General features: G+C 35.8%; 1 protein-coding gene across 1 annotated transcript; it reads right to left on the bottom strand.

The window, feature by feature from the left end:
• Positions 1-39,457: 39,457 nt before the first annotated feature.
• On the bottom strand, positions 39,458-104,673 carry LOC132296349 (probable 3-hydroxyisobutyryl-CoA hydrolase 3). Its single transcript, XM_059794560.1, has 14 exons — positions 104,656-104,673; positions 101,862-101,942; positions 85,011-85,079; positions 65,025-65,088; positions 64,800-64,879; positions 64,578-64,661; positions 63,783-63,867; positions 54,271-54,356; positions 53,924-54,045; positions 53,649-53,709; positions 53,404-53,502; positions 53,140-53,241; positions 53,013-53,054; positions 39,458-39,977 (listed from the first exon to the last, which is right to left on the bottom strand). The coding sequence occupies exons 1-14, from the start codon at positions 104,671-104,673 to the stop codon at positions 39,840-39,842; spliced, it is 1,131 nt and encodes a 376-aa protein (XP_059650543.1). The 3' UTR covers positions 39,458-39,839.
• Positions 104,674-117,758: the final 13,085 nt, after the last annotated feature.

Genomic DNA, 117,758 nt, shown 5'->3' on the forward strand with positions numbered 1-117,758 from the left:
AATGCACTCCATCTACATCTTTTCCCATTTTCTTTAAAAGATAGGGCAAAGTATTGGTTAAACTCACTCACTCCAAATTCCATCACTTCTTGGGCTCAATTACAACAAGAATTCCTTAAGAAGTATTATCCGGTGAGTAAAACCAACCAAATGAGGCGTTCCATTCTTAGCTTTTCTCAAACGGATGGAGAATAACTCTACGAGACTTAGGAAAGGCTACAAGACCTTCTTAGAAAATGTCTGCATCATTTGATTCCAAAATGGCAATTAGTGCAAGCTTTCTACGCTGGCTTGACCGAACCCCATAGATTCATGGTTGACTCTTTTTGTGGTGGGATGTTCATGTCCAAGAATGCGGATGAGGCTTGGACCCTACTAGAGAATTTAAGCGAAAATTCACTTCAACATAATTCTCGTAGGGCTCCGACCTCAACCAATGCAAAGAACACCAACCCTTGTCAACCAAAATCAATAAGGGAAGAATCATCCCAAGTGGATGCCATAGCTCATAAATTCTATCAATTGATGGCACCACATCTCTCTCCTTCATTATCTCAAAATTCGGCAAGTTCGGTATGTTCATCATGTACTAGTCCATTCTATCTCACGGAAGATTGCCCCACACCGGAGCAGTTTTCTAATCCAAATCAAGAGCAAGCTAATGCCATGTTCTCAAGATCCGGGAATAATCCCTATTCCAATACCTACGATCCGGGATGGCGAGATCACCCAAATTTTTCATGGCGGCAACAAGCCCCGCAAAATTCCCAATTCCAAAATCAGCCCCCTCCTCAATTTCAAAATAGGCAATTTCCAGCCTCTTTAAGCTACCGTCCTCCGTATAATTCAAATGTCTCAAATCAACCTCCGGTGTACCCAACTGATGAAATTGTGGCTGCAAACAAGCAAATGATGGAGTCATTAAACAAGTAAATCATGGATTCCAACAAGCAACTCTTGACATCTTTGTAGCCTACTCTTCAAATGGTTCACTCTCATACTCAATCTATAGCTAAGCTCGAAAATCAAGTGGGCCAAATAGCTAACTCTGTGAACCAATTGCTTCAAAAAGACAAAGGTAAGCTTCCCGCTCAACCATTTGAAAATCCTAGAGGGATGCATGCGATTGATGAAACCCCTCCATCGAGTGGGCCGAGTCATGAGCATGTTCAAGCAATCACCACCCTTAGGAGTGGTAGAGTGGTTGACAACAAGGTTGCTGGAGACAAAAATGAAAAAGAACCTCCTTTAAAAAATCTAAATTCAAGCTCTTCCAATCAAATTCCAAGCTCTTTTCGTCCAAGTACCATTCATGGAAATCCCACACATGTTAACCCAAATGTGGAAACTACTTATGAGTCAAAAGCTCCGTTTTCTCAATGTCTTCAAGAGTCAACACATATTGGGAACAAGAATTGTAAAATTCAAGACATGTGGGAAGTTTTCAAGCAAGTGAAGATCAACTTGCCCCTCTTGGATGCTATCAAGCAAATCCCTCCCTATGCAAAATTTCTCGAAGACTTGTGCACTCAAAAGCGCACTTCTAAAAGTCATTTGCCAAAGAAAGTGAGGTTAACTGAAAATGTTAGTGCTATCATTCAGTACAGCACTCCTCCAAAGTATAAGGATCCGGGTGCCCCCACAATCTCTTGTGTCATTGGTGACAACAAAATCGAGAGAGCCCTCCTTGACTTAGGAGCTAGTGTGAATTTAATTCCATACTCAGTTTACTTACAGCTTGGCCTGGGAGATTTAAAGCCGACTTCCGTGGTTTTGCAACTTGCCGATAGATCGGTCAAGCATCCACGAGGCATTCTTGAGGATGTTATCATCCAAGTGGACAAATTCTACTTCCCGGTAGACTTTGTGGTTCTTGACACGGAACCGGTCTACGATCCAAAAAAGCATATTCCCGTGATCCTTGGTAGGCCATTCTTAGCTACGGCCAATGCATCAATTAATTGTCGAACCGGGGTGATGGACATTGCTTTTGGAAACATGCAAGTCAAACTCCATATCTTTCACGCAACTCAACATCCTTCCAATGAGGATGATTGTTTCCTTGTTGATGTCATTGATGAAGTGGTCGAAGAATCTCTCCCATTCATTCTAAGCAAGGACCCCCTTGAAACTTGCATATCTCATTTCGACTTCTCAAACTTTGACATTGATCAATCCATCCAAGAAGTTAATTCTCTACCTGATGTCGACGCTATCATTGATATTCCCCATTGGAAAATTCCAAGAGAGCCGCTTCCTCAGCTCTCCACTACTCCTCCGGTTCCGTCTCTGAAATCCCCACCACTATTTGAGCTTAAGCCGCTCCCGGCCCATCTCAAGTATGTATTCCTTGGTTCAAATCAAACTCTCCCGGTCATCATTGCATCGGATCTTCTAAAGGACCAAGAAACCAACCTTTTAGCGGTGCTACAAGAGCACAAAGAAGCTATTAGTTGGGCAGTGGCTGACTTGAAGGGAATTGACCCCTCCATTTGTATGCACCGCATTCATATGGAGAAGGACGCAAAGCCTACTAGAGAGGTTTAGCGCCGGTTAAATCCTAACATGAAGGAAGTGATAAAATTGCTAGATGCGGGAATCATCTACCCCATCTCTGATAGCAAGTGGGTAAGTCCCGCACAAGTTGTTCCTAAGAAATCCGGTCTCACCGTTGTTGAAAATTCAGCGGGTGAGCTCGTGCCACAATGAACCACCACCGGGTGGCATGTGTGTATTGATTACCGGAAGCTCAATTCATCAACTAGGAAAGATCATTTTCCACTACCATTTATTGATCAAATCCTAGAAAGGCTAGCCGGCCAAAGCTACTATTGTTTTCTTGACGATTATTCCGGCTATAACCAAGTGGCAATCGCCCCCCAAGATCAAGAGAAAACAACATTCATATGTCCCTTTGGAACTTTTGCATATCGACGCATGCCTTTTGGGCTATGCAATGCTCCGGTAACGTTTCAAAGGTGTATGATGTCCATATTTTCCGATATGGTTGAAAAATTCTTGGAAGTTTTCATGGACGATTTTTCTGTCTTTGGCTCCTCCTTTGATTCTTGTCTCAAAAATTTATCTCTTGTGCCCCAAAGATGTAAGGAGACAAATCTAATTCTAAGTTGGGAAAAAAGCCATTTCATGGTCCAAGAAGGCATTGTTCTAGGACATGTCATCTCTAAACGGGGAATCGAGGTAGACAAGGCCAAAGTTGAGTTAATCTCTAATCTTCCTCCTCCGAATTTCGTCCGTCAAATCCATTCTTTTCTTGGCCATGTCGGATTCTATCGTCACTTCATTAAAGACTTTAGCAAAATCTCACGGCCTTTGTGTAATCTCTTAGCCAAGGATGTTCCATTCGATTTTAATGAAGCTTGTATGGAAGCTTTCATTAAACTTCGCACTCTCCTCTCATCTGCCCCAATAATGAAATCGCCTAATTGGTCTCTTCCGTTTGAGATCATGTGTGATGCATCCGATTATGCATTAGGCGCGGTTTTGGGTTAACGTGTGGACAAGCTCCTATACGTCATTTATTACTCTAGTCGAACTCTTTCTGATGCTCAATTAAATTACACAACTACTGAAAAAGAGTTGCTAGCTGTAGTTTAAGCCTTGGACAAATTTCGCTCCTATCTTCTAGGTTCCAAGGTCATAGTTTTCTCGGATCATGCCGCCCTTCGACACTTGTTATCAAAGAAAGAGACCAAACCCCGCTTGATTCGATGGATACTCTTACTTCAAGAGTTTGACATTGAAATCCGGGATAAAAAAGGGGCAAACAATGTTGTCGCCGATCATCTCTCTCGCTTACTCATTGAAAAATCTTCCGATTTCGTCGTTGTCCGTGATTCCTTTCCGGATGAGCAACTCTTCCAAATTTCTCATGCAAATCTTCCATGGTTTACGGATATTGTTAACTACCTTGCAGTAGGTAAAATTCTAACTCATTGGTCCAAATAAGAGAAGGACCGATTCTTCTCCTAAGTCAAGCATTTCTTTTGGGAAGATCCGGAACTATTCAAATACTGCCCGGACCAAATCATCCGGCGATATATTCCCGAAACTGAGACCACAAGCATCCTCAATTTCTCTCATACTCTTACTTGTGGAGGCCATTTCAGTGCCAAAAAGACCGCTCACAAAGTTCTTCAAAGCGGATTCTATTTGCCTTCCTTGTTTCGAGATGCATACAATTTCTGTAAATCATGTGAAAGATGCCAAAGGCTCGGATCCATGTCCCAAAGAGACATGATGCCCCTCACTTCCATCTTAATAATTAAAATTTTTGATGTGTGGGGAATCGACTTCATGGGACCATTTCTACCTTCTTATGGCTATGAGTACATCCTTGTAGCGGTGGACTACGTTTCCAAATGGGTGGAAGCCGCAGCCACCAGAACCAGTGATCATAAAGTCGTGATCGAGTTCATTCAATCTAACATCTTTAGTCATTTTGGTACACCCCGAGCAATCATCAGCGATGGCGGATCACATTTCAGAAATCGTTATCTTAAATCCGTCCTTTCTAAGTATTCCATCATTCATAAGGTTGCTACACCTTACCATCCTTAAACGAGTGGTCAAGTAGAGGTTTCTAACCGGCAAATAAAGCACATTTTGAAAAAAACGGTTCGACCGGACCGTAAAGATTGGTCACTAAGACTAGACGATGCACTTTGGGCTTACCGGACGGCTTATAAGACACCCATTGGCATGTCGCCATATCGACTTGTCTTTGGCAAAGCGTGTCATCTTCCGATAGAATTAGAGCACCGTGCTTTTTGGGACATAAAAAGGCTAAATTTTGATCTTAAACAGGCCGGCTTTAATCGTGCTTTGCAACTGAATGAACTTGAGGAAATCCGAAATGATGCTTATGAAAGTGCCAAAATCTATAAGGCAAAGATTAAAGCTTTTCATGACAAGCACATTGTTAGCAAATCTTTCACCTCGGGACAAAAGGTTTGGCTTTTCAATTCCCGCTTGAAACTCTTTCCCTGTAAACTCCAGTCAAGATGGGATGGTCTATACATCGTCACTACTGTCTTCCCTCATGAAGCAATCGAACTCCAAGATCCGGCAAAAGGATCGCTCTTCAAAGTTAATGGCCAACGGCTTAAGCCTTGCATTGACGGCATAGTCCCAACCCGAAAAATTGAGAAAGTCCTCTTGACGGACCCAATTTACGAGGATTGATGCCTGTTCTAGCTTCGTCTAGCTATCGGCTTTAAATTTAGTAAAGCAAGGGAAGCAATTCTTTCTATTTCCAAGCTTCTCTACTTTTCCAATTGCCTGAGCTTAGAAATTTTTTGGGAAATGGTTAAGAAAAGCCAAAACTTTAACCTTATCTAGAACTATTTTAAATTGTGTTCCCGCAATTCAGGCTGGTTTTCTTAGACCTTCTCAACCCTTATTTTCATTCCCGGATGTTTCCATCTCTTTCCAGCAATTTCATCGGATCTTTGGAATGCTACACATATGTGTAACCTCTCACTTTTAATACATTGTTGGATCATGGGTCCCCAAATTCCATCCATGTATTGGAGTGATATTGCAAAGTTTGAAAATTTTCACCACATTCCATCCATGTATTGGAGTGATGTTGCAAAGTTTGAAAATTTTCCCCAAATTCCATCCATGCATTGAAGAGATATTGACAAATTGGTCATTTCAGTCATTTCACCCAGGCTTTTGCTCACTGGTCAAATTTCGAGCACTCGAAGTCCAAGCTTCGAGCACTCGAAACTTCCATTTTTCATTCAAGAGCTTATTGCCTCAAGTTCGAGCGCTCGAAGACACACTTCGAGCGCTCGAAAGTTCATAAAAACACACTGTCCAAACTTCGAGCGTATCCCTTTCGAGTGCTCGAAACTCACTGCCCTAAGTTCAAGCGCTCGAAGGCCTAACTTCGAGCGCTTGAACCCTCCTTCCCTCTTTTTTAAATCTGAACTCTCTCTCCCCACGTCTTTCCAGTCTCTCAACCCACGACCTCCTCCCTCCATTTTTAACTTTCTTTCTTCCATTACTTCCCTCCCACCCCCCCACTCCTTCCATCAACCCACAACCTCAACCTTTCCAACTTCCTCTCTTCCTCCATTAACTCCTAACCTACCCCACTACTCTCCTTCATTCACCAACAACCCACGACCTCAGCCCTTCCAATTTCCCCTTCCTTCCATAATTCATCTACCCATTTCACTCCTCTCCTTCCTCCACATCCATCCCTATAAATAACCATCACCCCCATTATTCCTCCTCATTCCATCCGTGCTTCTCTCCACTCCTCTTTCAAGGTATGTCTCTTTCCTCTTTCTCTTCAATCTTTTTGTTCCATTTGTGTTACATTTGAGGAGTATGGGCATCAAATCCTTGGAGTTTGGTTGTGATTGTTGCTACGCTCTACCATAGAGAGCATTGTGTCTGAAAATTTTTGGGTTTCTTCATCAATTCCTCTCATTCTCACATTCTCTCTTTCTTGGTGCATGCCGGGTGCTCGCTGAATTTCCCTAACCACGTCCGCCTCTCCAAATGTCTCGTGCCGGCCTTTCTCGTCATCCTAGAACCTCTGAGGATGTTCCCGTCGTTCCTTATGAGCAGCCCCGAGCCCCTTGGCTCAACAAAAAGCTCAATTATGAGCTTCTCTTCCCGCTCACGGGTGTCTTTGACACTCTTCCCACCACTTCATGGGCTGCCGCAGAATTAGTCAACCGGCGCCTTCAGCACATTTGCCATCCCGTTGCAAAGGTCACCCACCCACGTGTGGTGCGGCTCTTCTTCCAGAATCTTAATTGCCCTGAAGAGCCGCCGGTCTCTCTCACCACCTCCATTGATGGCATCCCTTTTTCCTTTACTCTTGCTGACATGGTGGAGGTCTTCGGCTGTCCTCTGGAGTGCCCTGATGACATTGTCAATCGTGAGAATCTCCCTTTATATGAGGAGTCGGATACTTTAACTATGGAGCAGGTTGTCGCTGCCATTTGCAATGTGGATGACCCTCATCGACCCCGGAGCTTTACCCTCAAATCCACTCTTCCGGAGCGAGTTTGGTTCCTTGACTCCGTTCTCAAGCATAATGTTTACCCCTTGGCGCACAGCACCAAGCACCGAGGCCTGATGTTATATGCCATGGACCAAGGCAAATGGTTCTCTGTCCCGGAGCTCATTTGGGACACATTTATGCGGTTTTGGGACGAGTGTATCAATGCACGGCATCAGCGTCTTAAAAATCGGCCTTTGCCATTGCCATTTTTCGTTATCAAGCTCTTGAAGCATAAAGGCTTCATTGTTCCTCCTCATGAACCGAGAGGCAAAAAGATTCAAACTTTTACTCTCCGCCGGTGGACCAATGTTCTAAGCCATTCTCGGCACCCTCGGCTCGCTGCTCCTCCATTGCCCCACTCTCCATCTCTTCCTTTTTCTGAGGATGACCCCATGGAGGAGGACGCTGAATGGGACGAGCCTCCTGTTGATCTTCCGCAGGACCAGGCCTTCATCCGGGCTAGTCTTGCCCGTATTCATGAGCGGATGGATCGTTTTGAGATTTCTTTGGCAGACTACACTCGGACTGTGCGTGAGGACTGCTTCCGCGCCGAAGAAGACCATCGTCTTGCTGCAGACGACCGTCGTCTTGCTGCAGACGATCGCCGTGTTGCGGCGGAGGACGGTTGCGTGGCACAGGAGGAACGGCGTGAGACTCAATCTCTCCTCAATGCCATCTTCGCCCATTTTCCCCCGGCCCCGTAGATAGTTGCTAGTGTTGGACTTTATCGTTTTGTTTCGCATATGTATTTTTTTTTCCTTTTTGTTTTTGTTTTACTTTTAAACTTTAGGACTGTGCTATGCACAAGTTGCTCTGGTTAGACATGATTGACTTTCAGTTCCTTTTGTAATCATGTCATTTTGAATGAAAATTCTCTAGCGTTTTTGTTATCTTCTGTTCAGCATATTTTCCTTCCATATTTTACTGTTTGTTACTATTTTTGTAGTTGTTTCTGCCTTTTCCTCGTGTCCCATTTCAGGTGACACATTTCAAGTTTGGGGGAAATATTTGCGCATTCACTTAGATGGAAACCCTTGCCTTCGTTAGTCCACCTGGTATTTTTGTTCCTTTTCTCCCCTATGCCCTTTATTTATACATCTTTGTCTCACACATTGAGGACAATGTGTACTTCAAGTTTGGGGGTGCAATTTTGCATTGTTGGTTCCATATTTTTGCTAAGCAATGATAGTATAATTTGAAACTTGTCGGAGATGAAGCATATGTTTAATACCTTGTATATAGAAGCAATTGTGAATTTTTGAAAATAAAGAAAAATGTGAATTTGAAATGATCATGTGGATGCAATTTAGTCTTTATAAATGTTTCAATTAAATTCTCGCTGGATCTTATACTCTTTTATGCTTCATAATGCACAAATGCACATTGGAAACTTAACTGTGAGGCATGTAACTTGATTAACCTTGATCTTGACCTAGTTAATCTGAATTGATGAACCTAATAGATGGATACCTTTGGCATAAAAAAAGAAAAAAAAAATAATGACCTGTTTGAGTTTGTAGCCTTTCCAACTCGCGTCATTAAGCCCTAAGAGTGTTTCTATACTCAGCACCCCAAAGCCATCTGGTTTGGGAGTTGTTGGCCTAACGCTTGCTACGTGGGTTGGTTAGAAAGCTTAAAAGACTTAGACATTGCACGGTCATTCAAAAAAAAATATATATATATTGTAATAAACATGGTTCGTTGGAGTTCGTAGCCTTGCCAATTCGAGCTATTAAGCCCTAGGAGTGTCTCTACACTCAGCACCCTAAAGCCATGTGGTTTGGGAGTTGTTGGTCTAACGCTTGCTACATGGGTTGGTTAGAAAGCTTAAAGGATTCTAACATTGCACAACCATTTTATGTATCATTTTTGAGTTATACTAAATTGTCAACAAGCAACAAAAGTTGTTTTGTAAATAAATTCATGCCTTAGGGACTTCATTTAAAAGGGAATTCAATGATTTGAAGACTTGTGTCTTGAAATTGGAAAAAGAAAGTAAAAGCCGCATGTTGTGAATCCAATCCACTTTCACTGAAGTTAGAGTTGATTTCCATTCAAGAGATGACAATTGAGTTATTTATATGGACTAGGATGTTGATGCATGTATATTGAAATGTGTTAGGCCAATTTTTTTATCAATGCTTCATATATGCATGGTAGTCTACTCAATGACCCCGTCTCCAGTCCTGTGTCTGTTTCGAGTTATATTTGAGCTATGTATATATTTCATTTTGCCATGGTTGATATTTTTGTGGTAGCATTTCCATTGTTGTCATTTCATTGAGTTTTTCATTTTAGTTTTGCTAAGGGACTAGCAAAATGTAAGTTTGGGGGTGTGATAAGCGCCAAATATTGCATATTCAAGCGCCCTTAGCTGCATTAGTTAAGTTCATTATTCGATTATTCTATATAGATTATCTTCATTTGCACGTTTTTATATATTTTCAGGTTCATTGGCCAAAAAGGAGCAAAAATGATGTTTTGTTCAATCTTTGAATAGCAATGTGCTCAAGGCTAAAGTTCTGGCAGCAGTGGAATCTGACTTTGCTTGCCATTTTTGACCTATCAAACTCGAGAACTGGACTTCCATTAAAACATGTTGTATTTAGAGCTTTGAATTAGCTTTCCAAATCTTCAAACGGTTCATCATTTAGAGTTCGGAGCAGAAAGTTATGGCTGTTTTACCAAAGTAGTGCAAAGCAGGTCAAGAGGAAGGAGCATACTGGTCCAACTTCGAGCGCTCGAAGTGCTTATTTAGAGCGCTCGAAAATTGGGCAGAATACTCTCTGGGAACAATCACTTCAGCCCACTTGCACCTTGATTCCCTCATTTCTGATTTCCATCTTTATGGGTTAGTTGGAGATGTCTTTTGGGTGGGAGTTGAGCCTTGTTTGGTGGGAGAGGATGTTTACAAAGGAGGGGAACCACACATATCATAGGATATATCTCATTCTTGTAAGATTTCTGGAGAGAGAAAGAGGAGGAGAAGATAGAGTTCTTGAAGCTACAACAAAGGAGCTAAAAAATGGAGGTTGCATCCAAGCTTCTTTCTTCTTCTAAAGCTCCCATGGGTAACTAAACCTCCATCTAGGGAGGTGATGAGGCCCCTCCCTTGTAAGCATGTTCTAATTTAGGCTATATTTTGGGGATTAAAATGTATATTCTATGGTCTTTTCATAACCAAGAGCACTTCATTTCTTGTAATGAATGTTGATATATGTATGGATGATTTCTTTAAGTTGATTATCTTGTCTTAGATGATGTCATATATTAATCATATTGCTTAAGTTTTCATGGTGAGAATAGAAGCAAGGTTATGAAATGGTTTAATGGCATATTGATAAGGACTTTGATAGATCATTGCTTAGGTGAAACCTTTGATGATTTATGCTTATTTCTTACCTTTATGTGCTTTATCATTTTATCTAGGGTTTGATAGTCTTTCATTCAAGTAAATGTGGTTAAGCTACACCTTAGTTAGGTAGTCTAAACATGTTAACCTTTGATGGATCATGCATGCTTCAGATTTAATGAACTTCTTGAGGATATTATAGCAATCAAGTGTTGCTATGTATCATGACCATAATATATATTGTTTTCCCCCAATTTAGCTCTAATCTAGCATGTGTATAGGGATGGAGGTGGATTCACTTCCCTAGTCCTCTTTACTTGTATTTCATCTCCCTTAAACTCTTGTAAACTTTTATTTTATGCATCTTAATTTCATAGCTTAAGCGACAACCAACAAATCCTCTATGAACACCCCTATCATTCTAAAAAGACTCTAGACACTTAGGTTGCCATAGATTAGTGCAGTCCCAGTGGTTCGACTTACCCGACCAATAGCCCTATTTTACAATGATTCGTACTATTGCAAAGGTTAATTTATTATAGATCGAATTCTCAACCGATCACCAAGATTTGGGAACCGGTTCCAGCCCTCCAGAGGGCTTTTTTCCATTCACAGTTTTATCAACCTTGATCTCTTAACTTCGTACGGCCATAACTTCTTCATTTTAAACCTAAATAGGGTCAATCTTAAGTTTAATTTCAAGGATTTTGAGTTAGCTTTCCAATGAGACCAACCTCATCCTCAAATTCCATTCGTGTTGAGAGTTATAGTTATTTTAGTGGAACAGTGTCGGAATTTTCTTTGAACCGGTAAAAGCGTTTTTTTTTTAAAATCATGTCCAATGACCGTAGAACCTTATCAAACATCATGGAACGACTAAAATGGTTATTTTAAATTTCATTTGACTTGTTTAAAGGTAAATTACCCTCTTATATTGTAAAATAACCATTTTACCCCTAGTGTGTCCTCGGGTTCGGATAAGGACCCGGTTAACGATTCGAACCCACGAGTTCGGGTCGTTACACATATCAAGTGAAAAACTTAGAGGCGACATCCGGTGTGAGCTCACAAGACAAGATAAGGTTGTGAACTCATAACACAAGACAATACAAGTTGTTTTAGGGCATTAACCCTCAAGCAACTACCTAAGTGAGCACTATATTGTAGGGTGAACTCGTACCTCCCGTACTAGGGCCAAACCCTAGCCACTTCACTTTTTTTCTCTACCCTAAGTATATCCAAAATCAACAAGTTATCACAACGACTACTAGTGTTACAATGCAAGTAAACAACTTCCATGCACAACCATCAATGGTAATCATACATAATCATGCCCTAAGTTGCCAAGCTACAATGGCATGTGATTGTCAAGTATATAATGCAATATTCACTACACTAATCACAATGTTGCTAAACAAGGAATTCCATTCACAACATAACAAGTTTAAAACCTCAAGTTATACAACAACATAGCATAGGTTTCAGTACAATATCAAGGCAAGAACTATACTAGAATTTCATAAGCATATCACAAAAAAATCTCTAGATTCTATTCTTACACAAAACGAAACTACAACTATATAAGAGTATAATCATGTACAAGTCTTATGCAAAAGTGAAGCCCTAGGTTAGATAACATCAAGTTCCATCTATATACAACCCTAGAATATCACTAATCATGCATAAAACTTATATTAACTACAAAGAACATAAGATACATTTAAAGTATAAACATATTTTACCCCTACCTCACTAGAGTAAACAAGCTCTAGAATCCTCAAGAAAGTGAGCAATGGAAAATCCAAGAGTGAGGTCACCAAGATGAAGCTCCAAGGAAGATAAAATCCTTTTATAATGAGGTGAGAAGATGAGGGGAAAATGATCAAAATCAAGGTCTAAGGTTGGTTGATAATGGAGGTGGCTAGAGAGAAAAGTGAGGAAGAAGATGAGTTAGTGGAAAAGTTAGAGATTTTCCACTAACTCAAGGCTATACACACACTAACCCTAAGCTAGCACTACCTCTCTCACACACACATTTAATCTCACCCCTCCACTTGTCACAATCTCACACACCCTCATAAGACTTCATCCAAAGCCTATACTTGTCACAATCTAAAGCCTCCTCATAAGACCAAATCCTAGCCTTACACTTGTCAAGATCTTAAGCCTACAAGTGCACTAATCCTAGGCCAACAAGTGGGTGAATCTTCACCCTACACATGTCACCATCCAATGGCCTTTCACAAGGTTAAATCCCACACTTACACTTGCCATTATCTTAAGCCTCAAAGTGGCTTCACCTCAAGGATGACAAGTGTCACCAAGGAAAGTGTGACATTTGTCACATACTTTCAAAAATTACAACTTAGTCCCTCTTCTAAATATCTCAAATAATATTTGCAAAAAGATCCCTAAGACAAAATATCTAAAAAAAAGATAATTACGAAAAACACCCCGAGAAATAAAAATATTTTCAAAGAAACTATGCATCCATACCCCTAAGAAAAAATAAACAAGTAGCATGCTTTTCTACAAAAGTAAAGCTATGTATTTCATGGAAATAAAGTGAAGTAAATGCATGTGACGTCGGAAAATGAAATCGGGTACAAAACCCTAACTCGGTTTCCTAAAACCCTAAGGTTCGAGAAAGGAAATGACAATAATAGTTGTATCCACTTATAATATTGGTTCCCTTGACCTCTCCACTAAAAATAGGCTCTTTTAATAGCCTCTGTAGTTGTGCCTACCTAGAGAAGACCTCTCCACATAGGAGAGTTATCCAAACATTTTGGCTTTCATGCCGGGCAGCTTGACTTTCCTGAGAAGAGTCATCAAGTCTCTTTAATTCTATCAATTTTAAGTTTGCTTGGTTTGTACAAATTTTTTTGATTGGTTCAGTTTTTTGAAAACTATTTTATGAAAAATCAATTATAAAAATGTTTGTTTTTAGAAAATTGTCTTTTATTATTCTCTAAAAACTTTTTTCTGTTCTCTGAATTTTTAAGAACTGTTTTCAGAGTTACAAACCACGTATACCCGATTTCTATAAATTTGAAAGATACACTAGAGGTTGTTTGGTTTGTAACTGTGAAAATAATTCTCAAGAATTCAGATAACAGAAAACTGTTTTCAGATAACTATAAAGACATGCCAGGTTAGCTGGACTTTCCTGAGAAGAGTCATAAAGTCTCTCTAATTTTATAAATTTTAAGTTTGCTTGGTTTGTACAAAAAATTCTGATTGGTTCAGTTTTTTGAAAACTGTTTTTTAAAAAATCAATTATAAAAATCTTTGTTTTTAGAAAATTGTCTTTTATTATTTTCTAAAAACTGTTTTCTATTCTCTGAAATATTAAGAATTGTTTTCAGAGTTACAAACCATGTATGCCTGATTTCTATAAATTTGAAAGATACACTAAAGCTTATTTGGTTTGTAACTGTAAAAATAGTTATCAAGAATTCAGATAACAGAAAACTATTTTTAGATAACTATAAAGACAGTTATAATTGGGTTTCTAAAAAATTGTTTTATAAGTTTTCATAAAACTAAATTAAGTAGAGTTTTTTGGTAGAGTTTTCAGTTTTCTGAAAACATAAAACTTTTCTCAGAGTTACAAACCAAGCGAACCCTAAATAATTTATTTCACTTTTCATATATTTCAAAAAAATTATTATAATCCAATATTTAAAAATGAAGAAAACTCATGACTATTCTCAATTGGTAAATTAAATTTATTTTATAACTTTTTATGTATGTACCAAGAATTTTTTTTTTGACACTTCTTTGTGCTTAAAATTAAAAAGAGTTGGAAATTTTATTTGTGACCAAATCTATTTTTTTCTTTTTCTTGTAACAAAAGCATGCACAAGTTCAACTTTTTACACATTCATTTCATTTAAACCTTTGAGAATTGATATATGATTTATTTTTTTAATTAAATAAGAATGATTTTGCTATGGAACTCAAATCTATGCATTTGCGTTTGTCAACTCCAATATTTTACCATTCTTTCAACTAACGGCCTCTCTTATAATTTTTAATTTAGGTATTAATGAAAAAAAAGTTCATGTACACTTAATGAGATTGTCAAATTTGATACCAATTTGGTTGGGCATAAATTAATTAACTGGCCTTGTTATTTTGAAACAATTACACAGCTTGATTTCACAAAATACAAATCAAATTACAAGAAAGGAAATGCAGTAAATTTGATTTTGAATTATATTGAATTAAATTTTGGATTGAAAATGTAGGTGAGTGTAAAGAACAATTTAGATAAACAAAGTAATCTATTTGCAAAATTTATGTGCTTGGACTAATTTTATTTTATTTGTTTTCAATTGCCTAACCAATAAAAAAAATTTCATCCTAAGATTTTTATTTCATTAGATTTTCTTCATTTCAAACTTAATTTATTGTTCACCATAAAAAGATTTGCGTGCTTGCACGTGCATGGTGTATCCAAACCATAACCATTTACTCTTCCACAATTTTAATCTTTTTGCTCCATTTATTTTATTATTTTGTGTTTGACGAGATTGAGATCGAGTCTATCAACAAGGACTTGTAAAATAACTTGTAAAAAATTGATGAGTATTTTATTTTTATTAAGTTTTAATATATTTTTTTTCTTTGTAAATATTTTATGACAATCAAGTATTAAAAAATAAAAAAATATTCTAAAAAATATTTTATATTCAAGCATATATTTTTTTTGAAATAAATCACACTGCAAAAAGATAAAATAATTGGTGTTACCATTTATGCTTCATATGAAATTGAAAATGCAAAATAAATATTTTTGCCCAAGAAAACCTTTTAATGTCCGTATTTGGTGTTTCTGATTTTTTCTTTTTTCAAAAATTGTTTTTCGAAATATTAAATAATATATGAATTTTAACTATTGCACTATTAAACTACTATTTTTTGGCTTGTTACGACGCCCTGAAATGAATTCCTAACTCCACCTAACTGCATGGTATCTATATATATATTCATTTGAATAATCTTACCACAATCTTAAGTAATGTATATATAAAAATATAAATAATCATACATATATCCACGAGAGATATATACTACAACAAATTTGGCTTTGGACGACAAAAGAGTTTGTCGCTAAAAGTGCATATTTTGTCGCAAAAAGATTATCTGGACAAAAAAATTTTTGTCCCCAGTTTGTCGCTAGAAGCCGGTCACAATATGTTTTTCGTGACAAATTTTGTTTTGTCGCTAGAAGTACAATATATTGCAACAAATTCATTTTCGTCACAAAATGTGAAAAAATTGCGACAAAATATTTGTCGCAAAATATTTGATAATTGTCGTCTTAAACACTATAACACGTATGAAATTTGTCACTATTCATCACTATTTTGTGACAATTTTTTTTTTTTTTTTTGTCACTATATGTATAATCTTTTATGACAAACATTGTCGCTATAGGCTATTTTATTGGGACAAAATATTTTGTCGCGATATATGTATCATGTTGTGACAAAAATATTGTCACTATAAGTTATTTTGTTGTGACAAAATATTTTGTCGCGATATTTGTATCATGTTGTGAAAAAAATATTGTCATTCTAAGTTATTTTGTTGTGACAAAATATTTTGTCGCGATATATGTATCATGTTGTGACAAAAATATTGTCACTATAAGTTATTTTGTCGTGACAAAATATTTTGTCGTCATATATATACCATGTTGTGACAAATATTTTGTCACTATAAGCAGTTTTTTTATTATGACAAAATAATATATCCTGTAACAAATGCAATAATATAATTTTGTTTTCACCTATTTGAAACATAAAACTTGGAACCTGTAACTTAAATTAAAATAATAAAAAACTAAACAATTTAATCTAAGATTCAAACATCTCACTCAAAATTAATATATTTTATAATCAAACACAAAAGATAAAAAAAAAAACACATTCCATTAAGAATTCAAATATTAAAATGTACAAATAATTTAAAACCTAAAATACTAATTCCACGCAAATATCAAAATCAAAAAAGAAATTCAATATCCGAATCCAATATTACACAATGATAATCACATACACATATCAAAATCCCAAAAGAAATTCGAGATCCGAATCCAAAAGGGGAAGATAGGTTGCAATCAGTATGAAACCTGCAAAAAAATAAAATAAAATAAATAAATAAGAATAAGAAAAAGAAAAAGAAGAAGAAAAAAAAAATGAAATTAAAAATTTAAGATTGAGATAAATTTTTGAAAAGTACTTGTAATGTAATAGTTCAATTATTGTACTAATGGTCATGATAAATATTAATTGAGGTACTAAACAACTCCAAGTTATGGGTCATACTGGTTCCATCAAGGTGAAAGAATTTATAACTGTAACTCAACTATTGATCTTACAACCACTTATGGATATGTATCACTCTGATTCCTTTATACACCATTTAAAATAAAGATTTTACAAATCTTAAACCAGAAGCTCTAAAATGTACATTAGAAGTCATATAACCAATTACACAATTCAAAACCTATTATTTAAGGCAATTCTTTAACTTCAAAAGAGAAAATGTTCCATTAGGCCACTAAACTGTTCATTTCGCATAAAGAGAGGAAAAGAAAGAGAATACGAACCAAAAGAATAAAGAACCTAACATCCTAAAAAGTTAGTCCTGGCAGATGTAGTGAACTCTAGCAGCCATTCCATGAATATACTGAAGAAACAAGAGAGATTTACACGTTTAAGGCATAAAAAATGAAGAACATCATGAAGAAAAACAAAGGAAACATAATTAAAAATAAAATAGTAATTGTCCTATTAGATATGTGGTGTGTGGGTTGGCTAAGTGTGACCAGTTATGTGTATGTGTGTGTTAGATCTGTGTTCATACTTTATATTGTACATCATTAAAATAATTTAACGGGAAAAAACTACTCATAGAATGATGAGCAATTTTTTTTAACCATGGGATGAGGGGGAGAAAATAATAGGGAAAGTGTGAAACTTGTCAATCCTTGGTTTTCATGAGTTCATTCCTATGTTCAATAATGGTGCTTCTACCAATCATAAGAGAAAATAAAATTGTAATTAATAAGAAAACATAAATTAACTTGATCATTATTTACTGCCAAATAATTGTTCAAATAAAAGAAAATTAGAATTAATATAAGAACCTTTCTTATAATGATGAAAGTATAATATTGAAATGTTAAATAAAGTAAGTGGAGGCTATCACTGCACACAAGTGGGACACACCAGACAGAAACCTGCCAACAAGATTGCTTATGCATAATTGGAAACCATATATGAAGCAAAAATTGTTACTTCTATTCACCCAATGATCAATACTTCCAATTAAACATTCCATAGGTGAAATTTCTTAAGAGCAAAAATCTGCCAACAAGTTCACATTACATACAACAAACACCATTGACACCACAACTCATACCTTCGAATATGAGTAGCACAGTGAGCACCCATATAACCCTTATAAAGCAGAGACAAACCAAGTCACGTGCCATAAACAAAAGCATGCATAGAAGGCATTATAATTAAAATTATAAATATAGTCAGTTTCAGATAAAAACACCAAGTAAATGAAAGAATTCCAACATCATTTAAAGTCAACCTCACAAGTGCTTGAGCTATAAAACTAAGTTATTTACCTGAAGAATGACAGCAGCCTAGTGCACACTACTTGAAATCAGAATCATTGTCAAATTTCTTCTTAGAAGCCTTGTAGAATGCCTAAAAGAGTATCATTCAAATTATACAACGTAACGTTCATGCACTAAATTGTATGATTTCTTCTATACAAATGTATCTTGAATCGTTATTGCACTCTCAGACATAAAACAAAAGATAATTGGATTAAACACTCACCGCAAAACATAATTATATTAAGGATCTTTTAAATAATAATAGAACACTAAGCTTGTTTTTCTTGCAAATTTAAATTACTTATTTATTTGTGCAAATTTAATAAACTAAATCTAAACCAAATAGATAAGATCTTTTAAATCAAAGCCACTTGGAATTTAAGTCGAAGAAGTGCGTGACTAATATCATTAAAAGTGACATGAATACATCTTTCTTATAGAGAAAAGATGGCCGAAGTATGTGCTTAATATCAAACATGAATACCTCTTCCGTATAGAGAAAAGATGAAGGCCAACACTGATGAGTGGTGACTCTCTCACTTTGGCTTAATCTTTGAGAGGGTTTGACCATTCTTGCAGTTTTCTAATGTGGAAAACTTTGGCTATTTGTTTGAGAGCTCTGCCCTTTTTATTGTTTAGATCCATTATTTATGTGTTGTTTTCATTCTCATTTATACACATTATTAGAGGGATTTACATATATTGTTTCGTTTAGTAAAATGATGAATAATTTTCTTTAAACATCAAATTAAAGGGAGTTTATTATGAAGTTTGTCCTGTTGTAAAGTCCGAGTAAGTTTAATTTGTAAAACCAAACATGTTTTTAGATTAAAAAATAAAATAAAACACCAAAAAACAAACACTACATTCAGTAGAAGGGAAGAGAGAAGGAACAAAAAAAATATCTAACTCGCTTCCTTTAAGTCATTTGTAGTTCATTAGATTAGAAAATAAGAGAATTTCTTTGGAATTAAGAGGAATTTGTTAACAAAAATTAAAAATTAAAAATAGATCTGGTACCATTTTAGGATGAGAGATTTGAAAGTGATTACAACTTGCAAGATGGGTAATTTCCATTAATAAGCAATTACTTTCCAAATCGACTCAAATTCTAGTGAAATCTTGGAATTTCAATAAGGCTTGAACCTTAATAATCTACGTAATTACATGTAAGTCATTCAAAAGTTTGAACAATTACCACGATTACACGCATACAAAATTTGCAAGTCATTAGAAAATATTAAGACAATTTTACTGTTATTTCAAATTATGCACCCCCTATTTATGGCGTTCACCTCACACTAACTCATTTTAAGAAAGATCATCAACAACCATTAACTAGAAGAAGCAAGCGTGTTTGTCATACTAGTAATTATTTACATAAAAACAACATTTTGATCCTTTTAGAAAACATAAAAAGGTTTTTATTACATAAGTAAAGGAAAGAGAGAACTTTGAACACAATTGTCTGACAAGGAAAAAGGATGAGTTTATTGGCTTTTGGCCAGTTAGAAACACACATTATCTTCATGGAGAACTAAAATTAAGAATTAGCCATGAGTTTTATGTAATGAAAAAATGTATAACAGATTTATACATATTTGTTTATGACACCAAAATTGTTGTGTTAATACAACAAAAGAACTAGCCAGTTGAATTTTTTTTTTTAACAACTAACCAGACGGTTATCTTTACTAAACCCTCTCTACTCTTTGGTTACAACTTGGCCACATCCTCTTAGATGCCCATTGCTATGTTAAATATCAAAATTATGAGCATTAACCTGATTCAAAAGACATGCTAGAACAAGAAACGAAAAAATAAAAATAAATAAATAATAATAATAAATAAAAAATGGAAAATAAATCTGACCTTCTAAATCAGCGGTGTGTGTGTACACTTAAAAAAAGAAAAGAAGCAATAAACTTTACAGTTAGTGGCTTCCTTTCTTGTTCGTTGGCATCATTTGGTAAAATGATGTCTTATTGTTGAAATGCTTTGTGATCACACTTGTTGGGTTTCAAATGATTCAAAAAGGAATATTTTGAACTTTGTTTGCAAAATTTGAAGTTGAATTGCATGATTCCTTCAATTGATTTTCATTCATTGCATGATTCTTGTTATGAAGTTTTTCTACAATGCAATTGAATGTCTTAACCCCAAAGTTTTCAAAAATTTCAATTTTGCCCCCAAAGTGTTGAGAAATTCCAAAGTTGACCAAAATGCCCTTGTATGGATTGAAACTTGTTCCATTTGATTCCCTTACATCCATTTGCATGATCCTATTTTGAACTAAAGTGTGAACCAAGTTAGGACTATGTTTCCCTTGATATTGTTGTTTGTCTGATTCCATACCATTGTCTCGATATCTTATACACTTGTGATCATTCTTGATGACCGAGGTTCTTTCCAGTCCAGATTCTGACTTACAGATGGTAAGCTTTTTGTATTCTTGAGGTTTATTCATTCTCTGCTTCATTTAAGCATCAGATGAGGTCACGAGCCATGAGTGATCATAGATGCTGATTTTTTTGTATTGCAAGTACAGGATATTTCTTTGTCTAGAGTTGTTCTTACTTGTGCATCATTCCGATATATGCCATCTAGTTGTATACCATGTCCAGGATTCTTTCTTGAACTTGCATGTCATAACATGCCTTGGATTGCTGTGTTTTGCAATCGTGCAATTTCATTTAGTCTTTATTGCATGACATGCCTGTTTCTTGAGTCCTAGGCTGACATTTGGCATGCCTATATGCTCCATGTTATCCTGTTGCTTTATTTGCTTTTCATTATTACATTTGTAGACATTCTTGCTAGGAATTGATATGATGTCATCCTGGAGTCTACTTGTCATATTATTGCAGCATTTTCTTGAGTTTTAGGTTTGTGAATACATGTTGCATTCCTTACACACATCATAGCCTATGCTTATTCTGTTGATCATGTTTTTGCTCAGATTGTTCCATATGTGACTTTTCTGCCCTCTATGCCATCATTGCATATCTGATCTATTTTGTTTAGCTGAAGCATATTTAAATCTGATTCTGAAGCTTTCTTATTCACTTTTTGCACAAGCATGATCCTATTTGTCTATTATCTGCTTTTACTTGATTCAAGCATGCTTTGTATTTCCTTATTAGTTACTTACCTTATCCTTTACCTTTGCACTGATTTAAAACTGTTTTCGCAGATGCAGCGTAGAAGAAAGACTCTTGCCAGGAAATGAGTCCCCCAGTGCCATAGCCTGCACCTCCAGTTGTAGAGTCTTCCTCTTCATCTTCTTCTGCTACTATGGATGCTGAGCAGGCCATTGTTAGAGAGGTCCCCACTGAGACTTACGCTAGCAAGGCTCGGGACACCGAGTACAGATTTGATACAAAACTATTCTCTACACTGGACCAGACCAGATGGTCTTATGATGAGTTAGTGAGGCGAGGCATTGCTGCTATTATGACTCCAACAGATACAGTTGTCTACCCCCGGTTGGTTGCTCTCTTCTACCAGCAGCTTTGGATGGATGAGGATGATAGACTTCTTCTACATACTACCATTGACGGTCAGGAGATCGATATTTCTCTCTTGGCCATAGCTGCTGCCAGTCGATGCCCCCACACTTCTCCACTGGCTGAGGACACTCAGGAGCTTTTATTCCTTGACCATCCATCATTTCCTACTGAGTTGACCATGATAGCCACATAATCTCCACAGGTGGCATATGAGGGGCACACATTTTTAGACCGGGTTGAGATTGATCCACGGTACTGGTTCTTCGATTCCGTGCTTCACCTCAATACTTTCCTTACCGGTCATGGCACTCAGAAGAGAGAAGGGATCTTCCAGGCCTTATACTGTGTCGATCAGGGTTACTGGTTCTCTATTCCTGCACTTATCTGGGAGCTTATCCACAAATTCTGGAAGAACTTGCATTTTTCACCTACCACCCGAGCAGAGACTTGGCATTTACCCTTTGGCCATCTTATCACACAGCTGCTTATAGACTAGGGATACCAGTTTGACCCTGAGGAGATCCCAGAGCCCGATACTGATAGGGCAAAGTAAGCTTATGACTTGGCCCGATGGACCAAGATTTTCAATTCATTCCGCAAGAACAGAGCCAATAGAGATTTCAAGAGATTACAAGCAGCATAGGCAGCAACAGCAGCAGACGATGCACCAGAGGATGATACAGCAGATAGATCTCCGCCCAGACAGAGACGTCGTGTTACTACTTCCGGATCCACCTCCCAGCCAGATCTACCGGCTTCATCACAGCAAACTGGCCCGTCATATGCCTAGCCTCCCGCACCTACAGCACAGACCAGCACTGACTTTAGCTACCGATCAGAGGTAGCTCAGTTGCATACAGATTTTATATCTTTCAGAGCTAATATGACTGGTCATCACGAGGATATCACGAGGTGACATGATGACCTAGTGCGGACACATAACGATCTAGTGGGGAGCCATGATGATTTAGTTCGGAGATCTGATGCCCTGCGTGACGAGGTAACTGAGGTGAGACATGAGCTTGACGCTTTGAGGACCGACCTTACTACTTCACTCACTCGCCACAACATCGAGATATCTGCCATGCTGCAGCATATTGTTGACATGCTTACCCCGGATCCTACCGTTTAATCCCATTTTCTCTCTCATACTCATGATCTCTATTGCTCTGCCTATGATATTTTTGCATCATATTTGGATATTTGTACTGGTCTTGGATATATTTTTCTAGATATTTATTTGGATATATTTGATTATTTCTTCGATAGTTATTTGGATTTGATGGATATTATTGATTTTATGGATATTTGATCTTGCACTTATTTTCTATATTTGGATTTTTGGATACTTGATATTAGTTTTGGATGTTATGAGCTTTACATTGCTAGATGCCATGATTTTGCCTATTTCTCAGTTTTACTTCTCAGTTATATCATTGATGCATATGTTTTGACAGTTGTTAGTGTGACCATTTTCAGACAGGTTTTTGGAATCTGAGTTTGGGGGTATGCCTTCTAAAGCTAAGCTTCTGTTGCCGGGTCCCTTTTACTTCACCCATTTGGTATACTCTTTCCATTATCTGTTGTTTCTTTGTACATTGAGGACAATGCACAGATTAAGTTTGAGGGTGTTTAGTATATCTTACATATCGCGCTTCATTTCTATGCATATGGTATGATTTGAGAATCTAGGCTATGATTTTGATCTTTTGAGGACCATTATACTTAGAATTTAAAAATTACTTGACTTGAGAGTCCAATACTCCTTGTATGCCTTGTGGTTGCCATTTAGGAGGCAATTTTTCGAAAGATTGACATCATGCTTGCATTTGTTGTCTACATCATCCGGATTTTGTGATTGTTTTGAGATTCACTCTAGGATTCTACACTAGCACAGGCGCACACTAGCATTCATTTGTGGGGTACATGCTTTGTTGATTATTGAATTGGTTATATCCCAATTGGGCTAGTAGTGCATTGAAAACTTTCATTTTGACAAAAGTGGATACCAATCCCTTTTCATTGAGTAGCTGTGATTCTAACCTCATTAAGCACTGAATTTCTCGCGCCAAAAGGTGGAGGGCCCAAACTCTAGGTTAATAATTGAATGTTTCAAAAAATAAAAAATAAAAAGATGAAGAAAAAGAAAAAGAAAAAGAAGAAAAGTTGCAAAAACAATAAAAAAAAGTGAGGATTTCTCCCAAAAGGTGAGAAGTGAAAAATGATTAAATGGAGGTTATTTTGATTTGTAGCCTAGTTGATTTGAGCTTCTAAGTCCTTAGGGGTATTTAAACACCTAATGCCCTAAAGTCGTCTGGTTTGAGAGTCATTGACCTAACGCTCGACCTCATGGATCGCTAGAAAGCTTAATAGATCAACACATTGTACCATGCTTCCATCTTTGATCCTTAGAATAGTGTGAAAAAAAAAAAATCGAGTGAAAAGAATAAGTGCACCTAGAATAATAAAGCTTTAATAAAAGGTCCACTCTTTGTTTTGATGATCGGGACTAGATTTGTGTGCTAATTTGAGGGTAAGGATGTAATCATTTCTTTAGTTGGTTTAGATAGCAATATATTTGATGCCGGTTCACTCAAAATGATTCTAGAGTTGTTTTTATTTGCATGATCATTTTCTTGATGTGTGGAGGACCATTTTTGCTTACTTGATGTTGAGATTTTGAGAGAGTGCTTGGAAAGGGTTGAAAAATTACATACTTGAGGTAGTTTTCTCCCAATGCTTGTTTTGTATATTAGTTCCTCTCTTGTGAGAAAGAGCTTGATGTTTGTGGGTATCATTTCTGGAAATCTTCACGAGACTTCACTCATCCACTAGAGGTAACCTAAGGGTTTAAAAAAGCTTGTTACATATGTTAAATGCAATCGTGTTCCCTACGAAAGTGGCGTTATCCTTTTATTGCTTTCTAGTTCATAGATGTATAGCTGTTTCTTTCTTTCTTTTCCTTGTAGTTCATTGCTAGAGACTAGCAATATCTAAGTTTGGGGGTGTGATGGGTGCTCAAATGTGATGTATTTTAGTACCTAAGATAGGGTATTCTAGTCCAATCATCTATCTTATCCATTAAATTCATTTAAAGATAATTAATTTAATTAAATAATTACTCTAAAATATATAGGCAGAAGAATTTTTTTTTAGTGAAGACTACTTTAGAATTGGGTAGACTTGAGAGTACCAAGGTGGTGTTGGAAGTTTATTTCCATTTGGGGTCATCACTGGTAAGTTGACAAAGTGGTTTATTCGTTATAGCATTTACATGCGGTAAAAAGAAGTCCTAAATAATATAGACAATTGAGAATAGTAATTTGTAATGACCTGGTCATTTTCATTCCTTTCCCTTTCTCAAATTTTCACGGATATTTTTTTTCCGTTGATCTTTTCCTTTCTGAGTTCAGTTCCTCATCGCTTAATGTCGTCTCGAGTGCTCTGGAGTGATTTTTGAAACTCTTTTCTTTGGAATGACAACTTCCTTTGAGGACCGAGTCATTTTCACATTTTTCATTTTTCGACATTATTCACTTTTTGTCCTTTTCCCTATTTCGTCCTTTTCCCTATTTTGTCTTTCCCCGTTTGCCACTTTGTTAGCATAACCACACTTCCTATGCTCAGAGTTGGTTTTTGACTTCACGTATCTTCATCTTGAGTGGTTTCCATGAAATACGTATCTTTACTTTTGTAAGAAAGTACTATGGTTGCTCTCGGTGTCCATAGGGGCATGGATGCAAAGTTCTTTGGGAACTTTTTCTTTTCTTGGGGTATTTTTGGTAAATATTTTTTGAAGATATTTTATTTCAAGAGTTTTTAAGAAAATATTTTTAGAAGATATTTTCGTTCTGGGCCTTAATGCAGTTTTCACTTTTTGGAAGGGCCATTGTGCAATTAATGAAAGTTATTGCTAAATGTCTTGTTTTGAGCCTGGAACTTTGTACGGGATTCATTTTCACTTTTCTTCAAGTCGTGTACTCTTGGAATTTCCTTCTGGTTGTTTTCTCCAGTTTCAGGGTTTCTAGCCCCGGTTAGCGCCAAACTTGTTTGGGGCATAACTTTCTGCTCGGGACTCAGTTTTCGACGTCATTTTTTCCGTTATTCTTATTTTCTCATTTTGAATCTTTTTCTTTCATAGAGTTTTTCCGTCTGAGCACATCTGCTCAAATTCCACTTTTCCGTACCCGGCGGGGCCCGTTCGAGGCACTTTTAGGGTTTTTCTATAAATATGAGCACTTAAGAGAAAAGATCAGATTTTTTTTTCTCTCTCTCCTCTCTCTTGGCCAGGTCTCATGGCAGCCATGGCTGCCATGCTTCTCTCTTCTTTTTCGGTCACTTCCTTTGGTTGAAAAGGTGTAGTGCCTTAGTGTTTATTGTTCCCCTTACCGTGGTTTACCTTTCCCCCTTATTAGAATTCAGTTTTGGTCATTTCTTGAGTTCGGGTTTGATGTCAAGATGTGCTTTTGATGGGGCTTCCTTGGGATTCATGTTTGTGGTGTTGTCCCCGACAAAACTTAAGAGTTTCATCGGATTCGGAGCACTTTCATTTTGGTGAGGATTCATCTCAAATGGAGGTAGGGAATGCTTTAGGATTATTTGTGTGTTGTATTGTGTGTTTGCTATGATTATATAATATATATGTTTGCCTTGTATCAAATCTAGAAAGTTAGTAATTTTTATTTCTTTGTATAAGATTTAAAATTCATGATGATGTATAACTTGGATTTGAATTGTGGCGTACTAGAAAATCTTGTTTTAATGTGTTGGTTGACATATATTAAATTTGGATTAATTAAATAAGAATTGCACTTTTTAATTAATATTTATCTTTTGTGAAAGATTAAAGTTCATGGCCGTACCTTGCATGAAATTGAGTTGTATTATGTTTCTAAATTAAGTTTTGGCATGTTTGTTAACATACTTTAATTTGAGAGTAATTGGTTGAGTTTGAAAATCTAGAGACTTTAATTAAGAGAATTAATTAAAATCTATTTTGTGGTTTCATGGGCCTAATTAAGCTTTCGTGTGAATATATGTAATGATTATGATGTCTTTTAATATATATCCATTTGGGGATGATTTGAAATTTAGAGAGTTTGATTATTTTGATGTAATTAAATTCTATCTTGTTTATCCATGGATTTAATCATGTTTTAGAAGTTGTTTCTATGTTGAGATCATGAATTTGGACTTGTTGAGTATTCACTTGATTATGTTTTAAGCATTGAGTACCTTATTGTTAAATTTATATTCATGAGAACTTGTTTCCAATATTGAATATATGATTGACTTGTGTAATGAATTGTACACTTGGTGTTGACATTATGTATGCCATTTTAGAATTTGAATCCTAAGGCATGGATTGTGTGGTTTCAACCTACTTGTGCATGGAAGGTGATTTGGTGCATTATATAAATTAAGTATAAGTTGTGAACTTATTTGGTATATTTTGGATTTTCTTGGGACATTATTGTTACATGTGTTATGGCTAGAGTTTGGCTCTAATGCGGGAGGTATGAGTTCTCCCCAATTGAGATAGTGCGCACTTAGGGTGGTTTTCCCTGCGGGTTAGTGCCCGAAATAACCATTGAGGTCTCGACAGAATTTCGAGCGTGATGTCCAAGTCTTCCACTATTTGTTTTCGCATTCAATCATGTTTATATTGTGACTTGTGGTTTTGGTTATTGGTGATTTTGATGTTGATAAGTACATCCATGTTTATGATTTTAATGAATCATTTTGATGTTGTTAAGCACATCCATGTTTATGATTTTAGTGAATCATTTTGATGTTGTTAAGTACATTATGCCTTATATGTTCAAATGTGGTTTAGGAATAATCCTATAGATTTATTTGGAACATAGACGTTAGGTGGCATGACCCACTTTGGTTATTCTAGCATTTTAGATTTCAAGTTGATAACTTTGAGAATCTACGTCTTGTTGCCTTATATAACATGTTTTTATGTTATTGAATTGCATGAATAATGTGATTGATGCTAGAACTGATCTAGGGTAGCTTAGGATGCTCCCTGAGTCTCATTTTGACATAGACGTTAGGTGGCATGAGCCCCTTTAGCATGTTTCATCTTAAGGTGATAAAATTGTAAAACGTAGGTCGATGCATGCTCATTTCCTACCAGTAGCTTTAAGTTACTCACCCACGTAGTGGGGACATTTTTTAGGTATAAGAATTAAAGTTGAGACTTTTATTATGCTTGGATGACTTGTGGACTTGAAGATTCCCATTTTTGTGAAGATTGGCTTGAAATGCCTTTGTAACTTTATATGTCAAAAACATGTATATTTGATTCTAATCATGTAAAGTGTACATGAGTACACTCCTTTCAATGTATTTGATTTGTATGACATGAGGCCAACGGCCATAGACTTTAAATTTCAAGTGTATGTACTTAAATTCCAAGTTTTGCCTTTGAAATGTAAACTTTTTCAACTTTGAGGTTTGGCATGTGAAATTGAGTAAATGACATATAATGAGGCCATAGGCCATTGTAATACATTTCAATATGTAAAGTACACTTACGAGCATGTTTATATAGTTTAAAATCATGTTTTTGGACCATATCCATATTGGGGTTCAAGGCTTGGGTTAAGCCTTAATGTTTTTGGTTCATAACAGGCCATTCAACATGTTTTCGAGCCATTTCGGTCGTCTGAAGCTTCATTTCGGTCGACCGATGGCCTTTAGTATTTGTTTGAACTTCAAAAACACCATTTCCAGTAGCCAAAAGTACTGTTCAAACTTATTTCGGTCGACTGATGGTTTATTTTGGTCTACCGAAACAACCAATCCTTAAAAACTTGATTTTTGCTCTCAGCATGTTCATTTCGGTCGTCCGATGGGTTATTTCAGTCAACCGAAATGACCCCTTTCACCCAACTTCTTCAGTTCAGTTTCAGCACTGATGTTCTGACTTCAAATGACCATAACTTCTTCATTTTAAATCCAAATGGGGTGATTCTTGAGCCTAAATTCATAGATTTTGACTCAGATTTCCAATGGTACCAATGCCATTCTCAGATTCCAATCACAATGGGAGTTATTCATGTTTTAGTGAAGTAGTGTCAATTTTTACTTCGATCAGGATAGGGCATTTTGTGGGATTCTTGTCCAATATTCTTAAAACCTCTTGGAAAGTCATGAAATGATTAAGTTAGGCTGTTTTCACCTTGTTTGACTTGTTTAGAGTCAAGTTTCTCTTTTGATTGTGAGTTAACCATTTTGCCCTTGGTTCATGGTTTTTGTCCGTTTCGACCTTTGTTTCCGTTTTCGTTCTCCTTGAACTCTGTGACTTCTTGGAAGATCACATTGGTGTCTTAGAGATGGTTTATATCTCTATAGACTTTGGTTTTATCTTTTGCTTCCGCATTTCGGACTCGTTATCGGGTCAACTTTCGATTCATCACTAACGAACTGGATTGAAAAACTCGGGTCGCTAAATAATTAATATTTTTAGAGTTTATCTATACCAATAGTATAGCACAATTTAAGGATTTGTATGGTGATTGTGTAAATGGAGGGATAGGTTTGATTGTTTGGTCCTACATTTATTAAAGGAACACAATCAAATGGATTACTTTTATTCGAGATTTTGTGCGCACTACCTGAGTAGGTAGAATAATTGTATTAATAGTAAACTTGCATATTAGAGTTTGGAAGTTTAAAAGTGAGTCTTTACTTAAATTGTTTCTTATAGAGGGAGTAATGTTGATTGGAAAGGAAAGGAGATTATTACCTCACTATGTAAAGATTTATGTTTTACTTCTAGGCAATAGCCTATAGTTGGCAAGGATATAAATATGTATTTTACGTCATGTGTAGAAAAATGAGTTTTCATGTATTTTGCTACAAGAAAATACAGCAATAAGGATAATTACCAACGCATATAAATTGGTGAGATTAGGTTGCAAAGAAATGCAACAAGCATGGATTAGCTTAACATATTCTTAATAAATTATGAGATATGTCTGCTAATTATGGGTATGTGTGGATGGGTTAATTTCCACACGGAAAAAGGAAAAATGAAAAGTGGAATAAATTATCAAAGTTTTCATTTCATGGATTCGTGAATTCCGAGAATGAAATTCCTTTTGTTATGGGAGAAGAATGTAATACCTATATATTTTAGAGTAATTATTTAATTAAATTAATTGTATTTAAATGAATTTAATGGATTTATTTATTTTAAATTAATTATTTGTCTAATTGTTTATTTGATTTGTTGGTATAATGATGTGCTTGATTGATGATTGATTTGTTGGCGCGTTGATTTTTATTTGTATGGTATAACTTGGTTGTTAATCCTTATTTGATTATGTGCTACATGTATTTAGTTGTTTTAATATTAAGTATTTATTTATTTAATTATTTGTTTAAATTTAATGGATTAGGTTTGGATTATTTGGACCAAAGGATTTGGGTCTTGGGCTGGAGAATGAAGCCTTAAAGGATTTAGGATGGTTTAAAGGCCCATGAATTTATATATATATATATATATATATATATATATATATATTATGCATATTAAATGGATTATATATATATATATATATAATTATATAGAGAATTATATATTTATAGTAAGTATATATGTATAGGACTTTATGCATATATATGGTAGGTATAGTTAAAAGAGGTTTATGAATATATATTGCATAATATATATATTATGCAATATATATTCATAAACCTCTTTTAACTATATATGTTTTATGTATATTAATATAGTTGGAGTCCTACATGAAAGAGGATTTAAATTGGCAATATATATTATTTATTTATTTATATTTATGTGTCGTGTATATTAATATAACTAGAGTCTTATATGGAGGAGGATTTGAATTAGCAATATATGTTATTTATTTTTATTGTGTGAAGAATATATATATAATAAATAATTATGTATATAATATGGGTGCATATATATTTTATTTAAGAGTATTATTATTATTTTATTTTGGTAATCATACTAGGAATAGGATTAGGCTATTAATGTGTATAAATATACACACAAGGTTATATTGTTAAAAGGTTTTTCACGTTAGAAAAAAAAAAAAAAAAAAAAAGCAGAGAAAAAGAAGAAGGGAAGGCTGACAACGAGAAGGCCGGATCAGAGAAAGAGGACGTCGTATTTGGAAGAGACAACCAAAGTTGAAGCGTCGGTTTCGTTTCGAAACCTTCAAGCAAGTTCTTTTCTAACTCTCCTCTTAGAACCCATAAGTTTATCACCTTGGGTATCAAAATCTATAGATTAAATTGGCATGTCAATCACCTAGGCATAGAATAAATGTATGTGAAGAAATTGATTAGAAGAAAAAGAAGAATCCTTCTTCAATTAGAAAACTTTCTCCAATTCCCATTTTAGTATTCTGTCTGTATCTATTTTCTCGAGTGTCAAAACGGCTCAAATCACGCGTAGTTAAATGAAAATTCGATTATCTACAATTTTGTATTTCACGAAAATTTCGTGAAACGGATGTTTACCATGTCAAAACTGGGTTGGAAGGCAGTACGAATTATATATATATATATATATATATATATATATATATATATATATATATATATATATATCTTATCCCATAATTGTTTTAACCAATTTGGATAATTTGTATTGGTTGGGTGTTGACCAAATAATTCTTAATATTTATATTTATCATGTAACGTGTTATTTGGACATTGCTAAATTGTGTAACCTACGTGTTATATACGCCTACGTGTTATACTGCCACACATAAATAAATAAATATAACATAATCAACTAATAAGTTGTTCATTAATATTTATCACGTTTATATATATGATGGTAGTGTTGATGAAATCATAATAAGTTGTTTATTTAAATTAATTATATGCTTATAACTTGCATGGAGTGCCTATGTATGATTTATTTCATAGTTAATTGTAAAGTTTGGTACATGGTTAAATTGGAGACATGGATGAGTTGCTAAAGACATAAATAAATTGTCTTATTAATTGTATGAATAAATTACATACATGGGAAGTATGGATGAATTGCTAATTAATAATATAGGTAAAAAAATATACTTTTGGAGGTATGAATGAGTTGCCAAGATATAAACAGATTGTCATTTAATAGGCATGGTTGATTTGTCAAAATATAAATGTATTACTTGTAGAGACATGATTGAGTTGCTATCGTATAAATAAACATACTTCTAGAGGCATGGTTGATTTGCCAAAACATAAATAAATATTTATGGAGGCATGAATGATTTGCCAAATTATAAATAAATTGCTAGTAAGTTAGATGATTAAATATACATCTATGGATATTGTGTTTATAAGTTGGAGGTGATAAATATTCTTATATTATAATAAACTAATGTTTAAAGGATAATATATTACTTTATAGTATTAATAAAATAATATTAGTGAAGGCATGTATGAGTTGCCAAAATATAAATCTTTGTTAGGTGATATTTATAAATAAAATCATACATTGGTGGGTGTTGGGATTTGGATTGAAGGAAAATATTTTTTGGATTATTATTTATTATTTAAATGGTTAAATAACTATTTAAATATGGAATTTAGGTTTAAAGGAGTTTTCTCTTAAAAGTGGAATGTACTTGATGGTTAGTTTAAATATGGAGGTACTCTTATCATTGTTTATGGTCTTGGATTTTAAGGAATATATCAATGAACATATTCTTTATATTAAAGGTTAAAACTTTAATTAGGATGATTTTGGCTAGAGATGTTTTATTTATTGGTTTTCAGAGACTTGGTGAAGGAACTTCCTCGTGGGTCTAACCCACGATTTATTTTTCATATTATTAGAAGTTCTAGTCTTGAGGTTGAGAATCCGCAGCTGGGAGACTGTCATTCATCTACTTATCTTATTTACTTTTTAGTATTGTTATTTATTGTTAGATGTCTGGTGAAGTAATAGTTTATGATTTAGGGGTCTTTGACTTATAGAATTCCCGAGTTGTATTTTAGAATTTTAAATTCATGGAATTTATTTTTGTAAATGAAGTTTTATTTTATTAATAGAATTTCATTCAGCGATTTATTCATTCTTTTTATTTTTTTTGTATTCTGTGTTCGTTTAAATACTAAATTGTTTTGATATTCTCGTGTTTTCGGTTGTGGACCTGGTCAACCTACACGTGAAAATTCAAGGGTATCACACAATTATAGAATAGAAAATTTTCCTCTCTAGAACTAGGGTTTTGAAGAAGAAAGCAAAGGATGAAGATGATGATACCAACCTCCAAGCTAGCCCTTGAGGGTTCCATGTCCACTACCATGAGTGGCTAAATCCTTCTCTTGGGGCTAGAGATGGCCCTTAGGCTTGCTTCCCAAACTTAGCTTTTATGTATTTTTGGGGATTTTAGTTGTAATAGATGTTTTGACCATGAATAAATATAGATCTTGTGATTTCTACTTGATTTGTATGGATTAATGCTTTCAATTGATCATTTGGCTCTAGTCATATGTCTATGTATGCTAGAATTGATGTTTATGTGTTTTTCTCTAGATTTAATGGAATTGATGCATATTTATGTGTGTTGATGATGTTAATCTAGTAATGGTCAAAACATAGTGCTTAATTGAACACTCTTGAGATTTATTTGATGGTTCACGCTTATTTCTTTATGGATTGTATCACATCTCTAGTTTAATTAGTTTAATTTCATGTCTCTAGTCTAGTGTAATTGCTTTAAATTCTTAGGTAGGTGAACAATCCATGCTTGTTTCTTGGTGTTCCATACTTGTGAATGCAAAGAGTGTATTTCTCTAGATATTTGTGTGTGGGTTAATTGTGATTTAATAGAATGAATTTTGGTCTCATTTGATAGGTTGTACTATTTATTTAATTGACTAGACAAACTATACTTATTTGCCTTCCATGCTTAGTTTCAATTAATGTCACACACACCCAAGTCACAATTTAAATTTCCCCATTAATGTATAATTGCTAATGTTTGATAAAGTGAAGCTAAGTGGTGTCTCTATGCCCCAAGACCTCTTCTTATATCTTTTCCCTACTCTCTAGATTACTCTTTTTACTTGCATTAATCTTTAATTGCATTGTAGTTTAACTAAACAATCACCAATCATCTTTGATCACTCGACCTACTAATCCGACATTAATTTCCGTCACGAACACACCTCCGATCCTTTGGGACGATCCCTACTCACGCTAGCTATATTTTTAGTTGGAAGTGGTAGTGACATTTTACAAATTTAAACTTGGCCACATTATACGACGAGGAACACACCACGTTTTACTGTCAGACCCCAATCCCACATCCCCTATTATTATCCATAAGCCTTTGTGTAGTTTCCTCAATCACTCTTATCTAACCCATACATACCCTAGCGGCAAGAAAGCCTCATTCCTCACTCAAACCCTAGTTGACGCAAAAGTCCAAGAAATTGATGATTCCCCACACAAATCCTAACTCTCGCAAGAAATCGAATCCTGATTCGAGGATTCCTAATTCTCTCTATCCTCTTTTTTATCTTTTATAAATTTCCATATTTACATGGATTTGGAAATGAAGATCACCGCGCTGAAGATTCCCAATTCTCTCTTTTCTATCTTTTCTTGATATCTGCTGTTGTTATATCTATATATATATATAGATATATATCTGCTATTGTTATATATATATATATATATATATATATATATATATATCTGATGGTATAATAGTCATTTAAGTAATTGATATTTTGGAATAAACAGAATTAAAAAATTAGGGGTAAAGTTGTCTTTTTCATATTTTTAACGAAGACTTTAACGGAAAAAGAGAAATGGACCTAAGTGATAGTTATTTTTGAAATATGTTTGAGAGTGATATTTGGCCAAACCTGAGGGGGTGTTAGTGAAATTAACTCCCTTTTTTTTTTTTTTTTTTTTTTTTTTTTAAACCTTAGCTATAACTCAAGTTAGCCTTTCAGTAGCTCTGCCCCTGCTTAAAACCACCCATTACCACCACCTTCACCCAACACCTCCATCACTACTGGCCTCACCCAAAACCCCATCTGTGACGGCCCAAGTTTTTCAATCCGGTGCGTCAGTGATGAACAGAAAGTTAATCCGATAACGGATTCGAAATGCGGAAGCAAAAGGTAAACCAAAGTCTTAAGAGATAGGAGTCACCCTTAAGACACCAATGTGACCTTTCATGAGGTCACGGAACTTAAAGAGAGCAAAAGCGGAAACAAAGGTCAAAGCGGACTAAATCCGTCAATGAAGGGCAAAATGGTCAATTCACAATTAAAGAGAGAAACTTGACTCTAAACAAGTCAAACAAGGTGATTACAACCTAATCTAATTATTTCCCAACATTCCAAGAGGTTCTAAGAACATTGGCCAAGAATCCCACAAAATGCCCTTTTCCAGTTTAAGCGGAAACTGACACTACCTCACTAAAATATGAATAACTCCCACTGTGATTGGAATCTGAGAATGGCATTGGTACCATTGGAAAGTTGACTCAAAATCCATGAATTTAGGCTTAAGAATCACCCCATTTGGATAAGAAATGAAGGAGATGTGGCCATTCAAAGTCGGAACAGTAGTGCTAAAACTGAACTGAAGAAGCTGTGCATATGAAAGCTATTTCGGTCGACCGAAATAGAGCTTCAGACGACCGAAATGAACAAAAAACTTGCTGAAATCATGAATTTAACTGTTGGTTGTTTCGGTAGACCGAAATAGAGTTTCGGTCAACCGAAATAGGCCTTGAACAGTAGAATTGGTTACTAGAATGATGAGTTATTCTGCAAAGACAAATCCAATTGCCATCGGTCGACCGAAATGGAGTTTCGGTTGACCGAAACACCTCGAAATGCTACTGGAAAACCTGTTATGAGTTCAAGGTGCTAAGGTTCAATCTATACTTTGAATCCCATGATAATTTGGTTCAAAATGAATGTGTAAAACTGATTTTTCATTGAAATTCAGGTGTATGGATATGCCAATAACTTTGATATGAATGCTTGAATGTAAAACAATGGCCCATGGCCTCATACATATCAATTACAAGATTTTCATATGTCAAACCTCCAAAATTTTGGTAAAAGGCATTTTGAAGCAAAGATTTGATGTCAAGAGTGTACAACTACAAAAATGAACATGCTTGGCCCTTGACCTCTTTACATACATACTTATAATGTCAAATGTAAATACTTAAGTATTATTACATGTCAAGAAAGCTACATAAGCTTCTAAAGTACCATATACCCATGGTATACAAAATGTGACATCAAAAGAAAGGCATGCTAAACACTTGCATGTCAATACACAAAAATACTTCAAATAACTCATAAGCCTCTAAGGATGATGAGCATCTAAGAACATAGTCTCTTTACCTGAAAAACAACCCAAACCACTAGGGTGAGTAATCAAGTTACTCGTAGGAAGAAACATATCCGTTTACCCTAAAGTTTCAATATCATTGCAAGATCAATATAGACGAATACAAGGGAGCATTCCACTTAACGTCTATGTTCAAGGTGTTCTAAGGGATCATCTTAAGCTAACTTCAATGAATCTAACAACACAATATCAAAATGGATGTACTTAACAACATCAACTCGCATGAAACTAAAATTACAAGTTACAACTTAAACATTGATTGTCAACTTGGAATTGAATGCGAAATCAAAAAGTGAAATCCTTGGACATCTAAGCTCGGAATTCTGCTGAGACCTCAATAGTTGTTCTGGGCATTAACCCGTTGGGAAGACCACCCTAGTGCGCACTATCTCAATTGGGGAGAACTTATACCTCCTGTACTAGAGCCAAATTCTAACCATGTCACTTGTAACCATGTCCCAAGAGAATCCAAAATACATCAAGTTCAAAACTTATACATAATATTAAGACATATATAGCACCTTCCATGCACAAGCATTTTGAAACCACACAAACCATGTCTTAGGGTTCCAAGTCTAGAATGTCATAATAAATGACAAGTCTTTAACATGATATAATGTGCAAAATAATACCACTAACTTATCAACTTCAATCATGCCTCAACAACAAGTTTTATATACTAAATCTTAACATTTTTGCAATAAGCTTCTAAAATAATCACAATTACCAATAGTAATCTACTAGAATGTAGGATTAACATCATAATAGTATAGTAATTCAAATCAATGAGAGTTCCATACAACATCAATAATCCTACTCAAGATATATACACAATATACATGCTTAATTAATAAAATCCTAAGTCAATCATAAGGATTTCCTATAGTATGCAATACTACAATTCTAAAAGCATGTATACAATATATATTAAACCCCAAAGGAGTTTAAAACACTTAAAATATAAACATACTACCACCCATACCTCAATAGAAAATTGAATCTCTATAATCCAAGCAACCAAGTTCAAAATGGAAAACAAGTTTAAGGTTAATGAAGAGAAGAGTGAGAGGTATATTTTTTCTCCCAAGGTTTTTAGTTTAAGGTGAGTGGAAGGAAGTCAAAATGAACCAAGAAGCTCTAAACTAAGCTTTCCTCTAATGGTGGATTGGTTTGAGTTTTGAAGAACAAGTGTAAATGAAGAAGGTGAAGGTGAAAATGGTGAGTGGAGGGTCTAGTAATCCTCCACTCACTATGTGTTTTTACACTACCTCTCACACACACACAATGCAAGACTAAACCATGAGCCTACACTTGTCACAAATCTAAGGCTCCTTCCTAGGCTTAATCCTAAGCCTATACTTGTCAACTATCTAAGCCAACAAGTGCTCCAATCCTAGGCCAACAAGTGGGTGAATCTCCACCCTCCAAATGTCAAGAGATCATGCATCCAAGTCACTCTACCCCGTTGCCAACAAGTGGCACCATGAGAATGTGACACTTGTCACATTTTCTAAAAATTGCAAAAAGGTCATTTTTTAAAATATCTTACAAATTAAATTGCAAAAAGGTCCCTAAGACGAAAAATAATTACTTTATATAATTACACAAAAACCCCTAAAATAATAAATAATTACAATAAAATATGCATCTATGCCCTTTATGAAAAAGTAGGCAACTAGAATGTATTTTCTACAAAAGTAAAAATACAAATGTCATGGAAATCAAATATCATGAATACATGCAAAACCAGAATCAAATTCGAGCACAATAAATGAGGTTATGTAAAGAAAAATGATAAATGGGAAAAAAGACGAAATAGGGAAAAGACAAAATAAGAAAAAGACGAAAAAAGAAAATCACCGAAAATAGAAAAAGGAGGAAAAAGACCGGGTTATTACATCATCCCCATGCCTACGGGGTTGTGATCGGAGATTGGGGAGAGATGATGTGTCTATGCAAGCGGAGCAAAGTGAATCTAAAACGGGTAACGAATCAACAAAAAGGGGCAAAACAACCATGCATGCCCTTCTTATGGCTCTATCTACAACTATGTACCTCATATAGAAATCATTAACGTAATTACCCCAAAATTGGAACTTCCTTTTGTGTGTGTGTGTGTGTTGGGGGGGGGGGGGGTAGGATTTGGATTTATGAAAATAAAAATAACTGATACCCATCTTCTCGGGAAATCACCAGGACACCAAATAAGCATATACTTAAAAATGGATTAACAAAATCAAGCAAACATAGACACCATACTATGTATATATATAATTGTGTGTACATCTATATGTATGATCGCGCAGATTAGAGAGTTAGAGAAAGAATAACAAAGAGGGGTAGTTTTGTCATTTAAGTTTATAATATTTTGCATTAAATTGGATTAAAAAAAAAAAGGATATACGAGTCAATTTGCATGTGTTAGAGGTCAAAAAGTAATTTGAAATGTAAGTGAAACTTAAAACCATAATTTTCATTTAAATTTAAGTGAAATTTGACTTAACCTCAAGGGATGTCAATATAATTTATCCTAAAATAAATCACCTAATATCCCTTATGACTACGTTACCCTTACTTTTGAATTTGATTTAAAGTGAAAGAGGTGAGTCATTCTTCCATAGGGACCAAGAAAATCAATTTTCTTTTAGCCTAGGTCCGGTTATTATATCCTACAGTTGAGTTTAGAATTATCTTGGAACATGCCAATACTAACATTTATTCTTATGGCTAAAGTATTTAATGAGTTTTAACAGGATGAGCGAACTTTAGGCCTGACTCTTTTATCACTCGGACAATACCGTGACTCTCATTTCTTTTAAGTAATTATAGTTGCAATTTGCTTTTCTATTGCATTAAACTATAACTTTTCCCCCGGAAATTATTGTATTAATAACATAATATAAATCTTTTGTGATAAAAATTTTTAGAAGTTAATTTATTCCTCAAAATCTATGTGAGAACCAAAATTGATCGTATATATTATCATTTTTTTAAAAAAACTCGCCCTCTTCATTATTTTCTTGTTTAAAAGTCATTAATATGATGTTTGTTTCACTCAGTCCCAAAAAAAAAAAAAATCATATTCTACCTTTTTGAAAGGGACACACATGTATTATATGATACATGTCTTCTTTTGATATTTTAAATATAACTTTCAAAATATAAAAATGTTTTAACTTTGTTAATTTTAGAATAGTTTTAAAAGTTGAAAGATAATTTTGAAAATGAATAGCCTTTTACATGGACTTTTCAAAAGGTGACTATTTCTTGAACAAGAGACATTTTTTTTTTTTTTTTTTTTTTCTTTCATTAAATAAATTGTAATTTTTGAAGATATTTATTTCTTGAACAAGATACATTTTTTCTGGGATGGAGAGAGTATTAAATATACTCTGAAATATAATAAGACCATTATGGCCAAAAACAAAGAAAGCCACATAGCAAAACATCGAGAAGAGGGACATATGTTGTGAAAATCCTGGATCTTGAAACCCAAAAGCTGCAAACTCTACCACATACAGGAGAAAGCAACCTCCGAAATTATTATATGGTCCCGCGGCCAATCATTAACTGACACATAAGCAAAAAGTGGAATAAAACTGACGTAAATCTTACACACTTGCTTACGTATCAATTGGTGATTGGCTTGAGCACAACGGTCCAGATGCACCAAATAACGGTAGGCATTAAACACCAACAATCTGGAGGATGTGAATCATCACTGGACTTAGCCAAGAACCATTCCGCCAACTGGTTGAGGGAAAAAAATTGAGGGGCATTAAAATGGAACCCTCGATCGTTTATCTTGAACTATGAGAAAGTACTACTAGGCACTTTTAAATTTAAATTGTTTCAGAAGAATGATACGTTGATGATTCAAATGATTGTATAGGTAAGTCCTAGAGCTTTGGTTTCCCAGTATTGGTCAGACTGCGTCCATGAGGGAGTTTCAAAATCTCCCAATCGTCATCGTGGACTTTGGCAAAAAGCTGATCCACCATTTCTTCACTGACCTGCTCCAGTTTTGAAGGCTGCCACTGCCGTGAAAGAAAAAAATTAAGCTCAAATACTAGTCAGTTACAAGCACTGTTCAAATGTATAAATTAGTCATACTATAGACATCTACTTCAACTTTCTCCGTTTGTTTCGACATAAAATATTTTCCTTTTCTAGGTAAAATATGTTTTTATTTTTTATTTTTTATTTTTTATTATCCAGTTTTTCTTCTCTGCAGCACTCTTGGACTGATAATGAAGTTTGGAATATAATCTTCTTAGACAGAAGACCTTTTCATTAGTTAGACATTTTCTTCTTTTTCCCAAGGAAGCAAGCTAGAGTGAGTGATGAGACGCAATCCTCATAACTAGGCATATGTGCACCATCAACAATTTTCATGTGCATACACACATATATAAATTTAAATTTGTTGAACTCCCTGCTTTCTTTTAGATTTTTGAGATGCAGTAATTCAGCATAGCCAGCTAGGTTAACTTTTTCACAAATAAAGTAAAATAAAATAAAATAAAATAAAAAATTCGAATTTTGCTGCAATTAGTCAAAACTTACTTCGTTCTATGAAATTGACTCAACGTGATTGCATTCAACTAAACCTTTTCTCAATTACTTGGGATTAGCTACTTAACACAACTAAGCCTCTTTGCAAATATGATTGCATTAATCCTGTTTTTCTATTATGCTTTATCCTAAGGTCATAGTCTAAATCAAACCACGTATAATTACATATTTCCTTACTAACTCTGCCTATTTTAGTTTTGGTCTTCCCTTCCCCTAGCATTACCCTCAATGTCGACCATATCACTCTTTTTAATTATTGCACTCAGTACATGACAAACCCTCTTAATCGATTTATCCTATTTTATCTCTACTTGGTGCTACTTCAACCATTTCAAGAATGTACTTATTTTTAATTTTATCTTTTATTTTCTTGCTGCATATGTGCATCTCATTATTTGCATTTTTGACACGATTCTTACCTGCCCGAAATTATGTTCTATAAAAAAAAGACCGGTCTAACAGTTGTTTTATTAAACTTCCTTTTCAGTCTTAGAGGGAAATGCTAGTTACACAATATTTTTGGCGTACTACTCCAATTAATTTATTTTGCCTTGATTCTATGATTAACATCAATAATCAAGCTTAAATATTGGCAGATATGTGCATTTTTTGGTATCTATTAACCCTCGATCTTCACTATACTTCTATTTCTATTTCTAGTTTTGTTAAAGTTACATTTCATATATTCAGTTTTATACCTAGTTATCTAAATAATTATATTTCTGGAGTTTGTCTCCAAATCTATAATTTAATACTATCAGCAAATAACCAACACAATCAACCTTATCCCGAATGTGTCTTGTTAGTTCATCCATAACTAAGGTGATAAGATTTGGGCTTGTTAGTTCATCCATCACTTGTTTCTCCCAAGTTGTTAACAATATAATCATGGTTCCATCATACATGTCCTTTATCACCTCAATATGCTTTTTGGACTAATTACTTTTTTTCTTCATCAAAATTTCTTATTATGTCTTTTAGTATTTGTTGAGAGAGAGAGAGAGAGAGAGAGAGAATTTATGAAAACGTATATCTTATTTAGTGAGTAATACAATAATACAATGGTGTTTATATAGGAGAAGTTACCGAAGTAGATGAGTGGAGAAATAAATCCTATACATGGTAATGATATATATGGTAATGAGGGATAGGTGAAGGTGGGCTACTGAAATAAAGAAAATACTAGTAAACCCTAGTATACAATATAATCTAATTCTACACGTGTGACAACTCATACAGTACTACAATACTGTACGACACTCCCCCTCAAGGTGGAAAGTAAATGTCAATAACTCCCACCTTGCTACATATGTAATCAATGGAGTTCTTGGGAAGCGCCTTAGTGAAAATGTCTTCAGTCTGCCAGAAGCAACAAAAGGTGTAGCAATCTTATTCGAGTCAACTTTAGATCGAATAAAATGGCAATCTACTTCAATGTGTTTAGTCCTCTCATTGTAGACTGGATTGCTAGCAATATGAATAGCTGTTTGATTGTCACAATGTAGAGGAATTGGGTACTAGACTGAAATCCCAAGTTCCTATAAAAGAGTCTTCAACCAAGTAAGTTCATAGGCAGTGTGCGCCATAGCAAGATACTCTGCTTTAGCATTGAAATGAACCACAATTGACAATTTCTTACTCCTCCAAGTTACTAGATTTCCTCCTATAAAGGTGCAGTAGCCCGTGGTGGACCGCCGATCAAAAGGAGAACCGGCCCAATCTGCCTATGTATCCCCCAATCCAAAGATGTCCAAAAGATCGATAAAGCAAATCATGTTCTGGAGCACCCTTGAGATACTTTAAGATGCATACAACTGCCTCCATGTGGGGTACCTGAGGACTAGTCATGAACTGTCTTACAATACTGACTACATAGGAGATGTTTGGACGAGTGATTGTGAGGTAAATAAGTTTACATACAAGTCCCTGATACATCTCTGTATCATCGAGTAGGTCACCATCATCCACCTTAAGTTTTACATTAATCTCCATGGGTGTAACTATAGGTTTCGAACCAAGATATCCAATATCCTATAAGAGATCAAGAGTATACTTCCGCTGAGAGAGATTAATGCCTTGCTTCGACTGAGTCACCTCAATTCCTAGAAAATATCGAAGTTTTCCCAAATCCTTAGTAAGGAAGCTAGAACTCAAATGATGGATTAAAACTTGTATTCCATCTCTGTCACTGCCGATGATAACGATATTATCTACATACACCATAAGAATCACAATACCACATTTTGTTTTCTTAAAAAAGAGAGAGTGATCAGCCAGGCTTCTGGTCATACCACGAGCTACCACTGATTTATTAAACTTATCAAACCATGCATGAGGGAACTGTTTGAGGCCATAGATAGACTTCTTGAGGTGACACACTCCCCCTTAGACTCAAATCCAGGTGATATAAACTATCTCAATAAGGTCACCGTGTAGAAAGGCATTTTTAACATCAAGTTGATGAAGAGGCCAGTCTACATTAGCTGCAAGAGAGAATATCACACGAACATAATTCAGTTTGGCCACACGAGAGAACGTCTCAGTATAATCAAGGCCATAAGTCTGAGTGTATCCTTTAACAAGTCGAGCTTTGAGACGATCAACAGTACTCTCAAGATTTTGTTTAACAGTGAAAACCTAACAACAACCAACAACCTAAGTATCAACAGGCTTAGGAACAAGGTCCCAAGTATGATTCAATTTTAAAGCATTTTATTTCTTATTCCATAACTTTCCTCCACCTTGGATGAGAAAGTGCCTCCCTGAAAGACTTAGGAAGAGTAATAGAGGATAACGACAAAGAAAAGCTTGAAAGGTAGAGGACAATTTATCATATGATACAAAATTAGAGATAGGTGATTGGTACAAGGCCTTTTACCTTTCCGAACAACAATAAGTTGATCAAGATCAGAGTTGGAGAGATGAAAGAATCTCCAAGCGTTGAAGCGATTGGTGGGAGTTGCAAGGCTGGGTTTACTACTTCAGTTGTTGGAACATGATTACCTACTCTTTTCCGGCGACGCGCATAGACACGAAGAGCTAGTGGGATGTCAAAATCAAAAACTGGAGTTGGAAGATCAGACTCTTGAAGAACATGGGAATGATAAGGAACATCCTCAAAGAAAGGTACATCTACACACACAAATTATTTACGAAGAGTTAGATTATGACATTTATATCCCTTTTGAGTGCGAGAATAACCTAAGAAAATACATTTGTGGGCACGAGGATAAAGTTTGTCTCGTTGCGGGCTTAGATTATAAACAAAGCAGACACACCCCAACACCTTTGAAGGAATGGAAAAAGGGTCTTTATCAAAAAACATCATTTGGAAGGGTGATTTTCCTTGAAGGACCCTAGAAGGCATGTGGTTTAAAAGAGTGGCAACTAGAACTGCATCTGCCCAAAAATGTTTGGAACATGCATTTGAATTATTAAGGCCCGAGCGATAGCTAGGAGTGGTCCATTCTTCCGTTCAACAATTCCATTTTGTTAAGGAGGTATCAACACAAGATGTTTAATGGATAATGCCGCTCGACTCAAGAAACTTTTGAAAAATATTAACTTTATATTAAGGGGCATTGTCAGTTTTAAGAATAAGTAATTTTGCATCAAACTGATTTTGAATTTTAGCATAAAAAGATTGAAAAACAAAGAACACTTGAGATCTATCTTTAAGAATATAAACCCAAGTTAAATGTGAATAATCATCAATAAATGAGACAAAATAATGAGCACCAAATAAACCAGCAGTACGAGCTGGTCCCCAAACATCCGAATGTACTAACTCAAAAGGTTTCATACTCTTATTATCAAAATGAGACTTAAAAGTAGCTTGACGATGTTTACTGAGTTCGCAAGGAGTACAATTAAACTTAGAAAAATTAATGAAAGAAGGAACCAAGACTCGAAGACTACTTGAAGAGGGATATCCAAGGCGGCAATGATAAGCTGAAGAGGAGGTGGAATGTAGAGCAGTCAGAGTAGGAGTCGGTTAGATATAGTAAAGACCATCATTCTTAAACCCCCAACCAATCGTCTTCTTCATTCTGAGAGATCTTGAAAGACACAACGGGAAGGAGAAAAAATAACTAAGCAATTTAAATCTAATATGAATATGCAAACTGACAATAAATAGAATGAAAATTGAGGGATATATAAAACTGAGGAAAAATGAGACCCGAAGTGCGAAAGGTACCAATTTCATGAATAAGTAATTTGACACCATTCACTATAGTACCAACCGATGGTGAGAAAATATGAGAAATATCATAAAGAAAAGATGGGTTTACCGTAATGTGATCGAATGCCCCTGAATCAATGATTCAAGGTGCAGAAGATGAAGTATGGAGATAGGTATTACCTGAAGTAACAATAGTAGCGGTGGAGGAGGGCTGATTTGCTCGCTCATGCTTTACCAGAGAATCATACTTGGCTACAGAGAGAACTACTTGTTCATTCGTATGAGTGAGAATAGTCTCCTCCTGAACTAAAGCCTAGTTAGCCCAAGATGGCTTCCCGTGAAGAGCAGAACAGAGTGATTGTTTCGGCCACAATGAGTACACATCTTGTTGTCGCATCCCCTTTTGCCACCATGAGTACCATGGTCTGGGTTGGAAGGACCTCTGCCCCCTCGTCCTCTATGAAAAGTATCATGTCACTCAGTAGGAACAACAAGAGCAGAGTTGTTTTCCTTCTAAATAACAGGGGCATGAATAAATGCTCTTCGAACTCGAGCACAAGTCTCATTAGCTGTGGGTATCTCGTTGCCAGACAAAATCTGCGAACTGATCGTAGCGAGTTCGGTTTCAGTCCAGATAAAAATTTTGCCACCAGAAACTCCTCCCTGTGTTGTTTCTGTTGTTCTGCGTCTACAGTCAATGGTTGGTAGATATTCAATTCTTCCCACATACCCTTCAATTTTGAGTACTAATCTTTAACAGAACGATCTCCTGGAGATTAAAATTGTCTTGGTACAACTGATAAATACAAGAAATATTCTTCTCTAAAGAATACAAGTCCCTTAGATTTTCCTAGATATCTTTGGTAGATTTTAGGAATGACACGTTGTTAAAGATCTCAGGCTCCAAGCTATTCCATAACCAAGTCATAATCTGAGCATCTTCTTTCTCCCAAGCCTCAATAATCTTTTCATCATTGGTGGGTTTGGTTGATTGAAGATAAGACAGTTTTCCTCGAGTCCGTAAGAACACCTCTACAGCTCGAGACCATTGAAGGTAGTTCGAGCCTTTCAGTTTGGTTCTGGTAATTGATCCAAGAAGATGAGAGTCCTTCGTATCTATAATGAGGGCGACTGAACAAATGAGATATAGTAGTGAGAGGGAGCCGAGAATAGAGAACTAAGATCAAGTCGAGATGGACCCAAGAGAAATTGTCAAGGAGAGAGCCGAGAGAGATTGTCGAGACGAGAACCGAAATCACAGAGGAGAGATCGCCAAGAAGAGATTGCTGAGAGAAAGCTAAGATGGGACTGTAAAAAAAAAAAAAAAAAAAAAAAAAAAAAAATTTAAAAGGGATCAATTTCCGCTCTGATACCATGTTAAGAGACAGAGAGAGAATTTATGAAAATGTATATCTTATTTAGTGAGTAATACAGTAATACAATGGTGTTTATATAGGAAAAGCTACAGGAGTAGGTGAGTGGAGAACAAGTAAACCCTATACATGGTAATGCTATATATGGTAATAAAGGGTAGGTGAAGGCGGCTATAGAATACAGAAAATACTAGTACCACCTAGTATACAATGTAATCTAACTGTATACGTGTGACATCTCATACAATACTGTACAATCATAGTATCCTATTAATTGCTTTCTTTAATTTTATAAACACTATGAAGATGCTTCTTGTTTTCCCTGTATCTTTCCACATTCTCCTCAATAAGTAAATAGCATACATCATTGACCTCCCTGCCATAATCCAAATTAATTTTACTTCACTTTTGTTTTTCATTTAAGTCTTTGTTCTATCACTCTCTCCCAAAGTTCATGGAATGACCAATTACCACTATAATTATATCAACTTTGTGTGTGTGTGTCTACATATATCCCCTTATTTATATTCAATCTGACTGTGTTTGATCTTCTTCCTTTAAAAAAAAAAAGAAAAGAAAAGAAAAAAGAAAGAATTGGAATTGACCCTTTGGGCGGTCTATTTAAAGAGTTTGAAAAAGGTGAAATAAGAAGTATGTAATGTTTATATCACAATTATCGGCCACTTACCAGTGGAAAAGTGGCACGGTCAATTACTAGTGGAAGAATGATATGCGAACGAGAATGCAATTATAATGTGTCACGTGGCTTCATCTGAGGAAGCTATTTGGAAAAGATAATTGCTTTGAACATGTGGTGGAATTCTAGGAAGGTAGTTATGGCTGGAACATAGTTGTCTAGGAAGTGGGGGTACGTGGCAGATTTTCAGAAAGTTAGGTAATTATGACTGGAAGATAACTGTCTAAAGTGGGACATGTGGTAGATCTTCTCGATGGTAGCTATAGCTTGAAGATGACTGCTAAGCAATGGGACACATGGAAGCCAAAGAAATAGGGAGTTACCAGCAGTCGGGAGATGTAACTGCTCAGTGGGACACGTGCAGTCAACAAAGTAGGAGTTACCAGCTGTTGATAGATTTAACTGCTCAGTGGCTGGTTATAAATAGAAGACCTGAAAGGAATGAAAGACCTGAACACATATCAAACAACTCATCTTTTCATTACTTGTCCTTTGCAGACTTGCACTTTATGTTTCATTAGTGCAATCTTTACATTTCAAGCACTTTACTTTCAGCAGTTAGTTTAGCCTTTAATTTTCAGCACAAGTATTTCACTTCCTATTTAACATGTATTTCATTTCCTATTTAATATAATCTTCTAGTTCAGTTTATTTCAATCTTTCACTAGCTTACGTCAGTTCAACCCTTTCTCTCTTCTTCCATTCCATCACTCCAATGCCGAAATCCTTTTCTAAAAAGGCAAGAAAAACTTTGAGAGAGTGGTCATTTTGAGCTCTCCACAATTGCCTAAACCTGAAGCCTCTTGCGGTTAAATTTGGAATATTGTTTGGAGCTATTCCATCCCCATTGGATTCTTGGCGAATTTTGGCACGCTCGCATCTTCCATCTTCCACACAAGATTTTTTTTGCTGCCAAACATTTTTGGCATGCTTGGTGGGACAATGTGTTAAAGAAATTGGAGAAATGGGAGAAAATATTCAGCGAATGGCTCAAAAGGATCTCAACGAGATTGAGGATAAGCTTCAGGCATGCCTTGCGAATTCGCACTTTGAACAACAACAATGCCTTGAAAAATTGTGTTTTGAATAAGAGCAATGCCTTACGAATTTGCACTTTGAACGAGAGCAAATACGGAAGGCTTTCACAACAAGAGGAAATGGTTCACAACCAACGGCTCAAGTTCTTTCACAGACTCAACCACTTCCTTAACTGCAAGTACAACCTCAAACTCTTCTGCCAAAGAAGGCACAGATTGTGGAATAAAATCTTCCACAGTCAAAATTTCTTTTGGATATGGCACCAACTTCTCATCTGCTTTCCTTTGCTAGAAGGAAATCTTGAACAAACTGATTTTCTTCTAGTAACAGCTATATCTTCTCAGCCATTACCGATTCTTCCACTGGAAGGAAATCTTCAATAATCTATCTAATTTTCTTCAAGGGGGCAATGTTTTTTTTTTTTTTTGATAAGAAGGTTTATGGGGTGCACACAGGTGTATCAGCTCGATCTCTAACTGGAATTGCCTCCTTCTTAAGCCACCCATATGCGCTTTATTTCACATCTTGAAGAGTATTTTATTCCAAATCAACCAATATATATATATATTTTTTACTTTTCTTTTGTTATTCTTCCGTAACTTTAATCATTCCTTTGAATGATCTTTTAGTTTCCATCACATATAAGTTTTTGAAATTCACAGTGCTTTAGAAAATAATAGTAATAATTTTTTGCAAGTGGATAAGACAAATTTTAGTGGATGATGTATCTTTATTGAATAAACAAATTTGTTTAAGCGATGCGCTTTGACTAGTGATTTATATTCTTATCTTTTAAATCTGTCTGGGACTAAATTGCTAAGCTTATTATTCATAGTGTGAATGCATTGTTCCAAGAACGCCACCGTCACATTAGTCGGATTAAACTTTGAGGGGCAATGTTTAAACCACAATTATCAGCCGCTTACCCGTGGAAGACTGGTGCGGCCGAGCTGCCTAAGAAGTGGGACAAGTGGCAAATCTCTAGAATTGCAGTTCTAGTTGGGAGATAACTGCTAAGAAATGGGACACGTGGAAACCAAAGAAATAGGGAGTTACCAGCACTCTGAAGATGTAACTACTTAGTGGGACACATGGCAACTAAAGAAGTAGGTAGTTGCCAGCTGTTGGAAGATGAAACTGCTTAGTGGCTGGTTATAAATAGAAGACCTGAACACACATCAACCAAATCGTCTTTTCATTCCTGCACTTAATGTTTTATTAGTGTAATCTTTACATTTCAAGCACTTTATTTTCAGCACTAAGCTTAGCCTTTAATTTTCAGCACATATATTTCAATTCATAGTTTATATAATATTTCAGTTCAATTTATTTCAGTCTTCCAGTAGCTTACATTTGTTCATTCCTTTCTGAAGTCCTTTTTTACAAAGGCAAAAAGAACCTTAAGAGAGTTGGCATTCCAAACTCTCCACAATCACCCGAACATGAAGCCTCTCAACGGCTAAATTTGCAATATTGTTTGGTACTATTCCATCCTCATTGGATTCTCAGGGAGTTCTGGCACACCCACAACTTCCATTTTCCACATAAAAGATATTTTGCTGCCAAACATATAACATTTGAATTTTAATGCATGACTAGGGTTATTTTAGATCCCATAAAGAGTTATTTTAGATCCCATAATTGGTGCTGACCACAATACTTTGTGAGTGTTTTAAGATTTTTAATTCGGACTCTTTATCAACACTCTATATTAAATCCTATCACGAATCTCTCAAGCACATCAACCACCAAGGAAGTTTGAACCAATGATAAATGAAGTGGGTTGCTTTCTTACAAGAGAACACTTTATGTGTTGAAACATATGAGTAGCAAATGCTCTTAGTAGAAGAGTAGCACTTCTAACTTTCATGAGTGGTCAACTTGAAGGAAATGATGTCATTAGAGACATGTACGCCAAAGATAAAGATTTTGGTGAATTGGAGGTTTGAAAATAAGTGCACCAAGAATTAAGACTGTCTTCTTCAAGATGATTTTCTCTTTAAAGGAGCTCACTTGTGTATTCCAAAATGCTACCTTAGAGATCTATCTTGGTTGTGAAGGAAAGATACTTTTGGTCTACCATTTACCAGGATGTGACTCATTATGTAAAGAGATGCTGGATATATAAAACTTGTAAATGATAAACTCAAAATACCAGTTCCTTCATTCCATTACCACTTCCTAAGGCTCCATGGGAAGATGTTAGCACGGATTGTGGTGGGTTTGTCAAGAACTAAAAGTGGCAATGATTTCATTCTTGTGGTTGTTGATTATTTCTCTAAAATGGCTCATTTTATTCCTTGCAAGAAGACTATGGATGTTTCTTATGTTGCCAATCTACTTTAATGATGTGGTTAACCACCATGGTGTTCCAAAGTCCATTCTTTCGGATAGGGATGTGGTTAACCACCATGGTGTTCCAAAGTCCATTCTTTCGGATAGGGATACCAAATTTCTTCGTCATTTGGGAGGTGTTTTTGGAAGAAGATTGGTACTAGTTTGTTGATGGGCTCAGCAAAGTGATGAAGATAACTGTAAAAAACTTGGTTAGAGTGTTGGCGACAAAGAAACAAAAGCAATGGGACATGTTTCTTTGCCAAGCTGAATTTCCTATGACTATGTGGAGAATCTTTCTACATGAAAGAGTTTGCTTGAATTGGTTTATGGACAAGCTCCAAGACACTATCTTTATTGTGCACCAATCCTAAATATCTTTGTCTGTTTGGCAGCAAAAAATCTTTGGTGTCTTCCTGTCGGCTGCGAAAGTGTCTGCGGTTGTGCCAAGATTCACCAAAATCCAATAAGAATGTCATAGTACCAAACAATATCCCAAATTTAGGCCGTGGATGGCTTCGTGTTCAGTCGAAAGTGGAGAGCTTGGGATCACCACTCTCTCAAGTTCCCTTTTCCTTTGTAGAACAGGACTTCGGAGTTGGAGTGATGGAATGAAAGAAAGAACGGATTAAACTAATGTAAGCTATTCAAAGAATTCGGAGAAACTATTGGAAGACTGAAATTGCATTAATTAAGAATTGTACTACAAGTGCTAGAATTAAACTAGGCTAATTACTGAAAATAAAGTGCTTGAATAAAAATGACAAGTTCGGAGTTGTTTGATGCGTGTAGGTGTGTTCTTCATTCTCTTCCAATATACTATTTATAGCCAGTGAGCAGTTATATCTTCTTCCAACTACCACTGAGCAGTTATATCTTCCAACTGCTAGTAACTCTCTATTTCTTTGGCTGTCACGTGTCTCATTTATTAATAGTTATCTTCTAGCCATAGCTGCCTTCTTAGAAATCTACCATGTGTTCACTTCTTAGACAACTATTTTCCCTCTATAACTGTCTTCCTAAAAATCTACCACGTGTCCCACTTCTTAGACAACTATTTTCCAGTCATAACTACCTTCCTAGAAATCTGTTACGTGTCCCACTTTGTATTCCCACTTTCTATGCAGTTAATTTTGCCAATTGGTTTCTTCAAATGAAGCCACGTGACACTCTATAATTGCATTCTCGGCCACATGTCAGTCTTGCACTTGTGATGGCCAATAATTGTGGTACAAATTGGCATCTGTCAGTCTTCTACTTGTGATGGTTGATAATTCTGTTACAAACATTGCCTAATAAGATGGTTGAGGATTTTGCCACTTCTATGGTAATAATTCATGAAGAAGTGAGAAAGAAACTTGAAAAAAAGTAATGAAAAATATAAGTCAGTCACAAATACTCATCGTCAAGTTAAGACTTTCAACGAAGGAGATTTTGTATGGGTCTAGAACAAGACTAAGGAGAAAAGGATTGGTCCATGTACAATTCATAAGAAATTCAATGATAATGCTTAAAAGATTGAAGACCCTCCCAATGCTCATATTCATCTTACTTTCAATGTTCAAGACATGTCAGAGTATTATGGAGAGCTGGTCACAAACTCAAGGATGAGTTCTTTCTCACCTGAGAAGGATGATGTAGTGCCAATATGGCAGCCACGTCAAGATCATGTGTATGTCTAGGTGGTTAATATAGCTTGGAATGGAAGACTTTTCATCCAATAATGTGCCCATATTTATATTTCTAGCATTTTGAGCCTAATAAGTTGTCTTTCATTTAATAATACCATCTTTATTTATTTTGTTTTTATTGGGAGTTGTAGACATAATTAGTGTGGAGAAGAGATTAAGATTTGTATATGTTGGGGCAGTAGAAGCACAAAAACATCGACAGCCAATGAAAGATAGTAATCACACAACCAAAACAAGATTTATGTGATTCACCCAAAATTTAGGTTACGTCCACGGATGAGAAGATATTTCTAAAATCATGTAGAGATATTACAATTAACACCAGACCATGTGCATAAACTTTTACCCCAGAGTTCTTCTCTATGTACTCCATGAGACTCCCTCTCGCCATCAATGTTCACTTTACCAAATAGTAAACTCCCTCTACCCATAAACCCTCATGAGGCTACATCTCTCCCGACTCATAACTCTCAATAATAACCTAGGTATCTATTTATAAAGCCCTGAACCGTTGCATGAGGATTAGAATTCGTTGGAGCCCAAGACTTGTCTAACAAGAAATTACCCAATAAAATAAAACCCTAAAATAGAAACATAATTACAATAGAATATGAGATACAATTCCTAACAATGAGCAATTTGTATTACTAGCTTAATCACTTAAAATAAAATTAATCGAAGAAAGGTAATTACTTGTGTCTTCTTACACAATTACTTGCTACCAAAATTTATGTTATGGAGCTTGTTGGTAATAATTGTTGTTTTTTACTTATCAGCATTTCACTTTAAGATATGCTGATTATTCATCTTTTTACAACTTTAAAGTCATTGCAAAGCAATTATCATTAACTTTTGTCATTAGTACTCTAATTTCCCCCACGTTTATAGCGTCCCCTATCTTCTTTTACTTTCTCAACCTTTCTATATAAGTATATATATATACAAATATATATATTGCAACTCTTTGTGTTGCCCCATACAACAGCCTATAAGACTTCTAAATGAAAATTTACTGTTTAAGTTTCTGATTCACAATGGGAAATAAACATGTATTATTACTATTGGAATCTGGATAACTAAAGAAAGCCAAAGGTGACTCATGCAGAGAGAATAAGTGATGGTTAGTATTTCTACAAAAGAAAGGTGAGTCATGCAGAGACAATAAGTGACAACTATTGTACCTTTGGATCTCTGCTTTTGTCAAATAACATTGCTCTTCCACCCTGCAGGTTGGTTTTCCATTACAGTGATCAACATGAAGTTAGTCAAGAAAATTCACTGAAAGCAATATGTGTATACTATAGAGACCTCAAAGAAATCACTGTTCACTGTTCTTCGCATAAAGTGAGAAACAACAGTATAGTCTCGTAACAGACAAGATTCAAGTTTGAGCATTCGTCCTTCTCTAATCTGATGAAAATTCAAGAAAATTTGTTAAACTTTAATGATAGAATGACACACCGCATTATTAATGAAATAATGCATGCATCTTTTTGGGATATAAAAAGCATTCATTTCTACAAAAAAATAAAATAAAAAGCAAAAAAAAGAAGAATTTAGAATGATTCTTACAGATCGTAGACAAATTTTAAGACCTGTTGGTGAGGCTGACTTCATATAACTTACTGCATCAACCACCCACTTTTCTGCTTCTACAGTAGCTTCATTTTCCTAAACAAAACAATTTGCACCCTATATATATTTTTTTGAAAAGTTGCACCCTATGTATGTTCATAGTTCTTATATGTATCACAATTTTAGGCAGAGGCCGGGAAAAATAAATGACGAGTAATTTAATTGTAACCAGACACACTTACCAGAGTTAACAATATTTCTTCAACAGTTTTTCTAGAAAAGCATTCGTTGATGACGCCCAATCTATTTGTAAAAATCTTTAATGTCAATAACTTTAGCAATTTCATGTGTCAATGCAATAGTGTTAGATTGAGGGGAAAACAATGAAGCATTAGGAAACAACAATAGTGTAAGATTGAGATTGCATAATAGAAATACTATATATCACTGGTTTTTCTCCTCTTTGGGTGGTGTTACAACATGACATGAATTGAATGAAACTATTGCTAATGACCACCTTTTATAAGAGCTATCTGGCTTTATATATGCTTTATGTGTGAATTTGTTGATGACCTCAAATATAGTTGATGCATCTGAAGAAACCACATCACATAGAGCATCTTCTAATGACTGAAGATCCTGTGAAGAACAGAACAGACTGAAGATCCTGTGAAGAACAGAACAGAAGAAAAGAAAGACCATAAAAAAAGTTCTATTCTTAATAATATTAAATTCTCTTCCATACTGAAAGATTATTAATGATGCGTTCGATGGTAATTATCATGTAAAACATCAGCTTTTTAAATCAATTCTTAAAAAAGTTTCATTCTTGCTGTGTAAATCTGTTTTTAATATCGTAAGTACCTTTGAAAGGACAAAGTGGGTTGCAAGGCCACATGCAAGCATTTCAGCTCCATCTATTCTTGCTCCAGTTAGCCCTAAATATTCTCCTGTAAATATAGCGTTTGCCAAGTAATAATTAGATGACATGAAATCATATGGATAATATATATTTTTTTTGATAAGTAATAATAAAATAAAAAGGCGTTCAAAGGGGAACGCGTCCCTTAAACAAGAGTGGAACCAGGGCTAAGGCCCTAAAGAATCCAAGAAAATAATTAAATCATCTGAAGAGGAACAAGAACTCCTCTTCACGTAATTGAAGAGAGAACGAAGAATGAAAAGTTTCAACGTTGCCGTAGATGACTCTTTCCTTTCGAACATTCTGTTATTTCTCTCCCTCCAGATGTACCACCATACGCAACGTAGGACAATTCTCCAAAAATCGTGTACATCCCTTCTCACATGACATCCTCTCCAGACATGAATCAAATCCTTAGTAGATCGTGGCATTACCTAACGCATGCCGAACAACCCAAGAATAAGATTCCAACAATCGTGCGCCATAGGACAATGCATAAGGAGGTGATCAACTGACTCCCCATATTTCTTGCATTGGTAGCACCAATTAACTAAACAATTGCCCCTTTTCCTCAGGTTATCAATAGTCAGAATCTTACTCCAAACAGCGGTCCAGATAAAGAAAGCCACCCTAGTTGGAGCCATGGATCGCCATATGGTCTTCCTCGGGAAGCCACGATTATCAAAATTAGGTAGACATAAGAACAAAGATCTTACTTCGAAACAACCGTGGGAAGAGGGAACCCATGTCAAATCAACATAATCTCTGCCAACTCCCTCCTGCCAATACAAATGATCCAGAAAAACACATACCTCGTCTAACTCCCAATCCTGAAAAGAACACCGAAAGTGCACGTCCCACGTAATCCCACTACTATCAAGCCGATAACAGTCAGCTACGTAGGCGTGTTTATCAACTGCAATACTGAATAATCTAGGAAATGTACGAGGAAATGGCTGATCACCACACCAAAAATCTTCCCAAAAACGAACACGACTTCCATCACGAACTTTGAATTTAATATGAGCAGAAAAGGCATCCCATCCCTTACGAATGGATTTCCACATCCCAACTCCCCCCACAAGAGAAATCGGATGTGTAGACCAGTCGCCAACCTTTTCCCCAAACTGACAAAAGACTAACCTACGCCACGGATGATGTCTTTCCCTTCCATATCTCCATAACCATTTACCCAGAAGAGCTTGATTAAAAGGAACTAATCGTCTAATGCCAAGACCACCCAACTTCATAAGCTTGCAAACTTGCTCCCATCTGACAAGGTGATACTTGAACTCGTCACCCCTTCCTCCCCATAGGAAGTCCCTTTAAATTTTTTCAATCCTATCTGCAACGGAGCAAGGGATTTGGAACATAGATAAAAAATAAGTGGAGAGGCTCGATAAAGTACTCTTAATAAGAGTAACTTTACCCCCCTTAGACAAGTATTGCTTCTTCTATCCTGCCAATCTCTTCGCATATCTATCAATCACTAATCCCAACTCCCCACTATCCTTGAGGAGACCCCTAAGGGCAAACCCGAATAAGAATAGGAAAAGAACTCACCCTGCATTTAGGAACTGCAGCTAAAGAAGAAATATCATGAACATTCCCTATCAGGACAAGCACACTCTTGGCCACGTTAACCTTTAGCCCGGAAACCGCCTGAAAACAAGCCAGGATGCACCTCAAATATCAGAGTTGAGACACATCAGCGTCACAAAAAACCAGGGTATCGTCTGCAAAAAGTAAATAAGAGATCTCCATCTAATGGACTAGATCTCTACCCACCCTAAAGCCCTTAATAAGACCAAGATCCTCTGCCCTGCGCATAAGTTTGCCTAAGCCCTCCATAACAATAAGAAAAAGGAAAGACGACAAAGGATCACCTTGTCTTATGCCCCAAGTGCAGCCAAAGAAACCAGTGGGAGAACGATTCACAAGAATTGAAAACTTGACAGATGAAAGACATGTCTCAATCCACTTCCTCCATTTATTTCCAAAAAACCCCATTCTTTGTAACAAATAGAGTAAAAAATTCCAGTTCACATGATCGTGAACTTTTTGAATATCAAGTTTGCATAATACTCCAGGAACACCACTACGCAATCTGGAATCCACACATTCGCCTGCAATAAGAACTGCATCAAGAATTTGCCGTCCTCCAACAAAAGCATTCAGGGAATCCGAGATAATCCTATCCATTACTTCCTTCATCCTTAGAGTAAGCACCTTAGCTATAAGTTTGTAAATACAGCCCACTAAGCTAATTGGATGGAAATCCTTTATATCAGAAGCGCCTCCCTTCTTAGGGATAAGGGCAATAAATGAAGCATTTAGCGACTTCTCAAAAACGCCAGTGGAATGAAACTCCTAAAAATTACCTATTACCTCATTTCTTACTACCGCCCAACTTTCCACCAGAAAACATATAGTAAACCCGTCAGGCCCTGGAGCTTTGTCCCCATTACAACTTGATAAAGCCTTTAGAACTTCGTCTTCAGTAAAAGGACTCTTAAGCCTATCTCTATCCAGCTCAGAAATAGCCTCAAAAGGGAGACCGTCAAGTTTGGGCCCCCAAGCCTGTGTTACCTGGACTCGTCGTTTCCGGCGAGGGTGTCCGTGTCGACACTACACGACATGGACATGGACTCGGGATATGCGTCCGACCTTGTACGATCAAGATCGGACACGGCCGTTGAAGAAAACCCTTGTTTCAGTGGTCGGAAATTACTAGTTTCATTGCGGTTTCATCGCGATTTCAGGAAGGAGGTTTTGGAGAAGACAAGGGTTCTTCACGCGTTGGTTTTGCATAGAAACCTACCTTATTTGGCGCATCCCACTCACGCGTAAACTTGACAGCCTGTCATGGTCATTGAGAAACGTAATAGAGTGTGTATATAATTATATATATATGGTAGTAGTATATATATATATGGTAGTAGATATATATATATATATATATATGATTGTAGCATCTAAATATCTATATATATAATCATTTAGTGGGTTACCAACTGTAACCCACTAACTATGTTGACCGTTTGAACATAATAAATAGGTGTAAATTTACATTTTTGACCTTATAATTTATGATGAAAAAATTAGAAAAGATTGTGTAGTATTAAGTTGCGTTTTTGCCCCTCAAAAGATCTGGTTGGGACTTCTTTTCTTTCTTCCCTCTTGTGTGTGTATATATAAATATATATGTGTGTGGGGTTTTTGACAAGAATAACCCTATTTATTACTCTTCTTATATTTGTAAGTTAATACAATTATGTAATTTTGTACTCATGGAAAATCTTCTCCCCAGTTTTATTTTATTTTTTGTTTTTCCCTCTTTGTTTTCTTCAGAGTTCATATTGCAGGCCAGCAGTGCAAGAAACACTGTGAGATCGCCATTGCCCAGGGAGCATTGCAAGAGGGGTAAGCGGAATCCATATTTAAATCCCTCCGGCATTGACTGAGCAGTTGTTGATTCATTGGATTCGGCCGGACTCAATATTTTAATTCTGGCTTCTCACCGGAATCCATGGATTCCGACCGGAATCATTCTTTTGTCGTCGATCTCGTCTTATTGAACATGTAGTAGTAAAATAAACTATAAGAAATTTGAGTTCCATTAATTCCAATCTGAATCCATGTTTCAAATCTGGACTGTATACATGGTATTACGAATTTGATTTACAAAGCACTTTTATTTCAATGTTTTCTTTCTTAGAAGCACCAGAAAGCTCACAGAAGAAGGTTCACGATGGTAGACACAAACTGATGGAAAGAGGAGGAACCCCAGTTATGTTGTTGATACAAGTGGGTCACTTTTTGTCCATTAAAATAATAATTTCAGTTTAACCAATGAATAATTTAGACAAGGTTATTTTTGGGCATTGGGCTTTGTACATTATTTTACCGTCATCAATACAACAAAATATATACAAATTTGTTACAATAAAATACAAAATAGTTTATAACTTTATATGTGTACTTATTTATTAATATTAATGCTTGTTTTTTTTAAAATATAAAGGACAATGATCAAAAGATAAGACTTATTTGTTTTGACTTTTCAAAGTGGACAACTAATATGGGAAATCTAAAAATAATATTGTCTAAAATAATAAAAGGTATAATTAAATCTAATAAATCCATTAAGGGTAAATAAATACTTATGCATTTTTTATATAACTTTCATATAAAAAATATTGAAAGTAAACTAATTTCACATTAATTACTAATCATGTTTGAGGTTCATAAATATTTTAAAACATATTATATACATTATATTTAAATTAATTAACTTTTTATCCCATATTTAAAGCTCGGTAGCTTACACACCCACTTATTGCTAAGAAAATTATATAATTTTCTTATTACTCATTAATCATGTTTAAGGGTATAAATATCCTACAAAAAAAAAAAAAAAAAAAAATTAAATTTATATTACTTAAGTTTCTTTTCTATTTAAATCTCACATACCCATTTATTAGTAAGATAATTATATAAATAATTACACATTAAATTATTTATTTTGTTTACAAAAATATTAGAATGAAATTAAGTATTTAACTAAAAAAAAAAGAAGCTTATATTTAAGTACAGTATTTAACTATATAATTCACATTGAATTATATTTGTCCTAATTAAACACATTGAATTATATTTGTCCTAATTAAACACATTGAATTAAGGAGGCTATAATATTATAGTAATCCTACATGACTATATACTTAAATACATGAAATTAAGAAGGCTACACTAATATAGTGATCCTATTACATATATAACTATATAATTTAATACGTTTAATTAAATCTCACACTAGTATAGTGATCTATATTTACCTATATAATTAAACACATTGAATGAAGGAGGCTATACTAGTATAGTGATCCTATATAACTATATAATTAAACACATGAAATTAAAAGTTAACTAACGAGACTATAGTGATCACTGATCAATTGATAACTATATAGTAATTGAACTCATGAGACTATAATAATCATTACATTGCTATTAAGACTATAGTAATGAATAGATAAGTATATAGTAATTGAACTTATGAGACTATAGTAATCAATAGTTAACTAATGAGACTATAGTAATCACTAATCAATAGATAACTATATAGTAATTAAGTTAATGAGACATTGTAATCAATAGATAACTAATGAAATTATACTAATCAATAGATAATTATATAGTAATCGAGAGACTATAGTAATCAATTAAGTTAGATGATGAATTAATCAATTAGATGATTTATTGCTAATTATTATTACTCTACCTATTTGAATTTAATCACTTAGATGATTTATTGCTAATTATTATTACTTTGCCTATTCGAATTTAATCAATGACTAATTGAATGATGAAATATTTAATTAAGAATACTTGCTCAGACTATAGGTAAAGAAATAAAATATTTATTATTAAATTAATGTTGCTATTCTATACACTAATTTTGTGACTTCACATCATCACAGGTACGAAAGTTGTTTGAATGTTAACTTAATATATAATATTAGATTGTATATCAATGAAAAGGCTGTTTGGGGTGATGGCTTAGTCAGGTCATTAAATGCTACTGTGACATATTTTGTGGCTCAAAGCACATCCTGTGCACCATTCTTACACGCCACCATTTTCAAAAGAGCTCCAGTCTCACCATTTTCATCTTCTCTTTCTCTTCTTACTGCACCATTTTTATGTTGCTCTGACCTGCATATTTTTTATGTTGCTATTCTATATACTCTGATCTGCAAGACTGCAACACAAAGAACACTTGAATAGGTATATATAACTTCTCTCTCTCTCTCTCCATGTGGTTATACAACTGAATCAACTCAGACTTGTATAATTTTATTTTATGCACCTCCAATAGAATAATTTTATTCTTTTAAGTTTTCAGAATTTTTTTTGATAATTTTATTCTTTTAAATTTTATTATGTTCATTATAATTTATAACAATAGGTATATATAACTTCTCTCTCTCTCATGGCAGAACTAGTAAGACAGAAAAGAAGAGGGAGAAGGTCACTATTCATAGAATCAATTGTCTACCAGTAGTCAGAAATCCGAAAGCCAACTTTTAGTAACTTGGGAAGGCGCCAATTAGAATCAATTGTCTCTGCTAAGAATATAGTACTATTTCCTTTATGCATTCATTGGTTATACAACTGAATTAACTGATACAACTAAATCAACTGATACTGGAATAATTTTATTCTTTTAAGTTTTGAGAATTTTTTTTGATAATTTATTCTTTCAAATAATATTTCAGCCTTTTCAAGTGCAAACTTTTGAAGTGCAGAGTCTGACTGTGGACCTGTGGTGTTGTATCTATCTGCCGTGTGACTGAAAAGTGAAGACTGAAAACAGAATCTATGTGGTGCAAGTGTGAGAATTCAGTCAATTGACTCAATTCAATAAAGTACTTATTTAGTTAATTAACAATTATGAATGAACGTCATCTCTTACTTATCTAAGTTATCTTGTTAGTTGCTGCCTGCTGCCTTATGCCATGCTTAGTTGCCTATATGATTAAATTTATCAGACTATCACTAATATGATTTTTCATTATTTAATATTTTGTATACCGTGTCCGAATTTTGGACACTTTTATTCCGTGTTCCCGTGTCCTATAATTGAATAGATTGGTGGATCCAACCTCTAGACACGTACCCGTGTCCGACACCCGTACCCGAGTCTGGATAACATAGCTCCAAGCTAATGGCTCGGTCTAAAGCTTCTGATAAAAAGAAGAGATCCCGTTACGCACCTCTTCCTCCCTCCACAACTCCACATCTTCCACCCGAATTCGTCATATATGATTTCTCCTTCTATGAGCATTGGCTAATCTATGAAAGAATTTGGTGTTACGATCTCCTTCTTTTAGCCAGAGAGCCCGGGATTTTTGTCGCCACGAAATCTCCTCCATGCTAGCAATCTCAGCAAGAACAACCTGACAGGAAGCTCTCCTAGAATGTAGAGACTCCACATCCCCTCCCGCCTCCTCAAGACAATCAATCTCGGAAAATTCAGTAAGGACTCTGTTCTTCCTCCATTCCAAATTCCCAAAAACATCCTTGTTCCACTACTTAAGAGCAACTTTGAGAGCTCTTAACTTCTTGGCTATCGTGAAACTGGGCGAACCTGAAATAATTGCTCCCTCCCACCAAGATCTAACTTTCCCTTGGAAATCCTTCGCTCGCAGCCACATATTATCAAATCTAAACGGGGATCTTCGAGAACACAAACCCCCACAATCCAAGACCAAAGGAACATGATCAAAAGTGACCCTTGCTAACACCACCTGAACGACATTCGGGAATTTCTCTTCCCACTCCCCAGAAATTAAAAATTTGTCCAGTCTTGAAAGAGTAATTGGATCCCTACCATTTGACCAAGTATATGTTGCACCTTCCATTGGTAAATCAACAAGACAATGCTCGTTAATAAAATCAGAAAATTGATCCATCTCTAAGGACCTCCTTCCCTCTGTAGACCTCTCTGACGGGATCCTGACAGAATTGAAATCCCCACCCAAGCACCAAGGGAGAGACCACAATCCTTGGGCATGGCAGAGCTCCTCCCAGAAAATAGGTCACTCATTATCAACAACCAGTCGATAGACACCAGAAAAAACCTATCTGAAGGTGTCCTCTTCCATCTTAAACACACATGAGACGGAAAATCTCCCCATCCACACATCCATTCTAGACAACCATCTGCTATCCCACATAACTAAGATCTCACCCGAAGTACCTATTGCATTCAAGGCCTCCCATTCCACAAACCTCCCTCCCCACAAACTCCTCATCACCCCATTAGAAATGGATGCCAGCTTGGTTTCTTGCAAGCAAACAACCTGGCCCCCCACTTCCTTAAAGCTACCTTTACCACCCTTCTCTTGTTCGGATCATTGAGACCACAAACATTCTATGTAATGATTCGTAGCTTCATTAAAAACCAGATAAAATTATCTCCCCTTCTCCCTTCCTTAAACTCCTACTCCTGGTCCTTCCCCTTTCCTTCACCACCCCTCTTCCCTTCGTAATTGACATCAGAGATGAGATTCTTGATCTCCTGTGCCCCTTTCCAAGACGATAAGGGCCTCGTGATCATGACTTCATTGGTCACTATGACCTCTCTTCCTTTCACAATTGCTTGAAGGATAGATAATGTCTGATCGTCATTACCCTCTGATGAGACTCCCAGCAGCTCACTAGTGACTCAAATATTGTCAACTACCCAATCTGTCCCAATATTAGCAACCTCTACATCAGGTCACACCACTGCCAGTGGTTCCTCCACTAAAATGTCAGAAATGAAACTTGAGTTAATTTAAATTTAAACTTTTATAGAAGAAATGAAACCTGCAAAATACTCCCTCACGAGTAGCCTCAACAATATTTTAATAACTATTAATTTATGGTCGTTTCCCATTAAATGATTTCTTCATAAATAAAGATTTCAACGTGATTGTATTGATTTGTGAAGTCAGCTTAATCCTAATCTTATATATAAAGAATTCAAATATAGATGACTTCTTTGAATTTATTCTCTAAAATAAGCATTAAAGATTTGTCTGACTACTATGATAAGGGAGTCAATATGTCATTAGATGGATCAGAAAACATTCAAAGGCTTTTTCATGCACAATCATGGAGTCAATATGCTGCTGGCTATGTTGAGTCTTACTCGAAACTCAAAGAATTCAACAATAAGTTCTGCTACAACGTATCAATTTTTTTTTCCCTAGTTAATACTCACCCCCACTCTCAAGGAATTGTTTGCACCCAAGAGGTTTCGAACCTTAGACCTGATGCTTCCCGAGGCATCAGGGCCAAGTTCTTAACCACTCGAACCTTATTCCTGATGCTACAACGTACCAATTAGAACTGCAGAAGCCTGAAGCTAAGAATGAGATGTTGAAATTCCACGAATGAGATGTTGGGGCCTGTACATTTACCTTTTAATACATTATTAACCTTTATTTTCAGGGGAGAAAAAGTTTATTTCAACCCCATGAATGTTGATGGTGATTGAGCTATGAAAGAGAGGGAAGCAATGCTGAAATATGCAGAATTGAATGCTGTGAATGAGTTATGGTTGAAGCTAAGAAATCAGAATACTGCCATCTTTTATATATAAGAGAGTAAAAAGTAATATATCAATAAACAAGATCCTCAGTATCTAAAGAAGTAAAGGTGTTAGGACTGATGTCAAACCAGAGTCTTAAAATAAGGTGTTAAGATTACTTCTTCTTGTTTTGATTAAAATAAGGTGTTAAAACCAAACATTTAGTTATTCCATTGCATCTCTTTTGTGAATATTAGAATTGTATAATATGCTCATTTCTTAATGATGACAAGAAATCATAAAAAGTGTGGTTCAAATAATCAATGAAATCTACTGAATTTTCCGAACAGAAATAAGAGTTGGAAGTGATACCAAAATGGCCTGGCAGCCTAGAGAGGAAGTGTGATGATCCAACATCAGGGAAAAGGCCTATTGATGCTTCCGGCATTGCAAAAACCTATATCCAGCATCCATAACAACAACAAATCAACAATAATTTTCTATTTGATTTCTTGTATGGATAGAACTTTATCAAATGCATACAAAAATAATAAGGGGTTTAATTTGTTAGCTGCTAAGGTTTTCATTCATAGTATCAAAATTTTACTTTATGACCAGTGTTTCTTTTCCCTTTTTGTGCATATTGCATTTAGAAAGTTATTATAAAATTTTCAAGTTGTACTTTTATATGGGAAAAAAGATTTCTTTGAAATATCAAACCATGTCAAAAGAAGCGTAATTGCAACTTGAAAATAGTCAGCACGGATGAAGTGCAAGGAATAGTTAAGTAAGCATCAGTGGCAAGGTCACTTACCCCTGCCACTGTGTGCAAACTATCCCTTGGGGCGATTTACCTAGCCGGGGTGGGGAGGCACTTTTCCTCGGTCCTTGGGGATTAGTCGGGCAAAGCCCCAGATACCCCAGGTTAATCTAAGGGGAAAAAAAACGTATACTTCATTGAAACTTATAACCAAATAACTATAATTTTTGTATCGTCTAGCCCACAATAGAGGGTCCTTTTATTTTGTGTAGACTAAAGAATATAGAAGACTTGATTTCAATTTCAGGGTTCCCAGTCTGGTCTGGTGGTGTGTGTGTGAGAAGGATCTGCGCACAATCATTAATGAAACATTTGAGTGTTGTTGAGTGAAAATGACAGATAAGTACAGCATTCTCAGTGACAATCCGAAATCTTCCATGCATGGTTAGTCCAGCACCACCTCCCATTACAATTCCATTTATGAGGGACACCTTCAGTAATATTGATATTTGAATTAAATTAGAGATTTAGGGTAAGAAAAAAAAGGAAAAAAAGATAAACAAATAATAAATATATTAATCAAAGTATGAACAAAATTATGTAAATATATATATATATATACGTCTCACCAAAGGTTTCTTGTATGTAGCAACTAGATAGTCTAATGTGAGCTGTTTCCTGTAATAACTTGCGCCAAAGCTCCAGTGTCCTGACATTTGAATTTGAAGGTAATTTATCACCAACATAAATAAAAAGATGTTTTCATAATATTTTCACAACCCATCCTTTTTTTTTTTTTACAAAATTGGTAGAAAAAGAACAACAATCAAGTAGAAAAAGAACATCTAAAAAACCTGCTTTTATTAACTGAATTACTCTGACGACATCTCCACCTGCACAAAATGCTTTTCCCTTACCCTACAATAGAAAAATTAAACAATGGATCAAAATATATATCAAATTGCAATACTTTAAAGTTTTTGGTCAATCGACTGCAAGTTATTTATAATGATAAATTTCGAGACGAACGGAGGGACCTAGGTTTTGGGATTTGGGGACTATTAAGAAACCTCAGTTTGGCTCATTTCACCTTGTTTTAACTGTATCATTCAATAAAACTCAACATTCATCGCCATCATTGTAAGGACCTCCCTCACACAGTAAATTTCGTATGGTTTTCAAAATGTGTGTAACGTGCGACATCACAATCAACCACCCTCGGGACTCTGTGTAACGTGCACACTCTTCATATTTATAACTGGAGATTAGCTCGTTGTGAGTTGCACAAGGTGGAAGGGTTGTGAAATGTAAGTATGGATTACCTAGTGGGGTGAATATGTCCTGCTTGCCCTTTTATTTGATTTTTGACCAATATTACTTTTATAGAAATAAAACTAAATTAACAAATCATAAAACAAAGGCAAAAACGCAAACAACCTTGAACTATCACAAATACGTATTTTATTCTTCTGGACTAAAAAAATGAACAAGCTAATACCACAACTATCTAAAATCTTGCAAATTAACCCCGCAATTCTGGCCACTTTCCGGCCCACAAGCTCAGCACGTGACTGTCATTTTCCTTTAATTTCGAAATTGCCCCGAAATATTACCATTGTAGCCCTTAGCCTATAAATGAACCCATTTGTTCATTTGTCTTCTTCCATCCTCTAAATCTACTGTTCCACCTCTACACCAAATACTCAGACTAATTTGAAGAACAAGGTCTAAGGTAAGATATACATACATATATATATATATATATATATATATATAATTATACGTGTGTGTATTTACATGTATATAAATATATATATACACGTGTGTTTATATATATTATCACACACACACATATGATAATATATATATATATATATATAATGTAGTACTGGACAATACACACCGAATAGAGAGGGTTACAAGTTACAACACTTGACCAGATGTGAGACTTCAGATTTGTTCACATTTTTATTGATTTTAAACTATTTTATAAGAATTAAATTCAAGAGTTAGTACCTTTTAAAACTAAATTACCTTTATTAATTTTTTTTTCTTAACATATATAATAATTTTAATGAGTTATAACTATATTGTCATTTCATTGGGTGAAACCTCCTGCAATATCTACTTAATTTCAATAAATTATAAATCATATTGTTACTTTATTATATGATCTACGCATCTTGAAATACAATGGTGTTTAACTGTTCTGGGTAAAAATAAAATACTTTTACTTTTTAATTTTAAAAAAGTAATTTATAATTTTATGAAGAGATCCTCACTCTCTCTATTTTATTAACAGTAGCAAGGAATTACTTCCTACTGCATGCCGAACACTTCAAAATTTGACGTTAAAAATATATCGTTTTTAACACACAAACCCTTCTCTCTCGCGACGACATACCTTCCGTAAATTCCTGATAATGGTCTCAAATCAATGGAGTTATGCCTAAATTTTCAGTTGCTTTCATTGTTCTCTAGGGATTGGATGATGCAGTTCTAACTCTGTCTCTGATAAAGACTCAGGAAAGTCCTAGATAAACCATATATATGCCCAATTCAAGAACTAAAAGCAAAACCATTAAAAAATAACAATAATAGAATCAAACTTTTTTCTGATTCTATCGCTGTTTACGGAGATGAAGACGGGAAGAATCTACTTTCAGATTCTGGTGTCGTCGTTACCGGAGAAGAAAAGAGCTCACAACAACCCCAAAAAGTCTTCACAGCCGAGAATTTTGGAGGACGACGACAATTTGGGGATGAATGAAGGAATGATTAGTGGGTCAAAAGTAGAGAAGGAACAATTTTTGCAGATGGGTTTAAGAGAGAAGCATCTGGTCAAGGACATAGAGGCTTACATGAGGGCTTGGTATGGATCTGGAGATGGGTTTTGCAGAGGAACAAATCTGAAGCCTTCATAAGCCAAAATCCAGAATAAGCATAATACAAATCTATATGTATATGACCATATTATGCATTCTACATTCGCGACTTTGCATCTTCTCTTCTCTAAGCAAGGAATAGAGAGGGTTACAAGTTATAACACTTAGGCAACGTTTGGAAAAACTAACTCGATATTTAAGGGTATTGAGGAGCATTGAGGGTATTTCACGCTTATTTTTTGTTTTCTTATTTTTTTTTTTCTTAATTATGATGGGTGGTTTTGTAAATTTACAATGGCGTTGGCCGGAAAGTGGCCGGAATTGCGTTTCAAGGGTTAATTTACAAGATTTTGATAGTTGTGGTACTGACTTGTTTTTTTTCTTTAGTCCAAGGGTGTAAAATGCGGATTCGTGATAGTTCAGGGGTTTTTTGCATTTTTGTCTAAAACAAATATAAAGTGCAAATAAAGTAAAAGTAGGCTAGGGCTTGACACCCCGTTTTAGTGAGAAAACCCTCACCTAGAAAAATAATCAAATTATGGGAATAATCTCAAAGAATGTCATGTGTTCTCGAACGAAAAGATTCACTAGAGTTGAAACAAAGTATAATGAACTTTTACCAAGAATTAATTATTGAACGTCTTCGGCTTTGCGACTCTCCCGTCCAAACGCACTAGACTTTAGGTTCACTCCCTTGATCCTTGTGGAAGGATTGATGGTAGATTAACGAACATTCCACGAACGGTTTGACTCCTTCAAAATGCGATCTCTTCCTCCTTTTCTTTAAACTTGGGTTGTTGAAGTTGTAATAACAAATCTACTCTGATGACAGTAGCAATAGATATTTGATTGGTACGAACTCAGATTAAAAGAATCACATCCTAGATCACTCGTGTCGTGTGTGTAGTATGTGTATTCTTAATGTGAAAAATAAATAATCTCTACAAAATCTCACAATAGCTCTCTAAAGTTTTGAAAACTTAATCATAAAATCCTTTTTTTATTTTTGAGGTCATAAAGAATATTTATAGGTGTTTTGAGAGACCTAATAACCCTGAAAAACTTAACAATTTCGTGCAAAAGCTTCTCTCTACTGACCAAAAAGGAATTCGATCAAATTTTACTTAAAAGAGAACTTTTCTTTTATGTTCGAACATGTGCAGTCGATTCCGTTTTAGAACGCAACCGGTTTTGTTTTTACTAAGACATACTTTTCAACATAAGAAAAGTGCAACTGGTTGTGTTTGAAACAGAACCGGTTGTACCTTTACTGAGAGTAAAATTATACTTGTTTTTTACTTAAAAACTCATAGCTATCAACTTAACATAAAAATAAACTATGTGCAATGTGTCCTCATTCACATACCTCTCTTAGGGATGTTCTCATTGATATGGAGTAGGCTTGCATTTGTAATTCTGCTTTTGACATCAAGACTCAAAAGTAAATTAAAAATTACAATTGGACCGGACATGTTTTGACACCAAAATATACCAATTACAAAATATATACTCCACATTGATACCATCTGTAAGGACCTTCCTGACATTGTGTGGATATTGTCCACACTGCGCTACGCAAGCCTCACAGTTTTCAAAATGCATCTACATAGTTAGAAGAGGCCCCTTATAAGTGCCAACAATGCATCTACATAGTTAGAAGAGGCCCCTTATAAGTGCCAACAACCTTTCCCATAAGGCAATGTGGGACGAAAAAATCATCCTCCTTGCCTCATTGACATGTAAATGTAGCTGGTGATATCAATTCTCTTTTTATCTTTGTTATGATAAGTCAAGTCATCTCACTTAAAATATTTAATATTTTAAAATCATTTTTAATAGTTTCACCTTAAGTCTCATTCTATATATCAAATAAATCATTCTCTTCTTAATGGTGCATTTATAGGTCTTATTTGTAAATGTCTATATATATACTACCCAAGTCCTTTTTTTTTTGTTTTTTTTGTTTTTTTTTTTTTTCATTAATAGGAGTCACTCCTAATTTCTCTCACATTTTAGTTAATAACTCTAGCTCTTTAACTCCTTTCATCCATATTACATACTTATTTCCACCACATGAATTCGTTGATCCTGTTTCTTTTTTAAAACCCATCACTCTACGTCATATAAGATAGTTGGCCTAGTAATTGTTTTGTAAAATTTTCTTTTAAATTTATTTGTTATTTTTTTATTGCATAAATCACTACTAATTTGTCTCTATTTTGTCCACCCTACTCCAATTCAATTAATTATATCTCCATATAAATCGTCATAAAAAATAGTTATTTTGACTAATCTGTTGGTTCTAAAGTGTGGTCATTATATTATTAAAATCTGACTATAAATTTACATTCCATAAATTTAGGTTTTAGGTTTTAGTCTATTATTATTATTATTATTATTTTGTCATTGGCAAGAAACTCACACACTCACTTTGCTCCTTTGGAGACTCGAACTCTCACCATCCACTTTGGGAGGTAGAGGAGATACCATTGGGCACAAGACCCTGGGTAGGTTTTAGTCTATTAATATATAAACCTTTTGATCTAACACATTTTTTTATATGTTAATGTTTTAATAGAATTATATCATTGGTAAGCAACGTGCATCATTGATGTAGGGAAATGAGATAAAAATTGAAAACATGTGATTAAACAAGGTTTGTGCAGAGACAATTAGCCTTTTCAAAAATAACGTATGAATGTGAATGTATGTATATATAAAGTTTATATATCAGGTGTAGTGATTTTCATCTGTGTAGACCCACTTGAAGGATGTATCTCCTCTATCCTATAACTTTTGAGATCTACCTTCCTTACAAATTCTTACTTGTACAACCTTTTTTGCCCCAAAAGATCACCTCTATGTCCAATCTCTAAATGTAAGTTTGTGGGAGCTTTAGAGAGAGAAAGTATGAAGAAAAGTGTATTTTGTCTTGTGTATAAATAGGTTTATGACATCCTATTTATAGACAAATTCTAAGAATGCCCAAAGCATCTCTTACACTTTTTAGGTATACCTATAGCACTTCTTATAGTCATCACACCATGTCCATTCTCTTTACTTAACTTCCAAAATTGGGCTAAAAGTGAGGACCTTATAGGGTCCAAACCTCATTGGCTAAAATGGGCTTTAATAATTGGGCCAGGTCATGTAACGACCCGGTCATTTGCCTCCCTTTCCTTTTTCCGAAAATTTTACGAATGAATTTTTTTCGTTTAATTTTCTTCCCTGAGCTCTATTTCGTGTCGTTTAATGTCATCTCGAGTTCTTGGAATTGGTTTCTGAGACTCTTCCGTGCGGATTAACAACTTCCTTTGAGGACCGAGTCATTTTCGCATTTTTCATTTTTTTTTTTTTACACTATTCATCTTTCGTCTTTTTCTCGGTTGTCACTTTGTTGGCATAACCTCGCTTTTCGTGTTCGATTTTGTTTTCACTTTTGCATGCACCCATGATATATGATTTCTTAGAGACGTGTGTTTTTACTTTCCTAGAAATGCATGCCATTTGTGCACTTTCTTCCTTAGGGGTATGGATGCACACATTCCTTGGAATTTTCCTTTCTTTTGGGGTCATTAGTGTAATTACTGAAAGTAATTATTTTTCGTCTTAGGAATCGTTTTGTAATTTAATTTGGAAGATATTTTCAAAAAGGACCTTTTTGCAATTTTCGAAAAGTGTGACAAGTGTCACACTCTCATTGGTCCACTTGTTGATATTTGTGTGGGGACACTTTTGATGCCTTGGATGATGACATGTGGAGGGTGGAGATTCATCCACTTATTGACCTAGGATTGGTGCACTTGTTGGCTTGGATGGTTGACAAGTGTAGGTTTGAGATTAAGCCTAGGAAGGAGCCATTGATTTGTGACAAGTGTATGCTCCAAATTTAGTCTTGCAATTCCTTTTGTGCCACTTTGGGATTATAGTTTTAAAGAAAGGCTTTTGTGCAATTGACCAAACTAATGTGTGTTGACCATGGTGTAAGACCACATAGTGAGTGGAGGATTTCTAATTCCTCCACTCACATTCCATCACACATTATTTCTTCATCTCCCTCTCTTGTAAAGAAAACCCTAGCCTCCCTGGATGAAGCTTAGAGCCTCAAGCTTTGACCTTGATTTTTGAGGGCCTTCGACCACCCTTAGACCATGAAGCTTGGAACACTTTTTGTTCATTTCATTCTCCTCTTCATAACCCTAGAAGGGTTTGCCATTTTGTGTTAATTTGCCTTGGATTCTAAAGAAACGCTTCTCTAGTGAGGTAGGGGATATTATAGGTTTATATTTTGTTGTCTTGCATACTTTTGATGCTTATACCTGTTGTATGCATGTCTTTTATTAATTTGAGAAATTAATGATTGTTGTAACTTGCATATAACTCACTTTTGACTTGGTATATGGCATGACCTTCACTTGATCTTTGTTATATAATTATTTGGAACCATTTGAATGAGTTTTTAAATCTAGAGAATTAATGAATTTAATTTGGTTTAAATTCTAGTTAATTGTACCTTACTTGTTTTCCATTTTTGACTTGATTTATGGCATGGCCATGACTTAATCCTTGATATATATTAATTTGAGATCATTTGAACAACTTTTGAAATTTAGAGATTTAATTAATTTAAATTAATTAAATTCCACATGATTACATCTTGCTCCCTTTGTGAAATTAATGTGATATTTGCAATCACCATGAAATGAACATTCACATATATTATTTTGAGAATTTTTGGACAACTTTGATTTTTAGAGAAATTAATTAATTAGCTTAATTAATTTCTACTTAGTATTCTAATGAATTAGACTTGTATTTCATGGGGCTTTTGCCTTTTTATCATGTATCATGACTTGTTGCAACTTAGCTCTATTAATGTAGTTAATGAATTTGCACCCTTACATTGGAATGATTTAATTGTTCAAGAGTTGTTAAACAAATAATTGAATCTTAATCTTATACTTGTGGTATATTTACATCAATGGATTCTATGTGCTATATATATTTTGGTTGTAGTCTATGTTGATACATACCATGATTTCTTGACATTTCACATGCCATCATAGTTGAGAACTTAGGGCATGACATGTGTATTCCAAAATCTTGGTTGTGCATGGAATGTGGTTTAATGCAAATCTTGTATCTTGATACTATTTTGGTTTGCACAACTTGTTGATTTTGGGACTTGGGATATCAATCAAGAATTGACATGGCTAGGACTTGGTTCTAGTACGAGGGATTGTCCCTTTAAACTATAGTGCGCACTAGGGGAAAGGTACCCATGGGTTAGTAGCCCTAAAGTGATCTCAAGAGTACGGTTTTAATCTAAACAATATCCGAGTTTCCACATTGGTTGATTTTACTCTTTAAATTTCAAGTTGCTATTCCTTGAAGATTTAAACTTGTCGTGTATGTGAAATGCTCCAATCTTGTTTCATTGCATAGATTTTATGCTTAATTCGTGATTTAACTCCTTAAATTTCAAGTGTTATATTCCTTGAAGATTTAAGACTCTTTTCGTGTTGTATGGAATATCCCATCCTTGTTTAATTGCATAGATATTATGCCTTATTCTTGATTCCATGTATGAATCTTTTCGTGTTTCATATAACGTTCCATCCTTGTTAATTGCATAGATATTATGCCTTGTTCTTGAATCCGTATTTAACTTGCATAAATATTATGCCTTGTTCTTGAATCCGTGTTTAACTTGCATAGACATTATGCCTTGTTCTTGAATCCGTGTTTAACTTGCATAGACATTATGCCATGTTCTTGAATCCTCGTATAACTCTTATCGTGTTAATCAGAATGTTCTAGTCTTGTTTACTTGCATAAAAGTTATGCCTTGTTCTTGAATTCATGTATGACTCTTATCGTGTTAATCGGAATGTCCCAATCTTGTTCACTTACATAGAAGTTATGCCTTGTTCTTGATTTCATGTATGATTCTTTTTGTGTTTCATGGAATGTCCCATCCTTGTTAATTGCATAGATATTATGCCTTGTTCTTGAATCCGTGTTTAACTTGCATAGATACTATGCCTTGTTCTTGAATCCTCGTATAACTCTTATCGTGTTAATCAGAATGTTCTAATCTTGTTAATTGCATAGATATTGTGCCATATTCTTGATTTCGTGTATTATCCCTATCGTGTTAATTGGTATGTCCCAATCCTGTAAATTGTATTGCTTTATGTGATCCATGTATCCTAGTATCTTCTTGTCGTGTTGTGTGGATTATTCCAAATGTTGCTTAATTGTATTGAAAATGCAATTCATGTTAATCTATGTTCAAGCATTCTTCTTGTCGTGTTCCTTGGATTATCCCAAACTTGACTCGTTTCATATATGTATATATATATCATGATTCTTGTTGATTAGATTCTAAGATAGCTTAGGATGCTTCCTGAGTTTCATTTTGACATAGACATTAGGTGGCATGAGCCCCTTTGAAATGTTTCACCTTAAAGTGATAAAATTGTAAAACATAGGTCGATGCATGCTCATTTCCTACGAGTAGCTTTATGTTACTCACCCCCTACGATACTGGGGCATATTTTAGGTACGAAGACTTGGTTCAGGATGCTCATTATTCCTTAGGTGGCTTGTAGTTCTTAAGTTTCCATTTCATGCAAATGTTAGCATGAGATGTCTTTTGTAGCTTTGTATGTCAAAATATGTATATTTGAATTTAAACATGTAATGTGTACATGAGTGCACTCCTTACAATGTATTGGACATGTATGAGATGAGGCCGGAGGCCAATGACTTATATTTTGTATCATTTGTATTTTTTAACTCCATGAAATATTTTGAATATATTGAGAAATGTTAAGTAATAGTTTTGCCATGGTTGCATCGGGTGTGGAAAATTTGTTGTCATTCTTCCATAGGGTCTCATTATTCATGTTTGAAGTGTGGCCAAGGGCCAAACGGTAATTTAAGGTCATTTGTGAATTTTGGTTTTCAAAATTTCCATTTCAAATTTATTTTCGCCCTTTTGGCCGTTGGGGGGTCGGATTTTAACTCAACCATTTCCGGGAGCCACGGACCATTCCCGCGCGCTCAAGAACACTTATTACGTTTGCGTGCATATTTGTTTCAGCCTAGAAGTGCATTTGTGGTTAAATCTATGTTTGGTGCAAAATTCACATTTTTGCCGTTTTGAGCCTAAACTGAGCGTAAGGGCATTTTGGGATTTTTACTTGAAAAATAAAGTTTTCTTTTGGCATGGTTGGCTAGAAAACATGATTTTGAGGGTAGTTTCTTCTTTGTGTTTTTCTCAAAAAGGCCTAGAAGGTCCTCAAAATTGCATTTCAAGTTGGCATTTCAAGTGCAACCTACAGCAGTTCGAGCACTCTAAAGGGGGGTTTGAGCGCTCTAACTTTGGGCAGAACTCTCGGGGCAATTTTTGAGCCCTCGAAGCCCTTGCTCGAGCGCTCGAGGTACTGTTCACGAGTGTATGTGTGTCTTGGTTCAGCACTGCACCTTCGATTTCAAATCATCATATCTTCTTCGTTTTAACTCCGAATTGGTCCGTTTTTGAGTCTAAATTGATTGCGTTGAAATAAGCTTTCCAATGGTACTAATTAGAGCTTCAGATTCTTCTTGTGGCTCAAGTTATTCAAGTTTTAGTAAGGTAGTGTCTGTTTTTGGTTCAAACCGGGATAAGGTTTCCCTTCCTTCGACTTCAGAACTTGATATCTTTGTCGTCCGGACTCCGAATCATGCAATTCTTGAGTATATTCTTGTTGATTTTTCGTTGTCTTTCCAATGGTGTGCACGGTGGCACCCATTTCAGTATGAAATGACCATTTTTCCCCTAGGTTCATTCTTATCCGTTTTTGAAACGTTGCTTCCGCATTTACTTCCTTTGGGTTCCGTGACCTCGTTGAGGGTCACATTGGTGTCTTAGAGGAGTGTTGTATCTCTAGAGACCATTGTTCTATCTTTTGCTTCCGCATTTTAGATCCGTTTTGGGTCATCACAGGACACACTGGGTTAAAAAATCCAGGGTCGTCACAGGTCATCTCATGGCCTTAAATTAACTCAACCCATTTAATTATATATCCTTAACAGCACTATATAAGAGTAATTGAACCCAAATTCCCGAATGGTAAAACCCCATGTTAATTTATGAAATAAGTTGAAGATGCAAGAAATGGTTCTCTATATTAGGAAAGGATTTTCTTACACTCCAAACAATCTGCCTCTCATTCTCTCTCTAAATTCTATTTATAGAATTTTACATTTGCCATAGAATTCCTTTCCTAGCTCTCAATATTGGGCCTTTTTCTAGGTTGGTTCCTCTTTTCGGGCCACGATGGGTGTGAAGCCCACATGGGATACGGGTGAAGTTTGGCCCGGTAGTGGCTATGGTTAAGTGGGCTGACTTAGGGCAGGAGAAATCCTTTGGTCTTGTCGACCCAGGCCATGGCTATACTTGAGGTGGTGGGATGGGCTGCGCACAACCCAGTGGGGTTTTCTGCTCTTCATCTTGCCCCTACAGCTGTCCCTCATAAGTGTGGGGCAGTTGTACATGGTAATGTTCATTGGTCATGTGTGTATACGTGGGGATACTCGCGTAACTGTGCAGTAATATGGCTTAAAACTGCTTGGGTTCTGTGCTACCATCATTGCTTGACTCCTGAGCTTCTCGATTGTAATTACTTTCTTGTCTTTATATACTTATCCTCTCTGCTTCATATGCCTTTCTCTACTTCTTATGTATTTTGCTTTGACTGTAATTTGTTTCCATCTTCAGGGTCATTTCTTCGGTGAGTTCTTCTTTACAACAATTTTTTTCGGTGTGGTTTGGTCTCTCCTTTAGCGAGGTTAGCTGTGCCCCTTTCTCTTTTTCTTTCTTTTCTGTCTCTGGATTTCTGGGGGGTTCTTTTCATCATGTATGCCAATGTTGACATTCTTCGTGAAACTTGTCAGATCCCAAATGACGTTGAATTTATCCCAATAACTTCAATTATGAGATCGGTGAGGGTTTATCTGAAGGGGAGATGATTTTCTCTACCTTACACTTAAAAGTTCTTAGGTTTCTGTTGCTCCTTTTATATGATCTTGTTTTAAATAAAACGAATCTTGCACATTTTCAAGGTAATCCGAACTTTTTTAGAATTATATCCAGTTTGCTGGCTTTAAATCACAGTCATGAATTGGATCTTTCCATTGTTGATCTGTTCTTCTGTTATAAAATAGTGAGAATTAAGTACACAGGGCGTTCAGGGAGGGCTGATTACCGGTATCATTTCTTCCCGATCCGTAATCGATTGATTTGTAAGGGTAATCCTAATTCCCAAAAAACTTGGAGGCATTTGATGGTAGTTGTTGGGGGGAATTGGAGATTACCCAACTCCGCCGCTATGCCCACTAGATTTGGTAAGTGTGCCCTCTCGTCCTACCCTTCTTATAAACAACATAAATATGAGTGTGTGTGTGTGTGTGTGTGTGTAAACATTGTCTTCCACATTTTTGTAGGTTTATTTACCGATTCTTGGACATTCCCTACGAGCTTCTTGACTACATGATATGTTTAGGTAGACTTAAGTACCTGAAGTAGAACGTGTGGAATAGCATTCCTTTCAGTCCGTATTTGCTATCGCTCGATAGCTTTATTGGCATTGCCGTTGCAGCTAAGAATATAGTTCGTCTTTAGCTTCCCTCGTTTGGTAGGTGTCCTGCTAATGCCTCTTCTGTGGAGGAGAGTTCCCAACCCCAATAGAATACTGGGGTTCAGCAGCCTCCTGAGGCCAGCCCCCTCTCCAGGGTACGTCCTAGGGGAAGAGACCGGCTGACGATCAAGGGGATACTGCCACTTGGAGGAGGCTTCGTTTGGTTGGATCGGGTTTCGGAAGTAACCCTCCCGCTCAAGGGACTCGGAATAATGGTTCTGAGGTTCCTGAGCCGCGTGTCTCTACTTGGACTCCCAAGTTCTTCAAGTTGAACGATTAGGGTGACAACCTTCTAGTGACCCCTCTTGACTCCATGTTTAGGCACCAGCCTATTGCCCTATCATACTACAAGAATCTGTGGACCCCAGGGATTAGTAAATTTAAGAAAAACTAAATAGTAGGGAGTTGTTCACCCGTTTCCCTAACAGTGCTATGGAGGTAACTTGCTCCTTTATCTTTTTCCTTTGTCGTTGGGTTTTACTTTTACCTTTGGAACTCACAACTTTGCATTGTTTGTGCAGACGGTGTTTGGGATGGTGGCCATGCAAAAGGAAATTGATAAGTCCAGGGATCATAAGATCTATTCCCTGGAGAGTACAATCAATAAGCTCTCCACTGATATGGGCAAGGCGAAGTCCTATCTTGGCTGACTTAAGGAAGAGAAGGACGATATGGGGAAGGCCATGGAGGTTGGGAAGGTAGCCAGGCTCAAGGCTGAGAAATAGTTGAAGGCTGTTAGTTCTGAGAGGGTTCGGCTTATGGACATGCTCGGTCGGGTCATTAGAGGGGTTGAGTTTATGGTGGCTCGTCTCTCCTGAATGGCTGCCCTGAGGTACACCAAGGGTTACAGGGAAGGGTTCTTCGACTATCCTTCCAGATGCTTGTGATGTGGAGTTGTCCATTGATCCCCCTAGGTCCTATGTTGATCCAATTGAAAAACTAGTAGAGGGGGTTTTCGAGGACTGTATTACAGCCTTGGTCGAGCTCTTTCCTCCCCTTCTCGTTCTTCTTGCAACTCTTGTCAGAGGAGTTTATAGTCCCTCTTCTCAGGGTGAGGCAGGGGCTGCTGGTAGATATTACTGATTTGACCACTTCTTCTGCTGCTGCTACTGCAATCAGGAGGACCCCATCAGCCTTGACTCCTACACTCAAGCCACAGAAGGCGAATATCAGGCCACTTCGTAATTTTTTAGTTAGTTTTGTTTTTGTTTGTCATTTTTTGTTTTAGTTTCCTTCATCATAGGAAACATGTGATGTAATGGGGTTATCTCCCCTTCCTTTTTATATAAAGAACAATATTTTTGGCTTACTCAAATTGTCCATACCTTTTCTCTTCTCTATTTGAACAAATGATATAACCAGCGTTTTGGTGTGGCTAGAAAATACTAATAAATTTTCTAAGTGTTAGTCGATCGGCTCATAGTGCCACTTCCTTTTTTTGTTTTTTAGAAAATTTTCTAAGCACTAGGCGATCGATCTATGGTGCCTTTTGCCACTGACTTGATCAAAGGCTTGGCTTTAGGTAAATAGAGCCATTTGCCTTTAATTTGATAAATTTCACAAGTGTTTGGCGATCGGCTTATAGCATCTTTCGCTACTATCTTTCTAATGAACGATCCTTTGGGTTCCATTACGTCTTTCATTTATAAATTTTCTCAAGTGTTCTATGGTTAGATTATAGCATCGATTTAATTTGATAAATCTCCACGAGTGTTTGGTGATCGGCTCACAGTGTCACTTGCCATTGTTCGGATTGAATGCTTAGCGGTCGGCCAATAATGCCATTTGCCACTGATTTAATAAGTTTTAAAAGTATTTGGCGATCGGCTTATAGTGCCACTTGCCACTTATTTGGTTAAACGTTTGGTGGTCGGCTAGTGATGCCATTTGCTACTAGTTTAATAATTTTTTACAAGTGTTTGGCGATCGGCTCATTGTGCCACTTGCCACTAACTTAGTCAAACGCTTGGCGGTCGACTAGTGATGCCACTTACCACTAGTTTGATAATTTTTTACAAATGTTTGGCGATCGGCTCATTATGCCACTTGCCACTAACTTGGTTAAACACTTAGTGGTCGGCTAGTGATGTCACTTGCCACTAACTTAGTCAAACGCTTGGCGGTCGTCTAGTGATGCCACTTGCCACTAGTTTGATAAATTTTTTCAAGTGTTTGGCGATCGGCTTATTGTGCCACTTGCCACTAACTTGGTCAAACGTTTGGCGGTCGGCTAGTAATGCCACTTGCCACTCCAATCTGCTATGTTCAGATTTTTTTTAAAGACTCCTTTCTTTCAACCTTTTTCTTTCTCTTTGTAGATTTCTTATTGCTTGATCATCTTACATTTATGCAAATATATCATTGAAGGAAAAGATTAGCAAACAAAAACTTAATTAATGAAGTTATTTTACTAAGATACTGACTTATGAATAGGTCGCAGAATGCCTGAACCTTTTCGACTGATCCCTTCGATCAATGCTTGGCCCAGTTAGGTATTAATTCGATAAGACTCACTAGGAGGACTCTGCACATCAGGGCATCATCCTCAGTGTCCAACATCATTTTCGGCTGGGTTTGGTAGGCGTGCTTGGTTAAAACCTTAGTTTCGTCGAACTGGGTGAACATCAGCATTGAGAATTTTCTGGGCTTTAGGGATCGCAATATTTCTTCCGTGAAAGGAGAATTAACCATCCTGGCAAATGACCGGATGACCTCGTTTTTCATTGGAGATGCCTTTTTGCCGGTGGCTCTTTGGTCATAAGTGTTTACCTCTGGTTGATGCAATTCGTCGAACATACTATCCGCAGTTGATTCCTTCTTCCATGAAGGAACGGCCTCGACACGTTCCACCTCTTTTTCTGGTTTAAGCCTGCTGAACTTTGGGTCCATATGGACAGATCTTACCCTTTACGCTATTTGGTTGACGTTTGTTAGTTCCGCTCTATGATCTTTTGTTGGTGGGTGAGGGAACGACGGTGCATCCCTTCGTTCCATCCTGGATCTGAGCTCGACATTCTCCCGTCGCAGAGTCTTAATGACCTGCATCAACTCATCATGTCTCACCCGCTGGTCCTCTTCCAGTTGGTGGGAACCTCCTTCTCCGATCATAGTTCCCAATCGGAGTTGTGTCATTCGTTATTGGAATCGATGGATCTTTCCTTTATTCCCACAAACAGCACCAGATGAAAATGCAAGAAATGGTCCATTATATTAGGAAAGGATTTTTTTACACTCCAAACAATCTGCCTCTCATTCCTTTCTAACTTTTATTTATAGAAGTTTACATTTGCCATAGAATTCCTTTCTTAGCTCTCAATCTTAGGCTTTTTCTGGGTTGGTTCCTCTTTTTGGGTCATGATAGGTGTGAAGCCCAGCCCACATGGGATATAGGTGAAGTTAGGCTCGATAGTGGCTACGATTAAGTGGGGGGACTTAGGGCCAGGAAAAATCCTTTGACCTTGTCGACCAGGGCCATGGCTACACTTGAGGTGGTGTGTTGGGCTGGGCCCAGCCAGGGTTTTCTACCTTTCATAATCCTTCTATGCATGCTTAGCTAATGGATTAAATAAATTAAATCAATATAATTTCATAATTAATCTTATATTTTTACATCTTGATTATTTTTCTTTGATCACAAAAAAATTCCTTTTGGTAAAATATTACATATTTTACAACACACACACACACACACACTGAGTGTTCAATTTTACCGTTATCACATAAAAATTCCTTTTGATAAAATATTAAAACCACACTAAGCGCTCAGTTTTACTGTTACCAAACTATAGTGTAGATGCAATCTTGAGAGTATGTTCCAAAGTTAATGATCAATGGCTACCTAAAATACCAATATCTTAGGCCTAGAGCCCACTAATTAAGGCAAGGGTCCATAACTCTCTTATGCTTCAGAGTCAAATCGCTGGTAAGGAGTATATATATTGCTATGATGGCTATCACAATCTCTTAACTTATTGGCAATCATGTTCAATTCTTTGCAAATTGAGAATCTGTTAGGAATTTTGTAATTCTAGTATTGTGATTGACAAATTTTGTAGTATAAACTTATTACTCAATGTAATTTGACGATTATATGTTTAGTGAGTGAAATAGAAATATAGTAGTTAGGTGATTTGAATGTGAAAACAATATTGCTTGATGAAGTCTACATTAAAAGGGGAAAAAAGGTTCAAGATCTTCTACAAAGAGTAAATCAGTCCAAGAACTTATTCAAAGGGAAAAATAGTTCAAAGTTCTTCAACAAAAGGCATAACAGTCCAATAACTTTTTCGAAGTGCAAAATAGTCCAAAGTTCTTCTACAAAGGGCAGATTAGTCCAAAGATCAACTTTTAAAGGCAAAGATATAGTCTTCTCAAGTATGGACTTAAAAGGTAAGAATCACACTTAAATTTCATCTATCACCATCTAGGTACATGCATACAAGTTATTCATTAGCAAATGGTATTAGTTGCATGGTAAACCCTATGGTATTTTTATTTATTTAATTTATATATATTTTGGAAAAAATGGTTTTCATAAAATATATATATATGTAATATATTTATATATATTTTCTTGAAATTATATAGAAGGTGAATATTGCTTAGGATTAATTTTGCCAAGTTGCTAATATTTTCGATATTGATTTTTAGCATATCCTTGAGCATTACAGAAAAGTTTTTCTAATTGAGTTTACTTATCCTCTTCTAATGATTTAATAGGCAAGACTAACATGTTTTTCAGCAGGAAAGACCGGTACTTTAATTCTTCTAAAATTGTCTTTTCTACGTATTTTATTTTATTAGTAACAAGTATATAACTTAAGTTTACTTAGAGACCAAGACTTTTGACTAGGGAACAAGTATTGTTCTGTTTATATACAAGGTCTGAAATTATAAACTGTGTGGCTCAAGTTGTACAAAAGTGTGCTTCTTAGATATACATCCCCATAGAGCTTACTACCACCAAAAACATTATTTGTTTATTTGTTTATCCACGAGTGTTTTGTGTGAGAGATTTACTTGTGGCTATCCATGAGAGAGTTTGTGTGAATGATATTTCTTATATGAGTTGAGGGCTACACTTGATATATTGAACCATATATTCCATATCTTTTTATTTTATGCGTTTTACATATATATTATATACTTTACATTAGATATGATGACTATAATGTATTTATTGTGTTGATATATATTCTTGCGGTACGAGCTGAAATTCAACCTCAACACATGGCCACGAAGTGCTAGAATCCAAACCGAACCAAACTAAATTGTGAAATGGCGGGTAGATTGGTTATCAGAACGATTCAAAGATGAAGAAGCTGTGCATGATGGGATTGATGTGGATCCATGGGATCATATAACAATTAGGTGGATAGACTGGACGACAATTGAAAAGATCTTCTTGAGTGATGCAGTAGGGAATTGGGTTTAAATTGAACTTGGAGTAAATCAATTGTATGTGAACCATCATTGAGGGATTTGTTGTCTTGTTGAGTCTGGAGGTAGACTAGTGTTCATCGTATTGAACTAGACTAGTTGTACTCTCTTTCTTCATAGTGAATTTCTTGTCTAAGTCAAGTCCCAAGGTTTTTTGATCTACCTTTAGGGTAGGTTTTTCCTCGTATATCTGGTGTACAAGTCTCTTTACTTTTTAACTTTACTGCATATATTAATCGCTTAATATTGCTATGTGATTAATGTATGCTTAGATGATTATCATGTTGAAATCAATTCACGTATGTGCTTAAGTGTTTAAAGCAATTAACTAGATATAGCCTATTGCTATTTGGATGGTTAAATCAATTAGAGGTTGATTAATTAATTATTTGTTTGTTTAGTAAACCAAATTTGTTAAAATCTGATTTTATTTATTTGGGGGTCAAGTGCTCGATCTACATTGACTATTGAATACAAATTAAATTAAATTCACCAATCATGTTTGAATTCATAAATATTAGATATATTATCTTCCGTATTAAGTTGATTAAAGAATTGCGTGAATTTATAACTAAGTCAGATTTAGCCTAAAAGTGGAAACTAACCTATTACCCCCCTCTAAGTCAATTCATTGCGTTCTTGATTCTGATTGGCTATAATTTTAGTTGACATCTATTCAGTTAAACTCACTTTTGAGCTATTTGATAGAACCAATATCATTAGAGTCCATCCTCTATTTCCGTATTAGAACATATTTACGATAATGCGGTGCATCTAGATTCATTGTGGCCCGTGCACGAACACCCATTATACACATGAATCAACCCACACAGTTAGAAGACACTTCATGTTAGTATTTATATGCCCTGACATAACGAATTCTTATTTAGATTGTAAAAGCATTGTTCCTTATCTGAAATAAGATTTATACTTTATACAATTGGTGAATACAGTGTATTATGTATCGATTCATTATGGAATTGATAGTGTCCACTTGATCGCAAAGGATATTTATATGTTTGTGATTACGTTCAATACACGAATATAAATATAAATCGTAATTAGTTCATAATCAGTAATTAAGGATAAACTCTTAACTAACTAAAATTTGAACCGGATCTATGATGGGTTGCGATATATTATGAGAACCATCATATGCAACCCATCACTATCATGGCATTTGACTCTCAAGTATGAGAGAAGTATATATTTTTATATTAATTAATAATTATTTTGATTGGTTTGGCAGAACCTTTGGGCTCCATGGACCGACATTTTGTATAATTATCTAATTAATAGTTATAGGACTATATTCTCAATATTTGCATAAATGCTACTTGAATTAACAAAGTAAAATCGAATGCCTTTGTGTGTTTTGGATAAAATAGTTTTCTATGTATTTATTTATTAAATTATTATTTTTTCCAAACAAATGTTTATTGTAATCAAGAATGAAATAATCAAGGAATCAAAATAAATATATTAATTATGCGATCGGATTAATGACTTTAATTATCTGACATTTAATTAATTATGCATCGGGTCAAAGTACAACATTGACTTAGTGATTATTTATTATTTGATTAGAATTCCATTAATTTCTTTTGTGGAGTAGAAATTAATTTATGAATTAATTAAACTGGGTCTATGGTAGTTGGACAGGTCAATTATTAATTCATTGTAGCTAAGAAAGTAGTAAACCCAATGGATTCTCACCCATAGTCCATCTTGATATTGGAGGCCATAAGATTGAAACTATCCTTTTATTTTTAGAGATTGAGAATTACTAATTCCAAGACATGTGCCAATATATGCTACGTGCCAATGTAATGAAAATAAGTCTTGGAGCACTATTTGTGTGTGAAGACAATATATTTTCTCTCTCTACATATTAGGGTTTAGTGTTCTCATCTCAAAGAAACTCCCATAGGCTTAGCCACCAAGGTTTCTTGGAGACAAATGGGTGAATCCTAAAAGCATGACCATCATCATCAAGAAGGAGGTTTAAGGAGGAAGAATCTAGCTAAATGGATCTTCAATAATGAAAACATTCACTTTGGAGGAGAGAATAAGTCTTGATTCTAACTCTAAATGCACGAATCATATTCTCTCTACACATGAATCAAGATTTAAGGAACAAAAACCCTAAAAAAGTTTTAAAAAAACTCAATTTCCCTAAAACTTTTTCTTTTTCTTTTTCTAAATAAAAATAAATAAATAAATAAAACAAAATAGTATAAATACAAGAATGGGGTCAAGCCCTCACAAAAAAACAGCACCATAAAAAGGGAAGCCCAAACAAAGGCAAGGAGAAACCCTTGCAGAAAACAACCAAAAAGATGAATTAAATGATGTCTTGGAGGCATACCCCCAAGACATCCATGACATCCCAAACAAAACACCTAATCAAGACCATAGGATCTCTATGTTTAAAACACCTAAAAACATCCATGACATTCCTCTCATTCCAGATGAATTAAACACAAAGTAGCATCATTTCCCCAACACTTCATGTTTATAAATATTTTATCTTCACGTTAATTGAACTCAATGAAATTCCTAATGTTCTTAGCCATCCTTCCTTTAATTAATTATAATATATATATATAAAAGAAATATGAGGCTTTTGTTAAGTACATATCATGGTGGGTGAAATTAGTTTAGAACTCAAGATGTTTGGATTCGAAGTTTATTTTGTTCTTTTCTTAGTATCACCTCACAATCTAATGCCACTCCATGTTATATATATATATATATATATATATATATATATATATAAAGTATTACTATTAGCAATATATTGGTATTCATTGGTGTTTTCCTTTCTCACCTTTAAAATTACAACTTCGATATTGGGATCGCTCTCGTACACTTTCAGAGCCTTTTCCATTTGAGAAAACTGCACATGAAAAAAGATATATATTACATAGACATGTCATTCAAATAAAAGCATCCATTTTGTTTACATATGCATGTTTAATTAATTTTTAGAAATATATATAACATGGCTAAATAATGATATGGTAATGAGATATTTGCATTACAAAACAAGTTTAAGTGTGAATGAATTGAACACTTAAAATTTAAAAGGATATAAACAAAAAAAGCAAAAAAAACACAAATTTTACAATTACTTAGAAATTTTAGCACTTAAAATTCAGCTTCTTAAATGTTCTATATTTAAATTTTTTTTTTTTTTTTATCAAACAAAACCTAATTCTTATTTAAGTGATTATTCAGTTAAGTATATTTAATAACACAATTTAGATACTTAAAACAATTAGTTTCACCTAAAATTTTAAGTGAACATGACTTCCCTTTAGCGAACACTAAAACTTTTACGTAAATGACATTTCCTCACCTTCCATAGTAGAAGGTAGATGGTTCAAGTGGATAAAAGTGGTTATGTGAGTTTGTTGCCAAGGTAAGAATAAAACAAAATAAAAAAAAAATAAAGTATACATTTTTTTTCTCAATTTATGCTATTTGATAAAAGTAAAAATTAAATGGAGAATTTTTGTGATATTTGTATGAATTTTAAGTGGTCAATTGATATTTGATATTTCTCAATTTTAAAATTTCAATTTTTAATTGTTAATTATAAACATAGAATTTTTGTGATATTTGTTGAATTTTAAGTGTTCAACGTTTGGTGATAATTGAAGTCTCATTTACTTAAAATTTTAATTGGAATCTTTTTTCTCAACATTTTTTAAGTAGTATCTAATTAATTGTGTTATCACATGTACATAATTGTTAAACACTTCATTTATTCAAAATTAATGTGAAGTTCAATAGATTACATTGTATGAGTAGCTAAGTGAGTAATTTCATGACTAAAAAGATCTTTGTGTGAATTAAATTCAACAGAAAAAGAAAAAGAAAAGAAAACTGTGTATACTATTGAAAATCTAATATAAGGAAATGACTACCTATGGGGTAATTCAATACCAATATAATAGGATATAATGGAATATCAAAATTAAATAAAATTGTTGCAGGAAGTTGCTGGCTGCCCAACAGATTGAATTACTTAAAATTGAAAAGAAAAATAAATCAATATAAAAAATATAGATGAATGTTCATGTATTGTTCTTCATGCCATTCATTCAATATGTTCTAGTTAAATGATAAGGGAATTAGATGAAATTTCTATTAATATTGTAAGTTGGGATTCATGTTATGATTTTGAGATATGAATATTGTAAATTGGGATCCATGTTATGATTTTGAGATTGAGAATGAACTTTATTGATTAATTTGTGGGTTCTAAAATTTGTGTTCTTAATGGTTTTTGATTTTTCAAGAAAATTTTTTTTTTCAAGAAATTTTGAACGTACAACTCGTAATTAATCTTTATGGAAAATTGGTTGAAACATTCTCAATGTATAATTCTCTATTTTAAAAATAAAAAACAAAACATTAAAAATCCCTCAAAAAAAAAAAATTTTCTTTGTTATTGTGTTAAAAGGTTCATCTTTTGTATTAGATGATCAATGCTTAATGGAATGGACTTCCTTTGTGTTATGCTCTGTCTATTTCCCTTTTATATGCTTAAATTCTTATTATTTTCTCCTTTGTCAATTTGTGTCAAAAAGGGAGTGATAAAAGATGTTCCTAATGACGCTCCTTTTGTTAAAGAGGGAGATCAATATGTATATGTTTATATGCTTTTGTTTAAGTTTAAGGGGAAATTAACTCAAAGGGAGATATAACAATTTTTTTTTTTTTTTTGGTGTGGGGGGGGGGGGGGGGGCGGGATGGGGGATGTTTGAGTTTTGTAGCAAGTGCAATGTGAAGCTTTGGTTAACAACTATATGTTTTATTTTAACAAATTTACAGTTGTGTTACATGGTTTTGTCATTCAATTGTCGAAGGGGGAGATTGTGAGAAACTTAGTTTCCGTGTTGCCAAATTTCGGTGTCAAAACTTGTGAATTGAGTTGTTTTTTTCCATTGACCTTATCTTGATTTTGGAATTAAGCTAAACGGAAAGTGATTGGCACAAGCTCAATACCTATTGATTGGATTTGAACATCACTTAGAAGACGTAAGTAAGTATCCAAGCACACTTATTTTTGAATGCTTTCAAGAGTAAAACTATGTTTTGAAGACCTTGAAACATGATTTGAGTGTGTTGGGACAGTAGTAACACACGAATATCCTGATCTAATGAAAGCTACTCCCTCTGTCCCAAAAAAAAGAGTGTCATGTTTAGGGAACTATGACTCACAAACATGATACTCTTTTTGGGATGGAGGGAGTAATAAAATAATCACATACAAATATAAGATATAATGTGCTTCGGCCAAAACTTATTTACATCCACACATGAGAGGAGACTCTACTATGATTTTTAGAGAAATTACAATAATAAAGTACCAACTCCATATAAATAATTTTCACCATGTACCACTCGACGGGCCTATCTCCTTGCTACCAGTGCCACTAATGTCAACTTATTTATGTGGAATTTAGTAGTCTACTTGAATGTTGTGAAACTCAAGTACAAAGTAGGTACATGGAATTAAATGTTCAAGATCAAATATGGATAAGCTCTTGGAACTTAAAGTTAAAGAATGATTTCAATAGCAAAGGCATTGGACTTCAAATGACTAATATGAAGATCCAAATTCTAGAAGCTACATGACCATGAAGCTCAAAGCATAAACAATATCAAAGATTAGTGATAAAGTTGAAGTGGATCCAAGCCTAAGATGTTCAACCCAAAAGCTCAAGATTGAAGATCAAGAATTGGGTAGATTAGTATTGGGTGAGTGTTAGAATTTTAATATAAAGTTATTTTTGAAGTAACTTGATGTAGAACTGATTATTAAAGCGTTTATAGCCCGTTTGGACCACCAACGCGTTAAATGGGCATGCTGACAGATTTTCTAGGCTAATCCCGAAGTGTGCATTTTTAACCTGACATGAGAGTTTTTTAACTGAAAACGGCCCAACAAACAAGACTCACGTCAATTTATATGAATTATCTCTTCGTTTTGTGGATTCAAATCATCTACTTTTTGGATTCAAAGTAAACTTTTTCTTATGAACAAATTTATCGCTTCCGCTTACGTCAATTGGTATCAGAGTTTTGTCTTTTACTGGTCTAATGGCAGATGAACATGGTGACCGCAACTTCATTGGCGACGAAGATCGACAAAGAGAGGCTTTTTCAAGGGCCAAATTCCAGGCCTTTCAATAGACTACCCAACTGATGTTTCAAGAAATTTAAGCAACCTTTATTGGGCTTGCGTTGGGTCCAAATCAGAATCACAATTACAACAGGGTGCAAAATGTTGACGAAGATCACATTCATCCTTTTTGGAATCACAACCCCATCCTGCCGCGTAGGCAGCCAGCCTATAAGGAAGACTTCAATGATGATAACTACACTGAAGAGATACTTGGGGAAAATAGAGGGGCTGGAAGATATCGGGATCAAGGAGATCGTGATTCTAGGGAGTTTCGTATGAAGATGGATCTCCTCAATTTTAACAGTAATCTTAATATTGAAGATATATTGGATTGGCTGGAATAAGTTGAGAGATTCTTTGATTACATGCATATCCAAGAAGATAAGAAGGTGGAACTAGTGGCATATAAGCTCAAAGGAGGAGCTTTTGCGTGGTGGGAACAACTTCAAGTTGCTTGCGCACGGCAAGGGAAGACACCAGTACGCTCCCGACAGAAATGCAATGTTTGATAAGGGGCAGATTCTTGCCACCAGATTATGAGCAGACTCTATTCTAGAGGTATCAGGATTGCAAACAAGGAATTCGAACGGTTTAAGCCTATACAAAGGAATTCAATCAGTTGACGTTTCGAAACGACCTGAGGGAAACTGAGATGCAATGAGTTGCTCGTTATCTGAATGGTCTGCAATATGCCATTCACGATAGGGTATCAACACAGATAATTTACACTTTTGCAGAAGCCACGAATGCGGCAATCAGGACAAAATCCCTTTTAAGGAAGCGAAAACACCGGATGGTTCCAGGAATTACTTTGATACGACGCGTTTAGCGACGAACAAAGCAAAATAACCAATGTATTCTTAGCCTTCCGTTCCAGCAGTACCTGATTCGGCTAGCACCAATATTTAGTTAAAGAAGACACTAACAGCCCTTGTAGTGAGTCGGGATACATTAAAAAATAAGCCCTACGGTCGGCCAGACCCCATTAAGTTTTATCGATGTGGGAAGCCAGGACATCGATATAATGAATGTCCCTAAATGCGTTCAGTCAATTTAATAGAGCCTGGGGGGAAGAAGGATCAAGATAGAGAAGCTGGCGAAGGGTTTCCTTTAGGCGGTAAGAAAGAGGTGATCAGAGAAGATCATGGGGATCTACTCTCATATTCTCTAGTTGTACGAAGGCTGTTACTTGCCCCGAAAATGTAAGAGCATCCACAATGGCATAATATATTCTGGACACGGTGCACTGTCAATAAGAAAGTATATGATGATATTATTAACAGTGGCAGCAGCGAGAATATTGTGTCAAGGGCAATGGTCCAGAAGTTAGGCTGAAAACAGATAAGCATCCGAGTCCCTAAAAAATTGGTTGGATTAAAAAAGGGGTAAAAACAAGGGTTACAAATATCTTTCGAGTTTCCTTTTTTATTGGGAATAAGTATACTAATGAGGCATTGTGTAATGTTGTTGATATAAATACTTGTCACTTGATTTTGGGCAGACCATGGTAGTTTGAAGTCAACGACACTCCAAAGGGCAGAGATAATGTTTGCATGTTTGATAAAGGAGGGCAGAAGATTGTGTTGGGTCCTACGACCGAAGGGAATTTTTCCAAGGTTTCATAAGTCAATGAAAAATCAATTCTTTTAATCGATAGTGAGCAGTAGTTTTTAGAGGAAGCCAAGGAATCCGAACAATTTTTGGCGTTGCTGGTTGGAGAAGAAGTGTCTGATACTCCTTTTACAATTCCAATAGTGTTATAACCCATGCTTAAAGAGTTTTGGGAGATTATTCCAGATGAGTTGCGTAGTGGTTTACCTTATATGCGAGATATTCAACGCTATATAGAGCTTGTGCCTAGTGCTAGTCTGCTGCAATTATCGTACTATCGCATGAGTCCAAAGGAGTGTCAGATTCTGCAGGACTAAGTTAATATCTTGGTTTAGAAGGTTACGATGAAAGAGAGTATGAGTCCGTGTGTTGTTCCAACTTTGTTAGTACCAAAGAAGGATAGAAGTTGGCGTATGTGTATCGATAGCAAAGCCATCAACAAGATCACCATTAAGTACATATTTCCTATTCCATGGTTAGATGATATGTTGGATATACTGGCTGGTTCAAAACTCTTTTCAAATATTGATTTGAGAAGCGGTTACCACCAGATTCGTATTAGACCACGGGACAAATGGAAAACTGATTTCAAGACTAAGAAGGGTCTGTATGAATGGTTAGTGATGCCGTTTGGGTTGTCTAATGCTCTAAGCACTTTTATGAGGCTTATGATCAGGTATTAAAACATTTTATTGGCAGATTCGTTGTTGTTTATTTTGATGATATCCTGATTTATAGTTAGTCAGATACGGAACATCAATTGCACTTGAGGGAGGTACTGACAGTTTTGCAGTCAAACAAGTTGTACATCAATCTAAAAAAGTGCACTTTTATGACTAACAATTTACTATTTTTGGGTTTTGTGGTGAGTGCTGAAGGCATTCGAGTTGATGAGGAAAACGTTCGAGCAATTCGAGAATGGCCCATGCCAAAAACAGTATGCGATGTGCACAATTTTCATGGTTTAGCAACGTTTTATAAGAGATTCATCTGAAATTTTAGCAGTATTATTGCTCTTACTATAGAATGCATAAAGAAGGGAAATTTAAATGGGGTGAAGAGGCAGAACAGAGCTTTGCGCTGATCAAAGAAAAATTGTCCAATGCACCTATTCTAGCATTGCCAAGCTTTGAGAAATTGTTTGAGGTTAAGTGTGATGCCTCAGTTGTTGGAGTTGGTGCTGTTCTATCCCAAGAGGGTAGACCAGTTGCGTTCTATAGTGAGAAGCTTAGTGATGTGAGGAAGAAGTGGACTACCTATAAGCTTGAGTTCTATTCAGGGGTACGTGCATTGAAGGGTTAGGAACATTATCTAGTGCAGAGAGAGTTCATTATATGTAATACCCCTATATTTTAGAGGAATTATTTAATTAAATTAATTACCTTTAAATGAATTTAATGAATTTATTTATTTAAAATTAATTATTTATATACTTGTTTATTTGATTTATTGGTATAATGATATGCTTAATTATTAATTGATTTGTTGACGTGTTGATTTTTATTTGTATGGCATCACTTGGTTGTTAATTCTTGTTTGATTATGTGTTATATGTATTTAGTTATTTTAATATTAAGTATTTATTTATTTAATTATTTATTTAAGTTTAATGGACTGGGCTTGGTTTATTTGGACTAAAGGATTTGGGTCTTGGGCTGGAGAAGGAAGCCTTGAAGGATTTGAGATGGTTTAAAAGCCCATAGATTTATGCATGAGTATATATATTAATATATATTATGCATATTAAATGGATTATATAAATATATATATATATAATTATATATCTATAGTAAGTATATATGTATAGGACTATATATATGGTAAATATAGTTAAAAAGGATTTATAAATATATATTACATAATGTATATATTTATATTTATATGTTTTATGTATATTAATATAGTTGGAGTCCTACATGGAGGAGGATTTGAAATGGCAATATATATTATTTATTTATTTATATTTATATGTGTCATATATATTAATATAACCAGAGTCCTACATGGAGGAGGATTTGAATTGACAATATATATTATTTATTTTTATTGTGTGAGGAATATATATATATATATATATATATATATATATAAATATAATAAATAAGTATATATATATAAAATAATATATGTGTATATATATTTTATTTAAGATTATTATTATTTTTATTTGAGTAGTCATACTAGGAATATGATTAGGATATTAATGTGTACAAATATACACTTAAGGTTATATTGTTAGAAGGTTTTCACGTTTAAAAAAAAAATAAGAGAGGCATAGAGAAGAAGAAGGTAAAACTGACAAAGAGGATGCCGAATCAGAGAAAGATCGATAACGTCGAATTTGGAAGAGACAACTAAGGTTGAGGCGTCGGTTTCGTTTCGAAACCTTCAAGCAAGTTCTTTTCTAACTCTCCTCTTAGAACCCATAAGTTTATCACCTTGGGTATTAAAATCTATAGATTAAATTGACATGTTAATCACCTAGACATAGAATAAATGCATGCGAAGAAATTGACGTGTATGTATGTGTGTGTGTGTATATATATATATGATTAATTAGATATTAGGACATAGGAGTTTAGGTTAACTTATATCATACATTATATAAGTTGTTGGTTAACCTATATTGTACATTAGAAGAAAAAAAATAATCTTTCTTCAACTAGGAAACTTTCTCCAATTTTGGGAACTTGAACCTGTTTTAGTATTCTTTCTGTATCTCTTTCCTCGAGTGTCAAAACTGCTTAAATCTCACATAAGCCAAATGGAAATTTGAAGATCTACAATTTTATATTTCACAAAAATTTCATGAAGCGGATGTTTACCTTGTTAAAACAGGGGCTGGAAGACAGCACAAATTTTGTATATATATATATATATATATATATATATATATTTTATCCAATAATTGTTTTAGCCAATTATATCTAAGACATGTTGGTTAAATATATATCTTATCCCATAATTGTTTTAATCAATTTGGATAATTTGTATTGGTTGGGTGTTGGCTAAATAATTCTTAATATTTATATTTCACGTGTACGTATTATTTGGACATTACTAAATTGTGTAACATACGTGTTATACACGCCTACGTGTTATACTGCCACACATAAATAAATAAATATAACATAATCAACTAATAAGTTGTTCATTGATATTTATCATGTTTATATATGTGATGGTGGTGTTTATGAAATCATAATAGGTTGTTTATTTAAATTAATTATATACTTATAACTTGTATCGAGTGCCTATGTATGATTTATTTCATAGTTAATTGTAAAGTTTAGTACATGGTTAAATTGGAGGCATGGATGAGTTGCCAAAGGCATAAATAAATTGCCTTATTAATTGTATGAATAAAATACAAACATGAGGAATATGAATGAATTGCTAATTAATAGTATGGATAAAAACATACTTTTGAAGGCATGGATGAGTTGTCAAGACATAAACAGATTGTTATTTAATAAGCATGGTTGATTTGGCAAAGTATAAATAAATTATTTGTAGAGGTACGGTTGGGTTGCTATAGTATAAATAAACATACTTTTAAAGGCATGGTTGATTTGCCAAGACATAAATAAATATTTGTGAAGGCATGAATGAGTTGCCAAAGTATGAATACATTACTAGGTAAGTTAGATGATTAAATATACATGTATGGATATTGTATTTATAAGTGGGAGATTATAAATATTCTTATATTAGAATAAACTAATCTTTAAAGGATAATATATTATTTTATAATATTAATAAAATAATATTAGTGAAAGTATGGATAAGTTACCAAAACATAGATCTTTGCTATGTGATTTTTATAAATAAAATCATACATTGGTGGATATTGAGATTTAGATTGAAGGAAAATATTCCTTGGATTATTATTTATTATTTAAATAGTTAAATAACTGTTTAAAAATGAAATTTAAGTTTAAAGGAGTTTTCTCTTAAAAGGGAAATGTACTTGATGTTTAGTTTAAATATGGAGATATTTTTATCATTGTTTATGGTCTTAGATTTCAAGGAATATATTAATGAACATATCCTTTATATATTTATATATATAATATATATGTATCATCTTATATTAAAGGTTAAAACTTTAATTATGATGATTTTGGTTAAAGATGTTTTATTTATCAGTTTTCAAAGGCTTGATAGAGGGAATTTGTTCGTGTGTCTAACCTACGATTCATTTTTCAGGTTATTAGAATTTCTAGTCTCGAGGTTAAAGATCTGCAGCTGGGAGACTGTCATTCATCTACTCATCTTGTTTACTTTTAAGTAGTATTGTTATTTATTGTTAGATGTTATGTATAAACTGGTGGATTAATAGTTTATGGTTTAGGGGTCCTTGACTTATAAGATTCTCGAGTTGTATTTTAGAATTTTAAATTCATGAAATTTATTTTTGTAAAGAAGGTTTTATTTTATTAGTAGAATTTTATTCAGCGATTTATTCATTATTTTTATTCTTCTTGTATTCTGTGTTCGTTTAAATACTAAATTGTTTTGATATTCCTCTATTTTCGGGTGTGGGTCTGGCAACTTACACGTGGAAATTCGGGGGTATCACAAAGGGAAATTTAAATGGGGTGAAGAGGCAGAACAGAGCTTTGCGCTGATCAAAGAAAAATTGTCTAATGCACTTATTCTAGCATTGCCAAGCTTTGAGAAATTATTTGAGGTTGAGTGTGATGCCTCAGTTGTTGGAGTTGGTGCTATTCTATCCCAAGAGGGCAAACCAGTTGCGTTCTATAGTGAGAAGCTTAGTGATGTGAGGAAGAAGTGGACTATCTATAAGCTTGAGTTCTAATCAGTGGTACGTGCATTGAAGGGTTGGGAACATTATCTAGTGCAGAGAGAGTTCGTAATTTACACTGATCATCAGGCTTTGAAGTTCATCAACAGTCAGAATGATATTAAGGCATAAATCAGGCCAGCAGAATAGAGTCGCTGATGCACTTAGCTGAATAGTAGCACTCCTAATGAATTTGCGAGCTGAAGTTGTGGATTTTGACTATTTGAAGGAGTTGTATGGGGAAGATGATGACTTCGAGGAATTATAGGCTAAGTGTCAGACAGGATGGGTTACTGAGAGTATGCACATACATGAAAGATTTTTTTTTTCGTGGTAATCAGCTTTGTATTCCGAGGAGTTCCCTTCGTGAGTAGATTATTCATGAATTACATGATGGCGGTCTAGGTGGACATCTTGGTCGAGATAAGAGCATGGTCAAAGAACGATATTATTAGCCACAACTCAAGAAGGATGTTGGCAGCCATGTGCGACGGTGTTTAATTTGTCAATCTGCTAAAGGTTAGTCTCAAAATACTGGTCTTTATATCCCTTTACCTACACCAGATTGTCCTTGGGAGGATTTGTCCGTAGACTTTGTCCTCGGATTTCCACGCACTCAACGAGTGGCAGATTCAGTTTTTGTAGTTGTTGATCGTTATTCGAAGATGGCTCACTTCATAGCTTGCTAGAAGACTTCTGATGCTACACATGTTGCAAATATGCTCTTCAAGGAAGTTGTTCGTCTTTATGGAGTTCCTAAGTCAATCATTTCAGATAGGGACACCAAATTCCTATCCCATTTTTGAGGACTTTGTGGAGATGTTTTGATACATCTTTAAATTTCAGCAGTGCTAGTTATTCGCAATCTAATGGTTAAACAGAGGTGGTCAATCGGACTTTGGGCAATCTGATTCGTTGTATTTCTGGTGCGAAACCAAAACAATGGGATATTGCGTTATCACAGGCAGAATTCGCATACAATATCATGGTCAACCGTTCAATAGGCAAGTCGACTTTTTCTATTATTTACTATCATCCGACGAAGTATGCATTAGATTTGGTCCCACTTCCAAAGCTATTTGAAAAAAGTGTTGCTGCAGAACACATGGCGACTCGCATCCAAGCCATTCAAAGTGAGGTTCGAATGCATCTTGAATAAGCCAATATGAAATATAAGGAATCAACAGACAAGAAAATTCGAAAGAAAGTCTTTCAAGAAAGAGATTTAGTTGTGGTGTTTCTACGCAATGAGAGGTTTCTTGTTGGTACCTACAACAAATTGAAGAACAAGAAATATATAACTTATCAGATTCTGAAGAAGATTAATGATAATGCTTATGTTGTTGAGCTTCCCAAAGACATGACTATTTCTCCTACATTTAATGTTGCAGGTCTATTTTAATATTTTTTGCCAGATGAGACGCGCTCTTTCAGTCTAAACTCGAGTACGAGTTATTTTCAAGTAAGGGAGACTAACGTAGAAATTTTTTTGAAAAAATAGAGAAAGAAACCTAATAAAATAAATCTACAAAATATAAAATATGATTGCAATCTGAGTTTGTTTAGACAACGAACAAAAATCTTGAAATATTCGATAGGCTTCTTTCGAACCGAAACCGTTTTGAGGCCCTAAAAGATGATATTTCGCCGAAAAACACATTACGTCACAGCGTATCTGTGGGTCTTGTTCGTTAGGCCGTTTCTAGTCAAAAAAACTCTCCTGGGTTAAAAACTCACACTTCGGGATCAATCCAGAAAATCTGTTAGCATACCCGTTTGGCCCCCTGGTGGTCTAAACGGGCCATAAAGGTTTCAACAATCAATTATACATCACAACTTCATTGGGTAGATTAGTATTGGGTGAGTGTTAGTAATAAACTATAGACGTACTTGAACCTTGCCATAAGGTCCTAATTGTTAACAAAATGGATCTCTCACAAAGAGTTAAAATAGCCTAGAAAAATTCAGGACCTGAGAACACTTAAATGACCATAACTTTTTCTATGGTTGAAATTTTTGAGTACGACTAATTCGACTAGAAAAATAACTTTAAGAACTTCATTTTGGACATAAATTTGGCTTACTTTAGAGAAGAAATAAAAGATATAAGGACTATAAGAGAAATGTGTAAATATTGAATGAGAATTATAATATGTAAAGGCTTGAATGAGGCTCAAACACTCATTCACAGCTCTGATATTTATATAATAGAAAAAGCATTTGTTAATATTACAAAAAAGAAAACTGAATAAAATCAGTGCATATTTTATGCCTAGACTGTTCGAAATTGTGGCTCATAATTCCTATTATTATTGGTTTCTATTTTAGAGTTATTTTATTATAGTAATTTCTTGTAGAGATTTTTTTTGGGCCCTAAGAAATTGTAATCCTTGTTCACCAAAGAATTAGGTCTATAAATAGACACCTAAGGTATTGTTGAGAGGTATGAGTGGAGAGACATGTAACCGGTAAGGGCAGTCTGGCTTCTCAAGAAGAGATGGGAAACATGCTCAATATCATTTGATTGAATAATTGACCCAACCCCTTGTTGTTTGAAGATCCACTTCAATTGGTATTTTTTTACGAAAAGCAGACATAAGATAACAAACCCAGTGTTTTACTAGGATTTCTAACAGCGGTCCCGAACTCAAGTGGATTATATTTTTACTTTTCCTTAGACAAAGACGATTAAACAATTCCCAATCATGGTCTTTGCAGATCAAATCATTCATATAATATACAAAACTGTGACAAAAGTAAGTGAAGCTTTTGTGATAAACAATTGCGAGACAATTGTGTAAGAATTGTGAGTCCCTCAATTGTGAGTTAATGGGTAGAAAGTATTAGATTTGTTAGAGTGAACACTGAAGACGAAAAGGCGTCTCATAGAGAGAGGGCGTCTTGCTGTACACGGTGTAAGGCTCGGGTATTAGGACCTTTGCCCAGGCAGCCAATTACACAAGGAAGACTCTAAGTGAGAGTGGGTATACAAGATATTCCGGTGTTGGTAATTTTCCCCAAAATTGTAATATCTCCTCATTCATCAACGTAGCCTTGAGTTTGGGTGAACCATATAAATCTTGTGTTGTGCAATGCTTTATGGATACTTTATTGCTTTGGTTGGTGTTTACACCCTTATTTTCTACTTTCAAGTAGAAGATTACCCTGGTCGATTTCAATGGAAAGGTACTATGACATTCCAGTGGAAAGTCTTGGGACACATGGCAGCCAAGGAAGCAAGTAATTACAAGTGGTTACATGCAAAGTCATGGGACATATGGCAGCCTAGGAAGTGAGTGGTTACAAGTGGTTACATGCAAAGTCATAGGACAAATGGTAGCCTAGGAAGTGAAAGGTTATAAGAGGTTATATGCAAAGTCATGGGACACATGACAGCCTAGGAAGTTGGTCGATTCTAATGGAAAGGTACTATGAAATTCTAATGGAAAGTCTTGAGACACATGGCAACCAAGGAAGCAAGCGGTTACATGCAAAGTCATGGGACACATGGTAGCTTAGGAAGCAAGTGGTTATATGCAAGCTACCATTACTAAATTCTATAAATAGGGCATGATATTGTAACTTAGAAATTCTGTTCAACGCCAAACCAAACACGCATTTCAATACAATCTACATTTTCATTGCAATGCACTTTCAATATGATTAGTCTTAGTCCTGCACTTTATTTTTCATTAGATAATTTTACAGTCAAGTCCTTTACTTTCATAAGTATCGTAGTTCTTCCTAGCTAGTTAACTATCCAGAAGTCCTTTATCAAAGGCAAAAAGAACTCTAAGGTGTTTATTCCAGACCTCATCAAAATCGCTTGGTCTTGTAATCTTTCTTCTGGAATATTATTTGGATCTCTCTTCGGAACTACTGCAGTTCTTAGCACGCCCACCCAGTTCCATCAGAACTGGCCACTTTTTAAAGGCTAAACATAGTGGCACGCCCGGTGGGACATTCTGAATGAAGTGTTTCCATGGCGGGAGGAAAAAGACACGTCAAATCTGTTCAAGATCCTGTCAAAATTGAAGGGGAACAGACTATTGAACTTCCTGATGAAAGTTCGCGTGCCATTCCTAAAGAAGGAGAAAATATGATTGCAAAGATCGTCGAAGCAATGATGAATGGACCAATCATGGATATGTCACGTTTGATGAGTTGTAATCACGAAGAGGCCATTCGAGCATAAGACAAAATGACCAGCAGACTGGAAACTATGTTTGAATGGTCTTTTGTAAGTCTTTCTCAAAGCTTGGCCAACATTCCTCAGAGCTTGGCCAACATCTCTCAAAGCTTGGCCAACAGGCCAAGTAATTCAGAAGGTTCTCAGCAATCGGCCGTTCCAATGAACAGGCCAAGTACTTTTGTTGAGGGGAGTCCTTCTCATCAGCCTGTGAGTACCATACCATAGGCACAGACAGTGCAGGTGCCACTTGTACAATCAATGTCCATACCAGTGACCCAACAAGTGTAGAATTCAGCTCCTGTGACTATACCTTAATAGGTTTGTCATGAAGTTTTTTTTAACAATTTGCATCAATTTAGGTCTTCTCAAGGTACAACTCAAACAGGTCATTTGGGAAATCAGTCGTATTTTCCACCCTATGTTGGCCAACAGAATGTTCAGTCACCTTCTACTATTCCTTAAAGACCACCTCAGGTTTTTCCTATTACAGGTGGGGGGCAGAATGTGCCAAGAGAGCCTCTTAATCAAGGAGGCAATAGAGGTCGCTGGAGGAATAACCCAGACCTAAACACATTTCCAATGATGTTTGGGGGGCATCCAATGGCCAACTTACCCAAAGATTGGCCAAAGAATACAAACTCATTGCCCCAACCTATGGTGTCGATTCTATCAGCAGTGAAGTCGATTCCGCCAGTAGTGAAGTCGATTCCACCACCACTTCCATCGCAGATGCAGGTTTTGCCTAAGGTACAGAACCCTTGAGCTACAGTGAAGTCAACTCCAGCAGTAGTGAAGTTGATTCCACCAACAGCAGTTCATGTTCCATTTCAGGTGGAATCTTCAGTGCAGAATCTTCAGTCAGAAGTAGTTCATTCCATAAGGAAGGTTGATAAACCTTTCCATAGGAAGCCGTTATCATTTCTTCCATTGGAAGAAGATTTTCCACAGTCAGATTTTCCTTCGGAAACGGCACAAGCTTCTCAATCGTTGTATATTCTTCCACCTGAAGAATATAACAGTCATAGTATTTTTCTTCCAATTTTGGAAAAGAATGCTAGTACTTTATTTGTCCCAAATTCACATCTTGTGATTTTTGGGGGGCAAAACTTGGCTAATCAACTATGTATTTGGCTTGAAGATGTACAAATTCATCCTCCTCGTAAACTTCCAGACCTCGGGGGACAATGAAATTGGACGTAAGGCTTCAAATCCTTAAGCTTACACGCGACTTTCGAATTAGTTAATAAGCTGTTTAAAGTTTTCGACCCAATGGTACATTACGACTGAAAAGTTTTAGTTATTTCAATAGGAATATCACATGGCAAATTCTCACTCATATCTAAAATTTGATATGCCTTACAATTCTTCAAAGAATATCAGACACATCAAATTTGGAGGGCAATGTTTACACCCTTATTTTCTACTTTCCAGTAGAAGATTACCCTAGTCGATTCCAATGGAAAGGTACTACGACGTTTCGGTAGAAAGTCTTGGGACACATGGCAGCCAAGGAAGCAAGCAGTTATATGCAAAGTCATGGGACACATGGTAGCCAAGGAAGCAAGCAGTTACATGCAAAGTCATGGGACACATAGCAATCTAGAAAGTGAACGGTTACAAGTGGTTACATGTAAAGTTATAGGACACATGGTAGCCTAGGGAGCGAGCGGTTACAAGCGGTTATATGCAAAGTCATGGGACACACGGCAGCCTAGGAAGTTGGTCGATTCCAATAGAAAGGTACTATGACATTCTAGTGGAAAGTCTTAGGACACATGGCAGTTAAGGAAGCAAGCGGTTACATGTAAAGTCATGGGACACATGGCAGCTTAGGAAGCAAGTGGTTACATGCAAGCTACTATTACTAAATTCTATAAATAGGGCATGATATTGTAAAGTAATAAGCCTGCTCAATGCCAAACACAACAACGCATTTCAATACAAATTCTTATTTACATTGCAATGCAATTTCATTATGATTAGTCTTAGTCTTGCACTTTACTTTTCATTAGACAATTTTACTTTCCAGTCAATTACTTTCTTAAATAGTTCGTTCGTTCCTAACCAGTTAATCATCCCAAAGTCCTTTACCAAAGGCAAAAAGAACCCTGAGGTGTTCATTCCAGATCTCTTTACAATCGTCTGGTCTCGCAATCTTCCATCTAGAATATTGTTTGGATCTCTCTTTGGAACTACTATAGTTCCTGGCACGCCCATCCGGTTGCATCAGAACCGACTGCTTCTTACAGGCCAAACAGTTAGATCTTCATATATTCTTGTTGTTTGCGGACTGCACTCTACAAAGTGGAACTGGTTGCACTTGGGCAGAAAGGTTATAGCGGAAGTGCAACCGATTGGACTTGCTTGTTTGTACATTTTTCAAATCTTCAAAGGGGCAAAGTGAGTGATATGTGAATGTATTTTTTGCCAATGAAAAAATAAAATAAAATAGAATTGTAGCAAAGTGGGGAAAAAAAAAAGTTTATTGCGGGAGCAACAAAATTAACTTAGGTTGAGTCAAACTATTCAAGACTATTTCCAATAGCAAATATATATATATATATATAATCATTTTTGTTAGTAACATATGTAATATTTGACTTTTTATTTTATTTGGTTAAGATATTATTTGTCCAAATAAATACATACATACTTATAATATTGTCCCTAATGTGGCTTGAATATTTAACCATTCATTTGAAGAGGTGAGACCCTCAAACACGGTCTGACGCCCATTGGTGTCATTCAAATGTTAATTTCAAAAGTTAAATAATATTTTGTAGATTTGAAATGAGATAAATAAAATTTTCTATATACATATATTATGCATATAAGTAGAAAAGCAAGCCTGATCATATACATATTAACATACCATTCCATAGGTGAGGCAATTTAGTTTTTCCGGTCTATTCAGTGTAACCTTCCGCACACATGGATTCCCTTCATAAAGTACCTGTGACAATAAATAGCAACATTTTTTTGTTTGGAATATTAATATATGCAATCCTGTCCTACAAATTTTTATTTTTCATGTTGTATAATTAGCAAAGTTTTATTCTGATATTGTAGAAGATTGGATGCTTAATGAAATATCATCTCCATGGTTAGTCACGTATATCACGTCATATTAGTTAATAAAATTGTATTTATTTATTTATTTTGTTGTAGTAGTTGTAATATCACATTATGTGTTTAAGAGGCAACAATATGGATGTTTATCGTTCCCTATAGAATGGAAGGTAAAAATCTAAAATCCAGGCTTTTATGTGTTGGAAATATAATTTATTATTTTCTAGAATAGGCTCAATATATTTCATGCCTAGATATATATGTGGAGAATACATTAACTTAAGAAATGGGGAACAGAGCAATTATGAAAGAAAGTCTATATACTGAAGTAATAAGTGTTTCATGCTTTGTTATAATCATCTAATCTTCTCTTCATGTCAAATATACATAAAGATAAATATTGTTATTTGTGGTGCAAACAATTTCTTTAGTGATGGTGATTATCAACTAGGAAAAAAAAAGAAGAAGAAGAAGTTCAAATATTGTTTTAAGAAGTAGTGGCGGGTCCAGGAAATTAATTCAATGGGGGTCACCAATAACAATAATATGATAAAATTTGAATCAAAATAATAAATAGCAAAGGGTTTTTTTTTTTTTTTTTTGTTATTTTTTGTGAATTTTGATTCTTAAAAGTTTGGTGGGACCCACTAGAGGAGAAAAGATTTGGTCATTTCTATATTTTCAAATTTTTTATTGCACAAATGAGTTAGAAAATGAGGATTGTTTTTCACCATTGGAAGTTTTCTTACGGTCTTTTGCGAATTTTTTAGGAATTCAATCGGTGCACTCTTATAATTATCAAAATTTATGTATAGAAAATACAAATAACAAAAATTTCAATAGCAAATGAGGAGTCTTTTATAAATTTTGATTGAACATGGGTCTTTATTGAATTTTGAAAATTTTGGGGGCGAATGAGTTAAAAAATGAGGAATCTTTTTGACTTTTGTAACTTTTTGTCAAGGCCTTCTATGAATATTTTAAAATTTTAGTGGGGGGCACTTTTAGAATTACCAAAATTTATGTATAAAAATACAAATAAAAAAAAATCCAATGCCCCCACTGGTACCGAGGTGCCTCCACCACTACTAAGAAGCCACATCTTGTTTTCGAAAATTCAAGCAATCGTTTTCATACACAAACATACCATATATTTTGCCCCTATTGGGGCATAAACACTCAATCTCACCTTTGGGGTGGAGAGTTTATACCATATAGGCTAGTAAATATTGTGAAGAAACCACGTCTTATCTTCATAAAAGAACTCTTTTTGGTTTTGGTCGCGCATCTAGAAACTCATATTGACCCATATTTTTCTTTCGTGTGAGAAACTTGGCCTTTTAATTGCTTGAAAATTTAAGTGTCAAAACTTGTTATTTGATTTGTAATTTTATGTTTATCTTGTGTCTCAATTTCAGAAGTTGAACGACAACTATTCGACGAAAGCTCATAACCTATGGAATAGATTTGAATCTCAGCATAACCTATGGAATAGATTTGAATCTCACTTATAAGAGGTGAGTGTACGTGCGAATACACTTATTTTCTAAAAAAGTTTTAAATGTTTTCAAGAAACAAAATATGTTTTGAAAATCTTAGAACATAAGTTAAGTAGGACTTAAAACAATAATACGGTGTTGTATTTAGTCAAATTCTGGATATCTTTTCAACTCCTTTTTTTTAATCGAAAACTCTTGAGACAACCAATAGGGTTTTAAGACACTTTTTCCAACTTTTATTTGGAAACTCTCGTCTATTTAAAACCTACTTTTACACAGTTTGTTAGAAAATAGAGAGACTGAAGATGCAAGAACTTCCTTCGATTTTTCTCTCTCTAAAATTCTTACACTTCAACAGAATGAAAAATGCAAAAAGCCTCCCTCTCTCTCTACTCGTATGGTCTATTTATAAACCATCACCAAAATTCTAACCAACTTATTGTATAGGGCTCTTATTCTAGGGCCTTCTTCCTTTTGGGCCTGACTTCATTATGTGAGCCTCAGATGTTGGGCCTAACTCTCAGTATTGTGTTATGGGCTGAGTTTAACTGTTCGGTCTGATCCTTCTTTCGTGGGTGTTGGGCTCATTGCGGTACCCCTTTTTGCTTAGGCTCGGACCTACCATTCAATCTGATGCTTCACTCGCGGGTCGGGTCTGGTCCAATCCATCTTTGGTATCTTCAATTGCCCCCATAATTACCCCCTAGTAAATAAGGGGGTAATTATTATTGGCGGCCAATCATGACACTAACGGCTCAAGAAGATCTCGTGGGAAAATGGACGGTCGGATCTAAAACCGATGCTTCAAGATTCCAAAGAAACTCCTCGTTTTCTTGACGCTTCGACCTTCGGGCCCACTCTGTCCTTATAAGTATCAGAGACGTTCCCTCAAACCTTTTTTACTATCTCCATCTTGTATCACTGTTGGCCAAATCTTTGCTTGCCTCTCTTTCTTTTTAGTCAAATCAAATCTCCTCCGGCGAACCTCTACGAAAGCTTCTTTTTCCAGCGATCTTGCAATAATCTACGTTTTCTCCTTCTGAGGTTAGTTTCGTTTGCCTTTTTCTTTTGGAAGATCACTTTTTCTCCCTTAAAAACCTCATTCATTTTCACCATGCCTGTAGATCTAGATGTTCTTCGCATGAAACTTCATCTCCCTGTCAATATAGAAATTAGAAACTACCCTAAAGACGTGGATATCAGGACTGGTGCTGGCCTTCTTCCCGGCGAAGTCTTGTTTACCCATCTTCAGTTGAACATCATTAGGTTCCCTTTGCATCCTTTCTTTAACTATGTTTTCAACAAACTAGGGATCTCCCCTCTGCAAGTAAATCCAATTTTTTTTAGGATCCTATCCATTCTGCTACTACTGACTCATGACAAAGGTCTGGATCTTGATATCGTAGATCTTCTTCTCTGTTACAAGGTTAGTAAGATCCGACTTGAGGAACCATTCTACCACCTCTACCCGATTAAAAAGATGTCCATATGCAAAGACACACTCAAGTCTGAAAAGGGTTGGAAAAACAACATAATAGGGGTTAGGGGGGGCTGGTCTTCTCCAGCTGCAGAGGATTATCCAATCCCGAGCACCTTTGGTGTGTGTTCTGTCTCTTCGTATAAGAAATTCAAAACCCATAAGAACGATTATCCCTGCGAAATTTGTGTTCCTCGCTTTTGTACTTTCTTGTGCCGTTCTTTAGGCATTCCTTGTGACGATTTGAGCTACAGTGTTTGCAGGGATATGGATAATTACTTAAAGAATTACGTTCTGAATGACGTTCCTTCCTGCTCAGACCTCCTTACCTCAGACAACCTTTTCGCCATTTCAGCCCTCGGCAGCGCAATGAGCCAGCTCCAAATTCCTTCATTCGGCAGAAGGAAGAACCCTCCCCGAGTTACTGTTGCTGCTGTTGCGGCAACCTCTTCTCCTGCCTCGGCTTCTTCTTCGGCCACTATTTCTGACACCATTCCGAACGTAGTGGCTGCTGATCCTGCCATTAGCGTTCTTTCTACCAATCCGAACGCACCTCCTCAGGTCAATACTAATTTTGTTGTTACTGCGGGTGCTCAGGATAAAGAGCGAGGCAAAAGGCCTCATCTCGACAGTGCAGCCAACCTTGATGATGCATCTCATACAAGAAGGATCCGAATTTCTGGGCCGGGTACACTCTTACATCGCCCAGTCAATTCTCTTACCCCCTCTGGGCTTGCTACAGCTGTGGTTTCTGCTTCAGCTTCTGTTTCTGCTTCTGCCTCTGTAACAGCACCATGGACTCCTCGATTCACCCGAACGGATGGGACATTCGTGAAGCCGAACGAGACTATGTTCAAGGATGGTCAGACCGCTATGGCATATTACAGGGGCATGTGGACTCCTAAGGACATTGAAACCGCCAAAGGTCTATCCCAAAAGGAGGTGTTCAGCCGCTTTTCCTTATCTGCCATGGAGGTAATTTTTATCTCCCAATCAGAAAAATCTGTATGCTTAACCCCCTCTGACCATGCAATCGGTTTAACCAGTGTTCATGCATATCTCTGCAGACCCTGTTCGGTATGATGGCTATGCAAAAACAGGTGGAAATAGGGAACGCCAAGGCTCGAAAGTTCTCTGACAGCCTTGAGGTGGCCCATAAAGAAAATAACATCCTCGCCACCAAAAACACAGAACTGTTCGTCCAGCTTGGAAAAGTTAAAAAAGAGAGAGACGCTCTGAAAAGGGAAACCGATTCTCTTAAGGATGAAAGGGATGCCCTTCACCTTGAGAAGAGGGTTTGGCAGACCGAGCACAACTCGCTCAAGGACGAAAAAGCTGAACTCCAGCGCCTTCTGGTTGACGAACAGTCCGCTCGGATGACCTTTGAAAAGAGAGCCCCGGAGGAGCGTGATGCTCTGCTCAACACCATTAGCAAGGTGAATGGTGGTATCCTGGCTCTTCACGCCCGATTTTCAAGGGTTGGGGCTCTCAGGTATGCTCAGGGGTACAGAGAGGGTTTCTCCGACCGTGCTCCTGCCGACGGACAGACTGGTTCCACTCCGGACGAAGTTGATAAGGATCTAAAAATTGATCCTCCAGGAGTCTATGTTGATCCAGACTCCACTCCTGCTAAACACATTTTTGATGAGTGTCAGGAGATTGCTTCCTCCAGGGTCACTACAGTTCCCTCTGTCGTTCAGCCTCTAGACGTTCTTCCTCTGTCTACTATGATCCATTCTTTAACCGTTACTGAGATTGGGCCCCAACAGAACGATTCAGTTATTCATCTCGACTCCCCACCTCGTGAGGATGGGACGACACAATCAAGAGGCGAGTCAACACAATCAAGAGGCTGACAGAACAGAGGCAGCTAGCTAGGACTCTTCTGATATTTTAATTTCCTGCTTCTTTGTAGTTATGTCATCGGTATGCTTTATCTTTTGTAACCTCAGATCATATCATGAATGAGATGACAAAAACATTGACTTTATCTGTGAATGAGCGGTAACAACTAGCTTCACATTCATTTACTTTGCAATGTCTGGCGCTCGACTTATAATGCCAGCTGCCACTTACTTTTTGTTTTTGAGCAAATGCTTAGCAAGTGCTTGCCGCTCGGCTAGAATGCCACTTGGCTTGTTATTTCTTAGCAAGCTTCTTATCTCTTAGCAAGTGTTTGGCGTTTTGCTCATAGTGCCAGCTGCCACTTACTTTGCTCAAGTGCCTGGCGCTCGGCTAGAATGCCACTTGCCACTTGGCTTTTTATTTCTTAGCAAGAGTTTGGCATTCGGCTCATAGTGCCAACTGCCACTTACTTTGCTTAAGTGCCTGGCGCTCGGCTAGAATGCCACCTGCCACTTGGCTTTTTATTTCTTAGCAAGTGTTTGGCGTTCGGCTCATAGTGCCAACTGCCACCTACTTTGTTATTTTTACTTGATCAATCTCTTAAAGAGGAATATTACTTTTATAAATCTCAGAAACTTGTACATTCGCTTGTATTCAATTGAAAATGAACAAAATTCAACATTGAAACTTTTAACTTTCTATTGATAATACCTCTTCAGAGACGTAGCATTCCAAGGCTTATTAACCAGCCTTCCGGCCATGGTCTCTAGGGTATATGCCCCCTTTCCTATAACTTCTGCAATTCTGTATGGACCTTCCCATGGTGGCATCATCTTTTTTACTATCCCACCTTCTTTTTCAGAATCAGATCACCTGGTATAAAGTCTTTGTGCTTTACCTTTTTGTTATAGCTATTCGCAAGCGTTTGCTGGTAAGATACGAGCCTTACTGCCGTTGCATCTCTCTTTTCCTCCAGCATATCGAGGTTAAAACTCAACATACTGTCGTTATGCTCTCGGCTCCATGCCAAACTCCGAACAGTCGGAACCAAGTGTTCAACCGGTATAACTGTTTCGGTACCATATGCCATGGCAAATGGGTTTTCTCCGGTCGGTCGCCTTGGGGTCGTTCTGTAAGCCCATAGGACGTTCGGCAGTTCATCTAACCATCTTCCTTTCTTCTCTTCAAGGTTCTTCTTAATACAAGCAAAGATTGTTTTATTCGTGATCTCCGCTTGTCCATTGGCCTGGGGGTGACTTACTACCGCCAGCTTTTGATTAATTCCATACTCCTCCAACAGCTCTCTTACTTGCTTGCTGTCAAGGTTTGTCCCATTATCCATGATGATTGATCGCAGAACGCCAAACCGGCAAATAATATTGCTCCAAATGAACCGTCTCAAATGAATTTGAGTTACGCTCGAGTACGGCTCTGCTTCCACCCACTTAGAAAAGTAATCTGTAGCCAGCAGCACATACTTGTTCTGAGCTCTTGCAATTGGCAGAGGACCAACCACATCCATCCCCCATTGCGCAAAAGGCCATGGTGTGGCCATTACGTGCAAGTCCTCAGGTGATTGGTGAATCAGTGGTTTGAACCTTTGGCACTTATCGCACCTTCTGGACAATTCTTCCGCATCTCGCGACATGTTCGACCAAAAGTACCCTTGCGTCATTGCTTTGTGCGCTAAAGACCTTCCCCCTGAATGGTTTCCACATACACCTTCATGAATAGCTCGCAGCACCTGCCGAGCCTCTGTGGGAGTGACGCACTTTAAGTACGGCCCAGAAAAAGACCTTCTGTATAACTGGTCATGCACTATGGCGTACTTTGCAGCATTCGATTTGATTTTCCTAGCCTCTTCTTTTTGCTCAGGCAGAATACCTCCCCTGATGTAAGTTATGATCGGATCGATCCAACTTGGCTTATATGGAATAACATTTACTTGCCAAGGATCTGGACCCAAAGGTTCTGCAAAAATGGATGGCTGGTATAATATTCCTACTGGAATTACCCTGGCCAATGTTTCTCCAGAACTCAAGGCACTACACGCTAGCTGGTCGGCATCTTCGTTATGCTCTCTCGGTATTTGGATGAATTCAATTTTTTCGAAGTTTTTGGCCTCCCGCACAACAGCAGAATGATAGGCCTCTATTGTTTTATCTTTGGTTTCATACTCGTCATTCACCTACCGAACAACTAACTGCGAGTCACTAAAGACAATCAAATTCCTAACCTTCAACTCCTTGGCAAGCTTAAGTCCTGCCAGCAGTGCTTCATACTCCGTTTCATTGTTGGTGGCTCTAAATTCAAGCCGGAGCGCTTGACTCAAGGACGTACCTTCTGGTGTCTGCAATTTGATCCCAATGCCTGCCCCCATCTGATTTGAGGATCCATCGACGAAGAGTCTCCACAAGCAACCTTGAAGGTCTTCCTCTATGTCTTCTGAATCACATTCCAGTAGAAAATCTGCCACTGCTTGCCCTTTGATTGCCGTTCTGGGTTCATATGTTATGTCAAATGAGCTTAACTCTATGGCCCACTTCGTCATTCTTCCTGAGAGGTCTGGCTTGTGCAAGATTATTCTGATAGGGAAGGTAGTTAGAACGATGATAGGATGGGATTCAAAATAATGCCTGAGCTTTCTTTTCGCATGCACTAGCGAGAGTATCACTTGCTCGGCCTTTGAATAACGTCGTTCGGCCTCAGTCATCATTTTGCTAATATAGAACACTGGATATTGCTTCCCTTCTGGACAACGAATCAGAACGCCACTTGTCGCGATGCTGGATAGCCCGAGGTATAGAAATAATTTTTCTCCTGGTTCTGGAGCTGACAGGATCGGAAGGTATATATTCCTTCAAACTAGTTAATGCTTTGCGCTGTTCATCCCCCCAAACTTGTCTGCCATGGCTTCATATTGTGTCAAAAAATGGTTTGCAATAGTCTGACAGTTTTGAAATGAATCGGCTCAATGCTGCGATCCGTCCCGTAAGTGTTTGCACTTCCTTGACTGTTGTCAGCTCGACATTCTTAGTCAAAGCTTCTGCTTGGGCTGGGCTATCTTCTATGCCTCTATGATTAACCACGTGTCCCAGGAATTGACCAGAACTCACGCCGAATGAGCACTTGGTTGGATTAAGCTTCATTCCGTAGTGCCTCAACACATCAAATACGTCCTATAGATGTTTCAGATGGTCAGCTTTCTTCTTACTTTTTACTACCATGTCATCAATGTAAGCTTCCATGGTCTTCCTTATTTGTCTCTTGAAAATTTTGCTAATAAGCCTTTGGTAAGTTGCTCCGGCGATTTTCAGTTCGAATGGCATGACTTTGTAGCAATAGGTCCCGCGCTCGGTAACGAAAGAAGTTTTCTCTTCATCAGTAGGGTCCATGGGGATCTGATTATAACCGGAATAAGCATCTAAGAAGGTTAAACGCTCATATCCAGTAGTAGCATCCATCATTTGATCAATTTTCGGCAGCGGAAAGCTATCCTTGGGACAGGCTTTGTTTAAATTGGTGAAATCGATACACACCCGCCATTTCCCATTCTTTTTTTGCACAATAACAACATTTGACAACTAGTCAGGATAACACACTTCTCTTATAAATCCCGTGTCAAGTAGCCTGTCAACCTCCTCGGCTATGATCTGGTTACGCTCTGGAGCAAACCTTCGCTGTTTCTGCTTTACAGGTCTTGCATTAGAATTTACGTTTAAGGAGTGACAGGATACGGAAGGATCGATTCCAGGCATGTCTAGGTGGCTCCACGCAAATACATCGGCGTTCTGAGACAAGAAATCAACTAACTCATGTTTCTCTGCCATATCAAGTCGTTCCCCCACTCTGGTTGTTCGTTCGGGTCAGAACCGATCGATCTGTACATCAACCAAGGGTTCTTCGGTCAAGTCCACTGGCTCCTCCTCCCCATTCTGCTTGGGGGGGGGGGGTTCCTGTAATTGCTATCTTGGGCTTGCCGAACAGATGGGTGCTTTCCCTTTTCCAGCATGCTTCAGCGTTACTGAATAACATTCCTTAGCTGCAACCTGGTCCCCATGGATGTCGATTACCTTGGCTCCTTCTGGCCCCAGGCATCTCATTACTTGATGCAAAGTGGAAGGAACACCTTGAACTCTGTGGATCCACCCTCTGCCCATCAGAAGGTTGTATGAGGGATGAATTTCGACAACTACAAAGGTCTCCATCAGAACCCTCTCTGCAACGCGTACCGTTACCTCCACCGTACCGATGGGTTCCACTCGTTTTCCATCAAACCCTAGTAGAGGATTCCCGGTAGATTTGAGCCGGTCCGGCTTGATTTCGAGTCGATCAAATGTATCCATCGGCATGACGTTCGCACTACTTCCAAGATCAATCAGAACTCTACGTACCAAACATTCGGCCACTATTAAACTAATGACCAACGGGTCCTCATGAGGGATTTGAACGCGCAATAGATCTGTTCTGTCAAACTTTATCTATGTTGATGCACTCTGTTGGTGTAGAGTGTTTACACTGCCCACCCTTCTCTTCATCCGTGCATGGCGAAGGCGTGTTCAAAACAGTTCATCTGACTCCTCAGTAGGCTCAGGGCGACCGTGAATTGCATTGATTATTCAGGCTGGTTGCGTATTGTGAGGGTTCGACTTCTGATTCCTCTTCACGTGCTCTATTGGTCGGTTCTGTTCCGCCACCGGGCCTTGAATATAACTCGCGAACTCCCCTCTGGCTATCAGCATCTCTACCTGTCTCCTTAAGTTCCTGCATTCGTTAATCTGATGGCCAAAGTTAGAATGAAATACACAATGCTTAGACTGATCCCTCTGTTCGAGGGGTTGTCTGATTAGTAAAGGTGGTCGGAACTTATCTTATTTTCTTGGTACAGCCTTGCTAAGGTGACTTTCAATGGAGTAACCATCTCTTCCTCTCTGGGCCTCTTCTCAGATTTCCACGAGGAACGTTGTGACTGAACCTGTTTTTGTCTGATCTTTGCTTTGGTTTTGTCATCTGTTGATATGACGGATGTTTTGCGAGCGTTTGCTGCCTCTTCTTCTTCTAAGCGCACAAATACATCGGCTCTTTCATTTAGTTCATCCATAGTCTTCGGCGTGTTCACTACCAAGCTTGTGTGGAATGGAGTGCCACGAGTCATGGCCAGTATAAATGCTTAAACTGCCGTAAAAGGGTGACATTCAATTACCGTACTCTTGGTAAGGTTAAACCCGGTTAGGAAAGCTTGGAGGCGCTCATCCTCATGCTGCTTCATTGTGAATAGGCTTGAAATGTCCTTTGCCGGATGTTTATTTCCATAATATTGGCTTATGAACCGATCACATAAGCTTCGGAAACTATTTACTGAGCCCCTCGGCAGGTTCTTAAACCAATTGAGGGCTGGTCCAGCTAGACTTGTAGGGAAACACTTGCATATCAAGGAATCATTCTCAGTGTTCAGAGCCATTTTCAACTGGATGTGATACACATGATCAATCGGATCGGTCGTTCCGTCGAACAGAATGAAGATGGGCATGGAAAATTTCCTCGGACTCGGAGCATTCAGAATTTCATCAGTGAACGGTGAGTCAACCATTCGAGCTGCTGAACGGAGGGCTTCATTTTCCCTCTGGAACCCCGTGGTTGCTCTCTGATCCACAGATCTCCTTTCTGAGCCGCAATAGTCGAACGTCGCCATGAAAGGCCGATAGGTCGGATCGAATGATCTGTCCTTTACGAACTCTCTGTGCCATGGAGGTATAGCTTTGTGATGATCAAACTCCATTGCTTCACCTCGGCTGAGCGTTTCTTGATGTGGATCAAAGGTCATGGCTTCGTTTCGCCTGATCTGTTCACGCCGTGGATCCACGTGAGTTGATCCTTCACGATCATCAATACAACGGGGATTTGACGGCAAATTGTTTGGACGAACTTCCTCGCGGTGAAGATCTATCTGATTGTTTCCTAACTCCTCGCCGTGATGTGCCGCATCGGTATGTGTAACTTGTTCTCCAGCCGGGAGCGGTCGCGGAATCACCGGGACTTCTTGACGCTGTATTTCAGTCCTTAAATCTGCATTATCTCTTCTGAGAGCTTCGATTATGCTCATCAACTCATCAAGCTTCACCTATTGGACATTCTCTACCGTATTGGAGTTCTCACCCCCAGTTATCATTCCAGAACGGAGCAAAGGCATGAATCGTAAATTTAACTCTAGATCGAAGCCTCGCCAATGTGAATCACAGCAGATCTGAACTCAAATGTTACGAGTTTTGCTTTCCCTTCGATAGATTAGAGTTGTTCCGGCGTTTGAGCTTGCCGGATCGAGTCGCGATAGAGTGGATCACGGCTGCGTAAACCTAACGCCAATCTCTCAGAATCAATTAAGAATCTAGAATCTCTTCAGAAGCCAACCGCAATCTCTTAGATCTGGACTAAACTGCTACAAATTAAGCTTCGTTATCATCAATCAATCGGAATCAACATGACGTTGATCAAACAAGAATCAATCTTCCACGATTCCCACATACGGCGCCAATTGAAGATGCAAGAACTTTCTTCGATTTTTCTCTCTCTAAAATTCTTACACTTTAACAGAATGAAAAATCCAAAAAGCCTCCCTCTCTCTCTACTCGTATGGTCTATTTATAGACCATCACCAAAATTCTAACCAACTTATTGTATAGGGCTCTTATTCTAGGGCCTTCTTCCTTTTGGGCCTGACTTCATTATGTGAGCCTCAGATGTTGGGCCTAACTCTCAGTGTTGTGTTATGGGCTGAGTTCAACTGTTCGGTCCGATCCTTCTTTCGTGGGTGTTGGGCTCATTGCGGTACCCCTTTTTGCTTGGGCTCGGACCTACCATTCAATCTGATGCTTCACTCGCAGGTCGGGTCTGGTCCAATCCGTCTTTGGTATCTTCAGAGACACAGATTAATGTGATTCTTTTAGGAAATTTGTAATTCTCTTAACATGATTGACAAGTTTTGATGTAGACTGCTTGAAGAAGTTTGCGTCAAAAGGTCAAAATGGTCCAAGATCTTCTACAATGGGCAAAAAGGTCTATGATCTTTTGCAAAGGGCGAGACAATCCAAAACCCTTCAACAAAGAGCAAAACAATCCAAAAATGAACTTCAAAGGGTAAATATGTAACCTTCTCAAGTATGAACTTAAAAGCTAAGAATCATACTTGATTTCATCGATCACCATCTTGGTACATGCATACATGTTATTCATGATCGTATGATATTTGTTGCATGATAAATCCTATTGTATATTTGTTTTTTTAATTTATATATATTTGAAAAAATAATTTTCATGGTATATATATATACATTAAGATGAAGTTTCTTTAGCTTTCTTTTATATATATATATATATATATATATATATAGACGACATATATATATTTTCCTAAATTTATATAGAAGATGAATATTGCTTAGGATTAATTTTTTCTAAGTTGATAATACTTTCCACACTTGTTTTAGCATGTCCTTGAGCATTAAGAAAAAGTTTTTCAAAAATGCATCTGAGCTATTTTTGTTAAGTTCTAAGTTTCCCTAGACACATTATATGAGTATGCATCAAGAAAACCTTTTTCTGGAACCTTATAAGAGTATTTTGATGACTTAGAATATGTCTTGAATACTTGGCATGGAGTCGATCACATGTCAAAAAGGTCAAAAAAACATAAAGTTGCATATGTCTCGATCGAACTTTCCTATGCCTCGGTCGTAACTTCGATCGATAGAATTGTATGAGGTCATCGATCCAATTTTGCATACTCTCAATCGATCGAAGGCATAAACAGTTTGATCGACAAAAACATTTTTAATTCTAAACTCAATTTCCTAATTGAGTTTATTTGATGTTTTTATAATGTTTTTATAGGTTAAGGTTAAAATATTTTTCAGCCAAAAAAAAGACAAATATATTTTATACTGGAATAGCCTTTTTGAATAATTTTATTTTACTTTGAAAACAAGTTCTCAACTTGGAGAACAAATTTACTTGGAGGCTAAGAACTAAAAATGGGGAGCAAGTAATGTTCTCTATATATACAAGGTTTGAAAATACAGACCATGTGCCAAAAATGTATCCAAGAATATACAACATTAGGGTGCTTACCCTACCATATAAAGTATTATTTGTTTATTCAAAAGGGTTCAATGTCAGAGTTCTATTTATGTGTAACCATAAGGCTATGTTTGGTATGATGGGTTTGAAGGGAAAGAATAACATTAGTTATGAGGGAAAGGGAATGGAAGGGAAATGAATGATAATTTTAACTCCCATCGTGTTTGGTTGATTAATGAAGAAAAAGAAAGGGAAGTATAATAATCATATTTGGGAAAGAAAAGAAAAAGAATTATTTTAGAAAATTTACTATTATACCCCTTTTCTATTTTAAAAGATATATATATATATATATATATATATATATATATATATATATATATATATATATATGTTGTCTCCTATACATTTAACAGGCCCATGGATGATGGGCCAAGAAAAGAAAAAATAAAATTTAGGGCAAATCATTTCAGCCTCCCCAATCTCGCTGCCTCCATCTCTATTCTCGTTCTCAACTCTCTTTCTTTCTCTCTCTCTCTCTTTGCACTACAAGAATCAGAAGTTCAAAACCCATATATTTTAAATTATCTATCTGTCTGCAAGAATCAAACGTTCAAAACCCATATCGGCATATCATTTTAGATTGTTCAAAAAATCAAAACCCATATCTTTCAGTTTCCATCGCCGCTATTCCAGTTCAGGTTCGCTGTTCTCAAGCTTCAGCCGCTATCCGTCGTCTCTCGCTCTCTCTGCAACTGCTAACTTGTATGTATCTGTAATTCTTGTTTTGCAAACTTGTGTAATTTTGAGGGTAAGTTTGGAATCACTAAAAATACATCAAGCTCTCCTTCCTTTTCCTTCCATTTCCTCCAATTTTTGGGAGGATAAGGAAGTTGTTGTTTGAGCCTTGTGCTAACCCTCCAAAACCATCCATTTCATTTCCTTTCCTTCCAACCATTTATGCCAAACACAAATTTTTAATCACCCTCTATCACCTTCCCTTTCCTTAATTTCCTCCCTTTTCCATTGCACCAAACTCACCCTAAGAGAATTTATGTGAGAGATTATCGATCTTTTGATAGTTGAGGGCACCACACTAATATTTTATATATAGTGTTATTATTTTGTATCATTCATACATATCATACTCTGCATTAGATATGGTGATTATGATGTTTTCATTGTGTTAATAGATATTGTTGCGGTATGAGCGGGAAATTCAACATTACACACGTTCACAAAGTGATATATGCTAAACTAAACCAAACGTGAAGTGGTGGACAGATTGGTTGTCAAAATGATTCCAATGTGAAGAAGCAATGCATGATGGGATTGATGTGGATCAATAGGATTATGTAGCTATTAGATAGATTGGCTTGAGGACATAAGGAAATCTTTTGGAGTGTGTCTAGTAGAGCAATTAGGTTGAAAATGACTGTGTAGTAAATCGATTGTGGTGAATGAGTATTGAAGATTTGTTGTCTTACTGAATATAGAGGTAAACTGACGTTCATCGTGTTGAATTGGACCGGTTGTACTTTCTTTCTTCATAATGAATTTCTTGGCTGAACAAGTCCCGAAGGTTTTTGCTCCAAAGTTTAAGAGTTTTTCCTCCTATATCTGGTGCGCAAGTCTCTTTACTCCTTTTATTTTACTCCACATATTAATTATTGCTTATGATGCTATGTGATTGATGCATGCTTGAATGAATATCATGTTTAAATCAATCTACATATGTGTTTACGTGTTAAAGAAATTACACCAAATATAGTTAATCACTCATAGGTAGGTAAAATCAATTAGGGACGGATTGATTATTTAATTTATTCAAGTAGATTTAATTTGTTTAAATCTTTTTTTATTTATTTGGTTTAAGTGTATAAAATTGAGTATTGAATGCAAGATAAAATAAATTCACCAATTGACATTAGAATTAATACATCGTTGATATATATTTTTTCGCATTCATTTAATAAAATTATTGAGTGAATTTTTAATTAAGTCAGAATTGGCCATAATTGGTAACCGACCTATTCACCCTCCTCCCCTTTAGGACATATTTTAAGATCATGTTCGCTGCGTTCTTGATTGTGATTGGTTACCGTCTCTGGTTGATATTTCTTCAGTTAGACTCACTTCTAAGCTCTAACAAATTAAACTTGAATCAGCATATTTACTGTATTTTTATGAATGCAAAATGGGAAATTTAGTTAATCAATGGATGGAATTCTTGAAATTATAATCTAAACATTGATGACTAATTTGTTTTATTTATTTATCTTTAAAAATGAATCTTTTAAGTCTAGGCCAACTTTGAGATAATTAATTAGAAACCAATTTGAAGTTTACTAAATTATATTATATGAGTAGTTAAATGAGTATTTGTACGACTAAAAATATTATTATTTTAATTGAATTCAACAAATTAAGAAAGACACAAGAAACAAAATAATAGAAAAATAATAATAATTAAACTATTGAAAATCTAATGCAAGGAAATGGTTAATTATGAGATGTGTTCAAAGTTACCAAAATAATTGGATATCAATGTACATAAAAAATAAATAAAATTGTCTAATTAAATAGTTGCTTGACCAATAGAATGAAAGCCACCTTATTTAGAATTAATATATATATATATATATATATATATATATATATATTATATGAATGTTCATTTGTTGCTCTTCATTCTATTTATCCAATGTGCTTTAGTTGACACATTCTTGATGTTTATTTCTTTATTAAAAGATAAAAAATTGACTTATTCTGTTTAATTTATTCTTGCTTAAAAAGAATAAGAGGG

This window comes from Cornus florida, unplaced genomic scaffold, assembly GCF_030987335.1.
Source record: "Cornus florida cultivar Cherokee Brave unplaced genomic scaffold, ASM3098733v1 CherokeeBrave_3.0.0_Hap2_Chr02, whole genome shotgun sequence".
NCBI classification, from domain to species: domain Eukaryota; kingdom Viridiplantae; phylum Streptophyta; class Magnoliopsida; order Cornales; family Cornaceae; genus Cornus; species Cornus florida.

Bases quoted from the DNA above. Each gene is read 5' to 3' on its own strand.
- LOC132296349 (XM_059794560.1), bottom strand. The intron at 53,503-53,648 runs GTAAGTGTGTCT...TGTTTTGTTTAG, and splicing joins AAGAAATATTGTTAACTCTG to GAAAATGAAGCTACTGTAGA. The intron at 53,055-53,139 runs GTCTCTATAGTA...ACCAACCTGCAG, and splicing joins TGAACAGTGATTTCTTTGAG to GGTGGAAGAGCAATGTTATT.